The 136,047-nt window shown below is 35.6% G+C and overlaps 9 protein-coding genes, 2 long non-coding RNA genes and 5 pseudogenes across 21 annotated transcripts; 10 read left to right on the forward strand and 6 right to left on the reverse strand.

The window, feature by feature from the left end:
* Positions 1 to 7,818: 7,818 nt before the first annotated feature.
* LOC104723850 (uncharacterized) lies at positions 7,819 to 9,310 on the reverse strand. The gene is made up of 3 exons (XM_010442270.2): positions 9,061 to 9,310; positions 8,586 to 8,715; positions 7,819 to 8,508 (listed from the first exon to the last, which is right to left on the reverse strand). Exons 1-3 carry the CDS (start codon positions 9,209 to 9,211, stop codon positions 7,983 to 7,985), a joined length of 807 nt encoding a protein of 268 aa, XP_010440572.1. The 5' UTR covers positions 9,212 to 9,310; the 3' UTR covers positions 7,819 to 7,982.
* Positions 9,311 to 31,741: 22,431 nt separating this feature from the next.
* On the reverse strand, positions 31,742 to 34,432 carry LOC147934210 (uncharacterized). Its single transcript, XR_015571851.1, has 2 exons — positions 34,336 to 34,432; positions 31,742 to 33,434 (listed from the first exon to the last, which is right to left on the reverse strand). It is a non-coding gene; the product is annotated as an uncharacterized LOC147934210 (long non-coding RNA).
* A 642-nt stretch (positions 34,433 to 35,074) lies between these two features.
* Positions 35,075 to 36,122, forward strand: LOC147934211 (uncharacterized). The gene is made up of 2 exons (XR_015571855.1): positions 35,075 to 35,216; positions 35,341 to 36,122. It is a non-coding gene; the product is annotated as an uncharacterized LOC147934211 (long non-coding RNA).
* Positions 36,123 to 37,396: 1,274 nt separating this feature from the next.
* Positions 37,397 to 38,247, forward strand: LOC104723853 (putative amino-acid acetyltransferase NAGS1, chloroplastic; annotated as a pseudogene). The gene is made up of 3 exons (XR_015571854.1): positions 37,397 to 37,523; positions 37,605 to 37,836; positions 37,924 to 38,247. The product of XR_015571854.1 is annotated as a putative amino-acid acetyltransferase NAGS1, chloroplastic (transcript).
* Positions 38,248 to 43,048: 4,801 nt separating this feature from the next.
* Positions 43,049 to 46,138, forward strand: LOC104723852 (histone-lysine N-methyltransferase family member SUVH9 pseudogene; annotated as a pseudogene). Of its 2 annotated transcripts, XR_015571852.1 has the most exons (3): positions 43,049 to 43,196; positions 43,314 to 45,381; positions 45,720 to 46,138. The product of XR_015571852.1 is annotated as a histone-lysine N-methyltransferase family member SUVH9 pseudogene, transcript variant X1 (transcript). The 2 variants fall into 2 exon arrangements; XR_015571853.1 differs by lacking the exon at positions 43,049 to 43,196 and having other exon boundaries at positions 43,278 to 45,381.
* Positions 46,139 to 51,377: 5,239 nt separating this feature from the next.
* Positions 51,378 to 52,431, reverse strand: LOC104723854 (uncharacterized; annotated as a pseudogene). Its single transcript, XR_015571353.1, has one exon. The product of XR_015571353.1 is annotated as an uncharacterized LOC104723854 (transcript).
* A 9,916-nt stretch (positions 52,432 to 62,347) lies between these two features.
* Positions 62,348 to 63,765, forward strand: LOC104723855 (uncharacterized). The gene is made up of 2 exons (XM_010442276.2): positions 62,348 to 63,054; positions 63,178 to 63,765. Exons 1-2 carry the CDS (start codon positions 62,558 to 62,560, stop codon positions 63,341 to 63,343), a joined length of 663 nt encoding a protein of 220 aa, XP_010440578.1. The 5' UTR covers positions 62,348 to 62,557; the 3' UTR covers positions 63,344 to 63,765.
* Positions 63,766 to 65,062: 1,297 nt separating this feature from the next.
* On the reverse strand, positions 65,063 to 71,614 carry LOC104723856 (uncharacterized; annotated as a pseudogene). Its single transcript, XR_015570642.1, has 4 exons — positions 71,040 to 71,614; positions 66,488 to 66,525; positions 65,248 to 65,254; positions 65,063 to 65,205 (listed from the first exon to the last, which is right to left on the reverse strand). The product of XR_015570642.1 is annotated as an uncharacterized LOC104723856 (transcript).
* Positions 71,615 to 85,362: 13,748 nt separating this feature from the next.
* LOC147934212 (uncharacterized) lies at positions 85,363 to 86,857 on the forward strand (annotated as a pseudogene).
* A 622-nt stretch (positions 86,858 to 87,479) lies between these two features.
* Positions 87,480 to 92,010, forward strand: LOC104723857 (3-isopropylmalate dehydratase large subunit, chloroplastic). Its single transcript, XM_010442277.3, has 15 exons — positions 87,480 to 87,761; positions 87,857 to 87,991; positions 88,086 to 88,256; positions 88,523 to 88,675; positions 88,795 to 88,863; positions 88,958 to 89,074; positions 89,243 to 89,317; positions 89,570 to 89,647; positions 89,769 to 89,864; positions 89,956 to 90,005; positions 90,349 to 90,403; positions 90,498 to 90,629; positions 90,980 to 91,027; positions 91,123 to 91,281; positions 91,668 to 92,010. Exons 1-15 carry the CDS (start codon positions 87,702 to 87,704, stop codon positions 91,806 to 91,808), a joined length of 1,539 nt encoding a protein of 512 aa, XP_010440579.1. The 5' UTR covers positions 87,480 to 87,701; the 3' UTR covers positions 91,809 to 92,010.
* A 1,456-nt stretch (positions 92,011 to 93,466) lies between these two features.
* Positions 93,467 to 99,211, forward strand: LOC104723858 (potassium transporter 5). The gene is made up of 9 exons (XM_010442278.3): positions 93,467 to 93,676; positions 94,079 to 94,162; positions 94,255 to 94,477; positions 96,200 to 96,448; positions 96,733 to 96,771; positions 96,866 to 97,126; positions 97,266 to 97,318; positions 97,431 to 97,545; positions 97,734 to 99,211. The coding sequence occupies exons 1-9, from the start codon at positions 93,608 to 93,610 to the stop codon at positions 98,993 to 98,995; spliced, it is 2,355 nt and encodes a 784-aa protein (XP_010440580.2). The 5' UTR covers positions 93,467 to 93,607; the 3' UTR covers positions 98,996 to 99,211.
* Positions 99,212 to 100,261: 1,050 nt separating this feature from the next.
* LOC104723859 (putative F-box/LRR-repeat protein 23) lies at positions 100,262 to 101,716 on the reverse strand. The gene is made up of 2 exons (XM_010442279.3): positions 101,359 to 101,716; positions 100,262 to 101,005 (listed from the first exon to the last, which is right to left on the reverse strand). The coding sequence occupies exons 1-2, from the start codon at positions 101,688 to 101,690 to the stop codon at positions 100,435 to 100,437; spliced, it is 903 nt and encodes a 300-aa protein (XP_010440581.1). The 5' UTR covers positions 101,691 to 101,716; the 3' UTR covers positions 100,262 to 100,434.
* A 3,185-nt stretch (positions 101,717 to 104,901) lies between these two features.
* Positions 104,902 to 109,258, forward strand: LOC104723863 (putative glucomannan 4-beta-mannosyltransferase 15). Of its 2 annotated transcripts, none has more exons than XM_010442283.1 (10): positions 104,902 to 105,060; positions 105,445 to 105,750; positions 106,290 to 106,388; positions 106,545 to 106,797; positions 107,076 to 107,186; positions 107,265 to 107,401; positions 107,704 to 107,817; positions 108,304 to 108,503; positions 108,596 to 108,775; positions 108,969 to 109,258. In XM_010442283.1, exons 1-10 carry the CDS (start codon positions 104,995 to 104,997, stop codon positions 109,114 to 109,116), a joined length of 1,614 nt encoding a protein of 537 aa, XP_010440585.1. In that variant the 5' UTR covers positions 104,902 to 104,994; the 3' UTR covers positions 109,117 to 109,258. The 2 variants fall into 2 exon arrangements, with proteins under 2 accessions (XP_010440585.1, XP_010440588.1); XM_010442286.1 differs by having other exon boundaries at positions 105,679 to 105,750.
* Positions 109,030 to 113,146, forward strand: LOC104723860 (uncharacterized). Of its 5 annotated transcripts, none has more exons than XM_010442281.2 (14): positions 109,030 to 109,550; positions 109,647 to 109,721; positions 109,909 to 109,958; positions 110,065 to 110,118; positions 110,214 to 110,266; positions 110,564 to 110,636; positions 110,845 to 110,906; positions 111,135 to 111,203; positions 111,635 to 111,740; positions 111,922 to 111,989; positions 112,150 to 112,250; positions 112,435 to 112,530; positions 112,683 to 112,750; positions 112,856 to 113,146. In XM_010442281.2, the coding sequence occupies exons 1-14, from the start codon at positions 109,482 to 109,484 to the stop codon at positions 112,980 to 112,982; spliced, it is 1,071 nt and encodes a 356-aa protein (XP_010440583.1). In that variant the 5' UTR covers positions 109,030 to 109,481; the 3' UTR covers positions 112,983 to 113,146. The 5 variants fall into 5 exon arrangements, with proteins under 5 accessions (XP_010440583.1, XP_010440582.1, XP_087332615.1 ...); XM_010442280.2 differs by having other exon boundaries at positions 109,322 to 109,550; positions 109,644 to 109,721; XM_087476489.1 differs by having other exon boundaries at positions 109,368 to 109,550; positions 109,916 to 109,958.
* Positions 113,147 to 117,038: 3,892 nt separating this feature from the next.
* RTFL12 (ROTUNDIFOLIA like 12) lies at positions 117,039 to 117,582 on the forward strand. Its single transcript, XM_087476530.1, has one exon. The coding sequence runs from the start codon at positions 117,134 to 117,136 to the stop codon at positions 117,287 to 117,289; it is 156 nt and encodes a 51-aa protein (XP_087332656.1). The 5' UTR covers positions 117,039 to 117,133; the 3' UTR covers positions 117,290 to 117,582.
* A 510-nt stretch (positions 117,583 to 118,092) lies between these two features.
* LOC104723864 (heavy metal-associated isoprenylated plant protein 18-like) lies at positions 118,093 to 119,978 on the reverse strand. Its single transcript, XM_019232176.2, has 5 exons — positions 119,658 to 119,978; positions 119,459 to 119,544; positions 118,781 to 119,033; positions 118,584 to 118,666; positions 118,093 to 118,498 (listed from the first exon to the last, which is right to left on the reverse strand). Exons 1-5 carry the CDS (start codon positions 119,699 to 119,701, stop codon positions 118,224 to 118,226), a joined length of 741 nt encoding a protein of 246 aa, XP_019087721.2. The 5' UTR covers positions 119,702 to 119,978; the 3' UTR covers positions 118,093 to 118,223.
* Positions 119,979 to 136,047: the final 16,069 nt, after the last annotated feature.

Below are 136,047 nucleotides of genomic sequence, written 5' to 3' on the forward strand. Positions count from 1 at the left end.
CCGAACGAAATCCCTCTCAACGACAATATGATGTTTAGGGATGACTCTTTCTTGGAGACGAGGATGCATCGTCAGGTAGAAGAACACTTACCCATGAGTGCTGATACCGTACGTCGCTACCACGCAATGATGTATGAGTATTATGGCATCACTGGAAGAACTGGTATTTTGGCGGTGAAAGCAGCGGTGGTAATGTGGTGGCCGAGGAAGTTGCGGCAGGGGAAGCGGCTGGAGGGCAGAAATGATGGAAGCGTAGTAAGGGGAAATGATAGTGACAAAAGCAGAATGTTGTGGCTTCTTTTTTATCTTCGTTTCATATAGACTTTGCATCATTTAGTTTTTCTTTTTCCTGTCGCCTTTTGTTTATCAAACTTTTCTTAATATTAAATGTCATGGTCGTGTTTTTTTTTTCTTTTTCTATAAACAAATCCCATATATTAAGTTATCGGACTTTTTTCGAGAGAGAGCTACTTACGTGTTGGCAAACTTATATGGAAAAAACAGAAATCTTGTGCTCTTTCACATTTCGCAAGTTTATCAGTACAAATATTATCATTTTTGAGGAATAAATCTAATACTAAAATTAGCAAATATGTCTCTGAAATAAATGAAGTCTTTCAATTCGGATGAAAAGGTCGGCCAATCTTTGATATTAGATGTCATCGTGAGGAGGTCTGAGCAATCTGTAGCAAAATAGATCTCTATCCAAGTCCAAGGCCAATAAACACTTCATAGCCCAAACAAGGGTGTCTAACTCTGCATGTAAGAGCGATAAGCTTCTACGCGATCTTTTCAGTCCCATATGCAAGATTCTATTACCGAAAGACGCAATCCAACAGTTTTCGCTCCTATCCACCTCAGTATGGCAAGATCCATCGATAAAGGGATTCTTGTGGGATTGGGGTCGAAAGTATTCTTGCTTCTACTAACATTAGTGGTATGTCTCTAATGTTTGCTCTTCTCTAGACTTCTTCTTGGGTGGCTTTCTATAAAGTATCTTGCGGAGGCTCCAAAATATTTTCAAAAACATTCTTGTTTCTTATCTTCCAAATGTACCACATCACCCAAGGAAACATTCTCAAATTTTGATCGAGTGTGCCAAAATCCCTACCGCGTCTATATAGATAATCGAGATTACTATATAGGAAAGAGCTTCATTTGTTTTATTTCTTTTTGTTTTGGGAAACTTGGCAGTGGATTTCTTTTGTGCAATCATTAACTTTTATGGCCTGGTTTACTTTTATACATAATTAGACTAACGTAAGTCCATATAAAGTTAAGTGTAAATAACAAATAAAAATTGTTCTTTTTAGTTTTAAGTGTAAATAACAATAAACCACTAATAAAAAAATACAAAAACATACATAAATTTTTTCGATATAAATTTACGTATAAACAAAAACCATGCTTTACATCGATCATATATTTATTATATAAAAAATGAATAATACAAAATAAAATAGGATTTATTTTCAAACGCAATACAAAAAATATATCATCGTATATAATATTTTAAGATACATTGATCGCAAAGTACGTAGTACTATGAAGGGAAAACAAGAAAAAAAAAAGATAGATAGTAAGACTTTACTTGATATTAAATAAATAAAAAACAAGTTATATGTTTTTCCAGAAATTGACAAATAAATGTAGAAACAACTTTAAATAGGAAAAAAATTGTTTAGAGATATGCAACTTTTTAATTGAATATTGACTCAAATTAAAGTCTTAATAAAAAATAACTAATAAATTCTTTTTTCAAGAAGCGATGTTCAAACAATACTTCTCGGGGTCAAGCGTCCTCTTCACTCGGAATTGGAAGTGTTAACATGGGATATGAAGAATAAAGTTTCAATATAATAGATTGTCAAATGTTCGATTGAGTTGCAGTTTCACTATACTCATCTTGCTGGAGCTGTTTCTTCTATCTATGCTCAAGCTTGTGAGATTTGGATTCTCATTTCATGAACGACGATTCAATTTGTATTTGATTTTCAAGTATTCAATTGAGTTGCAGTTTCACTATAATAAAGGTATCAGAGCCAATCATATCCTCGGAAATCAGAATCAATGGCAGATCACGGTTTGAACAATTGATTGCGGAACAAAATCAAGAGGCCGACAAGAAGATGGCTAAACTGATGGAAGCAATTCGGCGCATCTCCGGTTACGTGAATAGCATATCATTGAGTGGTCATCAACATCAACGACCAACTCCGTTGGTTTCAATTCTGGCGGTTAAAGGCGAACCTCGGAACTCAAAATCTATAATGAAGACGAATCAGCAAATTGAAGTTTAAGTCTCGCTTATCATCGGAGATTCCATGGCGGTCACCGGCAGATCCTCACGGCTGATGTCTCCAACTCCGATTGTAAATTCTAATGCCAACAACGAGAGATCTGGTACGTCTAACAACTATTCTGATGCTAGCGGTTTTGCAAAACTTGATACGCTCAGATTTAGTGGAGATAAAATTGAAGAATGGCTGTTCTGGATAGAACAATTTTTCTTAGACCATCTCTAATGTATATCTCTATTTTTTTCTCTAAAATAGAGTACTTCAAAATAGAGCATTGTTTTACTCCAATGTATTACTCTATTTTCAACTCTAAAATAGAGTTAGTGTAAAAAAATAGAGATGAGAATAGAGTTGCTCTATATATAGAGCAATCCTATCATTTTCTCTATTTTAGAGTAAAATATAGAGTAGGGTTGGAGCAAATGTTGCTCTATAATAGAGATTTGACTCTAAAATAGAGTGGGGTTGGAGATGCCCTTAATTGATAATACTTTGGATTACTTCAAAGTTAGTCTTGCTTCACTGCATTTAGACTATCTGGCTAGTACTTGTCACCAATCTATTGAACAATCAGTGTTGTGGGAGCATGTTAGGTATAATTGCGGAATTTACAAAATGCTGTTGCAAGGAAAATATTATAAGCTGATAGATGATTCAATTGCAGAGCTGAAACAGTTGCAGGAAACAAAAGGAATTAAAGAGTATCATGCTCGCTTTGCATTGATTAGAGACAAAGTGAAATTATCTGAAGATCATTTGGTTGAAATTTACATGACAGGACTGAGAAGTGATACTCAGATAAATGTTAGAATGTTTCAACCTAAGTCTATTCAACAATGCTTATTGGTGGGAAGATTATATAATAAACCTCAAGCTTATCGGAAAAGAGTTCAATATAAAGGGATTATATCATCCAAACCAGAGCCTGCTCATAAAACAGTTCTTATTACTATGGAGGAAACTAAGGATACTACAGTTAAGCCTCACAAATCAGATTGTGGAGAATTGGAAGAAGCAGAGGTGGAAAAGGTTGAATTAGAGGAAATCAGAGTTAATAGCTTATACTTCTGCTAATGCAATTTCAGGAATCTCTGATTACTAATCGATGAGGGTGAAGGGTTCTTATGGGAAGCAAGTTTTGTATCCCAAGGTAGCTGAAAGTATGGCTCGAGTTTCAGTAAGTGATGGGAGAATGTTGGGGGTTGATGCTAAAATAGATAAGTTTCAATGGGAATTTAGAGGAACACCATTTCAGGCTGATCTTATGTTAATTCCCTTGGGTGGGTGTGATAGAGTGTTAGGCGTTCAGTGGTTGGAGACATTTGGGCCAATAGCTTCTGATTTTATGAAGTTAGTGATGCAGTTTCATCTTGGACAGAAAAAGGTTCTTCTTCAGGGTATTCAGAAAGGTTCTATCAGAGACGTGAAGGCCATCAATCTTCATAAACTAAGGGAAAGTCAAGACCAACCTTCCATGATAGGTGTTTCAGAAGTTCATACATAGAAAGTGATGTTATTGTGCTATTTGGCGGCAAGTTATGCCACAAAATCAAATTCCAAGGAGGAATTAAGACCAAATGTGTCTCATCATTGGAGTGAAATGTTTCCCTATCGTAAGGAATTGTTTCCACAATTGCAAGCTATGCGTGTATGGGAACCAGATGGGTTACAATGTGGCTGGCCAAGGCAATGTTACAATCATAATGACATGTTTGAGCTGTCTAAGTTAATCGAATTTTTGCTAAAAGAAAATGTAGGATCTAAGTCAATCATAATGTGTGATCAAATAGTCTCATATGTATTCGGGTTTTGATCAAAAGTTAGGGGTTGAGTTAGATATGTTTGGTTGGAACCATAAGAAGCGAATAAATCCAGATTATATCCGCTTGAAGGGAATGTGTGAAGTGATTTCTCAGTGGGAAACTAGTTAGTGTGGTCACAACCGAAGCAATGTGATTAACCAAGTATGGCAAGCCAGTGAGAAGATGCTCTTAGAACTTTTTCCAGGGAATAAAGTAAATGAAAAATGCTAACGCAATGTATGAAGATGCACACATATATGCTTGTTTGGTAGCTATAATTTTTTTTCCACTTTGGGGAAAGAGGAAGTTAAGCAAAGATTGGAGGTTTAAATACAAAACCGGTGCAAAGGCTAACTAATAAGTCCTATAGGCTCTGATATGATCATGAGACCATCCAAGAAGATCCTTGAGCCTTGTTCAACACGAACAAAGTTGAAGATCAATTCTTCCAGCCAAACAACCATTTGCGATACATTCCATTTGCCAAAGGAGGTTAATCTAGTTGTTCACTTGAAGAGTTTTAGGTCCAACTGGTTTAAGAGCTTCCAGAATTATGTATGGCAACCAAGTGTTGTTTCTACTAAGCCAAAAGTGAAGAAATGGTACAGTCCATGTTGTTTCTCATCAGCAAAATTGGACCAAGGAGTGAAAGAGAGAGAAGTTCAAGGATGCACTTATTGGGCTAATTCAAGAGATTATGGGCAAGGAGAGCATAGAAAATTCTATTGGGGATGTTGTCTACCAAGTCAAGTCCATTTTGAGCCTATTTCAAGTCCAAGAAAGCCCAAAGTAATCACTTTATTTTGTGGTCAAAGAGGGGTGACGAAAATAGAGTTCAACTCACATTGGGAAGGACACCTTGGAAAGACAAACTTCAAGAGTTGAGTCTTCATTCAACTATCTATCTTTATTATATTTTAGTTTCAAGAATAATCAATACTTGGCTTTGTTACCAAGTTTCTTATCCATATATAAACTCATGTAATCTCATTTGAGAATCAATTAATCAATTTCCTTTTCATTTTAAGAGTCTATCTCTTTGTTCTTTGTCTAGAACACTTTCTTGTTTCTTGGTGTGTAATATCCAAGCAACGACCTCCTCTTGCTGGACTAGTGTGTCATATCTAGCAGCGATTGGAGTTGGGAATATCAGCAGCTTTCCGCAACTGCTGTGCGACCCCTCAATCCATCAAATCTCCGTTGTTGCACCTTGCACCTTGGCGAGTTTCTATCCTTTCTAATCCGGCTGAGTGATCCTCGAATTTGGGCATAACAGGTTCCATGTTGAGAGACTTAAAAAAAAAAAGAGCATCCAGATTTGGTAAAAGAAAGGCTATGGTTTATGTGGAAGGGGCTACATGTGAGTTACTTGAGGAAAATATTGGTGGTTTAAATATAAACAATGCCCACAAGCTTTCTGTTTGGAAGCTTCAAAAACAGAGATTCAGTTAAGGTAAAAGAACTGGAAAAGTAATTTCCGTGAACCTTGACATCAAGTATCTCTAAGGAGGGAAGATTTGTTATAGGAAAATAAGGAGTAGCTGGCGTGGAGAGATGATGAACGATGATTGGCTGAGAGGTGAATGATGCGTTGGCATAAGTTCATTGGCTGAAGAAAAAGAGAGCAAGAGCAAATTATTGTTTGAGCAAATTATAAAGAAGCTCGAAGAACATTTGCAGGGATAACCCAGGAAATTATTGTTAGTTGTTATCTTTTTCTTCTTAGTTCTTAAATTTGAGATTATGGTAGTGTACTCATTTTCCTGGAGCTGTTTCTTCAATCTATACCCAAGCTTGTGAGATTTGGATTCTCGTTTCATGAACGACGATTCAATTTGTGTATGATTTTCAAGTATTCAATTGAGTTGCAGTTTCACTATAATACAGAAATTGTACAGAGTTGGAATCGATGGTGCAGTCCCCTAAATAGAGGCCAGCTTTCTCCAATCTACTAGATGAATTTGGTTTGCTTTGTGTTTACCTTCCTTTATTCTCGATATCTTAATTTCTCGTTCTTGTAACATTTTTTAACTTTTAAATAGATTGTTTAGCTAGATGTACTAGATTGTTATTATCTGAATTTGAATTTGTAAACTCTTTCTCTTCATATTGGGTAACCAAACTTATATATACATATGACCGGTCCTTATATATATACAAACCACTAAGCAAACTAAATCGGAGAATGTCAATTTCTATTATAGAAATAAAAGGAGAATCGTTTTTCTTAAGGTTATTGGTTCTATGATTTTAATGTGTTAGGCTTTTTCCAAGCCCAAACCAACTCCCCTATTAGTATGATATTATCCGCTTTGGGCCCAGGTGGTAAAGCCCGCACGGATTTCTTATTGGACTCCTTCCCAGAAGGCCTCATACTAATTGGAGTTGGTCTTGGCTTATATATTAGAACATTATTTTCTAATCTTCAGATGTGGGACATTGTTTGTATCCCAACATAATGGATTTGGAAATCCAAATAAAAATCATGTGTTATTCAATCATTGATTTTAAAATACTTATCAAAATTATGTGTTATTGGTTCTATGATTTACAAATACATGTTAAAATCTCATGTTATTCATTTAATGATTTGTTTTTAGATTTCAAAATCCACATTATATTTTAAGTGGATTTGAAAGTGTAAAATAGAAGGATTCAAATCCAAGGATAAAACATGTTATTTCAAAATCCATGTGTTTTGATTTTTACAATTTACAATTTCATATAAATTTAGAAATAACCTCTCCAATAACAGCCAAGTTTAGGAACCATCTCTTCCACTCTTCACATTCCCTTCCTTGTAGGAGTTATGATTCCCCTTCGCTCCCTCTTTTGTCTATTTAAAGAAATGAAAAAAAAAAGACAAAATAAAAAAACAAATTGCGTATTTAAGTGCATTATTGTGTTCTTGTTTTAAAGATTTTGTTAAGATCAAAGCTGATACTAGATACAAAATTTATTATGGAACTGAGAAGAAAAATAAAAAAACATCAACATGAAAGAAGAAGAGACACCGCCAGGGCTGGTCCTCACCTAAAGCCAATGAAGCGAGGGCTTTAGGCGCCAAATATTAGATAGATTTTAGGGGCATCATATATAGAAAACTTCCTTTAGTGTAGTGTCTTTTATTTTAAATTTTTAGTGTCATGTAAGGGGTTCAAACCAGGCCCACATTTATATTTTTCCTATTTTTATCTTAATCCATAATATTTTGTTCTATCTAAATTTCTTAATATTGTTTTATTACATAATATAAAGATTATATGATTAAAAATAGCAATTGAACTAGTTTACAAGTTAATTTGTTATGGATGTCATCGTGATCCATAGACTAACTTGCGATCAAGTGTAGATAATTTGTTACAAGTTAAAACGTTCATGCACTTAGACTAATTTCTATTTTAATATTCGAGTAGATTTATTCTCTGCTAACTATTTTCTATTTGATGATGTGTTGTTTCGTTGATTGCTTGTGGTTTTGATGTATAATTTGATATTGCCATCTTTAGCAAACGTAAGTGGTTAACTGATTATACTAAAATATTAAAGTGTTTTATATGTTCTCCTCTGTTCTTTCTCTATTTTTCATTAAAATAAAATCATCTCATTTTTTTTTGGAAAAAATAGTTGAGTTAAGGGGCACCATTTTTTTGTGTGCTTTAGGCGTCATACACCTACGGGCCGGCACTGGACACCGCAAACAAAATAAGGCGGAGTTCGAGAACCGGATGAATACTTACAGTAGTCCTTTTTACATTACACACACACACTTCATCACAAGATACTTAATAGGCTTATAGCGTTATAAACTAGTTATCAAACCAAAATCTTAAGACAGCAAAAAAAGAAAAAAGAAATTCCACAAGTCGACCACATATAGTTAACAAAATGGAATCACCAAGTTATGGAAATAGGGCTTCCTTGGGCCACAAACAGCAGTTGCAGCTACAGAACTCAAGTTTCCACCATGTCCATCCACACCATCCATGTTCCAAAACCCGTCCCATATCGCATTGTCTTCGTTCATAGTATTAGCGTCAGGTATGTTTACTGGAGCAAATCTCCCTTGCAAGTACTGCTCTTCTAACGAATTAGGGTTATTATAGCCAAAGGGTTTTGAAGCATAGAACACATTGCTGCCGCCATCGCTGCTGCTACTACTATTGTTGTCTTCGAGTAAAGCGATGATCTTTTTCATATCGAGTTGGTCGAACTGAAACAACTGTTGTTCTTGTTGCAACTCTAATTCTCTTTGTTGCTTGAATTGTTGCCTTTTAAGGAGACGGCTCTTTGTTTTCTCCTCATTGTTAGTTGCTGGCTTTGACTTTTTCTTGAAATGGGTTCTCCAATAGTTCTTGATCTCATTGTCTGTTCTTCCCGGTAAACTACGTGCAATTGTTGACCACCTATACAAAACCCTAATACTTAAGATAAAATAAAAGAAGACTGAATTTGTTTGTGTTGGCTTTAGGTATAATATTACCTGTTTCCCCACTTAGCGTGGAGATCAAGTATTATACTTTCTTCATGAGGAGTGATCTGTCCTCTCTTGAGGTCTGGTCTAAGGTAATTCACCCACCTTAGTCTGCAGCTTTTACCATTCCTCTTCAATCCTAATGATCAAAATGAATCAATCAATCATTGCCTTAATGATCATCAATTTGGCTGCGTATATTAAATTTTTGATTTAACCTTTACACGTGAAAACAATATAATAAAAAATAAACATTTTAAGCATTAAAATACTTTTTCCTTAAAAATCTTTACTCAAAGTGTAAATATAAACATCAAACAGAAACAACTACTCAAAAGTGTAAATATAAATATATATTTTTTTGCCTTTGCATTTGGCGCTTATTTAAAAATTATCAAAAAAATATTTGTTTAAGAATATTGAAAATAATCAAAAATATTGAAAAACCATAGACTAATAAAACATGCAAAAAAAGTGGTAGGACCTGCGAGTCTGGCAACAGAGTTCCAACGACCTTCACCGTGAACACGAACGTATTCGATCAAGAGACGGTCTTCTTCGGCGGTCCATGGACCTTTTCTCCAAACTTCTTCCACCATTCCCCATCCTCCTCCCTTCACTCCCCACCAACTCATTCTTATCCTGACTTTGATTTGAGAAAAATAGATTTGTTTTCACTATTATAGATCTACCAATCTGTTCTGCACTTTGGCTTGTTATGGAAGCTCTGTGCTGCTCTGCTTCGATGTCTTATGTTCTTATATATGCATTCACTAAAGCCTTCTTGGGTCCACCACTCTTTTCCCTCACTATCTTTTGTTGTTTTTAATTATGTTAAGAAATGTTGATCGGGGAGATCAAAAGAAAATGAATTCGTTTTTTTATTAAAGTATTATTCTTATATTATTAAAACCAATGTTAATATGATTTTTAGCATATCAAATCAAAAGAAACCAACTTCAAAGGATAAAAAACCTATGACATAAAAATTTAAGGGCATACAGTCTATGTAGGTAAAAGAGACCACGAGATCATATACATCAGCTTATAAAAATTTCATTATTTAATCAATATATACGACAAAGACAAAATGGATAAACTCATAAGTCATAAATCAAAAGAAAAGTTTAAGACCCGTATAGAATTGTAAATTATGTCGACTTAATTCCTTATACAAAAATGTTTGATTATCTTGTAAAATTTATAACAAATGATTAGACAAGATTTGCTGCCATAATCTTAGAAAAAGATGACAAATGATACTGTAGAAAACAAATGTGTTGTGCCATATGAATATTAATTTAAAAGGAAAAAGGAAAAAGGCTCTCATTGGTTTCTAAAAGGGGTACGTATTATAGGGGTTAAAGAACTAATGTTAAGGCATTGGGTAACAATTTCTAAAGCATCAAATCCTATACTCTTTTTATGCAAAAGTGATATTCGCACAAAGTTGAACTTCAATATGTGACACGTACAGGCCTATCTCATATGCAAGCCCCTTTACTTATAAAGGTTTAAAACATTATTAAAAACTAATAACAATGGATGGTGGTGGAGTAATACATAACTAGACTACTCATATATGTCCAAGTGTTAAAGAAATTTACACATGCGATCTCACACTGAAGTCTTTTCTATATAGTTTATGTTGATTGGATTCCACGTCAGGACTTGTGGCAATAAATTATGTAATTACTTGAAACAGTCTAAAGCCTTTTAACGTCACCACAAGACAGGTGGCGTGACTTGTATTATGCCCATTGCCAGTAGATATTTGTTTGATTGTAGCACTATTATTATCCCTAACTAGACTAGTATAGCACGGGTTAAGTTAAGATTATTCAATATACTTTTCCTACGTGTCTTAAATACTGTTACCAAAAGTTTGATGATGCCATAAACATTATTACTACTCACCCTAGGCGTTCGGCAATAACCGGACAAATCGAACCAGACAACCCGAAAATGTCGGTTATTGAGATGAACCGAAGAGAAGAAGCATAACCGATCGGCAAAATTTAATTTGATAATCGGATTTCGGTTCGGTTCGGTTCGGTAATCGGACCGATCGGTTAATGAAAATCCGCATAAGTATATAAATCTAACCATATGTATTAACCCTAATTTTCTCACTTCTTTCTTTCTTCGACGCCTCAGACCGCATGATGCGATTCTGAAAGCGAGAGAGAAGTTCATCACTTCATCCGGTCCTCCGATCTAATCTCGTTTATTCTCCTTCATCAATTCATCTTGATCTTCTTCTACTTCTTCTCTTCTAGAGTTTTCTACTTCTACGGATACATCTGCGAGCAGCCGAGAAATTCGTAAAGGTCAGTTCTTTTGTTGTTCTTTGTTTTCAATTTCTTTGTTTTCTTTAGTTGTTCTTGGTTGTTAATTTGGCTATTTCGATTCTTCAAAAAATTTAGGGTTTGGGTTCCAATTTCTTTCTGAAATTTAGGGTTTATCTTCTTAGTCAATTAGTTTATCTCTGATTCGATAGCAACCTATTAGCATATTCAAAATTGAAACCGAACAACAAAAGAACTGACCTTCGGTTTCAATTTTATTTCGAAAGTTAGAACTTATCTTCTTTTGTTGTTCTTCAGCTAACAATTAGTCTATCCCCGTTTCGTTACCATCTGATTAGCTTATTTAGGGTTGGATTTTATATTTACTTTGTTTATGATCTTGTTTCATTATTTGCAACTTGTATTGTTGATTGTTATTATGAGCTAATGAGAGCTGTAAAATCATTTGTAGATGGCCGATGAAAATGACAAGGAGCCTACAGTTCAACCCGGACAAGAAGATGCAACTGTGGATGTTGCACCGAATGTATCTGGAAAGAAGCGTCCAAGACCTTCATCTGGTACTGATAAGCCACCGAAACCAAGAAAGAAGTATGCAAAAAGAGCTCCGGTTTGGGAATATTTTCTGCAAAGGGAAGGAGAGGTAGCTAAGAGCTACTGTAAGTATTGTGCAGCAGAGATAGCTTGTGATACTAAGGTAGTAGGTACTATCCCGATGATAGGTCACATTAATAGATGCAAGCAGTTCAAGGATTGGGTAGAGAAGGACAAGCAGAAGGTTATAACGGATGATAACAATGGGAATCTGAAGGTCATTAAGTATGACCCGATGGTGTTTAGAAGATCAGTTAATGAGATGGTAGTAGTGAATGAGTTGCCACTCTCCTTTGTAGAGTCAGAGGGATGGAAGCGGTTCTGCTTCAATGTCTTGCCGATGTACAATACATTCTCTAGGAGGACTAGTACTAAAGACATTGTGGCGATGTATCTGCAAGAGAAGGCAGCTCTGAAGAACTTGTTTAGTTTAGAGAAACAAAGGGTTTCTCTCACTACGGATATATGGATGTGTCCTACCACATCATACAGCTACATGGTGATCACAGCTCACTGGATTAATAGTGAATGGGAATTGCAGAAGAGAATTCTGAGCTTTAAGGTCATCACGGATCACAAAGGAGACACCATTGCAGGGCAGTTGGTGGATTGCTTAGATGATTGGGGAATTGAGAAAGTCTTCATGGTGACAGTCGATAATGCGAAGAACAATGACAAGGCTTTGGATGCTTTTAAGGTTCAGTTAAGGCTGAGAGGAGAGGAAGCATTAGTTAGAGATGGTGATTACCTACATATGCATTGTTGTGCACATATCCTCAATTTGATTGTCGGAGATGGTTTGAAGAAGGTAAATCATCATTTTGTTGCTGTTAGGAATGCAATGAAGTATGTTCGGTCATCATTCACTAGGTTGAAGTCTTTCGCATTAAGGTGTGACACAAGGAAACTGTGTAGAGGGAGTTTGCCACTCGATATTTGCACACGCTGGAACTCAACGTATCTGATGTTGAGTTCTGCTTTGAAGTTGAGGAAGGCTTTTGAGAAGATGGAAGCTGAGGATAAGTTGTACTGTGATTATGTTGAGGAAGAGGATGAGAAAACAAAGGCTAAACGAGTTGGACCGTCGACTAGTTCTACTTGGGAGGAAATTGCAAGGTTGGTCAAGTTTCTGAAAATATTTTATAAGTGCACTTTGATATTCTCTGCCTCCAATTCAGTTAGTTCCACTGTCTGTTACAATGAGATTGTCGACATTGAGAGGAACCTGATGAGTAAGTGTACCAGTCCCGATGAGGAGATCAGAAAGCAAGCACATGTTATGAGGAATAAGTTTGACAAGTATTGGGATGGATTGAAAAACATGAATCCGTTAGTGATTGTGGCCAGTGTCTTTGACCCTCGAAACAAGATGAAGTTTGCTTCTATCTGCTTTGACCAGCTGTATGGTAAGGATATAATCGAGTCTAGACACCTCAATGCGAAAGTTTCAGATGTTATGAAGAACTTGTATGAGCATTACAGTTACAAGATGAGCATACCAGAAGCCATCGAAGACACCCCAGGTTCTCAGCCAGAGTCTACCGTGTTTGAGTTATCAGATGATGAAGATTGTGAGGGGATACTTTCAATATTCGACAAGGTGGTTGGGTTGAAGACTTCTGCAGAACACTACAATGAGTTACAACAGTATCTAGCAGAGAAACCTGAGCTGCGAGTAGAGAATAGGTTGGGGATGCCTTATGATGTTCTCTGTTGGTGGAGACGGAATAGCCCAAAGTATCAAGTCTTGTCAGAAATGGCTAGAGATGTTCTAGCAATTCAAGCCTCATCGGTTGCTTCAGAATCAACTTTTAGTACAAGTGGAAGGGTCTTGGATCCTTACAGAAGCTCTCTAACTCCTTACATGGTTGAGGTATTGTTGTACACCCAACAATGGTTAAAGAGCTCGTATAAAGGAGAAGCAGCCGTGGCAAACTTGGCCCAGATGTTGGAGGAAGTTGAATTCTTTGAGTCTCTTGGTAAGTTTAACTTTTCTCGGTTTAGTTATCCTAACAAATCTTTTGATATCTATAAGTTGTATTAATTTCTTGCATCTGTTTTATTGTGTAGATTCTCGGAATCCAACGGAAGCTATTCCATGATTCTTCATAGTATGACAGGTATGTTTGTGGTTCTTACTAAGTGTTCATATAAGTTTTGTTTTTGTTGTTGATTAACATTGTTTTTGTTATGATTTTCACAGGTAGGAAGCTGCGTATTTTGTCCTTTTTGATGCGGAATGCAGCGTTAACAATGGATGGTATAGTACTGACTTTGAAGTTGCTCTTTTGACTACTTTTCGATGCGAAGTAACATGCTTTTGTTGATGGATTGGTTTTTTGATGTAATGCTAGCTTAAACTAGATAAAATGCTAGCTTAGCAGCTTCTCTAATGGTCTGTAATAGTATGTAATAGTCTGTACTAGTAGCTTAAAGCCTTTAAACTCATTAACACAGCTTTAAGCTACTAGTACATGAACTTAGCAGGTTGTATTTTGTTGTTTACTTCAGAAAATTTCTAATTCGGGTTATTTAACCCGAATTAGAAATTGTTTTTGGGTGCAAAATTAAATCAGGTAACCGACCCGATTAACCCGAGTACCATCCGAACCGAACCATATTTCAATTTAACTTCAATTCGGTGAAATTTTAAAAAGCCCGAATTAGAAAAAAACCGAACAATCCGACCCGAACAACCCGACCCGAACAACCCGTTTCCGCCGAACGCCCAGGGCGAGTTACTACTCAAAGATATGGGATCTTTCACTTTACACACAAAAAAATATAGTTTAATAGCACAAAGATAAGAATAACTCTCTTCTCTTTATTGCTTAACAAAAATAACTCAAAAACTTAACTCTCTCAAATCTTATATGGCTTACCACACCTTGGTAGCTCTATATATATATATATATATAAAATCTTTAAAACCGTTTTCAAAACTAATTAGGAAATATAACTTATTTTAGATAACTCCTAAAACTTAGATATGTATATTTTGGATAACTCCCAAATATACTTAATTTGGGCCTTAAGCTAGTTCAAACTTACTCCAACATTCTCTCCCTTAAGCTTGAAAATACTCTCACTCACATCTTGAACTCCAATGAAGCTCTTCATTTCCTTGAACTTAATTCTCCCAAGTGCTTTTGTTAATATGTCAGCTTTCTGCTCTGTTTCGGGAACATGTTCCACTTCTATGAATCCTTTCTCAACACATTCTCTAATAAAGTGGTAGCTCCTGTGTATATACTTACTTCTTCCATGAAACACTGGATTTCTTGTGAGTGCTATCACCAATTTGTTGTCCAATAGAATTGTGATTCGCTTACTTGGTGATCCGGTGACTTCACTAAGTAAATCATGAAGCCAAATTGCTTGTTTAGCTGCTTCGGTGGCTTTCATATACTCGGCCTCACACAAAGACATTGCCATTGTGTCCTGTTTTTGACTACACCAAGTGATTGGACTATCACCGAAGTAGAATATGTAACCAGCTGTACTTTTCCCATCATATTTGTCAAGATTTTGACTACTGTCACAGTAACCAACCACACTTGTCTTAGAGTCACGGGAAAAAATAAGACCTAGTGATGAAGTACCTTGCAAGTATCTCAGGATCTGCTTCAAAGCGTCTCCGTGGGATGTTTTTGGCTCATGCATAAAACGGCTCAGCACACCGACGTAGTAAGATAAGTTCGGTCGTGTGTGAATCAAGTACCGAAGACATCCTATAAGCCTTCTGTAAATTTTCTCATCAATGTTCTTCTCCTCCTGAGATTTCGACAGTTGCATGTTCATATCCATTGGTATATGTGTCGAATTACATGTATCCATTCCTGCTTCAATTAGAATTCTCTTAGCATATCTCGCTTGTGTTAAGCTGATCCTCTTGTCATGTTGGTGAACTTCGATCCCAAGATAATACGTAAGCTTACCAAGATCACTCATCTCAAATGTCATTCCCATCAGTTTCTTAAACTCAAGTATCAAACTCAATGATGATCCAGCAAGTCGTCTACATACACACACACTATAAGTAGCGACTCTCTCTCCTTCTTTTGATATAGCGATGGTTCTTTAACACACCTATGAAAATCCAAATCTCTGAGTATCTTGTTTAGCTTGTCATTCCAAACTCTAGGAGCCTGTTTCAGACTGTAAGGGCTTTGTTCAACTTGTTAACCTTGGTTTCTCTTCCTAATACTTCAAAACCCTCTGGTTGAGTAACATATACTTCCTCCTTCAGTTCTCCATGAAGAAATGCCGTTTTTACATCAAGGTGATGTATTTCCCAACCATTCGAAGCTGCTAAGGCAATGATAAGGCGAATTGTTTCTATACGTGCCACTAAAGTGAACATGTCATCATAATCAATGCCATGTCTCTGCACGTAACCTTTTGCCACTAATCGAGCTTTGTACTTGTTAATACTCCCATCGGAATTACGCTTTACTTGAACACCCACTTTAAGCCAATTGGCTTAACTCCGACGGGAAGATCAACGAGACTCCAAGTTTGATTCTTCTCTATAGAAGATAATTCTTCCTTACAAGCTTCAATCCATACTTTAAGCTTTTTAGCTTCCTGAAAGGTCCATGGTTCCTCATTCATTACCATCAAGAGTCGTTCACACTCTGTTTCAGCAATAAGCACATAGTCATTCAAGTAAGTTGGTCTTGTTCTTAGTCTTGTTGACCTTTTCAGCTGCTCCGGTGAACCATGAACTTCATCATCACCGCCATATTCATCTACTTCAACGTCGCTATCATTCTCATCCTCCATTGCTTCCTCTTCGTTATTGACGTTTTCACTCATAACTCGAGAGACGTGGGAATCATCTTCCAACTCAGTCTGTGTTCGATCTCCCTTATACCTTTATTACCAAATTCTCCTATACCAATTTCAAATGTTCCAGAGTTTGTATCTTGATCCTATTCTGAAATATTCCAGCTCCAACTCTTGTTTTCATCAAATATCACATCTCAGCTCACAATTATCTTCTTACTTTGTGGATCAAGAAGACGGTAAGCTTTAGAGCCTGGCTCTGTTCCTAAATGCACCAGGATTCTTGATCTGTCATCAAGTTTCTTTCTTCCAACGACGTCTGTTCGTGTATATGTGATGCATCCAAATATTCTAAGAAGACCAAGATTTGGCTCGCTTCCCTTAAACATCTCATATGGGGTAGATGTGTTCAGAGATCTTGTTGCTACTTGATTGATCAAAAAGGTAGCATGTCTCACTGCCTCTCCCCATAAATAATTTGGCAAGATCATGTGCTTCAAGATGCTCCTAGTAATCTCCAGGATCGTACGATTACGTCTATCAATTAATCCATTTTGCTGAGGAGAATAAGGTGCAGTCAAATGTTCGTTTGATGCCGTGTAGATCACAATAATCATGGAACTCAAGTGACACAAAATCTCAACCTCTATCTGTTCGGAAGGTTTTGATCAAGGTCTTCATTTTTTGTTCTGCAAGTGATTTGAATTTCTTAAATTTTTCAAACGCCTCACTCTTCTCTTTCAAAAAAATCGTCCACATATATCGTGAATAATCATCAATGAGCACAAACACATACCTCTTGTGAGCTGGTGTTGCAGGTGTAATGGGTCCGCAGAGATCTCCATGAACTAACTCAAGAGCTTGTGTGGCCCGGTATACGGTTGCTTGAGAAAAAGATTTTCTTGTTTGTTTGCCAAGGAGGCATGACACACATGTTTCCTTTTCAATTTTAATACTTGGTATACCAGTCACCAACTCTTCGATCATCATCTTCATCGTGTGTAAGTTAATGTGACCCAAACGTGCATGCCATCTAGTTGATTTTGTCGATGTTGTTAACTATAGACACTTGATAGCTTCAATTTCCAATATAACCTTATACAATCGATTTCTTGACCTTCTCATTTTTACCAATAGTTGACCCATTCGATCATAAAGCATAAGTAATTCTTCTTTCATTCGTACTTCACATCCTGCTTCAGTAGCCTGACCAAGACTCACAATATTGCTCTTTAAACCCGATCTGTAGTAGACATTGTAAAGAACCTTTACAATTTTCTTCTTCCCATCTTGGAACACAAAGCGTATGGATCCTTTTCCTTCTATATCAATCTGAGAATCATCTCAAAATCTTACCTTTCCTGTAATAGTCTCATCAAGTTCACAGAAGAACGATCGATTTCCACTCATATGATTGCTCGCACCATTGTCGAGATACTACACGTTAGTTGCATCGCAATCAGCTTCAAAGTTGCTTGGTTTTACCTTCTTCTCGTTAAGATATACCACCTCGTGCATCATCAATCCTTTAGCTTCTTGCGTATCTTCTTCCTTCTTTTCAGTTGTCTCTTGAAGTATAAGCAATCTGTCAGGATAATCAGATGCATAGTGACCCAGTTTGTCACACCAATAACATGTTATCATAGAGGTATCTCTGTCTTAGCCTCGTCCTTGGTAACCTCCATGATGGCCGCGGCCTCTTCCTCTCCAAGCAAAATGACCACCTCGGCCTCTTCCTCTGTTTCCTCCATAACTCGGTTGGAAAACGGATTGTGTATCGGTCGTATTAGCATACATCAGTTTGTTCTGCTCTTCCTGTTGTTCTTCGTCTTCTTCCCCTATTCTTTCTTCATATGTTTTCAAGGGCTGCAACAATGTCCTCAAAAGTAGTTTTCTTTAGGTCAAGAACTTGTTCAAGGGCTGCAACAATATGTATGTTTTTCTTTTTTGGTAGACTTTTCAGGAATTTTTTAACAAGTTTTGATTTTTCAATGGTCTCTCCAAGAGATGCTGATTTTGACGAAATTGCTGAATAGACTTCCTACAAAGGCATTGATTGTATCGGTTTCTTTCATCTTAAGTCGGTTGAATTCTGCCATTAGGGTTTGCAAACGAGCCTCCTTTACTCTCTCGGCTCCAACATGTCTTGTCTTTATTGCATCCCAAACTGCTTTTGCTGTGTCAAGGTCTTCGATTTGAAGGGTTAAGTCTTCTGGTATTGATTGAAACAGCAGGGCTATGGCCATATCGTTCTTGTCGACGTTCTTTACTCCGTCTTCTATGGTTTCCCAAACCTTATTCACCTTAAGAGTGATTCTCATACGCATGGCCCAGACGGTGTAATTAGAAGAATTCAGCATCGGACACTTAATCGAAGAAGGTCCGCCTTCTTTTGATTGAAACTCCACAACTTCAAGCTTTGGTTCGGTCATCGTGAATGAACAAAGCTCTGATACTCAATATAGTTTAAGAACACAAAGATAAGAATAACTCTCTTCTCTTTATTGCTTAAGAAAAATAACTCAAAAACTTAAGCTCTTTCAAATCTCATACGGTTTACTACACCTTGGTAGCTCTATATATATATAAAACCCTTTTCCAAAATTTATTAGGAAATATAACTTATTTTAGATAACTCCTAAAATTTAGATATGTATATTTTGGATAACTCGCAAATATACTTAACTTGGTTTTAAGCTATTTCAAACTTATTCCAACAAAAAAACATTAAAATTTGGAGTACCTACGTGTATTTGATGACAAAAAAATCAGAGAAATAAGACATAATTAACATTGTTGGAGAGAGTTTTTAAAAGTTGTGAAACAAATAAATAACAAAGGTCGTGATTAGGTAAGATTAGGCATAACAAGTGATGCTCCCTTACTTTATTTGTAGTGCGAAACCCAAACATCTTGAACTGGAAAACTTTGACCCGAAGATCCTTAGAGCTGAACTGTAACTTTCATGCCCGGTTTGAAACCAATATAAATTTTCACTTTTATTATGATCACTTCTTTACCCTTTTTATAAACTCTATTATTTTATTGATTAGCTAATAAGCGTGTTTATTACACACCAAAAGATTGCATTGTTTTGCATAAACCATACGTGTGGTTGGCTGGAACATATCCATAGCCTTTTCTTGTAGGTTGACTTTGACTCCATTTGCTAGTTTCTCTGTTTAGAATTGCCGAAACAAGATTTAGTTCGATAACCTAATAACGACAAGAAACTTTTCTGCCAACATGGTATCAAAGCCTCAAGTTTGGACAAATCTTATAGATAATTTACTAAGCGTTACTGTTTGGCCAAATTTATATTTCAAAGGGTGGATTTTTTACAAAAATATAATATAAACAGTAGACTATAATCACGTTATTTACAATTTTTATCCTCTTATATATCTTTTGTTTTTGTCTTGTATCCTCTATATATCTTTTGTCAACTTAACTTTATAGATTAAGTACAGGGGACTATGCAGCCAATCTGGTGGATTTGATACTTCATATGAAAAGTTTACTGGACCATATATAGTATGTGAGATTGTGAGTTTATACAAAAACCTAAGAAATCTCTCTCCTAAGCAATCGGTCTCAAAATGGAACAGTCCAAGTGGTTGCTATGACGCAAACCATTTCCCAAACAAGACTATGACGACTGTCGCATTTACTTAAATACTTTTCCATTAGCAAAAGAAATTAAAAAAATAAAGAAAAATAAAAAACTTGAAGATATACATAGTCGTTTTTTAACACAAAGATACATGAATAACAAAAGAAATTAAAGTAGTCTCTTCCAAAAAAAAAAAAAAAATCCTTATAAACAATCAAATACATACTTGATCAAAATTATAATAATATTTTAAGACACTTTTAGCTATAAGAATATATTTAAAATGTAGGAAACCAAGAATATTATGTGATGTCGAGTCAAAATAAATCAGGAATTAGATACCATTGTGGAGCACATATTCCGGTTAATTATACAATATTACCTTTATGGTAGTTCAAAAGAAAACCTAGTTATAAATATTTGATTATTTTTTCATCATTGTAATTTTTTGTGGTTACAGGTTGTTTGGAGAAACTTTGAGCTCGTTGACTAAAATAGGCTTAATACGTGCGCAAGTAAAGAAATAAGATTGTGGTAATAAACCTTGTGATCTTTCATTAAATTGCTTATAGTTTCAGTTAAAATAATGAATGAAACAACAGAAAATCGACTTTTTGAAACGAGAAATGTAATGCACGTATGCGTTTTGGCCTAACATAGATGTTTAATGATACAAACAAAGGTAATATTCAGATGTAGCCATTTGCATTCACTGATTCACATTAAGCTAATGGTTTATCAGTATATATATATATATATATATATATATATATATATCTTTTCTAAGTGGAGAAATATTATATTGAGAAAATATAGACCTAACTTAGATTGCTATTGCTGAATATGTTCCACACATTTCGTTTTCAGAACCTTTTTTCATCACTTCTTTTGTTATGCATGTATATCTCTGTTGAGCCGTAAGCCAAATTCAAAAAGAGACATAATTAGTAGTATTTTAACATTAGTTAATCTGTTACTTCTTTCCTTCTTTGAAAATCTCTTCAAGATAATGATTATCATTAAGAATATTGCAAGCTAAGATGGTCAAGTTAAACGCATTATCATAAAAAAAATTGTTCTAGTAAATCCATCATAGATACGGATAACGTTGTTTAAAGAAAAAAAAAAGTTTTATGTGACTGTTTCTGTGTTGTGTGTACGTGTACCAGTCAATCAGGATATGAGACTATTGGTTCTTGTTTCTCTAGAAACTAGAAACAATTAATCTACGCACATTATATTACCCTATCATATGGAAGTGAAACGACCACATGAACAACCAAATAAAATAACTTAAAACTATATAAGTTTTTTCTTTTTTTTTTCCGGAATGCGAAATTATTGGTCAATAAAAACTTGACTTATTAACCACGAGGTACTGGACTAGTGGTTCTAGTCTTGGTGAAAAAATCACCCTATTGGTCTAGGCCAGTGATCAATTTTTCCCAAACGCAGAATTACTCAGCTTTATCTCTTTGGCCACATGGATATAGGCCCATTGCTTACGCTTCATTTACAAACCTGGGGGGACCTTACCCGTAGGATACCCTTCTCCCAGAGAGATTAGTCTTGGACTTCTCTATAGGTCTGGGGATTTACTCTATGAGTTAAAAAAAAAAAAAAAAAAAAACTAGAGTTATTTTAAAATTAAAAAGATATTTGAATATTATGTAACAGAAATATCACAACATCATAAGTAAAGAGATTTAAAAGAGCCTAATGAGTTTGATGCCATCCATTGAGAATGCCACCCCACTTGCTAGTCTTTGCGTGCCTCTTTGGGTAACGGATGGAAAGAGTAGTTACCCACCGCCTTGTCAGTGATACCAAATTGGGTAATAGCCTTGTTGATGTAGTCCGATCAGTTTCTTTCTCGCCAAACTAGTAAATCGTGGCTTGGAACATAAGATTGAATAGGACAACGTCAAAATAGTGAAAACGGAAAAAATAGAGGAAATACTTGATGCAAAATGTTTTTCCGGTTCAAAGGGTGTGATTGGAAACACGTACAAGTGCGTATTTGAAGACTTTTTTACAAAATTTGCGTTATGTTACCTATCACCAATTTATTCCAATAATTTGTATTTTTCAGAAAAGTAGAAAAACACCACTTTGCGTTTTTGTAAGGAGTGTATTATTTAATGGACTGCACTTCTCTGTGTAGAAACCAAATACACAGCGGTTTTCCAACTTACGCACCAAATAAATAGTATAATTTATTCTTTTTTGGTTATTTATTGAAGGAGAAGAATGATAATCAATATACTCATATTTTAACAATAACTGTATGCTAAATCTGTTTTCAGTTTTAATATTTTTTAAAGTTCTCATAAATAAATTACCTTTTTGAGAAAAATCAATTCATTATTTCTTCACAAATTATATAATAATTATTTTTAATAGCAAAACAGGTTTATAGAAAAAAAAAACTATAGTCAGATTTAATCGAAATATGATTAAATTATATCACAAATGTATGTGTAAATAACACAAATGTTAATAAATTATAAATAATGTTTTTAGTTTTGCATAAAATATATCTACATAATAGTTTAAATAATTTTTGGTATTTATGTTTGAAATATTTTTTCATTAACACAAAACAATTAATAATTTACAATTATATTAATTCTTTATTATTTTGTACCGCTTATTCTAAAACCGCAATTTTGTTTTCACCAATCAAACCTTATTCTGTACCGCTTATTTTGTATAAAGCGCACTTGTCCCGCAAATATATTTCTCCTGCACGTATCGCAGTTGAACCGTACCGCACTATAATACCGCTTTCTCCGCACAACCAAAACCGCGGTTACCATTCGAACCCAAAAATATATCCAATTCATATAGGTTATGTCGTTGTGTGTAAATGTTGGACCACATAGTGAAAGTATATGGACAAACGGAGAATGTATGTTCTTTTGTGTCATCAGATTTCCACATAACAAGTCTCTAGAAAACAACTGTTTTCCAATTAATTTAATCACAGAAATTTTGTTAGAAATGATCTCATTAAAATTCTCTTAAGAGTTTTTTTTACCTATGGATCATTATTAAAGCACGTAAGAAAAATCATTAAGATCGTCGTTATACAATATTTGGATAATCTGGATTGGAGATTTATAATATAATTAGGTTCCTTAAGAAAATAATTTATTTGTTTCTTTAATTATTAATAAATTGTATCATAGAGTATTCAAGGCCTTTCATATCTCTGACTCTTTTGGTTTTGTTTTAGACACACCAAAAAAAAATGAATTTAAGAAAATTAATATCGAATAAGCATATCATGTTTAAATAAAGATATGAAACATTGTTAGGTTAAAAGTTAATATTTAGAATTAATATAATCTACTATGAGTGTGCAGAATCATTGTTCAGCTAAACTAGACTAATCGTGACTTTTCCATCACCGGCCTACGTTTATGTTGATTTGATTCATGTCTTTAACAGAAGATCACAATCTTTGGGTCCACGCAAACGTCATGACAAATTTGTTCCCGACATAAAAACTACAGTCTTAGCCAAAAACGTAATTAAGAATATTGAGTTAAACAAAAGTTCAAATATCAAGCAATTTGGTTGAGATGAACTTGGCTCCATCTAAATAATTGTTTATTTTTGTCATCTTGATCAAAGTTAATGATACGAAATCGAATGTGGCTGTTGAGCACTTGTGACCAATCCATCTCTACCCCTTTTGGACTTTGACTAAACAACAAAAATTTGTGGAGCTTTTGGATGGATGAGTAAGAAGAAGATCAGCTCTGGTCAATAGTTTGGACATTGGGGTCGTTTCTTCATGATTTTCCCGCGCGGATGCACTATTTAATTTAGTTTATAATCTCTTCATGTTCTCGGAAATTAATTACACTAATTTTACTAGACGAATTTTCACAATAAAACCTCAACTATTTTTCTTAAAAAGCTTTAAAAAACTAATGAAAGAATGTGACAAGAAAATCTACATGAAACAGGAGTAATCGCGTGAATAGAAGGCTTTGTAGCAACAATAGTAGAAGTAGAAGTCGTTGCGCCGTTAATAAATTTACTGGTTTTCTGTAACATATTAGTGTTAAGAGTTTTTCTTATGATATGAACACAAAAAGCTTTATACTAAACAAAAACATTTTACAGGCAACAATTAAGAAGCATAAATGCCTAGTTATAAGCCTTGTTTTAGTGTATTTTTTTCCTAATTTCAAACTACACTTGTTAAATTTATATATTTTTACCTCTAACGTACATGGTTATAAATGTTCATATATATAGTATTTGATATGAATTAATAATATTTTATCGAACTTTGGTTTATGATTTAATAATTTTTTTTTTAATATAATTTTTTGTCAATAATATCATACTTATTGTAATACCCATGTTCTGATAATAATGAAATATTGGTCTTTATATCATAAATTGAAGTAGATTCGGTTTAATTATTGTTAATTTATTAAGTTGATCGATTTATTGACTAAACCAAAAAATGGTTTAATTATTGGTTTCGCTAATTTCTCGTTTAATTACATTAAATCAAAAACTCTTAACTTTTTTTATAAGCCTCGATGCCTTTCTCTCTTTTGCTGCTCTTTATCGTTGCTGCTCAGAGAGAAAGACTTGGTTGTTGGGTGTGAAGGAAAAGAAGAAGAGAGAAAGCTCGACTTTGGTGTGTAAGACGAGGGAGACAGAACTGTCATAGTTTGGGAGAAAAAAAATTTGACATAATAAATCGTATCCAAAGTTTAGTGGGACGTTTCTTCTCAGACGCGGACTGTGACCAGTGAAGATTGAAAGTGTGATCGTGGTCTCGTATGTTACCTGATCAGGACAAGATTTTCTGGGAAGCTCCGTGAAGTCTAGGGGTAGCTTTCCACTGGGAAGATTTGATAGTTAACAGGTGTATTGGGTTGTTACAGACGCAAGGAGAGTCTCTCTTGGTTGTATTTGTTGTTTGAATCACTTTGATAAGGTAAAGTGTGATGTGAAATAATAACAATGAGAAGGAGGATAATCTAGGATCTCGGTTGTTGTGTTGTGGTTATGTTATTCTTGTTGGAACTTGGTTAGAAACTTGCTAAATTGTTGATTATGTTAGCTTGGTTTATATGTTTTCCCTATGTATTTGATATTTGGTTTATGTTACTTGGAGTTGGATATACTAGTTTGTTTATTGCTTGGATTGTAATTATATATTATAGGGTATTTAATTTTATTATTATAAATAAATAAATAAATGGAAGTGTCTTTAGTCAAGTGATTATAACACCACCTCTGCGACTGATTCCACCAAAGTTCGACTCTACTCGGTTGTGTTACACCGTGTAGTATGAATTGGCTATGAATTGGATATTTTCGATTCACCGATGACAAAAAAAAAAAGAAGTAAAAAAGTAAAAATAAAACTAGATCGGGTTGTTTTATTTTACTTATCATATTTTACACCATAAACATATAAATGGACTAAAATAATCATCTAATTCATCGATACCACATTCATTTCATCGATACCACATTCTTAAACATTTCTATATTTTAATAAAACATTAGTCTGTTAGTGTGTATCATCGATACCACATTGATCCAATCTCCGTATGATGCCTGCTATTGATGGAAAGAAAGAGAAAAATGACAACCATTAACTCATTAAACTATGTTGTAAGGTTCTTTCTTAAATATAATATAATCAAACTCTCTTAAAACAATTTGTCAATTCTATATGTGCATAGTTTCATAACGTTCATGTGCATATATAGTTCTTCTGCAAAATCATTAAAGATATAGTTTTTAGTAAAGTTCTTCGAGAAAGGCATTTACCAAATCTATTATTTTGATCTAGTCTTAATGTATATATAGATGTTTGGTGAAGTTATCATACATATAGTTAGTTTATGAAAAAATTAGAGCAGATCCACATAAAACAATTCGCTTTTATTATTCTCGGATAAAAAACCCTAAGCATTAATTGAACAATCGAATCATATAGAGACGAAGAGAGGAAGAGACAATGCCTCTTAGGGTATACCGCTCTTTTTCAAGGAAACAAGTAGTATAATATCATCACAACTAAAATTGCTGAATCAATCAATGGTGAAGCTCTTATTTTTGGATTCTAAAAAATAAAAAATTAATAATTTTATCTAATTAAATTAATGAATTAAATTTGGTTAAAAATAAAAAATCAAACGACTCCCATATATAGAAACAGAGACTATAAATGTTGTTATAAAATCAGAGCTTTTAGATCATCTTCAATGGTTTTCCCTATTTTTTCTTCTATAATAGAGAAAATCTATAATAAAGGTGAGTTTTACTCCAATCCACCTCTATTCTCACCTCTAAAATAGAGATTACTATTTTTCCTCTATATATAGAGGAACCCTTTGTATAAAAAATTAGAGTTCCTCTATAAATAAAGGAAAAAATAGCAATGTCAAATTTTAGAGATAAGAATAGAGATGAATTGGTGTAAAACTCACCTCTATTATAGAGTTTCTCTATTAAGAGCATCTCCAAACTATCTCTATTTTTTTCCTCTATAAATAGAGAAAAATATAGCAATCTACTTTAGAGGCAAATTTGTTCCAACTCATCTCTATTTTCATCTCTAAAATAGAGATTGCTATATTTTCCTCTATTTATAGAGGAAAAAAATAGAGATGGTTTGGAGATGCTCTTAATAGAGAAAAAAATAGAGTTCCTCTAGATATAGAGGAAAAACTAGCAATCTCTATTTTAGAGATGGATTGGAGCAAAAATGCCTCCATCTTCAATGATTTTCTCTATTTTTTCCTCTATAATAGAGGATTTCTATAATAGAGATGAGTTTTGCTCTCCAATGGTTTTCTCTATTTTTTACTCTATAAAAGAATATTCCCAATAGAATCTATTTTTATTTTACAATTAACACCTTTTCTTTTCAAAATTGCAAACTAATCCATTTTACTTTAATTTTTGTAACACTTTCATAAAATTATCTTTTGCAAATGGTAGTCTCAATATTTTAGAATAAATATTTATACTTAAATTTATATTATTAGTTCTTAAAAATACTTATTTTATTTATTTTGGTCATAAATAAAAGAAGTTAAAGATTAAGAGGAATACTTTGCAAATAAAATAGTTCACCTCTATTTATAGAAGAAAAATAGAGTTCCTCTATAAATAGAGAAAAAAATAGCAATCTCTATTATAGAAGTGAAAATAGAGTACCATTAGAGCAAAAATTACTCTATAATAGAGTATAGAGGCAAAAATAGAGTACCATTGGAGATGCTCTTAGAAACACTCTCTCACTTATCTCTCTCACTTTTTTTGTTTATAATATTTTAGTAATCATAAACTCATTAAAAGCCTTCCGTTGGAGGTGGTCTAAAACAATACCCCACCATAGCTTTTACTCAATCACTAGATATTCATCCACGGTACATCGTGGGGCTATATATACTTTTTGAAAAAAAACTAAATATAATTTGTTTTGTAGATTAACTATATATATGTAACTAATGTTTTGTATTTTTTAAATGTACAACCTTACAAATATATAGATATATTAGTTAGTGTAGAAAGTGTATTGTTTGAGGTTTATTTTTTGAAAAAGACTAATATATTGTGTTTTGGTTGGGTTTTAAGCCTTATTTTTGCATTGTTTTGTTGCGTAATCTTGTCATTCTAGTTTTTTTAGGAGCATTTGCATCTAGTTGGTTATTTCCCAGGATTTTGGAGTGGCTTCATCACATTTACAGCATTTGGAGTTGATTTGGTGCAAAAGAACCAAAGAGGTATGAAGTGGAGAATTGGCAGAAGACCAGGGAGTATCATCGGTTTAACCCATCGACCAAGCATCAGCCGATTCACCCCTTCGGTTCCCTCCTACGGCCAAACCACAACCGATGGAGCTCAAGTCGCACATGACCAGGAGCCATTCCATCGGCCAAGACCTCCCCGGATGACACCATCGGTCAGCTTAAGCGGCCAAGTCCTGCCCGATTTTCTTAATCAGATGAAAGAACAGAAGCCATGATCGGCCAAGACCTCCCCGGTTGACACCATCGGCCATGTGAATCCTCCAAGCTGTCCTCGTAGCCGCCTAAGTCCACATTTGTTTTAGCTTTAATCCGGGTTTGACCTAGTTTGTTTCGGGTTGACCCGGCTTCCTTCTATTTTCCTATAAATACATTAGCCCTATTTAGGGGAGACTTATCTTTGGTTTTAACAGCTTTTTAGGGTTCTTAAACTTGCTTACTCTTGGTTTGTTAGATGATTGAGTACCTCTAAGTTATTAACAACAATTTCTTCTTCAATTCTCCTAATCTATAATCTCTTATTATGATTTCACAAAGATCAAGCTCTTTCCTTTGTGTGATCATGATGATGAGAGAGTAGATCTATAGAACTTTGGGCTAGGTAGATTAGGGAGATAGATAATTGATCTATGATGTTTAGGGCCATATTTATATGTTTGCTATCTTGTTTAGGGTTAATTTTGCTAGATAGCCTTGATCAAGCTTAAATCTAGACATTAGGATTTCCATGCTCAGAAGGTGTTTCATGAAATTCCTGAACCAACCTTTTCAAGAGCTTTGCATTCCTAGCCAATGGAAATTGATGATTAGGGTGCTTAGTGGTATTTAGACTTGTTTTTAATGCATGTTTATCTTGTGATTACCTTTGGAAATTGTTGATTATTGCTTGATTAACATAGAATCTCTATCATGGAAGTGAATTGATTTGATTAGTTGTTCTTAGCGATAGGATTGTTCTTGATTGTTGCTTAGACATCTAGGATTGATTAACTATCTCCCAAGTCACTTACCTTGCCCAAGGTTCACTTGTTTAATCTTGATTTTAAAAGTTTTTTTAGTTGTGTCTTTGTTTATTTTGAATTTGCATTGTTTTGAGTTAGCTTTGTTTATTTTCTTTAAGCCAGTTTGTTAGTTAAAATTATTACTAAAATCTAATCCTGTTTAAGTTTAGATTAAACATCTTTGTGCATTATTAGTGAGTTAATTAATGCAAATTGTTGATTAATAATTTAATTGAAGTAAAAGTACTACATCAAAGATTTTACTGAAGCAAATTGAATCATAAAACCATAAAAGTTTCAGCATGGGAAGGAATAAAGAAAAAGAAAAAAACTTAAATGCATCATAAAAAAACTGTCACAAATCACTCATTTTTAGCCTTCACCTTAACTCCCACAATTTTCTTTTTTTCCCTCACTGTCTGAATTGTTTATAACACCTCCATTATCAACACGCTTCTTTTTTTCATCCCCATTTGTGATGTTAGACCCTTCAGCTTGAGTAAGAACACATACAGCTCCAAACTCTAGGTTAGACTAAGTCTATTGGTTCAATACACAACTTCCATGATTGACCAGAATTCCCTCCATTAACAGCGTAAACACGCTTAGAGGATGAAGTAATAGAGTCTGTAGTCTCCGTATTGTTTTCCAACCAGAGAGGTCCCTATAAGAAGCAACTTAAAAGTTGATCAAGATTTAATAACCACATATACGATTATTGGAGGATTCAAGTGTCGATGTATTACCTGATCACAAGAAACAATAGATGCTACATTGATCATATCACCACAATACTACAACTGAAACGATCTGATCCATTATTTTTTTACAATATTAAACTAGTGATCCTATACTCACTACAACCTAACCACATTCAAACCAAACAACGGAAATAACCAAGCATTAAACCAATGAATTAAATAAACGAATAAATCAATTTCATCAATCCATCAAAACCAATAACATAAAACAAGTCATAGAGCAAGGAACCAACAACCTACACATCCGTTCTAGACCACTACATTCCATTCTAGCCACCTAACAATAGCATAGAACAAACAACCAAGCCTCTAGAACATCCTCCTCTTCATTGCCTTGATTCCACGATCACACTTTCCCTTTACATGCACCACAAACAAAAATTGAGATGCATGAGTATTGTCATAAACACTCAGTGAGACAATTCTCCCATCTACTGGGCTATACACACAAGTAACTAAGAATTCCAATGTCAAACAAGTAACAAACAAACACAAACAAACCATGGATACAAGTATAAGCCGCCTGCTGAAAGGGGTGGTGTTGATCGACACTGACTCTCGGTGTTGACCGGCACTGCCTCTCAGAGACGACCGACACCACCTCCTAGTGACAATCGAGCCTTTAGAACATCCTCCTCTTTACTGCCTTGATTTCATGATCACACTTTGCTTTTACTTGCACCACAACACAAATGAGATGCGTGAGTATTATCATAAATACTCTGTGAGGCGATCATCCAATCTACTGGGCTATACACACAAGCGCAGAGACAAGCACAATCAGTACACAAAGAAAAACAAGTAAACCAAAGAACTCTGAACACGCGCGTCGACTCTGACTTGCGTCGACCGATGCAACATCTTTGCATTGACAGACGCACTTCTTGCGTCGATTGATGCAATCCACATAATCCCTAGATACATCGACCGATGCAATCCTTACAATTTCTCGCATCGCCGTCAAATCCCTAACTGTGTCGACCGATGCACTCCTTGCATCGATCAATACAGTCGCGCGACACAACGCCGAGAACAATTTCCTCCAACTCTCCTCGACTCCATGATGCCAGAACCGGAATCCAAAGGCCACAAAACTCACAACAAAACATTCACCTACGAGCACATAAGCAAACAACACCCAAAATCGCACAAACAAACATCTAATCGCTTAAATCATCCACGGTCATTCACTCACCTTTGAGAATGACGAATCTGATCCTAAAACTCGCGAAAACAGCCTCCTAACAAGTTCCTCTCACGTCCTCAGCCTTAGATCTCTACTCACAGGGACAAATCTCTCCGAAAATGGCTTAGGACTAACAAAGAATGCTCTCAGGAACTTTTAGAAGTTTTTCTCTCTTTCTTTTTTTCTCGGAAACGACAAAAGTGGCTAAACCCCTCTAAAACGTCGAGCTTCTCCTTTTATATTTATCCTTAGGGTTTTCCAAACCTAAAATGCATTAGAATGAACGTTTAACTTAAGTCATCCCACAAAAGTGAATTTTGCATCGACCGATGCGATGCACCATCTGCATCGATCGATGCAGAACCCAAACCAAAATTTTGGTCCATAGACGTTACAAATACGTTTAAAAACTTTCAGATATTTTGGTTATCTAATATAATTTTATTTTTTGATCTAAATATATATGATAACGGTTGTTCCAGTTTTGTTTTTTTCAATCTTAATTTTTGTCCCTTATACAATGCAAAAAGAATTAAATCATTAAAATATCTAAGTGGCACATGTTATAAAATATAACGCAAATATATAATATTATTATATAATATATGTATATGTGTATATGTATGTATGTATACACTACTATAATAAAGAGAGAGAGAGACGAGAGGGTAAGTAAAGTAATGAAGTGATAACTTCTTCTCTCTTATTGTTATGTTCTACTCTATTACAACAATGATCTCACGTATATATAGGAATGAGAAATACACTTTCTTACTACTTACGAAACTTGAAGAAGAAGTAAAGGATGAGATAAACATCACTAATGGATAAGTGATATAAATGGATAAGATTAAAGTTACTTAGAGTATAAGTAATGTGATGGATAATCACAACTGTTATTATCCGGTTTATAACAGCACAATCAATTCACACTTGCTCAAAAGTGAAGAGGTATTAGGTTCAAATATCGACAAAAACATAGCTTTTATATGAGTTTGGTTATGTTCCGGTAAGTAGTGTCATTGCTTTGCTAGTTATTTTTCTACTTAAAATGGATTGTTGCGCTATTATAATCAAACCAACTTTCCAAAACAGAATCTCTGAAACCCTCTTTATCAAAACATCTTTTATCATAATGAAACTGAACTTAATACATCTTTGAGCCCTCAAACGGGAGAAAAGTTGTTTGAGAAGGATAATGCATCAACCATTCAGAGTTTACTGTCCTGTCCAAGCAGCATTGAACATATGTGAGTGAAGTTACCTGCCCAAGAGAATCTATTACTCACTGATCTCAAATTATGAAGATCACAAGTACCAATCATTCTTTGGAAATCTGCAGAAGATCTCTTTGGTTGTCGAGGGCCACCTTGCTTTTCCTCACTGCCTCTTACATCATTAAAATGACCTATTGATAATCAAGGAGCGTGTCTTGTTGTTGATATTCTCTGTAAACTTTTTCATAACTCATTTCTGAAAGAAGGATCAAAGATTAGGAGATAAAAAGATAAGTAGAAGAAAAAAACCAGATTAGGAGATTAAAAGATAAGTAGAAGAAAAAAACCACTTGATTCAACTTGCATATTAATAAGATTAGGAGATTAAAAACATTAGAAGCAGAAACACTTTTTTTCTTTCAAAAGAAAGCAATCCCACCATTTACACCATTTGGTGGGACTATTACAGATGAATAATAACCTGACTCACAGCAACTGTCCCAGATTTTATTGTCCTTTTGTTTTGTTTCGAGAAGTCATATCATTTATGGGAGATACTTCTTACGTATCTCATTGAGGTGTCAAACCGTAAAATCTCATTGAGCCACTCCCTTCACCACTTTCCCTGATATGCATCTTAAGGGAACCAGTGTTCTCTGAAGTTTCCAACATCTCATCGAGCTTGCGCTTTCAATGATCCTTACAAGAGACAGCATCCAAATTGTTGAGACTTGGAAATGTCATGAATGAAAAAGGATGGATGATCTCTGAATAGGCTCAACGACTCGCACTCTGTAAGATATCACCTGTTGAATTCTCAAAAACTGGAACTCCATTAAAAAGCTCACTAGTATTTAATTCGATGCGATACATGTTGTAGTGACTTTCATCATCCAAAAATTCAGTAAGACAATCATGATTAGGATCTATAACTGAAAAATCAGGTTCCTCAGAATTTTCATCTTCACTTACTACGTCTTTTTGAACTCGTACATGTTTCTCCTCCACAACTTCATTGTGTCTTCTTATAATCATACTATGTATTTATTCCTCGAGTCTGAATCTAGAAAAAAATGAAGTTGATCAGTGGTTGATGTGGAAACCACTGTTGCATAACAAAAATGCGATCATTGAAAGCCCAAGGACTTCATCTCTACATCATCTCCAATTCTTCTTCAGAGAGGTATATGAATTGGAATCGACCACCCACAATAATGCAATTTGTGGTAAGGAAGCCACAATTGCAGGAATATGTTGTCTTCTATGGAAGATATGACACGCTATCCGAAAAAAATGATCTCGGTCTTCGCTTGGTTGATAATCGCAGCAGGGTGGGCAAAGGGTTTGTCATTAGTACCGAGACAGATATCTTGGACTGCTCGCCTTAAAATTATCAGGATAAAAATTTGCTAGTGAAATTGGGATATTGTTTATGATTTGCGGATTCATAATCCGGTGAATATATAGGATAAATTTTGCAACCATTAATAGGGCATCACGCTGGATCGTGGATCTCAACATGGAGATAATCGCTGATGATAAATTGGAAAAGGAAACTGCCTAAGTTGCCGGCAAAACTTCTGAAAACTGTCACCAAAAAGGTGAGAGAACATATTGTCATTTTAGTGGCTTCTCAACTTTTTAATTTTAATACGTATTACTACGAAAAAAGTACAGATTAATTTAATATTTTATGTTATTTATGTTATGCAGTTTTTTTCAAAAAAAAATTTAACTTTATATATTTTAAATCTGTGTACTTTCAGTTAAAATATTTTATATTTTGAAACATATGAAATATTTAATGTTTAAATTATGGAAATTATTATGATGAAGTCAAATATTGGGTGTATTTATTCAATTTTTTTATATATAATGAAATTCATTTCTCAAAACGTGAATATGGAATATGCAAATCTTATGCATTCAATATTAGATTTAAAATGGAATTCATTTATCAAAACATGAATATGAGATATGCAATCAACATGGAATATTTAAAATCTTATGCATTTAATATTAGGTTTTAATTTTAGAAATCTGGAGTTACGTGACCACCTACATCGGCAGCAACGCTCATCCATTTCTCAAATAATATATTTTAATTATTTTCTTTTAATATTATTATATATTTAAACAAAAAATTGAAAAAAAAAAAGAAAATTACCTTATTAAAAATCGACACATGTCTTCAGAGAATCGATTCTTACTGTTCTCAAATAAGGAACGTTTTTCAATTTTTATCTTTTCTTATTATTACTTTTTAATTTTTAATTAATATTACTCTTAAAAGCAACTACCATTGGACATGCCCTTATACACATAAAATTATTTTTATCAAAGAAAAATTTTATTTACAAAATCAAAAAAAATACCAAATTAGGTATCACGCGTCAATTTCTGGTAGTAGGAGTTTGGGTACCTCATGTGAGTATATTGTTAATATATAAAAATATAAATAGACAAATAAATATGAAAAGGAACTTACATTCATTTTTTATACTCTTTCTTATAACTTTTTCTTCAAATTTCAAAAATTTTGTCTTAGAGGTTTTTTCAGTTAATATATAAAAGGTTGTTCTTCTGATTGTTTGTCTTATATATATATATATATATATGTGTATTTTTATTAACAAATCTCTTAATATTTATTTTGAAAGATAAATGTTTTTCTAGAACAATAATATTAGCATATACAAAAATTTGTATATAACTAAGTAAGATATAAAAATTACAAAAATGAATTTTATTGTTATTAATTTTATCAAATTAAAATTAATGAAATTTAATTAAACATTTTTATCATTTTTAAATTTTAGTTGACTACAAATAAATAGAAAAAAAGTATTAGATACTAAGAAAAATAAACTTCCAATATTGAAAGATGTATATTTCTTTTATTTCTATATTTAAAACTTTTAGTAAATTTTATGTCTTAATGATTTTATATATAAGTTAAGAAACTATTTAATTTAAAAAGTAAAATAAAATAAAATTATAGAATAATAAATTTATAATAAAACTAATACATTAATATAGAAAATTAAAAATATCAATCATTTAATACACAAAATTTAGAAAAATCTTAGATGTCACTAATAAGAAATAAATGTTTCTTATAAATTAACTTTCTTCCAATTTCGGCAATCAATAAAAGTTTTCTTTTAATTATTATTAGGTTGGAAAAAAAAAATAATAAATGCTTCTCGTATTGGTATGTTTAGTTTGGTTGAATGCACCAAACAAACACACCGATACAAAAAAAAAAAAAAAAAAAAAAAAAATCACGATTCCCCAAAGGAGAGCTTTTTTTTTTTTTTCATCTCGAGAGAACTTCAATTTCTGTAATTCAAAACCAAAAACAAAGAGGTATGAAATTTTTGATTTTTGATTTTTCCTATTGCCTAAATTTTTGGAGTTAATACACTAAATCATTTGTCATGTTTATGTTAATAGCAAAATTTTAAGAACACTTACATGAAATCCTGTGTAGGAAGGAGTAGGAGGAGGAACGTTTGAGTAAGAAAGCTTCTTGCTTTCGCCATGGATGTAGCTTAAAAGAAACCCATCTCTTCGATTTCTCTGAGAAAAGAAACCGTTTTTGAAGAGATGGTTTCTTCATCTCACATTCCTTTTCAAGATCCGTCTTTGAATCCGTCTCCTACACTGATCCCGAAGCTCGAACCCATCACTGAATCAACCCAAAACTTGGCTTTTCAACTCCCAAACCCAAACCCACAAGCCCCGATTTCATCATCCAACGAACCCACAAACTCAGATTCCGACAACGTCGCCGAGACTTTCAGGTCCGCGTTCGCTCAACGGCTTCAACGTCACGATGATGTTACGGTTCTTGATTCCTTAACCGGAGCAATCGTACCGGTTGAGGACCATCCTAACCCTGAGTCGGTTCCGGTTGACGCCTCACAACCGTCGGGTGTTTTTACCCGTAGGCCGAAGCCGCAGCAACGTTCGTCGGAGCTTGTGAGGATCACTGATGTTGGACCTGATGGTGAGAGACTGTCACCAAAAAGGTGAGAGAACACATTGTCATTTTAGTCGTTTCTCAACTTTTTAGTTTTAATACGTATTATTACGAAAAAAGTACAGATTAATTTAATATTTCATGTTATTTATGTTATGCAGTTTTTTTCATGAATTTTTTTTAAATATATATATTTTAATCTGTGTACTTTCAGTTAACACATTTTATATTTTAAAACATATGAAATATTTAATGTTTTAAATTATGGAAAATCTTATGATGAAGTCAAATATGGTGCATTTATTCAATTTTTTATATATAATGAAATTCATTTATCAAAACGTGAATATGGAATATGCAAATCTTATGCATTCAATATTAGGTTTTAAATGGAATTCATTTATCAAAACATGAATATGAGATATGCAATTAACATAGAATATGTAAAATCTTATGCATTTAATATTAGGTTTTAATTTTGGAAATCTAGAGTTACGTGACCATCTACATTGGCAGTGACCATCTACGTTGGCAGCAACGGTCGTTCATTTCTCAAAATAATATATTTTAATTTTTTTTTTAATATTATTAGATATTTAAATAAATTTTTGAAAAAAGAAAATTACCTTATTAGAAATTGACACATGTCCTCTCTGTCCAGAGAATCGATTCTTACGGTTCTCAAATAAGGAACGTTTCTCAATTTTTTATTATTATTACTTTTTAATCCCTACTATTATTTTTAAAGTCGTTTAATTAATAAACCTTTGTTTTGTAAGAAATTACAGAAGTATGCCATTGAAGTTAGGACCAAATTAATTCATTTAAAAAAGGTTAAAATCGTCATTTAATTGTTTCTCTATTCGGATAAACACGCGGATCCTTTATATCCGGTATTCTGACCCGATTTCATTTTCTAATCTCAGCCGTTCAATATTTTTTTAAGAATAAATCGCAATCATTCATTGACTAACTTTTAAAAAAAACTTTTTTCCTTCACCTCTGCTCTCTCTCTTTCTCGCCGTCTCTCGCAAATGGATTTAAAGTTTTTTTTTTCTTTTTTGTCGACGAACTCGAAGAGATGCAGAGGAAGAGAAGAAGGAAAAGAATTTCCATTATGCTAAGGTTTTAGTTTCTTTTCTCTTTTAATTAAGTTTATATTTTAAGTATATGTTTGATGATTAAGTATATGTTTGATGATTAAAACCAAGTTTAATTGGAATTTGGTTTCTGAATATTGATGTGTAGTGGTTTTGGATTATTCTCTGGTCATCAGCACGATATTGAGATGATAAACTCAATCTCATAAATCGTAAATAACTCAACCTCAAAATCTGTCTGATTCATCTCTCCGATCAAGTAAGCTCAGATATCGATTGTTTTCTTTCTAATCTGAATCGATTTGTGTAAGATTCTCTTCTGGTGGGTTCTATGGTTTTAAATAGATGTATTCATGATATGATCTTTAACCTTTTATTTTGTATGTGAACTCTAGATGTATTCAAATAGGGAATCATCAAAGGCGATCTAGGAGAATGAAGCAAGAGTACTTGGTATATCTTGAACCTCTGCTAAGGTTAACACAAATATTTGGTTTGATAATTTGATTCGTACTATAAGAGTTCACTTATTGGATGGTACTATAAGCGGAGTGCTATTGTTGGAGATGGAATGGGGACTATGGTGGCAAGGTATACACAACTGTTTTCAATTGCAAACAATTCAAAGTTTTAATCTTTCTTACAAAAGCTTCTTGGCCCTTACTGTCACAGTGACGTATACGAAGGAACCCAAGAGGCGAAAGTGGAAGATCTTACTAGAATTAGAAAAACAATCAAACCTCTGGAAGAATCAGGGGCTTTAGTTCGCAGAATTGATGAAGAGGTTCGCAGATTATCGCTTGTGCAGCTTTGTTTCCTTTCTTTAAAGAAAAGTGTGGAGAAGTTGCAGCTATTGCGGTTTCATTAGATTGTCGTGGACAAGGACAGGGAGATAAATTGCTCGGTATAATCATGAAACTTTTGAGTATTGTGTGTTTACAATCTACAGTTAAAAAAAAAATCAGTTTCTTAGACTATCAAATTTTTGCAGATTACATTGACAAAAAAAGCGTTAGCTCTCGGACTTGAGATGCATTTTCTGCTAACAACGAGAACAGCTGACTGGTTTGTGAGACGCGGGTTTCAGGAATGTTCAATCTCGATGATACCAGAGGCAAGACAAGAAAGAATCAATTTTTCGAGTAGATCGAAGTATTACATGAAGAAGTTATTGCCAGACAGGAGTGGGATCTCTGTTGTTCGTACATTTCAGTTTGGCTCATGAGAATGTCGAGAAGAATGTAATTGACATAGAATTTTTTTGCTCAATTTATAAGATTCTGTCGAGTTTTGAATGAATCAACATTATTTCCAACGCCATAGCATCTATCACTTTGAGTTTCTCCACAAGTCATCTCCTTCGTGACACCATCTTCTCCTCTGCTGTCTTGATCTCGGGGAATGAAACAATGGGGAAAATACGTATGTGCTCATCAAATCTATACTTTTAAACAGAAGTATATAATATTTTCATATTTATATTTGATAGTGATTGTTTTTCATATTAATATTTTCTACTACTTTTCTTCGTGATCAATTTATATAATATTTTCATATTTATATTTTCTACTACTTTTCTCTAGGTATGCTTTGGTTTTAACTAATTTTATTTCTAAATTCGTAAATTAATTTGATTTTGACTTTGCAAGAAATGTTTGTTGGATTCTCTTCTTATAATTTGATCTCATCTTTTCCCCAAAAAAAATTGATCTCATCTTTCAAGAATGTGATGTGCCATTGAAGCAAAGTTCAAAAATAAGAAATTTTTAATTTTCTTTATTCAATCATACCCTTATTACCTTTAAATTTAATTTAGTTTATTTTTTAAAAAATAATTGAAGTTATTGGCTTGATTTTTATTATATGTTGTAATTTTGCGATATCTTCAATCGTCTTTCATTAGAATATCTTTGTAACAGATGACTCTTCCGATGAAGAAGATTAGACTTCTCTCTGTTGAACTTTGTTCACTACTATTAAAAAGCACATAATATTTTATTTTAGATAAACATGTAACTAAATCTTAATCACCATTTGGTTACAAGATTTTAATATTTTTGTAAATATTCGAAGTTGTTTTCTAAAAACAAGAAATAGAAAATAATATAAACAAAATCTATAAAAATCCATGTTTGATATATTTTTCAATCCATATATTCAGTATCTTTTTTAGAATAATTTTTTTTCACAAAATGTAGTATGAGATGGTAAAAGTAAGGAATATTTGCCAACTAAATAAAAAATATATATTTTTGGATAATTTACTGTATTTACTGTATTTTTCACAAAAACAATTAAATGTTTGTGGATAATTGTTTTTTGAAGCTGAATATATGGGATATTTGTGGATAATTGTTTTTTTTTCACAAAACTATAATTAATAATAAAAACATAATTAAATGTAACACATGAATTGAAATTAATGAGAATCTCATTAATTAAGATATGTAATCAAATAAATTGTTTTTTCACTAGATAATTTTGCAGCTATATAATTAAGTTATTATTAGCAGCTTAAACAAATACAGTAAATGGAAAAAAACTTATTATTAACATGTAGTTTAGTCATAGAAATCTTGGAGCGTACAAATATAACAAATTTTAAACATATGAAAAGTTTACAATATTATTAACATTACCCTTCAGAAAAAAAAATTATATGAAAATTTAAAGGAGAGTGTTATATGACAAGACAGTTGGGTCGATATTGATAGCAATTTAAAATACTATTAATTTATCCCGTGATATATACTTTGAAATAATTATTTGAAAAGTTTAGGAAACATTTTTTTCTTAATAACATGTAAATGATGTCATTCATATAAAAATAAGATCTTATAGAAAAGAACGTTTAACAAACGAGAATGGGTAATTCAAACAATAAAAATAATTATCTAAACTACTTCTAATTAAAAGAACACAAGATGAGATCATAAAATTTGGATAATTTAATTTAATTTTAACTTTCAAATATAAAAAATAGATATGATACAAGAACATGTTTTATGCCGATATAGTACTTAGAAGATATTAAGAGTTTCAGTGGTTAATGGGTCTTTTTGTATTGTGCTGTCTATATAAAGATAGATATTTTTAAAAGGTTGACTATGCGACATATAATCAGTTACTTTGGAACAAGTACTTTAAAAAATTTGGATATTTTTAAAAACAATTAAATATTTTTTTTGGATAATTTTCACTAACTAAATAAAAAATAAGTACTCAAGGGGATATTTGTGGTGAAAGAGATGGTAAAAGTAAGGAATATTTGTTACCTAAGTAGTTATGATTATTAGGGAAATCATTTTATGTAATAATAAAAGTAAATAAAATATTGCCCTATCTTATACCATCTCGATATTTATAGAACAAAATCTCTACTTTGGAATAATTATATGAAAATTTTAGGAAACATTTTTTTAATAACATGTAAATGATTTCATTTATATAAAAGAAAATATGATCTTATAGAAAAGTAATTATCTAAACTATTTCTAACAATAAAAGTAATTATCTAAACTATTTCTAATCAAAAAACGAGATGAGATCATAAAATTTGGATAATTAAATTTAATTTCAACTTTCAAATATAGAAAATGGATATGATACAGGAACATGTTGTATGCTGAGATAGTACTTAGAAGACATTAAGAGTCTCATTGGTTAATAGGCTGTTGTGTATTGTGTTGTTTATACGAAAATATATATATTTTAAAAAGGTTGACTATGCGATATGTAATCAGTAACTCTGGAACGGGTAATTTGAAAATTTTAGATATTTTTGAAAACAATTAAATAGTTCTTTTTGAATAATATCAGCTAACTAAATAAAAGTAATTATTTAACGGAGAATTCGGGTATCCTGTCTAAATTTTTTACCCACTCTCTATTAATAAACATCATCTAACGAGTAATCACATATGGTACGATACATGGAACAAGACGAAATGGGACGGTACATGGAACAAGTCGAAATGGAACGGTACAGACTGGACGAGAGGGGATGTATTTCCCGCTCTAAAGTACATACGTCTAGATTATATACACACAATAATCCAAACTAAAACCAAACTGAAATATAATATTATGATTTAATACCAATATTGTACAAATACTTAATTGATGTATTTAAAATAATAATATTCTAACTTAATTTTATGAATTTAAATTTTATATACAAAATATTTTGCCCGTGTTGTAGCACGTGTTACTACCTAGGAAGGTCAGTCTCTCTCAAGGTCAATCTTGCGATTTTATACATATTAATATCAAGGTGAGTCTCTCTCAAATGTTGGTTTATACTTGCCTAGACCTGTTTTCTCTTATGGCCAGTTATATGTAGCGATGTCTCATGTAAGCAGTAAATTAGGATTGAAAATTCTCATTACTGACCCAAAAGAAAAACCTCAAAAGAAAACAAGAAATGTCGTCTTCAAAGAGGTTTTCCAAAACATTTGATCCATCTTCATGCATACCTTCGTAAGACTTTGTTTCCATTCTTACAAAATTAGTTGCTTTGGTCTTCGTTTAAATTATTTGATCATATATATATATATATATATATATATATATATATACTTTTTTTTGCAGGTTTTCTTTATATTTTCACCCATCAAATAAATTTCTAAAATCTTATTATTCATGTACTCCACCAAATAAGTTTTATCCCATATAGACATATTGAGTTTCGTTTATTTAATTTATTACATATATTTATTATATTTCATATTCTACTACTATATTATTTCCAATTATTTAACCATGTATATATATATTATATATAATATTAGAGAAGTTTAATAACTTAGTACATTCATTATATTCGTTATAAATCTTTAAAAATCTAATTGTACAATATTTTTCGTTTGAAGAAATTATAATAAAATATATACATGTATAGAAACAAAAACATAAGACAATAGCTAATAAAAGAAAATATAGTACAAAGGTTATTAGATACGGTGTGGAGTAGAGGATAGAGGCCAGAGCTAATTAGGCTGTAGAGATGGGGTCTGTGTCAGAGTAGTCAATATCCTGCTCACTGAAATTAAATGTCAAAACAAATACGTAGTACCAATAATATGTTGAAAATGTGAAATAATCTAAATATAACTAATATAGTATTATTAATTTCAAATTATAATAAACATATTGGTCCATGCAGTAGCACGGGTTACTACCTAGTTTGTAATTAATAGCACTCCTAAAAGCAACTACTGTTGGACATGTCCCTATGTATTTAAAATTGTTTTTTTTCAAAAAAAAAACTTTATTTACAAAATCAAGAAAGGTACCAAATTAGGTATCACGCGTCAATTTATGGTAGTAGAAGATTAGATACCTCAGGTGAGTATATTATTAATATATAAAAATAAATAAATATTTTATAAATATTAAATAGACATATAAATATGAAAAGGAACTTACATTCAATTTTTTATACTTTTTCTTATTACTTTTTCTTCAAATTTCAAAATTTTTGTCTTAGAGATTTTTTCAATTAATATATAAAAGGTCGTTCATCGGATTGTTTTTCTTATATATATATATATATATATGTATTTTTTATTAACAAATCTCTTAATATTTATTTTGAAATATAAATGTTTTTCTAGAAAAATAATATTAGCATATACCAAAATTTGAATATAACTAAGTAAGGTATAAAATTACAAAAATGAATTTTAATGTTATTAATTTTATCAAATTAAAATTAATGAAATTTAATTAAACATTCTTATCATTTTAAAATTTTAGTTGCCTACAAATAAGAAAAAAGTATTTGATATTAAGAAAAATAAACTTCCATTATTGAAAGATGTATGTTTCTTTTATTTCTATATTTAAAACTTTTAGTAAATCTTATGTCTTAATGATTTTATATATAAGTTAAGAAATTATTTAATTTAAAAAGTAAAAAAATAAAATTATAGAATAATAAATTTATAATAAAACCAATCATTTAATACATAAAATTTAGAAAAATCTTAAGTGTCACTAATAAGAAATAAATGCTTCTTGTAAATAATTTTCCTCTAATTTGATCAATCAATGTAAGAGTTTTATTTTAATTATTGTTAGGTTAGAAAAAGAAAAAAGAAATAAATGCTTCTGGTATGTTTGGTTTGGTTCAATGCACCAAACAAACACACCAATACAAAAAAAAAGAAATCACGATTCCCCCAAGGAGAGCTTTTTTTTTTTTTTTTTTTTCATCTCCAGAGATCTTCAATTTCTGTATTTCAAAACCAAAAAAAAAAAGAGGTATGAAAGTTTTGATTTTTTCTATTGCCTAAATTTTTGGAGTTAATACACTAAATCATTTGTCATGTTTATGTTAATAGCAAAATTTTAAGAACACTTACATGAAATCCTGTGTAGGAGGAACGTTTGAGTAAGAAAAGCTTCCTGCGCTTTCGCCATGGATGTAGCTTAAAAGAAACCCATCTCTCGATTTCTCTGAGAAAAAAAAACCCATTTTTGAAGAGATGGGTTCTTCATCTCACATCCCTTTTCAAGATCCGTCTTTGAATCCGTCTCCTACACTAATCCCAAAGCTCGAACCCATCACTGAATCAACCCAAAACTTGGCTTTTCAACTCCCAAACTCAAACCCACAAGCCCCGATTTCATCATCCAACGAACCCACAAACTCAGATTCCGACAACGTCGCCGAGACTTTCAGGTCCGCGTTCGCTCAACGGCTTCAACGTCACGATGATGTTACGGTTCTTGATTCCTTAACCGGAGCAATCGTACCGGTTGAGGACAATCCTAACCTTGAGTCGGTTCCGTTTGACGCTTCACCACCGTCGGGTGTTTTTACCCGTAGGCCGAAGCCGCAGCAACGTTCGTCGGAGCTTGTGAGGATCACTGATGTTGGACCTGATGGTGAGAGACAGTTTCGTGAAAATGTGAGGAGGACGAGGATGGTTTATGATTCCCTTAGGATCTATATGATGATGGAAGAAGCTAAGCGTCTAGGGTTTGGAGGAAGGAAAGGTAGAGCTGATAGTAAAGCTGCTTCGTTGATGAAAGATTGTTTCTTGTGGCTGAATCGTGATAAACGAATCGTGGGTTCGATCCCTGGTGTTCAAGTTGGTGACATCTTCTTCTTTAGGCTTGAGTTGTGTGTTATGGGTTTACATGGGCAGACTCAAGCTGGGATTGATTACCTTACAGGGAGTCTTAGCTCTAATGGAGAGCCTATTGCTACTAGTGTGATTGTTTCTGGTGGGTATGAGGATGATGATGATCAAGGAGATGTGATCATATATACAGGACATGGTGGGCAGGATAAGCTTGGAAAGCAAGCTGAACATCAGAAGCTGGAAGGTGGGAATCTTGCCATGGATCGGAGTATGTACTATGGGATTGAAGTCAGGGTGATTAGAGGGTTGAAGTATGAGAACTCTGTTTCTAGCAGAGTTTATGTTTACGATGGGTTGTTTAGGATTGTCGATTCTTGGTTCGATGTTGGGATATCTGGTTTCGGTGTGTATAAATTTAGGCTGGAGAGAATTGAAGGCCAGGCTGAGATGGGTAGCTCCATTTTGAAGCTTGCTAGCACTCTTAAAACCAACCCCTTGTCTGTCAGGCCGACAGGTTACATCAGTTTCGATATCTCCAATAGGAAAGAGAATGTTCCTGTCTATTTGTTTAATGACATTGACAGTGATCAAGAACCTTTGTTTTATGAGTACCTTGCTAAAGCTTCGTTTCCCCCTGGCTTATTCATTCAAGGGAGTGGTAGTGCAACTGGATGCAACTGTATCACAGGTTGTACCAGTGGCTGCATTTGTGAAGCCAAGAATTCAGGTGAGTTTGCTTATGATTACCATGGGAAGTTGATAAGATTGAAACCATTGATACATGAATGTGGACCGGCGTGTCAGTGCCCTCCAACTTGCCGAAACCGTGTGACTCAAAAGGGTTTGAAGAATAGGCTCGAAGTGTTTAGGTCACTTGAAACGGGTTGGGGAGTGCGGTCTTTGGATGTATTGCATGCTGGTGCTTTTATTTGTGAGTATGCTGGGGTTGCTTTGACAAGGGAACAAGCCAACATTATGACCATGAACGGTGATACATTGGTATATCCTGCTCGGTTTTCCTCTGCAAGATGGGAAGAATGGGGAGATTTGTCTCAGGTCCTCGCTGGTTACCAGCTGCCTTCTTATCCTCAGATACCTCCTGTTGATTTCGCAATGGATGTGTCCAAGATGAGGAATGTTGCTTGTTACATAAGCCACAGTACTGATCCAAATGTCATTGTCCAGTTAGTACTCCATGATCACAACAGTCTGATGTTTCCCAGAGTCATGCTCTTCACTGCAGAGAACATCCCTCCCATGACTGAGCTCAGCCTTGATTATGGAGTAGCTGATGATTGGACTGCCAAGCTTGCCATTTGTAATTAAAAATCTGGTGGATCCTAGCCATATTTTTCCAGGTAAAACTAAGTTAATAATGGTTAAATAAGTTTTACAAATAACGCCTTTAGTATCATTCTTGTTAAACTTTGCGAAAAACACCAGCAAGAAACATTGCAAATGGGTCTTGTATAGGTTTGCTTTTAGTCTTCTTGCACATTGTATCGATTGTGAGAGAAATGCTACAACTTGCTGCCTGATTTCCTTTTTGGTCTATGCTGCATTGATTAAACCAAAGATGTGGTCTTGATGTTGGTCATATCATGTTCATTTGAATTTGATAATTTATCGGTTTCTTGCATATTGTAATCAGGCTGAGATTGAATGGTTTGCTTTTGTTTGTTTGTTTGTTTGCTAGTTGGTGGACATGAAAGGAATTGTGCAGAAGCTAAAGTTTAAGAGACCCCCACTCCTCCCATTTTGAATTTTGGGTATCTTTGTTTTGCACATTTGGGAGTCTTGATGTTTTTTTTTTGGGGTGTAAATAAATAATAAGTGTGTGATATATGATAGTGAAGTATATGGTTATGAGATAGTTGAGTAAATGGAGGGTTGTAAAATAAAGTAGAGAGTTGAATAAATGGAGGGTTGTAAATTAAAGCATAAAAATATCTTAAGGAATATTCTATGTAATATTCCCTAAGACTTGTAATATAAATACTAAGGCTTGGTGAAGAGTTTCATTCAAACTGGAGTGAGTAAGTTTGAGTGTGAGAGTCTTAAGAGTCTTGTAATCCTTTGAGTGTTTCAATAATAAAATATATTCCCTTGGTAAAAGATCTTTCTTATATCCTTACATAATCATATAATCATTTTCTAAAATACTTCCTAAACACTTAGCATTGATCCTAAAAACCTCCTAAGTGGTTGTACCACTTCCTAACCACTTAGGAGGTTTTTAGAATCAATGCTAAGTGTTTAGGAAGTATTTTAGAAAATGATTATATGATTATGTAAGGATATAAGAAAGATCTTTTACCAAGGAGATATATTTTATTATTGAAACACTCAAAGGATTACAAAGACTCTTAAGACTCTCACACTCAAACTTACTCACTCCAGCTTGAATGAAACTCTTCACCAAACCTTAGTATTTATATTACAAGTCTTAGGGAATATTACATAGAATATTCCTTAAGATATTTTTATGTTTTATTTTACAACCCTCTATTTATTCAACTCTCTACTTTATTTTACAACCTTCCATTTATTCAACTCTCTCATAACCATATACTTCACTATCATATATCACACACTTATTATTTATTCCCCCTGTCTCCAAAAGAGAGGCGACGTTTATCTTATCCGTTGTCGTCTTCTTCACTGTCTGAGGCGACTTCTGTGACGTAGATCTTTTGGCCTGGAATGTATCGCTTTATCTTGTATTTTTTCCCTTCAACTCTGTAGACCGGATGATCTGGATTTGATTGTGGCCATGCGTATTGATCATGAAAGTCTGCTAACACTTGTCGTATTTCTTCAACGAATCCTAGCGGGTAGACGTGTCTGTTGTGCCAGTGTGCTGTGTGAGGACAAAGAAGATTAGGGTCAACTTCAGATTCATTAAATCCATTCAATAATGCAATTTGCTTTGCGCGTTAATGGAAGTTTCCCGAGGCAAAAGCATCATTATTGTATCTTGTCTCAACGTTCGCATCATATTTCTTTAGGATAATAATTTCCCCGTCTTGTTCTTCTTGGATTGCAGTGATCCTGAACGTGACAAGTATATCCAACTCAGGCTGTGCACGAACATGTTCTTGCCACCAGGTAACATCATGGAATAATATGAGCCACTTGTATAGTAATTTGTAATGCGCCTTTCGTCTAGTCAATATGCATTTCGCCAAGTACTGGAGCAGTTGACTTTTGTGGATGAGGACTGCAATAGTGTAAAGATCTGCCATGTACCAAAGTGTATGCTTCTATAGGGAATCGGCCATAATGAGCAGAGTTCATATGGATGGTGGTAAGGAAGGGATAGGCCCGGTGGTAAAGGAGGCCAAGAAGTGGACCCTGATCAAGACCATACCGGTGTATATAAAACTTTAGGAAACCATGCAGTGTCTCAATCCCTCTGTAGATCAATACATTGTCGAAAACGATTCTCTTATTCCATGCGGCATATCGGCAATCTTTTTCCGCAGGTTATCTTCTGTTGGATTGTCTGGACTGAGGGTGTATATCATAGGTACTATTGTCGAGATTTGACGCTGAGTTCTTGAAAGAAAATCTAGGAGGAAGTTGTCTTTTCCTTTGATGTGTTTAACATCGAATTTCCACTGGGAAAACCAACTTGCCCACCTGGGTAACTGAGCTTGTGGTAGTACCTTCTGCTTGAACTGAATCATTTTTGGAAAGGATGACATGTCCATCTCGATGAGGAAATGTTGGCCCACCAAATGAAACTCAAATTTTTCTATTCCTCTTTTGACAGCGAGTATCTCCTTGTAAGTAGAATGGTAGTGTTTTTCGCTATCTTTGAAGACTCCACTTTTATAGCCACATATATTTCTTTTCCCCTTCTCGTCTTCTTCTAAGAGTATTGCTCCCCAATAGCAATCACTTGCGTCCGTCTGCAGAATTCTTTTTCCTTTTGCTAGGATTTTTAGTGCTGGTAAGGTTGTGGAAATTTTCTTCAATTCTTTTACTGCTTCTGTGCATTTCTGGCTCTAAGGAGGGGCATCTTTCTTGAGTTGAGCAGAGAGAACCGATCTGTGTTTTGCAAGACCATGAATGAAATTCGACATATAATTGACAATCCCCAGAAACTGTTGGACTTGCTTGAAAGATAGTCGTTCATCTGGAAACTCATTGAGTTGGGTAGCAATGTGAGGTTGGAGGTAGTATTCTCCCTTGGATATGTGCATTCCCAGAAAATCAATCTCCGTTTCTCCGATCACCATCTTCTTTTCTGATAGCATAATACCGTATTTTTGTACGATACTGTGGAAATTTGCCAATAGTGAAGTGTGGGAATCTATGTCTGACGAGAATAGCAGAATATCGTCGATATACACCAGCGCATGTGGGAGGATAGGCTCGAATATCTTGATCATAGCTTTTTGGAATAATGAAGGAGCTACCTTTAGTGCAAAAGGCATGACTTTTCAGTGGTAATGACGATCTGGTACACAAAATCCCGTCTTTGGTCTGTCCTCTGGTTTGATTCCAAGCTGCCAAAATCCTGCTTTTAAGTCAAACTTGGAGAAGATTTGTGCTTGCGGGAGTTTTTGGAATAACACTTCTCTCTTTGGCAAAGGAAACTTGTCATCAGCAAGGAAATGGTTGAGTGGTTGATAGTTGATGACTAATCTGAGTTTTTCTCGCACCTGTTCAGCCCGTTTGTTGACGTAGAATGCTTCGCATGCCCAAGGTGAAGTGGTCTTCTCAATGAGGTCTTCTTTCTGGAGTTGGTCAATCTCTTCGAGTGCAAGATTGCAGTGATCTGGGTTCATTCCTAGGGTGATTTGCTTTAGTTGGATTGATATCCTCATTCTTCTTGAAGAAATCTGGATTCTTCCATAAAGGAGATAAGCATTTTGTGAGAAACTCCGAATAAGATGTGGCGCAAGACGTCTTTGCAATTTCTTCTTTCATGGGATTAAGCATCTCCATAGGATATAGATGAGACACCATTGTCCAAGGTAGCAACTGATTTTTGTGTTTGAGACCTTTCGGGTACCACGAAACTCTCCGAAGACTATGAAAGATGTCAAATCCAAGTATAAAGTCCTTTCGAGGGAGTTCATAACCATATACTTTCGATTTAATCATGTATCCGGGGAAAAGTTGGATGTAAATTGGCTTGCTGATAAGAGAGATATGAAATATCTGGCCGTTGGCTGCTTTGAAAGCGACTAACATGAATTTCAATGTGAGGCTGGGAGGAGGTCTGGTTTGATGATGGATGAAGCAGCTCCAGTGTCAAAATAGGCAATGACCGGTATTGGTTTATCATACTTGTTTGGGAAGATGTAGATCTTGGCATTTGGAGATGGTTGGGTTAGATACACCAATTCTTCTTGATGTGATTGCTCTACTTTGCAGAAATCGAATGTGTAGAGGTCAAACAACATGAATTGGTCGTCTATATCGATTTCATCTCCAGTATCCTCTTCTGAAGATTCATCTTCTAATTCCATACCCATTGTAAGAACTGTATCATCAGTTGGTTCATCATCAAGGGAAAAGATGGATTCAATATCTGAGTCGTCAATATCTTCAACTTGTGCCAAGTAGCCAAGGAGGTTGTCTCTCTTCTTCTTGTTAGGACACTGTTTCACATAATGTCCCTTCTTCTTGCAGATGTAACATCTGTCTGATTTTTTGAAACCTCTTTGAGTTTTCTTCCTGAAGAATTTCCATTTCTTTCTAGAAGATGGCTTTGGATATTTCTTCTGCCACTTGCTTCTATAGCTCTTTTCTTTTCCATGACTTGTAGAACAATGGCATCTCTTGTCTCTGCATTTGATATTGAGTTCTGACCGATCACATGCTTTTTCTAGAAGCTTTCCTTGTTCTTGAAGCTGTTTGAAAAACTTCTGGTGGTTGCATAGCTTTTCAAGGGCTGCCAGAGAAATTTGATATATTTCTCCAAGTGAAGCTTGGTTGAGAGGCATATTCTTGAGAGACAATATCCTTGACGTTTCATTTCCAAGTGGTTCTGGAAGTGAATTCATGTACGCCTGCTTGAGGTTGACGTCATTTATCCCATTCAGGGCATAGAATCTCTTTGACATTCGCTCATAATGTCTTTCAAGATCCTTCCTCTTGAAGGAGCAGCATCTCATGCTAAGATACTCTTCTCTGGCTTGGATAGTATAATGATCCCATGTGCCGAGAAATTCATTGTGGATGTGTCCCACCAAGGCATCGATTGTTGGAGATTGTCGGATTTGTAATTGTCGATATTGGCCTAAGCTTATCCATCATTGCCTGAGATGTCCTTGGAATTTAGCCACCAGTTTATCAATCGATATAGGCAAAATGGCTCCTGGGTTGAGTTGTTGTTCTGTTAGCCATGCATGTATCTCATATACTTTGTCGCGCCATTTTGAAGGGGGAACATCATCAAAAGAAAAACCCTTATGTGGTTCTGTATTAAACCGCAGATTTCCTTCTGTCTGATTTCGTCCAGTTTCTTGAGTTTCTTCATATACGTTTCCACCTTCACTTTCTACGTCTTCTTCAACCACAGCCGGTGAGGCCATCATAAAAGTTGGGATTATGACCTCATCATTTTAATCTTTTATTGGCGTCTTTTTCATCATACTTTCTTGAGAAAAACTTTTTTCTCGTTTTACAACCTTCTTAAGAAAAACAGTGATTGGATTAGCACGCTCCACCATGAATTGCGCTTTGCTGGTTTCGGGTTGATCTTGAGATTTTGATGTCTCGGTCAAAGGTTTGGGTGGTTCAAGTATGGCTTCCTTCCCTGTTCTTTTTTCTATTGGCTTTTTCTTTTTGGTAGACTGTTGTTCATAAACAACTTTTGTTGGTAAGAAGGAGGATGCTCCGAAAATACTTGGGTCTTGAGAAAAAGATAAAGGTTGTGTTTGGGCTGTGTAAGGTGGTGTGTAGATGGGGTATGGTGTGAAAAGATCATATGGCATTGGAGGTTGGGTTTTGGGTTGGTTTTGTAAGGAGTTTAGCTGAGCTTTAAGGGACTTTAGCTCATACTCTTTTTGGGACATGAGGGGAGAGTTTATGGAGACAGTAGTTGCAAGGTGGAGAAGTTCTTGGTGGAGAGAGGTTATCTTTTTGGTGAGTTCTTTAATGGAAAGGTCTATGATGGTTACCTTTTTGTCAATCTGGCTTAGGAGATAGTTTTGGGTTGTGGCGTTCTCCGACTGCCAGTTCAAAGTTGCTTATGCGGCACTGATCTGCTTTACTGAGCCATATGGGTTCTTAACATTTGGATTCCGGATTTTCCATGAGTTTTTTATATTGTTTTCTTCAAACTTTTTGGATGGAAATGGTGAATCCTGCTGTGATGGGGGTCCGAACATGTAACTTAGTTGTACCTCTTCTTTGTTAGGTGTTGTGGGAGTTGAGCCACCTGAATACAATACATAATATTCAAAATTCTTGCCACTTGGTTCTCCGAGAAGGCCAACTTGTGTGTCTCCAGACTCAAATCGTTCTTTGAGGATTTGTTGTGTAGTTTTCTTTTTTCTCCTTCGCCTTGGGGTGTCATCATCATCAGAACTATTCATCTGGCAGTGTTGGCAATCACAAACATCAAAGAATTTGTGGCCCTTTTCATCTTGAAAAGAGTAAATGGGATCTCCCAGCGAATCAAAAGATGAGATTGGAACACCATCTAAACGTGGATTGTTCTCCAAAGTTTGTGCAGAAAGCCGTTGGTCTTGACTGTTCTTCTTGTTGCTTAAAAGCCATCTCTACAGCTCCATCTTTTCTCCTATGAATAGAAGAGTCCACCGATTGTATTGGGGTGCTACGGTCATGGAGCTTTTCGTAATTGGTAACCCATGATTCTGGAAGCAACTTGACAAGCTCATCTCTAGGAATCTGTCTAGGAATATGGATGCACGACGGGCTATGCTGGGATTCCAATTGTATGAGTAGCACATCTTCAATGTCTCTAGGGAGACTTAAGTCCATTGCATGATTTTGGACTATATACGCCATTTGATGGTAAAGCGTTGTTGCATACGTGTTTCCAATTTGTGGAGCTCCTGTGATTTGCAGCTGGATTTGCATGTTCTGATATATTTGAGGGTCTTTCAATGCCACGTTGAAATTTGGGAAGAGGGTGACGAAAACAGTGCCAACGTTTAGTGTTGTCTGGATAGTTGCAATACAAGCATGTTGGTATTCTTTGTATCGGGTGTCGAGAAGAGCTACCCGTGCTACAACTGGTAAGCCTTTTCTGCCATGGAGTGTTAGCGCCAAACGTATCGCTCCATAGTGAAGATGGGTATATCAAATAGTGTACAAAACTCAAAAGATGTTTGTTTTGTCTCTGCTGATTTGTTCTTGGGTTTGTATCGTACTTAAGAAATGTTAACCACCTCTCTCTCTCTCTAAATTAATAGGGTTTTAATTTTCCCTATTAATTTGAAATTATCACCAAATTATTGGAATAGGATAGTGAAGTAACTCAAGTCAATTGGCGAGAGAACAATTTTTCTTTTTTTTTGAACTAAAGGCGAGGGAACAGTTAAAAATCAAATATAGGGTTGTTTACTCACCGTCATTGTCATTGAACATCATTTAGGCCTGTTAATGGTAAAGATGGTTACTTTTGGTTGTACATACTTTAATTTTAAAATTTTAGGTAGAAATTTTAAATGTTCTGATTGTTTACTAACAATTACTAAACTTGTAATTGTAATTTTTTTTTATTATAAATATTAATAATAAATATATATTATGTCAAAAAATTAATTCATATAACAATTTAATGACAAAATTTTATAAATGTTAAATTAAAATTTAAAAAAATAGAAGTCAATCAAATATATTATTTTATTTGAAAACTAATCAAAAACAAACAACGATAAGAATAAGAAATAATCAATTGAAATTATACACATCAATTTATTAAGTTATTAAAATTTTAAATATCATGATTAAAAACAAACTAGTTGAAACAACCTCACCTGTTTTTTTAAAATAAAATAATAAAGAATAGTCTTAGAAATAATAATAATAAGTAGACTACAACTAGTGGTCTCATATTCACTAACCACCTAACCACAATCACAATCAACAGTGGAAATAACCAATACCAATATCCAATAATAATCCAATAATTATAACATAAACAATATCCAAAAATCATCCAACAGGAATCATAGAACCAGCAACCTAGAAATGTTTCCAATGACCCAACTCTAGCAACCTAGCAATGCCAAACAACAACCAATCGAGTCCCTAGAACATCCTCCTTTTGATTGCCTTGATTCTACGATCACACATTGCCTTTACCTGCACCACAAACACAAATTGCAATGCATGAGTATTTTATAAACACTCAGTAAGGCAATCCTCCCACCTACTGGGCTATACACCCAAGCAATAGAGACATCTCTAACCATCAACCAACAATCAACAATAACAAACCAGAACTCTGCATCGACCGACACAAAGCATGCATCGACCGACACAAAGCATGCATCGACCGACACCAGTTGGGGTTGCATCGACCGACACCAGTTGGGGTTGCGTCGACCGACGCATGATATGCATCGACCGATGTAAGGTTCACTTGCATCGACCAGTACTCTCATTGCATCGACCGACGCATGCTCGACATAGCACGAAAACCCTAAGGTTTTACGCGCCTTCCTCGCACTTGCATCGACCGACGCACAAAGTACATCGGCCGATGCACATGCCGAGCATCGTTTTCCCCCGAAGCTTCTCGCCGGATATTCGTTCCTACAACCACAAAACTCGATCCCAAGCCACAAGAAAGCTTCCCAACGTCCCAAATAACATTCTAACAAGCCAAACAACACATAAACAAGCAGATCAGAGAAATCTCCAGCTTAGATAAGCCATGGTCATGCACTTACCTTTGCCAAGACGAATCTGAACCTCAAACAAGCAAGAAAACACTTCCAGGAAGCTCCTACAACGATTCCAACTATAGATCTCTACAGGAACAACCTCAAACTCCCAAAATCTCACCAAGAACACTTAGAACTTTTTTCCTCTCTTCTTTTCTCTCAGAAACGGCTAAACTCGCCGAATGAGACAAAACACTCGACTTAAGGGTTTTCCCTAACCCAAAATGTAGCGTTTAACTTAAACTCGTCCGCACAAAACCGGCTATGCATCGATTTTGGTTCGCGGATGTTATAATTCTCCCCCACCAACATAGATTCGTCCTCGAATCTCGAATAACCATCAGCCAAGGACTCCTGTGCAATCGTCTCCACGGTCCGCACTCCTCCGACCGATCTACGAAAGGTCACCTCTAGGTGATAGATTCACGTTCCAGGCATTATTTGCTCTCGACTTTTGGACTTTGCTTTACTCACAGGCCTAAACCTTGAGTTTTTATTGGCTCCTCATCAGGCCTAAGCCTGCATGCCATAATACTGACTCCTCATCGGGCCTAAGCCCGCATGCCATAATTTATAAGGAAGTCCAATATTCGTCTCTCGGGTTGCCACCCTACAGCGCACCCCCGGATCGTCATCCTAAGTCGATATACTAACCATACTCCCAAGCCACAAAGTCTCAGAATATGGCGGTACTAGGAGAACCAAAGTCCCCAAAGAGTCGCGAGCAAACAATTCTGAACACGTCAGAGTCATATCCCTATCCAGGTTTCCTTCACGTGGCTCGCGTAAAACATCACAATGTCCTACCAACCACATATCCCCTCTCTGCAATACCTCATGACCACACAAGGATCATATACATGCCACAAGGCCAAACAAATGTCTTAAACAGGACCGCCACTAAGGCCAAACAAATATCCTAAACAGGACCGCCACCAAGGCCAAACAAATGTCCTAAACAGGACCGCCACCAAGCCACTTGTCCCGAAGGACCGTCACAAAGACCACTCGTCCCTAAGGACCATCACGAAGACCACTTGTCCCGAAGGACCGTCATGAAGACCATACATCCCGAAGGATCGCTTCAACAGGCCACACGTCCTGAAGGACCGTCACAAAGACCATACATCCCGAAGGACCACCTAAACAGGCACATTGGCTAAACAACCCGCCACAAATGCCACACAATTGGCTAAACAGCCCGCCACAAAGGCCACACAATTGGCTAAACAACCCGCCACAAAAGCCACACAATGTCTCAAAAGACCGCCACAAATAGGCACAATGACTCAAAAGTCCGCCACAAAGGCCACACAAGCCCCTACAAGGCCCACAACCACTAAAAATGGTCAAATTCTAACTCACATAAAACTTACCATATTTAGAACTTTCCACTTTTGGAAACTTTCCACTCTTGGAAATTCCATTTCAGGAAACTTTCCTTTTCTGATACCAGCTTCGCGGAACTTCTTATCCAAACACCACCTCATCTTGTTACTTAGTCGCACAACCAACCACCCCTAAGTGACCAAGAAAACAAGAGAGATGGGCTGAAATACTCCATTCCCGTTCCAGCCAAGAACTACAACTGGGGCCAGGCTAGACAAGTTCAAGTCGCGACCTGCTTCTCGAACCACTTCTTGAACCCTCCCTTCATCCTCGCCTCTGGCTCCCAAGTCTGCTCTTCAACACCATCACAGTCCCAAAGGACTCACATCAAAAGAATCGTCTTCTTCCGAAGTTCCTTGGTCCTCCTCTAGAGCACCCTCACTGGTCTTGCCTCCAAAGTCATGTTAGGCTGAAGATCCTCAGGAATCTTAGCTAACAACTGATCATCCTCACAGAGACACTTCCGCAACATCGAAACATGGAAAACCTTGTGGAACGCACGCATAACCTCAGGCAACTCCAGCCTATATGCAACCGGTCCCACCCGCTCAATCACTCCGAACGGATCCATATACCTCGGACTCAACTTAATCACAAAAAATGACCTGTTTGGACCCCGCAACATGGCCATCTTGAGGTACACTCTGTCTCCTACCTGAAATTCAAGATCTCTCTGAAACGACCTGACCCGTTTTTTTTAAAATAGTAATTAATAATAATAATAATAATAAACTACAACTAGTGATCCCATACTCACTAGCCACCTAACCACAATCACAACCAACAACGGAATAACAATTACAAATAACCAATAAATATCCAATAGTAAATAACCAATATTAAACCATAACAATAATCCAATAATCAATCATCAGGAAACATGAAACCAACAACCTAGCAATGTTCTAATGACCCAACTCTAGCAACCTAGCAATGCTAGACAACATCTAATCAAGTCCCTAGAACATCCTCCTCTTCATTTCTTTGATTCGACGATCACACTTTGCCTTTACCTGCACCACAAACACAAATTGAGATGCGAGGCAATCCTCCCAGCTACTGGGCTATACACACAAGCAATAAGAGCTCGACATGCCACATACAACAAACAATACAAACAAACCAGGCAATATGCAAAGCAATCACGTCATCGTCGTAACTGAGGAAGGTTGTCGACCGACCCCAAGTGGTGTCGATCGACACCCACACGTGCTCGACAAAACCCAAAACCCTAGTGGTGTCGACCGACACCTACCCATGGTGTCGATCGACACTCGCTAAAGTTATTGAGCCGTCCTCGCGTTGGTATCGACCGACACCCCAACTGGTTTCGATCGATACCGATGTCGAGCATCGATTTCCTTCGATCAGAAACTTTGAATATCGCCTCCAAGCTCCTCCAATCCACTCCAAGCATTCCCAGAAGCAAAACCCAGCCACAACAGTCCCGAAAACCAAAGGAAACTCAACAAAAACAATCACATAAGCACAAAATCACAAAAAGCTAGAGATCTTAGCTTAGATAAGCCATGGCCATGCACTCACCTCTCTGCAGGAAGATTCTGACAAATTAGAATGAAAACAACCCTCCTAGCAAGCTTCTAGATCCTTCCTAGCTTCAAATCTCCCAAGAACAGCCAAGAAATCTACCAATCTCTCTCTAGAGCCTCAAAACACTTTTCTCTCTTTTGTTTTCTCAAAAACGGCGAGACCACACCCAAAAACACGACCTAGGTCGTTTTCTCACTTTAATATCTCGGTTAAATGGTTTTCCCTAAACCAAACCGGTCTAAAACGATAATTAAATCGAACTGGTCGAACCATAGAATAATGGTGTCGACCGACACCACCATGGTGTCGATCGACACCCATCCCAGAAAACCAATAATTGGTTCGCGGATGTTACACTCTCCTCCTCCTATCGGCATAACTCCTCTGCCGATCCTGAGCTTTCTTCATGTTCAGGTTGAGAAACCAAATCTTCTCCAAGGTCTCCTGAACAATATCTGCCCCGTAAATGCTCCTCTCTCCCACCTGAGTCCAGCATAACAGTGTACGACACGGCCTCCCATACAAAGTCTCATAAGGAGCCATCCTAATACTCGCCTGGTAACTGTTGTTGTAAGCAAACTCTACCAAGTTCAAGTGATCTGCCCAATGGCCTCCCCAATCCAACACACACATCCTCAGCAAATCCTCCAGCGTCTGGATCGTTCTCTCTGACTGTCCATCTGTCTGGGGATGATAAGATGTACTCATATGCACCTTAGTGCCCATCTCTACCTGAAACGCTCTCCAGAACACCGAAGTGAACTTAGAATCCCTATCAGACACAATGATCGCTAGCACCCCATGCAATCTGATTATCTCCTTCACATACTTCTTAGCCAAGACCGCTGCTCCATCAGTCTTCTTAATGGCCAGAAAATGTGCCGACTTAGTCAACCGGTCAACAATGACCCAAATAGCATCAAAATTCCAAGACACTAGCAATCCTACCACAAAATCCATCGTGATCATATCCCACTTCCACTCAGGAATGGGTAGACCCTTCAGTAACCCGCCTGGAACCTGATGCTCAGCGTTCACTAGCTGACACACATCGCACCTTGCGATCCAACTAGCTACATCCTTCTTCATCCTGACCCAGTGATAGTACTTCTTGAGGTCACGGTACATCTTAGTCGCTCCTGGATGAATAGAAAACTTGCTCTTATGAGCCTTTCTCAGGATCTCCTGCCTCAACTCCTCATCCTTGGGCACACAAACCCGACCGTGCACCAAGATAGTACCATTATCGGAGACCTGATATTCTAAATCAACATCCTTTGAGGCATTCACCAGCTCCAAATACCTCTCCTGAGCCAAACGCACCCTGGTCAAAAGATCTGCTCTATCAACCGCCTCCAAACCCAACGGTTCCTGAGAAATAGCGCACAACCTCAAAGCACTGATCTCTCCTACTAGAGACTCCATCTCCTGCTCCTAAGCCGAAGCTACCCTCTTCCGACTCAGAGCATGTGCAACCAAGTTAGCCTTACCTGGGTGATAGGTTATCTCCAAATCATAGTCTGGCACAAGAACCAAAACTCACTGTGGAATCAAACTGTAGGCTCGAAGAGGATGTTCTAAGACTCCATGCCACACACAATTGACTAACTCACATAATCAATCAAGACATAAAATCCCAAAAATCTACAGCACAAAGCCTAGTGAACCCAAACCTAGAACCGTAAGGGCTCTAATAGCAATATGAAACAACCTGACCCATTTTTTTTTTAAATAACAAATAATAGTAATAGAAATAATAATAATAAGTAGACAACAACTAGTGGTCCCATACCCACTAGCCACCTAACCACAATCACAATCAACAGCCGAAATAACCAATACCAATATCCAATTAATATCCAATAATAATCCAATAATTATAACATAAACAATATCCAAAAATCAACCAACATGAATCATAAAACCAGCAACCTAGCAATGTTTCTAATGACGCAACTCTAGCAACCTAGCAATGCCAAACAACAACCAATCGAGTCCCTAGAATATCCACCTCTTCATTGCCTTGATTCCACGATCACACTTTGTCTTTACCTGCATCACAAACAAAAATTGCAATGCATGAGTATTTTATAAACACTCAGTAAGGCAATCCTCACATCTACTGGGCTATACACACAAGAAATAGAGACATCTCTAACCATCAACCAACAATGACAAAAACAAACCAGGACTCTGCATCGACCGACACCAAGCATGCATCGACCGACACCAGTTGGGGTTGAGTCGACCGACGCATGATATGCATCGACCGACACCAGTTGGGGTTGCGTCGACCGACGCATGATATGCATCGACCGACACCAGTTGGGGTTGCGTTGACTGACGCATGATATGCATCGACCGTTTCAAGGTTCACTTGCATCGACCGATACTCCCATTGCATCGACCGACACATGCTCGACATAGCATGAAAACCCTAAGGTTTTACGCACTGTCCTCGCACTTGCATCGGTCGATGCACTTTGTTTTCCCCCAAAGCTTCTCGCCGGATCTTCGTTCCTACAACCACAAAACTCGATCCCAAGCCACAAGAAAGCTTCCCAAAGTCCCAAATAACATTCTAACAAGCCAAACAACACATAAACAAGCAGATCAAAGAAATCTCCAGCTTAGATAAGCCATGGTCATGCACTTACATTTGCCAAGACGAATCTGACCATCAAACAAGCAAGAAAACACTTCCAGGAAGCTCCTACAACGATTTCAGCTACAGATCTCTATAGGAACAGCCTCAAACTCCCAAAATCTCACCAAGAACATTTAGAACTCTTTTCCTCTCTTCTTTTGTCTCAGAAACGGCTAAACTCGTCGAATGAGATAAAACACTCGAGTTAAGGGTTTTTCCTAACCCAAAACGCAGCGTTTAACTTACACTCGTCCGCACTAAACCGGCTATGCATCGATTTCGGTTCGCGGATGTTACACTAGTCAATAGAACTTTTTGCTAACAATACATTTGAAAAATAAATTAAAAGATAGTAATAATACCAATAGTCAATATAAAATTTCGCTAACAGTATTCTGATTTTTCTTTTGTTTTTGGTGATTGATTATTCTGGCAAATATCAATAGTGTTTTTAATTTTTTTGAATGTTTTTTTTCTATTGAGTAGTTATATGAGCAGTCAAAAATCCATTAACCACTAATCAATGCATTGTTTGAATGTTATTCTCTTATTAATGATAAATTTCATAAATTCTTTTATAGTATTATTAGTGATGATGATGAAAATATAAAATTTATTATTGAAATGGATCTTAAAAGAAAGAAAAAAATGAGAATAATTAATTTATAAAAATAAAATATGTAATATATATATATATATATATATATACTTTTGGAGAGCTTTTAAATATAAAAAGAAAAAAATAATGCTTTTAAAATTGTTTAGTTTTAAAGTATGACTTTTGACACTTTAAAAAAATGAGAAAAGAAGGAAGAGAAAAACAAAAAAAGTGGCTTTCAAAGCTTTAAAAAATTAAAAGCCAAAAAAGTGTGATTGGTAAAAAATCGGTTGTCAAGGCTTTCAACATTTTTTAAGTCTTAAAAGTGTGTTACCAATCAGGGCTTAATCTATATAATAATAATAATCTGAATAAATGCTAATAACCACTGCGATTTTTCGTCTTACTTTTTCGTTAAATATTTTTCTTATGTTTATTTTTTAAAAGTCAGATGGTTGCGTCGGTTCTGTGTACAGTTATGTCTACAACAATTGTGATTTTTCGTCATACCTTTTCGTTAAATATTTTTTCTTATATTTATTTTTAAAAAATCAGATGGGTTGTATCTGTTCATTAAAAAGTTATGCCTTTTACCATTAAAAAAAGTCTTGCAGTTGTATCTTTTTATCATATCTTATCCACAACTTTTTGTTCCAATAATTACGTTTATCTAAATGTTTATGTCTTTTGAACTATATATATATATATATATATGTGTGTGTGTGTATTTTCTTAGATAACTAACAAATTATTGTTTGCTGACACGAATTTTCTGATTCATGCTGAATCTAATAATATGAATAATCTCATATCCAAAATTATTCTATAATTTGACTAAAGATTTTAGAAAATCAAGATAGTAATATAAAAAATTAATCAACTTTAATTATGTAACTTACAGCTGTGTTTCTTCATTGTAACTCTTCGTAAAATATGTGTTTTTAAGATTTAACTATTTAATATTTTATTTTTAAAAGTCATGTATTTTTATTATAATTATTATTGATACATTTTTACTAAGTTGGAATTGATTTTATTTTTTGAATTATTCTTATCAGAAAGTTGCATTTACTTATTATAATCTTCTGTTTGATAGTTTCACTTAGATCATTTTGTCATTACATTTGTTTATTAGTAATATAAATATCAATAAATGTTATGATGCTTGTTACTATTTAATTTAATTTTTTTATAAAATATCTTATACTTATAATACATACAAAAAAATTACAAGGTTACCTCGATTCATATTTTCATTGAATAATTTTTGCCTTAATATTTTTTTTATTATATGTTTTCGTTTTGATGGTTGTGTTTTTTGTAACTCATAGTTATATATATTTAATAATTATGTACAGTATATCCCCACTTACTATTTTTCTTCTTTTGAGACAACGTTTAATTTTATTCTTAGCATATATTTTTAAACTATTTTATTACTTTCAAATGATTATATAATATAAAATTCTAAATTTTAAAGTTTAACTTTTTTAAAAATATTTTCCCCGCGATATCGCGAGGCCTAGTATAAATAACTCAAAAGTTGCAAAACTGGAACAAAATCTCAAAGAAGAACATAAGATTTATTAAGGATTCATATATGATCTTATTGGTGGAGTGTAATTACCGGCATGATGCAGCTGCAGAACCAACCAAATTAAACCATATATAGACCTTAGAGTGAAATTCAGAAATAAACAAAGTCCAAATTCGAAAAGTTAAAAGAATTCTACATCAGCATCAAATTGTATAAAATTTACCGAACTCAAAAACAATAAATTCCACTTACTTTTTTATTTTCAATAAACTCCACTTACGTTCGCTAGCTCCATCTGCAATCTAAAGCTTGACCCATTTCCACATAAAATAGAAAGTAAATAATAATTATTTCTCATGTAAACAAACAAGTTTCAGAATCATGCATGCATGTATTTGTCTTTGCTCACTAAATAGTAATAAGATCAACATTTGTCAACCCAAGGATTCAGCAATTGTAGTTTTTTCTTCTTTCATTTATATATATAGTGTCATCATCCTGTTTCAAAATTTCAAAATTTTATGAGAAGAAGTCATGCGAAAGTTTATCAAAAACAAACAATACCAAAGAAAGAAATGGTGGGGATTGTGCTGTTGTGTCGGAAGTTTGGTAACGCCTAAAAATAACCAAATTAAAAACAAAAGTGACGTATTCCTCAAAAATAGCAACACTAACCACCACCACCACAATTAACCTTTTTTTTTTTTTTTTTTTTTCTAAACGTAGAACACACAACGGTTAAGTGGCTTTTATTTTTCCTTAACAGTTTTTTTCAAGAGATAAACATGAACACAAACCGTGACAACAAATCTTGAGCTTTTTGATACCCTAATTTTCTCTGATCAAAAGTAAAACAAACCCATCAAAAATGGTGATGATATAGGCAAAAAGGAACAAGGAAGAAAGAAAAAGAAAAAAAAAAGAAGGTAAGGGCATGGAAGAGGGTCGAAGAGGATCATCTTCAACACCACAATCACGTAAGATCATGGTGATCGCTGACCCGACCCGTGAATCAGCAGCTGCTCTTCAATACGCTCTTTCACACGCCGTGCTCGAGCAAGACGAGCTTATCCTTGTACATGTTGAAAGCTCTGGTGGTTCTTGGAAAAACGCTTTCTCAAGTTTTCTAAGATTACCAAGCTCCATCTCTTCCTCTAGCAGCGGCTCCTCTCCTGCTTCTAACCTTACCGCAAGCGCTTCTAACGCTGCGGCGGTAAGCGCTTTGGCCTCTGAGATAGGTCAAGGAGATGGGAACTTTCTTGAACAGATGAAACGGATATGTGAAATAGCTCAGCCTAAGGTACGTGTACACACCGAGTGTATAGCTATGGAAGGCTTCAAAGCTATAGCGATTCTTCTTCATGGTGACAAGCTTGGCGTTGATGTTATCATTATAGGCCAACGCAGGACAATCTCATCTTCCCTTCTAGGGTATGTCCTCTCTATCTCCATAGATCCCTTTAAGAACAATCATATACCAATTGGCTTATGAATGTTCTTTATATACAAACGTTGGTCTCTTTACATTTTTGAGGAGAGTTTTGAATTTGACAGATCTAGGCGGCCTGGAGGGTCACTAAGAGGTTCAAAAGGAGTAGACACAGCGGAATATCTAATCGAGAACAGTAAATGCACTTGTGTTGGGGTACAAAAGAAAGGTCAAAATGGAGGCTATGTTCTAAACACCAAGACACATAAGAACTTCTGGCTCTTGGCATGATCATATATATCTAGTCAGTTTTTAAATGCTTTCAGGTAGCTTAATGCTGTGAAAAAAAAAGATGAAGATAAAATAAAGGTTACCTCCCCCACTCATGAATCTTCAAGTGTTTAATTTCTTTTCCTCTCATCTCTCTAAATTCTGGCAATGAAATGTTCTTTTATATGTTGTGTTTTTTTCCACTTTGAAAAGTGTGGGTAAACGTAACGCTGTAAATATCTAACACATGACAGCCTAATGACACCAGTGGGAAATAAACGGATGTATAAGAATCTAGAGAGAAGAATATGTTCATATATCATTGTTGTAAAGACAATGGGAGCTTTTGATTAGTCTCTTCAAGTACCAAAAACTTTAGGATCTGTAATAATTAATACAAGCAAAGGAAAAGAAAAAACAGAAACATACGTAATGCCTCTGTGTAATTGCTTCATTTCCAGCCATTTATGGCAGCAGTAGCAAATATTTTGCAGTTACCGGATTCATATACGCTTTAAGACAACAAATACAAAATATTAGGACATGCGTACAAATGAAACCCAACAATGAGAATTAACTTATTGATAGTGCCCGGAAGGCTTTTTTTTTTATTACACACATCAGAGTAATCTATAGAACCTACTCTTTCAAGGTTCATGTCAATTACATCGTGACATGGCACTGTAGAAAGTAGAATTCGTCTACGAATGAATATGAGCATGATCATATCAGTAAATATTGGCAATGATAGAGACATGCATGAACGAATGAAACATCAAAAGTCATGATGTTAGAAAATATCCTTCATAACGAGTTTTTTTACCGGCATGAAACATCAGCTGATGTGTTTAATAAAAAGCCTTGTGTTCATAAAAACATAACAAAAGAATAGCATCAGTAATTTTTTGGTACAGCTTCCACCATTTTGAAACAAAATGGTTTAGCAATGTTGATATAACTCAAGATAGTTGTCAATATGGTTTCAATGGAAATAGACTATACGAAAATGAAAACACACACATAGTGCTCAATCAAGCAAACTAAGTCTTTCACAAAACTACCTACAAACTGACCACAAAAATAGACACCTAGAGTCTATTTGGTCAATCAACACACAACAACAAAAAGAATCTTACTTATGTTGCTAGTATGAACAACACTTTAATTCTCAGCTCCACAACTAGAGAGAAAAAAAAAGAAAGAAAAAATTCTATAGAATAAACAAAACTTGTTGTCAAAAAAAAAAAAAAAAAAAAAACAAAACTTATTGAGGTTGGACGTTGTAAGCTTTGTTTGCTTCGTCGAAACACTAATAAGGATTCCACAAAAAAAATAAAAAGTCTCCGTTGCCAGGACTCGAACCCTGGTCTCTCGGGTGAGAGCCGAGTATACCTCTTTAACACTATTTTGCAATTATTGCGTAAGTGGATGTGATTTATTGCTTTTTTTTTTGTGGTTGACATGGATGTGGTTTTTTGGCTGTTTTATAGCCTAGAATCTAAATGTACGCTTAGGTTTTCATATATACACAAATGAACTAATGCATTTTGTCAAACTATCTTTGAAGAATGGCTCTAACTCTACTTCGTATACATAAATAAACGCACGCTTTTGAAAATCGTCAGATGTTTAAGAGCTAGAAATATATTTGGGGATCCTACGCTTTTTCTCTCTATGGTTTTTTATAAATAGTTTCTTTTCAAACTAAAAGAAGTCGAAACTGTTGATACTTAATTATGATTCATAAAATGGTTTAGTGTATTCACTACAAAATGAGCGTATATGAGATAGAAACTGAACTTTTACATAATTGTGCAAAAGGTAGCGAGATGTCCGACAGCAATTGCAGCTTCCATTGCATTCCACGCGTCCCACCATCCCAGCTGCAACCACAATTCCATATTCTTGTGTTAACATTTTCACACTTGGCTTCTAGTTAAAACTTATCTTTCACACAACCGAAAAATTAGAATTAATACTTCAATTTAAATTTAATATCATGCATACTAAACTGAATTAAAAAAAAAAAAAAAAAAGACTAGTGTCCATAATTATCTAATATTTTATCATAAGATCCATCTTTTAACATTATTAACATTCATTCTTACTATTAACTCGACTAGAGAGACCACTTAAGAAAACTTCTAGTTGTTAATATGAATCCTACTTATTATTTCTACAAGATATTATTTGCACAAAAAAAAAAATTAATAATATCAAAGCCTTATATATATCTATCTACTATATATATTGAGTAAACTATGTTTATATAATATTAATACCAAAATAATATCTTGTAGAAATATAGAATGCAAGATCAATGAATCAAATTTTTTAGAAGAATGACTTATTGTCCTTAGGTTTTCTTTTACATCTATCTTTTGGCAGATCAAATTAAAAATTTTATTAATTACCTCTAGCTCGTTAATATGTTTGATGCCTGTTTAAAAAATTCCCGCCTAGTACTGATTACACCCTGTCAAATCACTAGACCTACATTTTCCGTCTCGATTAATGACTAATCCCTGTTTAGCATCGATAATCTAATTATGTTTGTCTAATTTGATTATAACTTGTCTAATCCAATTATTTTCCGTTTAATTTTTTTGTATACGGATTATTTTTAGAGCCAAATATAAATTAAATACCTTTTTTGTTATTTAGACATTTAAATTAAGAGTTTGTGATGTTTTATAATAACTTATATACAATTTTTTAATGAAAATCATAAAATTTTATTTTAAAATTATGTTTTTTATGTGTTTATCATAATTTTGAAGACAATATTATGATAATTCTAAAATTAATCCCGATTAATGTTTAATCTCGGATTTTTTTGCTATGTGCTAGGCCCATCCCGACCACTCGATTAGTGCCTAACGATTTCTAAAACAAGTCGATCCAAAATAAAACAACAATATATATATATATATTAGCCTAATTAAACTGACCCAAACTTATATACACCGAGAGAATTCAACATTTTATTAGTATTGAAAACTTGAGTACTGAACATAATTAAATAAGAATGCACACCTTTACAACAACAGTAAACACTACAGTAACGAAAATGAAAATGAAAGCAGATGTAAGAAAGGCTTACCCTCCACGGTTGTTCTTCCTCTAGGTCCTCCGTCCTCATCATCATCAGGTGGCTGCTGCAACGGTTGCTGTTGGAATAGGTTCTGATCGCCAGGTGCCTGCTGCACAGTGTAGAATAGAATCATATCATTATATATATACGTGTTTGTTTGTTTGTTTCTACGAACCCTATTATTTGTGCGACCATTTCTTTTTTTTTTTTTGACAGCAAATTACAATAGGAACTCCTCCTTATCCGCCTCAATCTCGTCCAAATATATCTTGAAAACAGGCCACTCAGATGGCGAAGACACCATTTTCACCAGATCTGAACAGTCTGTGAGAAAAATAACATTCTCAATATTCGCACTGATCATGCAACGCATTGCCCAGATTAAAGTTTCCACTTCTGCGTGGAGGAGTGACAAGTTACGGCGAAGGTTAGATGCACCCATAGTGGGAGATTCTCCCTCAGGAGAAATGCAATATCATCCTCGGCCTGTATACTGGTCAGTCACCTTCCAAGATCCGTCCACAAAACATCGGAAGCAGTTCCCATATCTGTTGGCTGGAGCCATTTCCGTAAGCATAGGGCCAGTAGTGGGATGAGACCCATTCTGATGAGAAATTCCTACTGTATTTGCTTGTGCCGAGAACCAAAGTTTAGCTTCCTCCTCCGTTAACTATAAAATCGCTAGCGGGTTGGAGTCCAAATTGCTAAAAAACTTATCATTCCTGGCCTTCCAACTATACCATAGAATCCATGGGAAGATATCCGCTGAAGGATTCTGCTGGGATCTCCAAAATAAATAGTCCATGTTTGCATAGACAGATTCTGAGGAGAAACAGTCCAGAGATGTCGGGAAGGAGGACAAAGCCCAGACCTGCCAAGCCGGAGTGCATAAAAAGGGCATTATTGATTGTTTCCTCAGATCTACCGCAACGGCCACACTCAAGATCACGGGTCATGCCGCGTCGCCGCAGATTAGTCGTTGTCGCCATACAACCCGTAATTGCTTGCCATAAAAAATGTCTAATTTTTGGTGGGCACCGAATCTGCCAGACAAACGCCTGTAAAGGTATAATGTTAGGGCCAAGAATAGGGGCATAGACCGCCTGGGTCTGACGTAAAGCATTATACCTAGATTTAACTGTGTATAAACCAGTCTTTGTCAAGTGCCAACCCAATCTATCCGGTGAATCTGGTTTACCAATAGGTAAAGCAGAAATAATGGCAACATCTTCCGACTCGAAAGAGGCCGAAAGTAAAACCAGATTCCAGAAAAGAGAGCTCATGTCAATAAAGGTTTCAACTCTAAGCGTGGGATCAATGGACCATTTCATATATTTTTTTTCTAAGAATAAATAGAAAGAATAAAAAAAAAAAAAGATTTTTTTATTTGAATGATTATTTCGAGCGGGTTAACCTTATTTCGGTTAACTTTAAGTCTTTAACCATAAGAAAATATACTGTACACAAATGTTATTTTTTTTTTTTTTAAGAATGTAAATATTCATTTCAATATGAAAGTTTGAGTTACACAAATAAGCATAACCTTACATGGTCCCATGCCAAAAAAAAATAAAGGATAAAAAAACATGGAAGCATACCACGTTCTTGCACCAAATCATCAAATTCAAACCATTCGCATAAGAAAATAACTTTTTAATAACAAGAAAAAAATGTTAAATCTCCGAGATCTCCTGACATAAAGAGATTTAGATGGTTTTTGTAGTTCAACTGTACATGGTTTGGTAACATATATGCCTGATAAACACATAGTCCGACAGTCTAGCTTAATAGAAATGGTATATAGAAGGTTCAATTCGGTTTCAACGTCTGATAAACACATAGTCCGACACTCTGCATGTCCCAATGTGCAGTGACTATTTTTAAGCCTGATCTTCAATAATCTGTTCTACGAACTCCTTTTCCGCACCATGCATGTAAGTCCTATTAATTATTAATCTCATATGTACATATATATATATATATATATATATCTTATTATATAAAGCATAGTTTTCAAAATTAGTAACTCACCAGATCGTGATATTTGTCAGTTTTAACGATCAGAGATCAAAGTTCAAACTCACCGGATCCTGACATGTGTCAGTTTTAACGATTAAATATCCAAGTTAATAACTCATCAGATCGTGATACGTGTCAGTTTTAACGATCAGAAATCACATATCAAAGTTAGTAACTCATCAGATCGTGACACGTGTCAATTTTAACGATCAGAAATCACAGTTTTCAAGCTTGGTAAAACGATGCATAAGATAATTGTAATCTTATTATATTAAAAAAAACTTTGTTAATCCGAAAAGAAAAAGGATTGTAAATACACTCCTCTATATAAGCAAATAGAATATGACATATTTTTCACCAAACAAAATAATTTTGACTAGCTTTGTTTTTCTTGGTAAAAATTTCTTCTTTGTTTTTTATTAACCTTTTGTTTGACAAGTCTCGAAGGCAATTTGTTTGTTGTCTAATCGAAGCAAACATATAAAAAATTCCTAGATATTACCACGTCTTTTCATCGTCGTTTCTTTGAATTTTGTTTCATTTCTCAATTTCACAATACATACTACGTAATCCTTGACTTTGAAATGTTAACTAAACAGAAAGTGATCTTATATAGTACGTCTTACAAGAAAATAGGAAGCAAGAAATTTTTAAAAAAATAATAAGCTCATTGGAAAATTTTCTCATAAAATAGAAAAAGGATTAAGGAAAATATATATAAAATATTTAATTATAAAAAATATAAATACTCACTTCTATATAAATATAGATCGTCTCATATTATTCATCTAACAAAATAATTTATTCAAAAATATTGCTTTCAACTTTGTTCTATTGGTCAAACTTATGACAACCCGTCCATGGACCCCACTAGCCCCCCGCTAGTTTGCCCCCATAGGCCCCAAGCTGGCCCTACAGGGCATCGATCCTAACCCCTCACTGTGAATATCCAAAGGTCAATTGGTGACAGTTTGTCATGTGGGAAAGTTGTTAAAGGGTGGGGACCAGGGTTCGAGGAACGTCTGACGCACCAATAACCTACTGGTGGATTTGGATGTGAGTTCCTTTCTACGGTGAGGAGTTAGGATCGATGCCCTGCAGGGCCAGCTTAAGGCCTATGGGGGCAAGCTAGCGGGAGGCTAGTGGGATCTACGGGACGGGTTGTTACAAACCTATTTTAATGGGAAGATAAATTTTCCTTATTTTTTAAAACCAAAATATACTCATACTTTCTACTTTTTAGTTTGGAATAGGTAATATTAATATGTTGACCGAAAAAAATGGAACATCAATACATGCATCTTCTTTTCCTAATACTGTATTTTAAAATTTATTGTAGCAGTTTTTGATTGTTTTATTTAATTTATATTTTCATCTTTGAATTACTTGAGATTCATATATTACCGTGATTATAATTTTCTATTATTTCATTAGTTATGTCAAACTAATTTTCTTCTAATTTCTTAACTTTGATTGGTTGGTCATAGACTCTTTTTTTTGTGCAAACGTTATTGTTACTATTCATTCAATCTCAAAAGAAGATAAAGAGGAGAAGGTCATCAACCTAATGGTTGGATAAAATAGGCTAATCAAGCACAAGCCTACAACAAACATAGATAGATTGGAAAAACATAAATCATTGTTGATAGATCCATAAGAGCTTGGAGACAGAGACTACATCATGGTGTGTCAAAGAAACTTCGATAAAATACATTGGAAAATTTAACATTAGTTACTATCAAAAGATTTTGTGACATTAGAAAAAAATCTTTTGTTTCATTGGTTGCTAGAGCAAGCCACTTTGATATAGCTAAAAGACGTGAACATGTTCTCTCCACATAGGAGGAGGGCAGAGCCAAAGTTCTCTCTATGGTGGAGGAGGTTGGATGCAAGGTTATCTCCCCAAGGGAGGAAGATGGAGGAGGTTGGACGCAAGGTTATCTCCCCCAAGGGATGAAGGTGGAGTGAAAGTTCTCTCCAAGGTGGAGGAGGTTGGACGCAAGGTTCTCTCCATAAGGGAGGAGGGCAGAACCGAGGTTCTCACCATGGTTAGTAATACACTATTGTGATGTAATTTATTTTTTATTCAAAATATGTTTAAGCAAACAATTTTAGTGATTAAAAAAACTATGCAAAAGTGAAAGCAAAGAGATATATAAGAGTTGGCTTAATTTGTTTATATAGATATTTTCTAGGTGATAGTAAATAATATATTTGTAACATACAGTATACCTAGGTGTAAAAAATACACTTTTAATGGTAACATACATAAAAAAATTATATATAGATATAAATATTGTATTATAGAAAAAAAAATTATAAATAGTATACAATAAATTTTAATAAATTTTTTTTAAAATTTAATTTAATTTACAAAATTTAAACCCGCATATCGGGCGGATCCTTATCTAGTATATATATATTAGGCTACGGTCGGTAATAGTATAGAATGTCAATGATACAAAATGTTGACTTTTCATTTAGACTACAGAGTACAGAATTAAGCGCGATACACCACTATATATGTCTATAGCTGCCAGCCATTGCAAACGCCTAAATAGATAACAATTTGTTAGATAGAAAACGATTGATAAAAAAACGTACCAGAGGATATGGCATACGTTTAGATCGTAATAAGACATAACTATCCAAGAAGAGACAATGCGAATGACTATAGGTCCGTCGCATATAACAGTTGACGCAGAGATCAAAGGTTTCGCCACATGCATGGTGTATCGAAGCACGTGACACACGTGAAGTGTAGACCATTGAGAGACCCAAGGCACGTGCGGCAGCTAATGGTCCGGGTCCGAGACACGTAGTAAAGCGTCCAGACCTCCCAAAAGTGTGCGTATATTTTCAGTGGGAACATCTCAGGACAGACCCAAGATAAATCGGCCGTTCGACACAAGAAGCCAGTATACTCTTGAAGGCTGACACGGCCGTCTCCATCAACGTCCATTGCCCGGAAAAATTGCCATGCCAAATCCTGTTTTTCCCTAGAGTCGTTGTTGTAATAAGAAATTGCGGCTTCGTGAAGCTCATTCATTATTGATTGTATGATTACGAAGGAAAAGAAAGATAATACGAAAGGAAATTGTGAAGATAAGTGGCTTAGACATACGAAATATGAAGATATGTACTTTGATAAGTCAGAATGTGGAAGTTTCTACGTACAAGATGAGCTCGCGACCCTACTTGAAAGAGCCAATGAATGAAGAGGTACAAGGAGCTCGGAAGCCAAGTTTAGGACCACGATTCTTGTCTTGTTTGTCTCTATAAATAGAGGAAAGAGATAAGAAATAGATGAGTTTTGTTAAGTCAACTGTCAAAGTCTAGTTGTAGTGTTATCTAGTACGTAAACCAGAACTTGTTCCATGTGATATTCAAGCCTGTAAATAAAAACAAAGAGACACAAATATAAGATTGTATGTGTACTAAATTATATAGCCTTGCCGTATATTTGGTTTCTTACGGAATGAACCGAGTCACTTTCCTACACTAACCTTTGCCCAATATGGAAAAAACTGCCTAGCCGATTGCTCCGTAAACACTTCAAATGGTAGCCTAGTTATTAGTAAAAATGCTTCAACTCACTTTTCTTCAGTCTCAAATGATATATGAGTTTGCATATGAGTTGTGTTAGAGTCGGCTATAATTCCTTAAAAAATCTTGGGAAAACGTCCTATTTATCCATCAAAACTATTACAACGTATAAAATAGAACCAGAACTTTGATCAAGTTTCAGATATCTCCGAAAAAATAATTCTCAACATAAATCTTCATAAATCAACAATAAACTTATTTAAAAACAAAAAAAAGAGACAAAACTTTCAATTTATAGCGATTTAAATTGAGAACTAATTTTCCGGAGATATCTGAGACGTAGTCAAAATTTTGGTTCTATTCACTACGATGTAATAGTTCTTATGGGAAAATACGACAGTTTTCCCAAAAGTTTTTTATGGAATTTCTAACGAAAACCACATTACCCAAAAGAAAGTAGTACTTTTTCTTTCACCTATTTTGGTGATTTTCTAATTTTGCATGATGTCAATTTTCCTCCTTATTAACTCCTATCCATTTCTCGGATATATGTGACTGTTACATCACTAGTCATCTCTCAACTTGGGATTATTTCAATTTTTCACAATCATTGGCACGAAAGCTATCATGAAACCCTGTAAAACAATGCAAACCATGTTTAACCATCAAGATGTTGAGGGAGATAGATTATCTAAGCAAGCTCACCCGAGGAGCCCCATTGAGCATGAAGAAAACAAGTTAGTTGACGGCAAGCCTAGTCACCCTTCTGACAGCCAAGATGTTAATGTTACTCTGGCAAAAAAAGAGGAGAGCACGCCCTCCCCTTCATAAACCATAAATCAAAAACCCTTTTGTAACACCTGTGTCCTAGAAAATAATGAATATTGGGATTTATATCAGAAATTGGGTGGAATCGGTTTCGTATCGGTTTAGATAAATTATGGTTTAATTTAATTACCAATGAACCCTAAATTTTTCTATAACTCACGCCTCTCTACTCTTTTTTTGTGATTGTGTTCGTTCGTGTAGAGAGGAAAAAAAAGAGCTTTTTTGTGGAGAGGAGGTGTGAGGAAGAGGAGGTTCGATTTTTGTGTGTAAAGCAAGGGAGACAGAGCTGTCAGGTTTTGGGTGAAAGAAGTTTTGACATAGTAAATCGTACCTAAAGGTAAGGAAATTTGGTATATATATACCTTGTATCTAGATTCTTCTTTTTACGGATTTAGATTTGAGTTAATAATCGAGGAGATATCTGCAGTTTCGTGAGGTACTTCGTGTCAGACGTGAACTGAGACCAGCGGAGATTGTAAGTGTGATCGTGGACTCTTCTCTTATCCGATAGGCACGAGATTTTGTGGGAAGCTTCATGACGTCTAGGGCTAGCTTTTCACTGGACGGATTTGATAGTTAGCGGTTGGTTTTCATTTTAGGGTTTCGCATTTAAGACTGTAGTTTTGTGTTGTTTCTGTTCATATTGCTTTAAGGTTGTTTTTGGTTGTGTGGCTTGTTGTAGGGTGTTGTTGGGCTGTTTCAGACATTAGGACAGTCTCCTGGTTGTATTTGTTGTTAGAATCAGTTTGATAAGTTGAGTGCGTGACCATGAGTTTGTCTAAACGATTGGGTTGTATGACTTGTTTTGTGTGATGATGTGTAGGTGTGGTGAATAAGTTATGTTGGCATAAGCTTGAAGATAGCTTGAGGTGCAAGCTATACTAATCTTACCGAGTTATGGAATTAGGATTAATTCTATTTAGGAGTTATCTAAATATGTTAATTTACCGGTTTAGAATAGGAAATTTATGAACTCTAGGGTTGAGCCATTGTTATAAATACTAAGAGAGCGTTTCATAAAGAGGTGCACATCTTAGGGTATTCTTGAGGGATGCACACAAGGTGTATGACGTCGCCCCATGAATAAGATAGAGATTTTTTGATGGTATTGTTGAAGTTCTATTTCTAATTAATGAATCCTGGACTTGGTCCCGGGGATGTAGGTTATCTGAACCCTGTTAACAAAACTTGTTTCTTGTTTCCTATTATGCTCTTCTATACACGCACATGAACGTCTCGTACTTCAACATATATAGATCTAGCCACATATATGTGCTTTATTTGGTATCAGAGCCTATAGAGAATTTTTCTCGTTTCGGGTGTGATCCTGAATTTGTGGCTAGCTGAGAATGCATATGAGAAGGTAGAGAGTATTCATGAAGGGGCAGAATAAATCACAAACTCTCATAAAGGGTTTGTTCTATCAGAGTTGTATGAAGAGCACAACTAATTTGATGGTTTCTATTACCTCCGTCAGGACACAATTGAGAAGAAAAGAGTTTTACTGACATGGGCTTGAAAAGAAAGGTTAATTGGATGAGAATTACAGTGTTCATGAACGTGTGTAAGAGGAGAATGAAATTGTGAACGTGACAGATAGGAACAAAGACTCATGGATTGTGTAATTTGAAACAGTAGAAATCATTCGTGTTCGTGGGGTTTTTGTTGTTAGTTTGTCTGCTCTAAGACTTAGAAGATACAAGAGATTGGTTTGTTATGATTGGCTTACTGAACCAAGAGCTATGTTTATTAAGAGAAGAAGATAGCATGGGCTTGGATTTTTGGGTTTCAATGGCTATCAAGATATTAAATCAACGATGGTGAAATTGGTGTTGACAAAGTCGATTCTCTACTCCACAACAACGTTTGGGATATAATTGCAAAATTAAAGATTTGAGTCTTCATCTCCAGCATCAATGGTGATTCACAATGAGTAAGGAAAATTAGAAACATGTATTAGAGCTGCTAGAAGAAATAGAGGGTTTAAGAAATTTTGTTTTGGAAGCTAGTGGACACGTGTGAATTTGGGAATTTGTAATAAATCAACCAATACATTAGTCTTCTTCTCTGTAGATCGAGTGTTTAGCTCACACGATTAGCAAAGTTTTTTTTCCTCCTCTTGGTGTGTGGTTTCAATTGTGCTGAAGAGGTTTGGTTGAGAGAAAGTGATGTTAGCATGTTTGATGTTGGGTTCATCGATCTGGATTCGTAAGTTCATGGAGATGATAGGGAGAGTCACGACGAGTATAGTCATGGTCTATTGGAAGAAGCTGGACGCTATAGTTTTGTGTCGGAGATAGATTTAACGGCGAGTATGGCTCTCTTCTTGGAATCTGAGATTTATCAAAGGGAGGGATTGAGAATCTCCTTCTACGATGAGATTGAGGTTGAAATTATTTCTCACTGCAACTCTGTAATGTGCTTAAGATGTGAAGATTCAAAGGCTGGTTTTCTAAATCTCGATAGAAGTGACGAAAGAAAGATTCAGAGGTTGAGAAGCACACCAGTGAAAACGAGTATGGTACTGAACATTGTAGATCAGAATGATCTGTCTCGTGTTGTGACTTCAGAAGTTCAAAAAATAGATCGAAATGAAGCATATGCAAGATTGAGAACTAAAAAGACAACATTGGTGAAACTTTTTGTTGATAAGAAGAAGTATTGAGGCCTTGTCTTATTTGATAAGCATTCTTGGATGTGTGTTGATGTGTATTGAAGCCAAGAGGTTTGTAGAGGAGTTACATAGAAAATTCAAAGCGAGAAGATGAAAAGAATTATGGTCTTAATCATGTAGTCACCAATGGTTCTCGTTGTGGGGAAAGGATGACTCAAAGATGAGCCTATGAAATATAGTTCTGATAGGTGACCCTGGTATTTGTGGAGAGACTCAGAGAATTTAAGAGGAGGAGGCAATCAGAAGTCGAACATTGCATGATGATTGAAAATGGCGAAGTTTTTTGGGAGCTATAGAGGATGATGTGATTCCTGCAAGGATCTTGGTGCTAAGCTATTTCATTCTGTGTGAAACAAAGATATCAAACATTTTGTGAGATTGCCTCTTCGACGATTTCATACTGGATTTAAATGATGTTGAAATGTTTTAACAAAGGGCATAAAGTCAAGTGAAACATATCGATTTTGCTTCTTTGTGTTCTTTGTCTACATACCTCGGATTGAAGCTACGAAAGGTGTTCTGAAAACTTGAGAGAGATATATTTCCAATGATATAAAGATTGTCATCTGATTCCTTGTGGTTTTGGGAACTTGCTTTCAAAGTTGAACTGCTAGCAGGTTGCATCATTCCAGATCTGTTCTGGGAAAGTGGCCGTAACTTTCAAACCGTAAATGGAAATCGTGATCTGTTTTTTCATGTGTCTTCATATGACTGTTATTGATATTCTCACAAAATTTCATAATTTTCGGGGTTGGTTTGCTACTCCCTTGTGTTCTGCATCAGAACTGATGAAAAATGCAGAATTTTAGTTGTCTCAAAACAAGAAGTTGTGAAGAAATATATTGAAAGCTAGATTAGAGAGCATAAGTTCAGAAGAGAAGATGATATTTTCGGTTTTGTAAACAGGTATGTGTGATTAACAAATCTCATAAAGTAGATTGTGTGGTTGAAGAGATTAAAAGAAATCACAGAGGAAAATTAGAGCTGATGAAAAAAGAGACAAGGAGATTTGATCTACATCATCAAGGTTGAAAGTATTTGATTATTCTTGTTTTGGATGAAAAAAAAGGAGAAGAGGTTCTTCTCAGTGATTATCATAAGTTTTCAAAGGAAATTTGCAAGGAGATATCAAGCTCATCTGAAAAAAAAATCATACGTAAAGATTTACTCTATATGAGAAGCTGATTGGGATCAATTTAGATGTGTCCATTGGAGTCACAAAGACTAGAAAGACTAAGGTGAAGTCTCTTTCGGTTATGTCTATGTGGAAAGAACGGGTATGTATTGAAGATGGTTCAGAAGTTGAATCTTATTTAACATACACATGAAAGAATGAAGGTGATGAAGATAATGTTCGACGGTTGGTTTGTGATTTATTAAAGCTTTGCAGACTGTTTCGGACACATTTTTTTTCGAAAGTTTTCAGGTTTTACCTGTTCTGGTGAAGACATCAAAAGAGGGATCAATCAAACTCGAAATAAAATGAGATTTTCCAGAGATATAAGAGAATGTGTGGAGAATGGGCGACTGCATGTTCCCATAAGTGAGCAAAAAGTAGATATCTTGACTAAAGCGCTTGGAAGAAACGAGTTTAAAGAAACGAGGGATCTCATTGGCATGAGAGATTTGGAAGAAAAAGAGTTTAAACATAAAGAGCGAGAATGTTGGCATAAGCTTGAAGATAGCTTGGGGTGCAAGCTATACTAATCCTACTGAATTATGAAATTAGGATTAATTCTAGGGAATATTGTCGATATAGGCATTATTTGGCAAGGAGTTTCAGATTTAGACACTTTGTACAGTACAATATAATTGTAGAGCAAAAGTCAAAATTTTATGACGATAGTGCCCTTCACAAAATTAGCTGTAATTTAAGCTCAATCAATTTGATATGAGGGAGACTTCTCTTCTGAGAAGATAAAAAATCACGGTGGTCTGAAACAGTGGTATCTTTCCGATTTATGACAAGGTTCCTCCGGCGTGTTATCTCCAGGATCATGGGCATTAGAAGACGGTGCTCTTGTTTAACGGCAGATGAAGACAGCGACGGTGGCTCGTAGAGTTGTCTGAGGAGTGGCTGTGTTTGGGTCTGGACGATGTAGAGATTAGTGGTCAACGGTTAATTTTTTTTAGAGCGGCTTTTCTCTCGAAGGTTTTCCGGTGGCTTCTCCGTAGTGGTTGTGCGGCTTCTCTCTCAATTATTTAATGGACTATACAAAAAACAGATTTAAAAGGAGAAAAATAAACCCTAATGGATATTAAATAGAGAACCCAAACATTGTTTATGATATTTCCTCTAACAGTAAATTCCCAATTTCAGTTTCAAACTCGTCGGAGAAGAGAGAAGAACGAGAGGAAGATGAAAAGATGATGTCAATAAACTAAGGGAAAAAATGTTTTTTTACACTGCAAAAGTGCCTGTTTTAGTAAAGAGCAGTCCAAAGTGCCTAAATCCGAAGACCACTCTAAGACAAACGCTTTTTTTTTAATTAACTCTTAATTCTATTTAGAAGTTATCTAAATATGTTAATTTACCGGTTTAGAATAGGAAAGTTGTCAATTCTAGGGTTGAGCCATTGTTATAGATACCAAGAGAGCGTTTCATAAAGATGTGCGCGTCTTAGAATATTCTTGAGAGATGCACACAAGGTGTATGGCGTCGCCCCATCAATAAGATGGAGATCTTTTGATGGTTATGTTGAAGTTCTATTTCTAATTAATGAATCCTGGACTTGGTCCCGGGGATGTAGGTTATCTGAATCCCGTTAATAAAGCTTGTGTCTTGTTTACTATTATGCTCTTCTATACACGCACATGAACGTCTCGTACTTCAAGATATATAGATCTAGCCACATATATGTGCTTTATGTTATTGGGTGTTTGGTTAATGGATGGTTTGTTATGTTTTATTTGTGGTTGTACTCTTGATTTGCTTGTGTGTATAGCTCTTAGATGGGAGGATCGCCTCATTGAGTATTTCTGGTTATACTCACGCATCTCATTGTGTTTGTGGTGCAAATAATGCGTGTGTAGCGTGAAGTCATGGCGATGAGGAAGAGGATGATATAGGGTCTTGGTTGTATTATTGGTTATGTTATTTATGTTAGAATCTGGTTTAGAAGCATGTTAGGTTGATGATTTTTATTAGTTATGATTGATATTGTATTTTAGTATATCGGATTTAGTTTGATATTTATTAGCTGTGTATGTTTGGTTATTGATGGTTTGTTGGTTGGTTATAACTAAATATTATGGGTATATAGTTATATTATTATTATTATAAAAAAAACGGTTCGGGTTGTTTCACCTTTAATTTTAAATGGGGCTAAATAAAGAAAGAGGAATAAATGCTTAATCCAGAATTCATTAGAGAAAAAATACTCCAGATAAAGGTTCCGCTACTAGAGGGGGCCTGAGTACAAGCAGGGAGAACCCCTGGTTTCTCACTGGTGATTTTAACGACATAATCGATACAGAGAAGCAAGGAGGTCCAGAGAGACATAGGGGCACCTTTGTTGACATCCTAACTTTTATGTCGAAATGTGATCTATTTGATCTTAGACATTCCGAAAACTTCCTCTCATAGAGAAAAAAGAGAAATTATCACCTAGTCCATTGCAGATTGGACAGTGCTATGTCAAATGGCTTATGGGCAGATGAGGAAGAGGAAAATGCTTAGATCTGTTCTTCCACTGCCCTTGCGCCAAAGAAGTGTGGGAGCTAGCCCCATTCAAGTCCCCAATTTAACCCTTACAGATTACAAGCCTCCAAATGGGTATTGAAATAGTCAATAAGCTTCCTGCCTTCTGGAATTGGACATGGAATCCTATTCCCTTGGGTCATGTGGATGATCTGGACTAGACGAAACAAAAGGGTGTTTGAGTAGAAACAATCGAACAACGTCGAAACCCTAACCAACACAATTTTTCAAGCAAAGGAGTGACTGGTATGATCATGAGACCATATAAGAATATTCTTGAGTTTTGTTCAACATGAACAAAGTCAAAGATCAACTCTTCCAGCCAAACTACTATTTGGGATACATTCCATTTGCCAAAGGAGGTTAATCTAGTTGTTCACTTGAAGAGTTTTAGGTCTAATTGGTTTAGGAGCTTCCAGAATTATGTTTGGCAACCAGGAGTTGTTTCTAATAAGTCCAAAATGAAAAAATGATACAGTCCATGTTGTTTCTCATCAGCAAATTGGACCAAAGAGTCAAAACAAAGAGAAGATCAAGGAGGCACTTAATGGGCAAATTCAAGAGCTTATGGCCAAAGAGAACATGGAAAATTATATTGGGGATGATGTCTACAAAGTTCAGCCCACTTTGAGTCTAACTCAAGTCCAAGAAAGCCCAAAATAATCACTTTATTTTGTGGTCAAAGAAAAGTGACGAAAATTGGAGTTCAACTCACCTTGGGAAGGCAAACTTCAAGTGTTGAATCTTCATTCAACAGCTATCTTTATTGTTTTTAGTTTCAAGAATAGTTAATATTTGGCTTTGTTACCAAGTTTTTTTTATCTTATATAAACTCATGTAAGAGTAATGAAATAATCAATCAAACTTTTTAGTAAAACATTTTCTTTTGAGAGTGATTCTCTTATGTTCTTTGTAAACAAAATTGATTGCTTGGTGTGATTCCAAAAATCAAAACCGACTACTTGGTGTGATTCCAATAGTCAAAACTCCGATCTCCTTGGTGCGAGGCTAAGAGATCCGATCCTTTTGTTGCGAGGCTGAAAAGATCAAACCGGTATATCAAGAGTCTTTCCGCAACTCTTGTGTGACCATTCGTTCCACCATCCTTATTCTTGAGGCTTCATTGTCTTTAGAATCAAGGTTTATCTATCTACCAAATCGAAGGTGCTGATTCCTTGGGAGGATCATATCAGTGACTTTCGGCAGACTCAACCAAAACCAATCACCACTGGTAATAGGTACAGATACGACCCTATGCTTCTCAGTTGTAGTTTGGCGAGATGTGTCAAAAGAAGTCGGCTTTGGTTGGATTTTCAAGTCATACCTTCCACGATCGGAAACCTAAGGCAGATCTTGTAACGCCCCAGAACCATCCACACGGCCGGACTAACCGCGGACCGGCCCGGAGGTCGTCACAACAAGACAACTGCTAGTGATCCGGCCAAGGTTCCACCAACGAATTAGGTTCTCCAGCCAGTCCACCGGCAGCCATCTATCCGCTACGCACATCCCTTAGGCTTTTTAACCCTCTGCACATACGCGGCGTTATGCTGGCCCGGATTTATCCGTACCAGCTCCACCTATCCGAATTATATATAAAAATAATCGATTTATTAAATAATATAATGTTTACAACTCAACAACACAAAATAAAAAAACGTTGGATCCAACTCGAATGCGAAAACAAGCGAACAAAGAAAATATGGACTTTGCAACACAACACGAAAACATTCTATCTGATCCATTAAACTCGATTCTACCCTTTTAATTCCCCTGCAAGAAAAACAATTGTGGAGAAGGGTGAGTAATCTAGTATTACTCAGTGAGTTGGGCAACCCTATAATATGCTATCTCAACACATCCAACTACCCCAACTACCCCACAACCAAAGCACGCAATGCGGAAGCGTAACAAGTAAGCAATCAACAATCAAGCAAGCAATCAATCAATCTAGACACAATCAAGACACTTGACTCTTCTAGATTTTTCCCCTCTAACTTGGCCTCCACGCCACTTCACCCGCAATCACTGCCAGGTGGAAACTACTAGCGATGCATCAAGATCACTTGACCACCCTAGACTTCTCACGCAATAGGACCATCAAACGGATATCCACATTGACGCTTGAGTCCTACCATGAACCATTCTCACATGCCATAGCACCATCAAACGGATATCCACATCAACGCTTGAGGCCTATCATGGAGCATCTCTCATCCTAGGGAAAATACTTCCTAGGGAACATCCACACATCCTAGGGCCCCTCGATCCTCTGTCCCATCCCATCCACACACTCCACGTTGAAACCACAAAGGTAACCAACCGGACAACTCAAAACTTTCGCGTTGTTACCCCCAAGTAAACAACTGGACTCACACAAAGCCGCATCGTCATGCGGTTCGGGCTAGTAGCTAGCTAGACACCGATAGTTGTCCTGCCATGAGATCCCTCTGGATTAGCTCACCGAACAACTTACCACTCTGATGGGACCAGGGATCGACTTCTAGCTAAGAACTGAGACTTTTGACTCAAGCACTAGCTAGACAACACTTAACTCTAGGACTCAAGACTCCAAGAATTAAGTACAACCACACCACACGCAAACATGCAAGCGTCACACGCATGCAACAAACAATCACCACACACAACGCTTAAGCAGCAAGAAAACAATCATGCAACTTAAGAAATACTAAACATGCATGCATCCTATATGCTCCCAACCCCAAACGTTTTAACCTCAAGTTAAATCTTTTATTTTTATAAAATTTTGCATGCATCTTTATCCCAAATTTCTCACATGCATGCGGCTCTTTCCGTCCTGGAGATTCTCGCATGACTCAAGAAAATAACACTCCAATGATTTGATCTCCCATCAAAACCATGAGGTTATATTTATTTGGTTTTAGGGTACACATGCGGCTCTTTCCTTCCCGGAGAATCTCGCATGGTCTCACCAACAACCACCCATCACTACTTAGAGGTTGAACTTTTCTTTTAAAATTTTGGGTCCCTCATACGGCTCTTTCCATCCCGGAGATTCTCGTATGGACTCACCAAAATTAACCCCTCACCTAGACCGATTCCCCATCAAGTCTAGGGGTTTAACCTCTCCCAAAAATCATGCAAAATTAAATAAAATTTAATATGCATGACACACCCCAAATTCACCAAATTCGAAGTAAGAAAAATTCTTACTAATTTTTCCAAAAACTCAAAATCAAACATGCAAGGCATTTCACACTTGCATGTGATTTTTAAAAATTATTTTCCACCCTTGGAAAATCTCAAAACCCCCAAAATCAATCATGCAAGGCATTTCACACTTGCATGACATTTTTAAAATTAATTTCACCCCCAAATGATTTTAAACCTTTAGATCTAGCATGCAAGGCATTTCACACTTGCATCTAGTCTAAGAAAAAGCTAATTCTCCCCCAAGAATGCTTAAAACCCCCTTAAAAATCCCTCTTGTCTACATGCAATCTACTAGATCTACATGCAACAAGGAATCATGCAACACACAAGGGCCGATGCAAGAGCTAGAGAGCTAAGGCACCTCCCATCAACAAATCCACAACTTACCTTAGCTTTGAAGACCTTTGGCCGACTGGGACTTCACCACACCACGCCGATCTGACAGTACTTCCCCTTGATCTTTAGCTTCTCTCGCCGCCGAGATCTCCTCTTCTTCTTTCTCTTTGCTCGAAATCAAGAGATTTCTTCTTTAAGAGAGTTGAGAGAAAATTTTGGGCAGAGTTTAGCTGTTTAGAGAGGTTTGGTCGCAAATGAGAAGCCAAGGGGATGTATTTGTAGCCCCTTTGGTAGACTCTTGGCTTAGGCAAGTGGCAAAAATTGTTTGACAAGTGTCAATTATTTTGCATGCACTCTCCCCCACTCGCGCGTGAATCTCAAACGGTGGCAGAGGAGGCTTAATCGCGTGACACGTGGCGTCTCTCTCCCATGCAGAGATTCTTCCGCTTCCCGCGTCCTTTCGCGTCTCTATTGCGTCCTAAGCTCCCGCACTTGTCCGCGAAAACAATTCCATCGTCCGCGACTCTATTTCCTCGGTAGTCTCCGGTCCTCCCGACCATGACGTCGAACTTCCTCATCTTTCTCCGGACCTCTCGTCCGTGACACTCGATTGTCTCGTCCATCTTCGGACGTCCGATCCATCTATCGTCCGTAGTACATCGACCGTTCGGTTGGTGCGTGACCATTCCATTCCCATAGTCCGTCTTACGTCCTTCGTACCATTTTTCCATGGCTATTACTTCCCTTTTCCTTCCGTTGGTCCTTTCACCATCGACCTTGATCATCCATCGTCCGATGAACCAGATGTCCCAACGGTTTACATCCGTTCTTTGGCCTTGGACCCTTCCACGACTTAGTAACTTTAGACACAAATTACTTAGGTCATTCCCGAAAATTTTCTTTTCTTTATCTTTTCAAGGTAACTCCACGTCCTTCGTGATACGAGTCACTACAGATCTGCAGTTAGGAATGTAACCTCACCTCTAATGACAGAAGCGATGGCTCTTCTACTTGCCCTCAAAACTATTTTATTTGCTTCAAATTCCCAACAACTAATTAAAGCAATTAATGCAGAACCGCCCAATTGAAAGAGCTCTATAGAATTCTACACAACATCCTTCATCTTTCCGTAATTTTGTTGAATGTTCTTTATATTTTGTCAAAAAAAAACAAAACAAAGAAGCTGATAAGGCAGCCAAATCGGCATTAATGTCTCTCTCCCTTGTACTGAACCAGCATTAATTAAAATAGCTTTTGTTTGACAAAAAAAAAAAAATTCCGTTTCGACATTGTAAATTTTGAAAGATATTGACATCACGTTGTAAACGAGTATATGTCTCCGCCAACCTAAAGACTCAACCATCTAAGGTATCAATTAAAATACATTATCCCACTAAAAAGCTCCATGTATTATATAACCTAGCTTACTTTAGTTTCTCTCTCAACTTGTGGTGCTGGTGCATAAGTTTTACGGGAATGACGTCGTCGATCGTGATATCAACTTCGACTGTTAAGTAAATTAACACAGTTATCTTAGCTTCTTTTTTTAGCATCAAAGTGCATAAAAATGTACTAAACACAACATCTGACAGGTGCGATCATTGGCTTATGCATGGATTCTATTAGTTATAGTGGTTTAAATGCAAATATGATTGAAATTGGAAACGAAGTATATAAAGCTAAAAATCTAATGTGTGGAGCCACACTAGATAAGTGTCAAGTCCAGATATGTGTATATGTGGTTCGAGATGCCTATTACAAAGAACAAAAAGATCACTCACAATGATTATATAAGACAGGATAGAATCGAGATGTCCATCACACATAACATGTCATCATAGCTAAGCCTGTCGCACTAATAAAAATGAAAACTTCATCCACTGATCCACAACATCAAGGTACAGTATTAGCGATATACGATTCATTATTATTTTCCAAATCACATTTTACTGAAATCGTATTTGGTTTGAATCAAATAATTCTCTGACTAATATTTACTATTTACCAACTATAATTGAAATGGTAGTAAAATAATTGGAATACTCATGTGAGAAATGGTAATTGGAAAACATCCGAAGAATGTCGGAACACAACTGGTCCATCATCTCGGAGAGGCGCTTGGACAAAGCCCCCACCTGGTTGGCTAAAATGTAATTACGATGCGTCTCATATAGAAGGTAGTGACACCCTGGGTCTCTGCTAGATCATTCGTGATTCCAGTGGAGCTTTACTATAATGTGGAATGGGCAAATTTCAAGGCCGGATAACCGTTGAAAAATTGGAGTGTACAGCGCTATTATGGGCACTACAATCAATCTGGGCATCAGAATATCGCAGAGTCATATTTGAAGGAGATAATATCAACATTGTCCAACAAGTCAATAAAAAGAGTTCAAATCTTCGTCTGCAACACTACCTGGAGTCTGTAGAGGGCTGGAAAACAGTTTTTTTTCTGCAGTAAATTTCAACTTTCGGCATCGTGAGCAAAATCAATGTGCAGATAAACTAGCAAAACAGGCGATTTGTAGTCCGAATGATACCTATCTTTTTCGCTCATGTCCTCTTTTCTTACAACCACTTGTAAACAATGATACAGAGTATTATCACTAATAAAGCTATTAGAAGTACAACTGATCCAAATGATACAGATGTCCTTAACCTTCGGATTGACTCAGGGATCCCTTCCGGTCCGCTATCTAGGTGTTCCCCTCCTCTCTCAAAAGATGAAGAAGCAGGACTATCAGCCGCTGCTTGATAAAGTAAATCATCGGTTCACCTCCTGGACTGCACGACACCTTTGCTTTGCAGGCAGACTACTGCTGATCCAATCAGTTATATTCTCGACGATCAATTTCTAGGCATCAGTGTTTGTGCTGCCAAATCAATGCCTCCTGAAGCTCGAACAGCAATGCAATGCTTTCCTATGGAAGGGAGCTCCGAACTCTGCTAAGGGAGCCAAGATCTCATGGGAAACGGTTTGCACCCCTAAAGAGAGTGGAGGGTTGGGGTTGAGACGTCTCACCTCCTGGAACAAGGTGCTCGCATTGAGATTAATTTGGCTTGTTTTCACTGTGGCGGGCTCTCTTTGGGTTTCCTGGGTGAGAGTACACCTCATATGCACCAGGAATTTCTGGGATCTTAACCCATCCTCATCCGGGAGCTGGGTGTGGAGGAGCCTATGCAAATTAAGGGCACTAGCAAGACCCTTCCTGGTCTGTGAGATTGGTTCAGGGGCTGTAGCGAGTTTCTGGCAAGACAACTGGACAGGTCTCGGTCCCCTCATTGATATCACTGGGGTCCTCGGTCCCCAAATGACTGGCATTCCTTTAAATGCAGTGGTTAGGGATGCTCTTCGAGGATCTGATTGGCGGTTCACGTCCTCCAGAAGCAGGAATCCCATCCTCAGGCTTATAAGGGACGCTCTTCCTCCTCCGGAGAATATGTAAGAAAACCCAACTGATGATTGTTATCTTTGGCAGACGGACATTCAACCCCCATCCAACTCTTTTTCAACCTCAAAAACTTGGCTCGCATTGCATCCTACCTCTCTCACTGTTCCGTGGCATAAATCAGTGTGGTTTAAAAACAACATCCCCATAAAAGGGTCAGACTAAGAAGCTGGGGATTCTCCGTCCCTCCAACCTGTGTTCTCTGCAACATCCAGGACGAGACACGGGATCACCTCTTCTTCGAATGCACCTACAGCACGGAAATCTGGAATCACTTTGTGACGATAGCTTCTCTCAGCCCCCAGGGCCTTTTATGGATTGCCTTCGCTGGCTTCACTCTGCCTCGAGGAACAAACATGTTTCCCTTATTCTCCATTTGGTCCATCAAGCATCTATTTACCTGATCTGGCGTGAGCGGAATGCGCGTATTCATCTTGCTTCCCCTCGGCCAGCACACTGCATCATAAAGGAGATAAAATTACTCCTTCGAGCTCGTTTCCTCCCTTTATCGAAGGATCAACCATGCCACTCCACTTGCCACACCCCTCTAACCACCTGGTTCTCTCTCTTTCAGCATTGAAGACTCCTCTCTCTGCGTCTTGGTGTCCTCTGTCTCTTCCTTGTAGCCGTTGCGGTTTAGTAAAGGTAAGCCCCTAACTTTTTTTTTTCTTTAGGCATGTGTGCTGTAGGACCTTAAGCCTTGTATCATTACGTTTGGGCCTGCGCGCCTGGTGGGCTCTAATGCCTTGTAAGTTTCGAGTATTTAATATATTATTTAAATAAAAAAAAAGCTATTAGAAGTAAAAAAAAAAAAAAAAAAAAAAAAAAAAAAAAGCTATATTTAAAAATCTATAACATCCCTAAAAGAATTCTAACTACAGTATAATAAACTATACTTGAAGCAAAAATGTAAAAAGCTTCAAGTAACAATATCTCATCATTTTTAACAAAAAAAAAAACAATATCTCATCAATTTTCGACTTTAAAAAACCGAAAATACAGAGAACTTCTTCAGATTAATTTGGTTCCCATCAAGGAATACGTAAGTAAGTTTTCCTTTCATTATAAAATTTTTCTAAACGTTTAAATATACAAATCAACAATTCTAATCGCATCAACGATTTTTTTTCTAATTTGAATAAATTTTACATTCACTTGATTTTTTTTTAAGTGGTAAAAAGAACAAAAAGAATTACTTGTTTTATAAAAAATATTTTAATGTGAAACTGATAAAGTATTAATTAACGAATATTTGTGTCATTGTGAAAGCAAAAAAGCAAAGATTAATTAAGAGAAGTTTCACGTGATTAAGCTTTGTTAATGGCACCAACCTAATGACCATTTCAGTTTTTTTTTTAAAATGTTTGTCACCAACCTATAGACTCTCTCTCACTCAGTCAACGCAACGTTTGTGTCATACACACTTGTGTCCTTCCTATACAAACCCCCAACATTTATAACCCTTAGGTTTATAAAGCAACACACGCCTCAAAATCTCTTTGTACAACTCCTCCGCACACAGACAGACCTTGAAGACCATGGCTTCCTCTGTAATCTCTTCCTCTCCTTTCGTCTGCAAATCCTCATCCTCCTCCAAGGTTCCATTCCTCTTTTATCGATTTCACATTTTTTCAACAATCTTCGACTTTTCCCAATTTCCTTATAGGTTTTTTTTTTTTTGTCCATTGAGCAGAAGGATTTGGGGTTTTCGTCCTTTACGAAATCGTCGCAGATTTCGATTCATCGATGTCAGAAGAAATCGATTTCTCGGAAGATTGTCTCTGTTATGGCTCCCCAGAAGGATCGGTCTCCTGGCACCACAGGATCGGTCTGCACCTTCTTCTTCGCTGTTGTTGCATTCGTTTTATTGATTCTAGTTCGATTTCTTATATGGTTCTGTTGTGTGGGATATTTTTTTGCAGGTGAAGACTGGGATGACGATGACGGAGAAGATTCTAGCGAGGGCGGCTGAGAAGTCATTAGTGGTTCCTGGTGATAACATTTGGGTTAATGTTGATGTTCTTATGACTCATGATGTTTGTGGACCTGGTGCTTTTGGTATCTTCAAGAGAGAGTTTGGTGAAAAGGCTAAGGTATTCATTACCCATGCTTGTGATTGCTTCTGGTTTACTATGGAATTGATAGGTTTAGGAATTGGTGAATGTTTAATCACAATGATTGGTTTATTGTTTTTTCTGGTTTAGGGATTTGATAGGTTGGAATCTTGCTATGATTATATTATGTTGCTTTGTTGTCTTGTTTTTTCAGCTAGTTGAGAAGCTTGTGTAGATTTTGTATTTACGCTTGCTTGATCACTTTTGCGCCGTTACTTATTGTGATTGTTACTTACATGTTCAAGGTTTGGGACCCAGAGAAGATTGTTGTTATTCCAGACCACTATATATTCACAGCTGATAAGCGTGCAAACCGTAATGTTGACATTATGCGGGAACATTGCAAGGAACAGAACATCAAGTATTTCTATGATATCACCGACCTTGGAAATTTCAAGGTATGCTATGATGGTTTCAAACTTTACATGGTGTCGTGAACTTATGTCTTGCATGTTTACATTGATTCTATCTTGCTTGTATATGGATAGCGCTTAGTGTTTTTGCCCTTCATATGTAGGCTAATCCTGACTACAAAGGTGTTTGCCATGTCGCACTTGCACAAGAAGGTCATTGCAGGCCAGGAGAGGTAACAATCTCTCTCACTGGATATGATTGGCTTTCTTCTTTTTAAACCTGGCTTTGTTCGATTCTGTTCTAAATGATGTGCTTCCCTTTTACAGGTTTTGTTAGGAACAGACTCCCACACTTGTACTGCCGGAGCATTTGGTCAATTTGCTACAGGGATTGGAAACACTGATGCAGGCTTTGTGTTAGGGACTGGAAAAATCCTCCTTAAGGTTTGAATAAAGCTTATTCCTTTGATTCTCTATGCTACAGTTATGTTCAGTGTGTTAAAAGGAAATCATTGATGCCCGTTTCAACTTGAAACTTGATAGAACAGTTTCCCCCTCTCCATTTTGTATGATCCAACTGTAGTTTCTGAAGCTCATATCCTGACTTCGCAGGTTCCACCAACAATGAGGTTTATCTTGGATGGGGAAATGCCCAGTTACTTGCAATCAAAGGATTTGATTTTGCAAGTGAGTGTGATATGTTTTATAGCTTTTATTTCCTTTCCCAGCTTCCAAATTTTTTTTACAGATCATTATTTTCAGTAGTATGAAGTCCATTCCACCTTTTTTATGTGTTCTAGTCATGTCTTCACCAAAATTGCATATTTGTGTGAAGTCATTTCCATTCTAAATTGATAGTTTATTTATTTTATGTTTCTTATTTTGGGATTGTATCTGGCGTCCTTCATCTGGATCTTGAACTTGCTTCCAACTTTGTAGATCATTGGTGAAATATCTGTTGCTGGTGCAACTTACAAGACGATGGAGTTCAGTGGAACATGTATCGAAAATCTGAGTGTAAGAAATTATTTTGTGTTTCCTACATCATGGGTCCCTTCTCCTATGGGAATAAAAAAGAATATTGGTATGATGTTTTCGTTGAGTTATAAATAGTTGCTTCATCATTTTTGGCTGCTAGATGGAAGAAAGAATGACACTATGCAACATGGTTGTGGAAGCTGGGGGAAAGAATGGTGTCATCCCACCTGATGCGACGACATTAAATTATGTGGAGGTATGCATGCTGTGTTTTCTTGTAAATTATGTGTTTTTCAAAGGGAAATGATGTTGAGATATGCTTATTCCTTCTCTTATGTTAAATGCAGAATAGGACGTCTGTACCCTTTGAACCAGTATACAGTGATGGAAATGCAAGGTGCAATCACATGGCACCCTAAATTTTATAAAGAATGAGTAGAATAAATATGGATTTCTGGTATCTCTATTTGAATTATTAGTGCAACGGGATAACTTCAGTACTCTAGATATGTAAAATGTGTTTCGAACCTACTCTTCATATGAGTAATGCAACTTGACAGAATGGTCTCACAATATTAAGTATTTTTTTTTTTTTTTGTCTTTTGGTTGGGAGTAATTTTCGGGTAGGGATTATGAAAGTACCCAGTTTACCGGCATTACAGATTGCTCTTTGCGGTTATCACTCTGTTGCATAACCTTTCTTTTTGTAATCATACTTTTTTTGTTGTTTTCTTCCGTAGCTTTGTCGCAGATTATAGATTTGATGTGTCGAAGCTGGAGCCTGTGGTAGCCAAGGTTGGTTTACTATAGTTACCAATTTAAAACATTGAGTTCTTTCCGCCTCCTCAGGTGATTTTAATTTATTTGCTATTGTTATTCTTCTTTTCAGCCTCATTCTCCTGACAACCGGGCTCTAGCAAGAGAATGCAAAGATGTGAAAATTGACAGAGTATACATCGGTTCTTGTACTGGTGGGAAGACAGAGGATTTTATGGCTGCAGCTAAGCTTTTCCACGCAGCAGTAAGTTCCACTTGTTGTCTATTTCCTATTAGACATGCTTACCACTGTTTTACTCGATTTTAGGCAAGAAACTATGATTATAATCTTGCAAAACACGAAGATATCTTGTACTTTGTTTTTGATCTGAAGCAAATACTTCATTGAAATATTTGAATCAGCCATGCGTTGTTTTCTAAATTCTTTTCTATGGAAAGGATAGTTATGTGTTTTGTTTGTATGGATGAGTCAGATTTCCTCGTTATATTGGTACAAGGAAAAAGTTGTTGAAACTTTGTCTAAGTTTTCTCTTCTCTAGCTCCTCGATTTGGTTTGTGTTTTAGCCTAATATAAATTCTGCTTTGTATTTGCAGGGAAAGAAGGTCAAAGTCCCAACTTTCCTTGTCCCAGCTACTCAGAAGGTTAGCACTACATTTCGACATTGTTACTATTTCAAGTGGTTTTATCACAGAATACCAATATCAAATGCATTGTATCTATCTTGTCAACTCGTCAGGTGTGGATGGATGTGTATGCCCTCCCGGTGCCTGGATCAGGTGGAAAGACATGTGCGCAGATCTTTGAAGAAGCTGGCTGTGACACTCCAGCCAGCCCTAGCTGCGGTGCTTGCCTTGGTGGTCCAGCAGACACTTACGCTCGCTTGAATGAACCACAAGTATGCACCCCGTTTCTTACCCTACTTATTCAGTTATTTTGTGCTTCACTTATTCTTGAAAATCTTAAATCGATATCTCAGTAAAAACTGAATCACCACCAAAAAAAAATAATCACTTCAACCCCTTACCTTGGATTTCTGCATCTGCTTGATCCACTTGAATTAGCTGATTTGCATCTTGTAGTTGCAATTTGTATTCAATATGGCTAAATTATCTCGTTTATTTTGTCGCATTTCTTGTTTAACAGAGAAATGCCTACATTATGAAAGTTTGTTAAAATTGAGTATTTTACTTATACCGTTGAGAAATCTGATCTAGTACAGTATATGGTAAACGTGGAGGTTTATATGTAGTGAGACTAACAGAGACATGTGTTTGATTACAGGTGTGTGTCTCAACCACGAACAGAAACTTCCCTGGACGGATGGGACACAAAGAAGGACAGATTTACTTAGCTTCTCCTTACACAGCTGCGGCCTCGGCCTTAACTGGCCATGTCACTGACCCAAGGGAGTTCTTGCAGTAGGCTAATGTAATGGCTCTCTGTAAAAATCATATGCTATGCATCGTCGACACAACATCGTTAAATGATGGGCATTGTGACCTATATGTATGTATTTTCTTTATTTCCCTGTTGGACTTTAATAGTTTCAAGCACTTTGTCAAATTTTTATGTTTTTAAGTTTGGAATAATAAAAAAAACGAAAGAGAGAGAGAGAGTTAGACAAGTCAACGGTCATATTCTAATATCTTCATGACACTATCAGTGATTTGATTGCTAAGTAAAATATTGAAGACTTGGTGAAAATTTGGCTATCTTCTTTTATTTTGTGGTTTGCAATTGCTGGACATTTGTCATATATAAATTTCAATATAATATTTTTTTATTTCTAAAATGTGTTGAACTCCAATAATGGAATAATTAAGTCAATCAATTCTCTCTAGGAACTAAAATATAGAAGAGTATAGTACCGTTGAAACATTTGTGTTAAGAGAAAGGGAATATATTTGGTTAAAGCCATTGGATTAGCATAGCTGACAAGAGAGAAATATACAGTTCTAACTTCTAACCCTCAATAATGCCAATAAATTATTAACCCTCCAATAATACGTATTTTAATATTAATAAATTAGAGAGGCAACCTTAGACTTGGTGAGGGGCAATTGACTTGGGAAAAGGAGCCCACAGATATATTATATAAGACCTTTGCAAAATTAACCGAATGGTACCGAATGAAATCAGACCTAGAAAATGCAAACTAACATTGAATTAAAGTATAAAAATATCGGAATGAATCCCAAATTTTAAAACTTAAAAAGTTTAAACCGAACAGATGCTGAACGAAAATATTTCGAATACTCGAAAAAACTAAATAATTATACATACAAAATATTAGTTATTTTTAATCCAAATACCAAAATTATCTGATATAGCGAAAAATATCAAAATATCTGAAAAAATACTTGAAAATAACCAAAAATAGCTGAATAGATCCTTAGATCCAAAATAGAAGAAGAAAAAAAAAGATCTCAACCTGATCTAAACTGGAGTCAAACTGAATTTTTTCGAAACTTATATGATCATAAATTTTAGAACCAAAAAGATTGAACCCAAATAAGAACAGACCCCGATACTCTAACTCCCATGTTCAGATTTGATGATCCTAATGGGGACGATAGAATACATTAGGACTTGTTAAGAGTAAATGGAACAACATTGGTTAAGAGTAAATGGGACAAGATTTGTTAATGGAAAAATAAGTAAAACAAGTGCATAACGAGAATAACAAAAGTTGAATGAGTCAAATAGAGGCTAGTAAAAAAAAAAAAAAAAAAAAAAAAAAAAAAAAAAAATAGAGGTAATATAGGTATACGGTTTTAACTTTTAACATTTAAAGGCAAGTGCAAGCAACTAAACTTTGTATTTGAAACAATGGATACTACTTTCTTTATAGTTTATTAAATATGTAATTATTCTCAGACTTCTACATAGGAAAAAAGATTCGGGAGATGTCGTTTGTTCATTTCCCAAATATTTTGCATCAAAATTGTAATGTAGTAGACTTAAATAGTTTAAAAGTTTCAACAGCCGGCAATACGTGTTTGAAGTTTCAACAGCCGGCAATACGTGTTTGAGACGCGTCCCTACCACACATTAAACAACTCTATTTCCACAGACTGGTTGAGTGTTTTTTTTTTTTTGGTTTTTTGTTTAAACACAAGTCAGCTTACTGCGCCTATAAAGGCCACTGGAAAAAGAACAGTTAAAAGCACATCTCTCTCCATTGTCACAATAATACACAACACAAAAACCAAAACAAAAAAATGGATGGTGAGGAACAGCAAATAGATGGTGAAGTTCATAACCATGAGAACAAGTTGAATGAGAAAAAGGTATGATCATGATTTTATTCTACTTTTTAGTTTAGATCATCTCTCATCTTTCTCCGATTCTATCTACTTCTAAAAGTTAATATAGGTGCATAAATTTAAATTCTATAATATAGCTCGAATTCATACAATCATCTTGTTTTTACCAGGAGATATAGGCCGTGTTGGTCATGTGCCTTTCAAATATCAGTTTCTATCTAAAACCATAAGTTATTTTTCTTGCTATCAAGAAAACAATCAGAATCACGCACGGTTTAGAACAACCATGAATGATAAAACATAAAATGATTGTATTTGCCAAAGCTCAACCATGAATTACAAATGATTGTGTTTATATATATACATCCATCAGTCATATTTCTCAACACCTTTTTTTTTGTTGTTATTTGTTTGGCTATTCATCAGAAATCATGGGGAAAACTATTTCGGCCCGATTCTTTCCACATAGAGGCCGGGAAAACTCCAACAAATACCAATCATACGTCACTGGTGTGTATCGAAATCCTTCGAACGTATTTAATAAAGAAAATTATCATAAATTTGTATATAAAAACATATAACCTTTTGAAAATATGGAATAGATGAGCTGGAGAACTACGTTGAGTTTGGCATTTCAAAGCCTAGGAGTGGTGTATGGAGACATCGGGACATCGCCGTTGTATGTGTACGCAAGTACTTTCACTGAAGGCATCCATGACAAAGATGATGTCGTTGGCGTTCTCTCGCTCATCATCTACACTATCACTCTCGTTGCGCTCCTCAAATACGTCTTTATTGTTCTTCAGGCTAACGACAACGGTGAAGGTACCGGACAGTTAACCATTCCTTACAAATATCTTTTTAAGGTTTTATTTTAATTAATATACTTTTAAAATATCTATATTGTGATACTTCCATTTTTCAATATTGAAGTAAAACACTTTGTTCTCTGTAAAACTAAGTATAGTGATAGCAAACACATACAATAAAATGATCATTTGTAAAATAAAATAAACTAAATCATAAGGACTTGTTATGAAACAGAGAACTATTCATTGGATCACCCAAGATTGGGAAAGAATACACCATTAAAACCATCTTATAGAATTCTAAAACCAATAAAATAATAACAACAGAATTTTTTTTAAATCTATATAAAAATACACAGTTGGATAATATTAGGTTCATATAGAATTTTATTTTTTTCAAATACAATTAAAATCACGCGTTCGATAATACCCTAAATGTAAGGTTTAGAAGAAAAAAAATATGTAATATACTTTACTTGTTCTCTAAATAATGAGTGAATTAGGATCAATGGAAATTGTAGACCTTTTTTATTTGTCTCCTGTAAATTGTAAACTTATGGAGCAAGCAAGATACATATCTGTGTTATATATATCAATATGATATAATTTTTTTTGTTTTTGCTATATGATATAATTGTTAATAGAAAAAGATGCTATAGTACAAAAATAAATACACACACGATGATCGCGCTTTTATTGGATCCACCATCACCATTGTCATTGGGATTCAATAGATCTATAACGAGAACGAGTTAATCAAGAATCAAAGCTTCATTAGTTTTTTCTTATAATATAGTTAAACAATAAACACAATTATTGCTGTTGACTTTTTGTTATGTTATGCACGTCCTCGCTACCTTAGATGTACGTTATATATGTACGAAGTACGATGTCGCATGTTGAACAAACCTTTAAAATACTCCTAGTGTCAAGTGTGATGCGATTCACGCGATCCAATAAACGTAAACTAATCTAGTTTCCTAATCGAGTACGACGTTGACTTATTATTAACTTTTATATTGAATTTTGTTATTTTCTTTGTTTACATCATATATAGAGATTTTTGTCATTTTAGGTTTTAATGTCAAACACCAATATCTACTTTTTACTATAACCAATAATGTTAATAATGTTTTGTTTATAAACTTTTTCATCGTGTCATTATGATTTCTGAACTAGTAATACAAGGTACCCCCATTAAGTTGAATTATATAACCGTTTTACATGTACTTTGTATGCTTTTATTTAATCTTTTTTTTTTCTGTTAAGTTTCTATGCAAAAATAGTTATTGGATACTTTATAACGATTTGTATTATGCAATGTATTGTTTTTAATTATTGGTTGACTTTTACGAATTTGTATTATAATTCTGCATTGTCGTTTATTATAAGTTGATTTTTGACTAAGTATTTAATTTCTTAGTATTGCGTGCTTTTAGCTGAAATGTTTAATATAGTAATAGATTAGTTTCATGATAAAAAAAAATTCTTTGATAAAGAAGTGTCATGATAATTGACATAGAAACCTATCAAAAATCATACGAATGCAAGAAAAATAAGTTTAATTATTTTGTTGGTGAAATAGAATAATCTCAATGAAGGTAGTACTACATAATGCGGTATTCATACGTTAGTTTATATGTAGACTAAAAAGAGCTTATTTACCCCCGGAAAATATTTTAATGTCAATGCTAAAAATAATAATGACGTTTATACACGTAAAATATTTTGAACGCAGGAGGAACATTTGCATTGTACTCGTTGATATGTCGATATGCAAAAATGGGATTAATTCCAAACCAAGAACCAGAAGATAGAGACCTCTCAAACTATACGCTTGAACTTCCAACCACACAGCTCAGAAGAGCCCATATGATCAAAGAGAAGCTCGAGAACTCTAAATTTGCAAAGATCATACTCTTCCTCATCACTATTATGGGCACTTCCATGGTCATTGGTGATGGAATCCTTACGCCTTCTATCTCAGGTGAGGCCCAAAATCATTACTCAGCGCGTTATCCTTCTCAACATCATGACCTTATCAAACCAAAACCATTTTACAACTTTTAGTTATAAGTATATTTAATATATATGTTAAAAAGTTCTATTTTATTATTTTTACAGGCCCCAATTTACCTGTCTTTCAAAAATTTAATTTTTTTTGGATCGGGTCCTAGTGCTCCAATGTTAAAAGACGGTCATGTTCTTTAGAATCATATTCATGTATAACTGACAGTTTCATGCTTACTCTTTTTTGTAATTTTGATCCAGTACTTTCAGCTGTTAGTGGAATCAAATCGCTCGGCCAAAGTAATTCTAACCGCATCCCAATTCTAGTTTATTAACATGATATATACACAACAATGCACTAACGTACATACATACATGTGATATAAATGTGCAGACACGGTGGTGGGCGTTTCGGTTGCAATCTTAATACTACTATTCGCATTTCAACGGTTTGGAACCGATAAAGTTGGATTCTCCTTCGCCCCGATCATCCTCGTATGGTTCACTTTTCTTACCGGAATCGGTCTCTTTAATCTGTTCAAGCATGACATCACCGTCTTAAGGGCACTTAATCCACTCTATATCATTCACTACTTTAGAAGAACTGGTAAAAAGGGTTGGATTTCACTCGGAGGTGTATTTCTGTGCATTACTGGTGAGAGAGAGAATCCATAATTATTCTTTCAATTGCTTTTATATACTTATTTTCTTTTATATTATAATCCTAAAGTAATACATATATATATATATATATTTATTTCCCAAAATGATTGAAATTTAATTTGTGGAATTAGGGACGGAGGCCATGTTTGCTGATCTAGGTCATTTCAGCGTTCGAGCCGTACAGGTCACTTTTATATTCCCTAATGAAAGAAATTTTGTTTTTAAAGAAAAAATGTCAAACCCTTAGAACATATTTATATACACTGACCCAATTTTGTCAAATTTTGATGTCGCAGATTAGTTTCTCATGTGTTGCATATCCAGCGCTAGTAACGATATATTGCGGGCAAGCTGCGTACCTCACTAAACATGCCTCTAACGTTTCAAATACTTTCTACGACTCAATCCCAGGTTACTTTTTAATCATATTATATCATTTTGGAAACAAATAAAATATGCATGTTTGATCTTTTCTTACATTGTCTATAGTATTTTAAAATATATGTGAAAGTTTATAAAGTTTAATCTCAAAGTCAATTGATTAATGAATGAAATATTGTTATATATCTAAAAACGTTATATTGGATGCAACCTATCAGATCCGATATACTGGCCAACATTTGTGGTGGCCGTAGCAGCATCGATCATTGCGAGCCAAGCAATGATATCGGGAGCCTTCTCAGTTATATCGCAGTCTCTACGTATGGGTTGTTTCCCTAGGGTGCAGGTGATTCACACCTCGGCTAAGTACGAGGGACAAATCTACATTCCTGAGATCAACTACGTACTCATGCTTGCATGCATCGCTGTTACCCTCGCCTTCAGAACCACTGAGAAGATTGGCCATGCTTATGGGATCGCTGTTGTAACCGTCATGGTCATCACGACCTTTATGGTGACTCTTATAATGCTGGTTATCTGGAAGACCAACATAGTGTGGATCGCTATGTTCTTGGTCGTGTTTGGTTCTATAGAGATGTTATACCTATCGTCAGTCATGTACAAGTTTACGAGCGGTGGATATTTACCGCTTGCAATAACCATTGTTTTGATGGCGATGATGGCGATTTGGCAATACGTTCATGTCCTCAAGTACCGTTATGAGCTAAGGGAGAAGATTTCTGGTGAAACCGCTATACAAATGGCTACAAATCCTGATGTAAACCGAGTTCCGGGGATTGGTTTGTTTTACACCGAGCTTGTTCATGGTATAACTCCACTGTTCTCTCACTATATCTCAAATCTTTCCTCGGTCCACTCGGTTTTCGTCTTGATATCGATCAAGTCACTTCCCATAAACCGTGTGGCATCATCAGAACGATTCTTTTTCCGTTATGTTGGACCAAAGGATTCAGGGATGTTTCGGTGTGTTGTGAGGTATGGTTACAAGGAGGACATTGAAGAGCCTGATGAGTTCGAGCGTCAGTTTGTTCATTTCTTAAAGGAGTTCATCCATCATGAGTACTTCATGTCCGGAGGAGGAGGAGATGCGGACGAGATAGACAAAGAAGAGGAGCCAAACGTTGAGACTACACTTGTTCCCTTGTCTAGCTCTGTGCCTTCATCGGGGCGGATCGGTTCCTCGCATTCATCTTCGTCCAACAAGATTAGGTCGGCAAGAGTGGTGCAGGTGCAATCAGCGGAGGGTCAGACAGAGCTGGTGGACAAAGCGAGAGAGAAAGGAATGGTTTATCTGATGGGAGAGACAGAGATTACGGCTGAGAAAAGTTCTTCTTTGTTTAAGAAGTTTATAGTGAACCATGCATACAATTTCTTAAAGAAGAATTGTCGGGAAGGAGACAAAGCACTTGCCATACCAAGGTCGAAGCTTCTCAAGGTTGGTATGACTTATGAGTTATAAGATTCTTGAATTCGCCTTTTGTGGTGTGCGTGCGTGCGTGTGTTTTATTTATATGTGAGCAGTTGTGCCTCAAATAAATCTGTCTCCCGTATTTGCTTTAATTTTTACTGATGTGTAACTAATATCACCCCTTTGTTTTGTGATTGATAATGTGTTGTATTTTATCCTCCATCTTCATTAAGTATATATATAAAAAATGAAAACTGAGAGCCAAAAGGATTGTTTTATCTTTCTTTATATTTTTGAAATACATTATAGAATCATATGCACGTGTATTATTTTTGAGATAAGTTGGAACTTCTTGGAAAACGTATATATAGAATTATATGCACTTGTATTAGGGGTGGGCATTTAAACCGAACCGAACCAAACCGAACCAACCGAACCCAAACCGATCTAAATCAAACCCAATCTTACACTCCAACCATTCGGTTATGTTTCTTCCCAACCCAAATAGTTCGGTTCGGTTCGGTTTCAAACCGAACCGAACTAATAACCCAATCTGTTTTTAAAATTAATTAATAATACTATTAAAAATATAAATATGTGATCTTATCCACGAACGCTTGCATTTGGTTTATATTCTACTTTATTTTAACTTTCTAATAAAATTAACTAAATATAAATATAGATTTAATTATGGTTTATGTTAGGTATTTAATTTAAATTTTCTAGTTTTTCTAATTTATTTGATTAATTAACTATTATAAAACCATAATCAAATTTCATTTTGTTACATTAATTGATTTTTAAACCGAATTAAACCGAACCATACTAAAACCTAACCGAACCGAACCAAACATAAACCGATCCGAACACAAACCAAACCAAACTAACTTCGGTTGAGTTTGGTTAGAGTTTTACCAAAATCGAACAAACCAAACCGAACCGAACCCAAACCGAACCTGAATTTAAACCGAAATGCCCATCCCTAGTTTGTATGAACTTCGGATTAGATTTCGGATATTCCGGAATCCGGATTATCCAGCTGCACATGGAGGACTATTTTCCGGATTATATTTACCAAAACAGACGAAGAAGACAAACATTTGATTTTGTTTTTCTTTAATTGTTTACTAAAAATGAAAATCACAATGTCTTGCTGTTTTTATTTTTCAAAACATCAAGATTTTAAACTGCCACATCAGGAAAGAGTTATATTGCGGTGACTTTTGAATTGCAGTATTTATCTGCACATACAGTATTTGACATGAGGGATTATCTTGCAAAAAAAATTTATTTGGAGATTTTTTTTGACAAAACCCATAAAGATAGATATTAAAATGATTAACTTAGAGAAAATAGTGCATACACGAGCTCATAAGTTGGTGACCCGAAAAGAAAAAAGAACGAGTTCTTAAGTCACAGCCACACGGAGTTAAGCTTGACAAGTCCAGTAAAACAACATGTCTCTGCATTGTCCACAAAGACCTCAACGTCTAGTCCCAACCATAGTCACTTGGACTAGGACAAGAGAACTCAAAGTCAACATCATTGTCGGCGCCACAATCAGGATCAAAAACCCATTCTTGGTCATACATTGTGGTTTGAAATGGGAAATCAGCAGTTGAGTCATCTGGGCGTCTCAAAACACTAATCCTCTCAGAACACTTCTTCTCGAGATCTCCGACAAGGTTAATGTTAGAACACGCGCGTAAATCAAGGTGTTCCAAGTGGGGACAACCATCAAGAATGGCGTTCAAGCCTGTGTTGTTGAGTCCATTCCCAATAAGTTGGAGGTGGCGTAGCTTGGGCATACATTCTGCAATTTCTGTGGTAATACTATTATGCTCATAACAAACAAAAAACTCGAGCTCGGGGTTATGGTTTAGCTTCAATGTCTTCAGATTTGGACAAGACTGGCCTACAACTCTAAAAGAGTTTCCTGAAAACGAGCAGTATGAAATAACGTCAAGTTCTTCAAGCAATGGTAGTTTCACAACAGCTTTCATAACTCCCTCATCTGTTATATTATTGCATGTAAATCTAAGGCTTCTCAGATTAATTGACCTGCAAGTACGTGTGAAAAATTAAAATATAACCTAACAAAGACAAATAAAGCAAATAATTTCTTTATATAGCACACTAAGAACCTGAATCCAAACAATAAGACTTTTTTTTTTTTTTTTTGCTAAAACATCATAAGCACAACAATTCTAATATGATGTAAATGTTCTCTAGTTCAACCCTATTCAATTTCCAAAACAGCATTCATCAGAGAACCAATATAAAGATAGAGAAAAGACATATCTACCTATAAAATTGACACAAAAACCTTTCAAAAACAATATATCATAAGCTAAAATTAATTTACGTGCTTTTGAGTCATAGCCACAGGGAGCGAAAAAGGAAAGAGACAGAACCTTTCAGCGATGTAATAGAGGAGATCATCAGTACCAAAGTCCCAAATATCGATATCAACCAAACCACATTGGCTAAGATCAACTGCATGACGACACATGATCTCGAGGTCGTACTTCGTTGCAAAGTCTCCGAGGTTGCGCATGTCAATCTTCCGCCACACTGAAGGGTCTTTACATACGCGACGCCACGGCTTACACACTTTCTGAACGTTTTCCAGTATATCAATCATGCCAAGCCGATTGAGTATCAAAGTCGTCAACTCGGACGGAAGCTCTGCCCAGTTTCTCGGCTCTTCATCTTTCAGCAACGAAGGCACGTAAGAGGAACCCATTTAGAGAAAACAAAATGTCGAAGTGAAGAAATGAATAAATAATGTCAACTTGAAGTAGTTTTGGACCTTTCGACTGAACATAAATAAATATAAATTTCATGGAGTAGATAGGCCACTATGATCACTTATTGCTTCCCCTTTACCTGTAAGATCGACACGCTCCAGTTTCTTGGAAACTTGCAAACCTATCAACGTAAAGATCTTTGTTTGGTGTTTTTTTTTTCTCTCATAGAAAACCAAGAGCCATGGTCAAAATGTCTCTCTTATTTTTCCAAGACATTCATTAACTAATACATTGAATTTTCCACGTTCAAACTCTCTTTATTCAAACACCAATCAGTTTTAAATTTTTTGATAAGAGTAAAAACGTTATGTTCTGTTCATGTATACAACAACATCATTTTCCAAACACAAAAGTATGATTAACTTGGGTATTGTTACTATTGTAGTTTCATATATAATCCTGAAAGCATGTGTATTCTACAGTACTGTATTTCTTTAGTAGAATAAAATAAAATTCTGGATGTATGCATTTTTAAATACTTGGTGTCATGTAGTACTCTAGAGGGCGAGTGTTTATTTTCCTCGTATGTGTATCATGATTTGATTAAAAATGGAATAATACTTTGTATTCACCCCTTCCCTCTAAACCAATCAGAATGTTTTATCTAATATTTTATTTAAAAAATAAATCAAAATTAAATTAAAAAACAAAACTAATAAAGGAAAAAAATTTTGTAAAGTTAAATATTGTCTTGGTTTAGATTTTACAATTAAACGAAGTTATATATCGGTTTGGGTTTATAAATGAGAATTAGGATTTAGATTTTATAATTAAAACGAAATTATATGTCGGTTTGGGTTTACAAATAAGGTGGTTAGGGTTTAGATTTTACAATTAGAACAAAATTATATGTCGGTTTGGGTTTACAAATGAGATGGTTAAGATTTAGATTTTACAATTAGAACGAAATTATATGTCGGTTTGGGTTTACAAATGAGATGGTTAGGGTTTAGATTTAACAATTAGAACGAAAGTATGTCAGTTTGGGTTTACAAATGTGATGGTTAGAGTTTAGATTTTACAATTACAATAAAATTATATATCGGTTTGGGTTTATAAAAAAACGGTTTAAGTTCCTAATTTTATAATAAATGTATACAAATTTTATTTTCTTATTTTATAAGGGAGTGAATGAAGAAGTTCACCCCAGAGGTGAACCCAAATATTACTCAATGTATACATATTTTATTTTCTTATTTTATAAAGGGGTGAATGAAGAGATTCATCCCTTAAAAATATAGATATGATTTAGAGCTGATTGGTTTTCTTCAAAAACTATGTTTTCTTGTAAACCTCTTTATATCGTCCCAACTCATTCAAAATTGCTAAATTTTAAAAATTTATTATTTGACAGATATTTTCATTTATGGGCATGAGCTGATGTGACCATTTTAAGTAAAATCAATATTGGCGATTTGGTGAGGTAATGTAATTGTTTTAATGTAGTAGAAAATAATTGTTATTTTTAAGAATTTGGGTATATCATATATGGGTTATTTAATAAAATAATTTGAGTAATTTCTGCATTTAAGATAGATTAATTCTCAAAAATTTCAAAAGAAACTATTAAAAACACCTCTACTATTTTTGGTTATTTTTATTTAGTTTTCTCATGTTGTTTTGTTCTACACCATTTCGTGTGGTCCAAATGAAAACAGCAACACAAGTCATATTTGACAATGCTTTATTTTTTATTTTTTATTCTGATTCGTTTTCGAAATTTTGAAAAAAAATATGTATTATTAATATTACAAAAACCTTCTTCCTTAAATTCTTTGGGTTGCATTTGCATACACAAGATTCTCTTCTTTTTTATCTTCATAAGTGGCTTTAGATAATATTATATTCCCACGTTTTACACTCTTATAAACATAACATAATATAGAGAGACTTCAAAAAGCATATTTAAGAGATAACAAATCTTAGCCTCATATTGTGGAGAGAGCCGGGCAAATTATTCATGCCACATTTTTATTATTAGAGCCATATATATTAAATGTAAAATTATGTTTAACTATACAACTAGTTTTGATAATAGTATGATTTTTAATAATGAAAATATATTCTAATGGAAATTAGAGATGTCATTATTATTTATGAGAACAGATTTAATGGAAATTTTCTTCATTGATGCACTGATAGTACATGCCATAGTAATATAATAAGGCAAAACTAAAATATTAAAACCAAAAATTCTAAAATTTGTGCTTTCTAATTTTATGTTATTAATATTCATTATTATTATTATTTTTAATACTATAATATGATTACTTAAAAATTTATTACAAGAGCTATATTCTTTATAAACCTGAGCATTTCACTAAGATTATACTATACGGTTTCAGGTGGTAAACTGTGCAGAGATTTCGAGTTCAAGTTTTACTTTGAACAAAGGGTTGCACATGTCTGACCACTTGGACTCTAGGGTTTTACCTCGGATTACTTACCCAATAAGAGCTTCTGAGGGCATATGCATCCGTAGAACAGGTAAAAATTCCTCAGATATATTATTTTAATAGATTTAATATAACCGATAGAATAGTGCCATGTGTATACTAATTTTCTCACCAAATGTTTTATGATTTCTAAAATGAGAAACGATTCTCTCTCTTCTCTCCACTTGTTTATTATTTTTATTTTTAATATTGGTGAGAATTTAAGTGAGAAACCCCTAATACACATGGTTTGAAACTCTGCCAAATAACCTTCTCACTTCTCACTTAGTATTTAACAGAAATACTATTTTTAAAATTATGTGTACATTACACAAAACTTTTTTTTGGCACCAAACTTTTAAATTAAAAAAAGAAACTTAAAAAGTCACAAATCTGGTTTTGGCTAAAAGCTAATTAATTAAACAATCTATCCTAAAATTTAAACGATGATCTTTTTTAGTATTCTATTTCAGAAACTGATTTGAATCGTATAAACACGAATAATCGTATAATCTTGACCGACTCAGAGTCATTTGTTTCAAACTCCATGTTGTTTATCTGCAATTAGAAGGTGTTTTATTCTTATTTATCATTTTATTTTCCTTATTTTCTCCTGCATCTTTGTTACTTACTTTAGGTATTGAATTATTTCCACGTTATGATATTCTCATACCAAATATATATATATATATCTATATATATATATATATTTATAAAACAATGGTAGCATGGGGTTCTCTTTACCTAAATATATCAAAGAAGGCAGCATAAGAAAAACACTCAGTCACTGAACCCAAAAAATAGCATGTTACAGCTTCTGAAGCCTCTCCTTTTCCTACAAGATTCATTTCTTGCCCTCCTCTCAATAATGGTAAGTCATCATCGTCTCTCCATTTCGTAAAAGGTTTTCAAATTTTTGACCTTAATATAGCATTCTTTAATAATAAAGCCGATCAAACTATAACTATATATCATATATATACATTTGCAGTTACATGTATTATATTCTTATCATTTTTTAATATAGATTCGCCACCTCGTTGGTTTCTTAATTCCCCCATGTTCAATCTATTAATTAAGATCGACAGCACAACTTAACATCTTAAATATTAGTAAACATTATATATCTATTGTAAATGCAAACGTGAAACACAAATAGATTAAGAACCATTTTTTTTTCATATAGTACGTACTTCTGTAATTTGCTTACACTAAGGATAGTTTAATTCTTTTTGTGTACGCCTATTATGAGAAGTTCCATGGAGGAGGTCGTAAACCACCCGTGGATGGTGTGGGGATAAGCATGAACACTATGTGGAAAGAAACAAAGACTACACTCATAATACCAATGTTTAAGTATTTAGTGTCTATGTGTTTGATCATCTGGCTCTTAGTTTTCGTAGAGTGTGCTTACATGAACCTTGTAGTACTCTATGTCAAGTTGTCTAACCGCAAACCTGAGAAAGTCTACAAATGGGAGGCAATGCAGGAAGATATGGAGCTTGCTCATCAAAACTACCCAATGGTCCTTGTCCAAATTCCCATGTACAACGAACGAGAGGTTGAATTTTTACTCCCTATCTCTTTATGATATCTTTTATATATTAATTGACACGTAAAAGCTTAGAATAATGTCTATTTTTTTTATAAATTACATCTCTAATTACAATGTATAAAAAGCAAATATCTTTCTGAAGAAGTTGGCTCCACCATTTGAGTGGACTGGCAGAATTTATCCAAACTGTCTGCCATTTTTGCCTAAAGCTTCTTTATATATTACTAAGATGACAAACGTATATTCGACAGAAAGTTTAATATATTTGTAGAAATTAAAAATAGATGTTGATTATACTGATTTCACTTATGTCATACTAGATACCCGGGTATCACACCATGCATAAACCAAAATCCGTCATAATATCCTACATATAATTACTTATGTACATTTCAGAAAATCACCAAATCTATTTAGATGAAAAAAAAAAAGAAAAAAAAAACGATATTGAAACTTGGTTATTGTTACTTTGGTAATACTTATGTGTGATGGATATGTAAAAGTAAAATATTATATATACTGACAACATAGTTTTAAATCTCCAGGTCTTCGAATTATCTATAGGTGCTGCATGCAGACTAATATGGCCATCGGACCGCTTAATCATTCAAATTTTAGACGATTCCACCGATCCAGCCATTATGGTCAGTTCTTAATAAAGTCTCCAAGGAAAGAGTGGGCTAATACAATTTCGAAAAAAAAAATATGAATACCATGATGACCTAATTATAGCTTTGTTGAATACTATATATTGAATCGATTGTATACATATACTACTTAGTAAATAAAATTTCATGTAGGAACTGGTGAGCATGGAGTGTGCAAAATGGGCATCAAAAGACATAAACATACACTATCAGAGGCGAGACAACAGAAATGGTTACAAGGCTGGAGCTCTTAAGCATGGCATGAGGCACAGCTACGTCAAGCTGTGTGACTATCTGGCCATATTTGATGCTGATTTCCAGCCGGAGCCAGATTATCTCCAACGCGCTATCCCGTTTCTTATTCATAACCCTGAGCTCGCTCTTGTCCAAGCTCGATGGAGATTTGGTATGTACATATTTATAAATATAATAACAAAGCAAAATTCCTAGGCATTTTAATTTGCTTTTGGAATTATGGTTTTAACTTGAACTCGTTTACCAATGAGTAGAGAAGAATGTAAGATACAACCCCATTTGTGATGTTGCACATATTAACAAAATCTGACAATGAAAGAAACAAAATGTTACATAATCACTGGTAAACTATCCTCATTGCAAATTAATGAGTTTGACATAAAACTTAATGCGAATGTGGTTCTGGACATATATGATTTGGTCATGCAGTGAACGCGAACACATGCTTAATGACAAGGATGCAAGAGATGACTCTCAACTACCATTTCATGGCAGAGCAACAATCTGGATCCGCAAGACATGCTTTCTTTGGCTTTAATGGTAAATGAATCGTTACAGTATTATATAACATCTATCTATATAAAATATATGATTAGAAAAAGGGTTATATATATGCAGGAACCGCGGGAGTATGGAGAATCGCTGCGATGGAAGAAGCCGGAGGATGGAAAGATCGGACGACCGTAGAAGATATGGACTTGGCCGTTCGTGTTGGTCTTCTCGACTGGAAATTTGTCTTCATCAATGACCTTGAGGTACGTTATATCTTTTGTTTTATTTTATTTTATATTGCTAGAATGTTGTTTCTGTAAGACTAGACTTGTTTAGTAATCAACAATTTTTGTAATCTTTTTTTTTTCAACGTTTACATGCAAACCATTTGTTCCAAAAGTTAAGATTCGATATATATATATATATATATATATATGTATGTACTCTTTGCTTAGTAAAATGTAAACGAAAAGGCGTATCATAAACATATATTGTATGCATTTGCATGTGGCTATGTCTAATTTAAGTGCTTATAATTATTGTAAGCTATTAACCGTGGTTGTAGGTGAAAAGCGAGCTACCAAGCAAATTTAAGGCTTTTAGATTCCAACAACATCGATGGTCGTGCGGTCCAGCCAATCTCTTCCGCAAAATGACGATGGAAATTATTCACAATAAGGTCTTTTACTTTATTTCATTTTCACTTTTCAGACAAAGTTTTCACGTGCCAATTATATTTTCGCTGGCTCATTTTTAGCGACAGTTTGAAAAAACGACAAGTTTTTAACCACTAGAAACCAAATAAAAATACAAAATGTAAAATGATTGGTCACTCACTTATCATTTATCAATGGGGACACGTTTTGTAGCTATATATAACTTCTGGTCATGCTGAGTTAATCGGTTTTGTATGGTTTTTTTTTTTTTTTTTTTTTTTTTTTTTTTTTTTAACTATCACGGTATGGAACTTGATATCTAGTAATTTGTTGGTTTAAACATGAGAAATTCTAGGTATGTTCTAGAATTACCAAGTGGAACAAAACGTAGCGGTTTGGTTAAACCAAATGTAACTAAACATTGAGATTTTCTTTTATTTCTGTACTTTTTCTTAAGAATAGTATGCTTTATGATAACTTTAATCTAATTAAAAACTTGTGATAAACAGAGAGTAAAGATTTGGAAGAAGTTTTACGTGATCTATAGCTTCTTTTTCCTACGGAAGATCATAGTCCACTTCTTCACTTTCTTCTTTTACTGTGTTATTCTTCCTACAAGTGTCTTCCTTCCCGAAGTCAAAATTCCTACTTGGTCAACTATATATAGTCCTTCGATCATCACCCTCTTCGGTGCAATCGCCACTCCAAGGTTAGTAGTTCTATAATTACTGACAACATTTATCCACTCTATATTTTACCTTAATTTCATTTTTACTATGAATTATTGGTATATGTGTATAGATCATTCTACCTCGTGGTTTTTTGGGTTTTGTTTGAAAATGTAATGGCTATGCACCGGACCAAAGGAACTTTCATTGGCTTATTTGAAAGAGAAAGAGTCAATGAATGGGTTGTCACTGAAAAACTGGGAGATACTCTTAAGACTAAGCTGCTTCCCCGGAATGGACAACTTCTCAAAAGGTAAACTAATCAAAAAGTATGCAAAAACAAAAATCAATTAGTTAACATAAGTTCTTATATAATTCATTCATGTGTGTTTTGGTTTAGTGATTTATCCGGTATCAGGCTAGCAAAATTTTTTGTGCATGTATTAGAATGAGTCCATAAAGAAAACAAAATGTACTAATGAGTGCAAGAAAATGTTTTGTCGCAGAGTAAATATGAAGGAAGTGATGATGGGTATATACATATTATGTTGTGCCTGCTACGACTTTGCCTTTGGGAACACATTTTTATATTTATATCTCTTCATGCAAGCCACTGCTTTTCTCATCTCCGGAGTCAGCTTTGTTGGAACTTAACAGTTAACATCACTCACTAGAGAATCTTATAATCACAATCAAGTTCAAGTATATATATGCAATAAGCATTCTCATGCTAAAAAGTGTGTGAATTCATTTGTTTAGCATGTTGTTAATTTGATATATAATTTTTCTTGGTACATTATGAATGGAAATATATATATATTATTATATAAATATTAATACTAATAAAAAAAAAAAATTCAAGATAAGTTTATTTTAGAAGAGAACAAAAATATCCAAAAAAAATCGTGAAATTAGTAGAGTCCCTTTGTCAATTTCTTCCAGTTCCAAGGTCTCCGGTGTGCTCTCCGACGTCGTCCGTCCTTACCCTTTTCTCCTCATCTGATTACGTGCCGCCAAAAATGTCTCTCGCGTCGGACTCCACCGTGCCAACTGTCTCCACGGTCACCGTATCTTACTCGGAGCTCAAGGTAAAGATTGATCCCGAACTTGTCTTCATTTTTTGTCTTCTCTGTGTTCTGTTTTTGTCTTCTTAACTTTTCTTTTATCTTTCAATTTTATAGCAGAGCGACACAGATTTGTCTGAGAGGATTGAACAAGGATTTGGACCTAACGGACTTGGAATACTCTCGGTTAAAGATGTATGTATCACTTCTTACAGCAACTATCATTAATTCTTTGTTCTTAATTGGTTAAAGATTTATAAACAATACATAACTTTTTTGAATTTGTGCATGTAACTTTGTGTTTTATAAGTTATATGTCATCTCAATTGTGTTGATTTAGGAGTAAAGATTTCAAATTTGAGGTTGAAGTTTGTGTTTTTAGGTTCCAGGGTATTCAGCTTTACGAAAGAATCTACTTCAGCTTGCACCTAGGTGAATGATTCTTTTTTTTTTTGTGTAGCTGATTAGTTCAATTAAAGGTTAGAATTTTTATGTTTTGGAAATATTTAACAAGGGTTTATGTGATTCCGCTGTAAAGGTTAGCTGGTCTTCCTGAAGAGGTGAAGAGAGAGCTTGAAGATGCTCATAGTAGGTGAATGTTCGATTCTTTTGTTTAACTTGGTTTTAGCTATGATCTTATATATCATTTTTTCCAATAACTACTCTCTTTGCTTTGTTTCTTCTTAGATACAATTTTGGTTGGAGCCATGGCAAAGAGAAACTTGAATCTGGGAAGCTTGGTGAGCTTATATAAACATTGTTTTATTGCTGCAGCTTTGCTTCAGAACGAAATGAAATCTCCCATTCTATGTCTAATTACAAAACGAGATTTCAAAGTTGGCTATATAAAGCTTTTCGTTTAATATTTGTTTGGCTCGGTTACATATTGCTAGATAACTGCAATAACTTATTTAGATATACCATATATTCGCTCCTTGTATACAAGAAGTTGAAATGTATTTTTTTGTGACAGTATTATATCTCTGGCCTGCTCTGATGAAAGTACTAAAAAGAAAGTTTGTTTATTGTTTGTGCAGACGTGTTGAAGGGTTCCTACTATGCTAACCCTCTACAAGATGTACCAACAAGTAATACATATGAAATAAAGCGGTAAGTAACATCAGTTTTATGTTTGGAAAGTCTTTGGCTTATGTAGCATTCGTGTAATGTGTTGAAATACGGAATGCCCGACTGAACTCTTGTGATTCCCAGATTCTCTAGTGTAAAATTACTTGTATTCTGGCAAATGTAACAAACTACTTCTCTTCTATGATTCGTTATTTCATATTCATATCATTTTGCTTACATCATGATGTAGGTATCCATCATATTGTGGATCAAACATATGGCCAAGGAATTCTTTACCGGAGCTCGAAGGAGGTAACTAGGTGATACGTGCTTTACTTTCGGGTGTCGTTAGTTTGTGTAATCGGTAATAAAGTTTTGGTGTCTCAGCTTTGAGAATGCATAGCTATTTTTATCGTACATGGCATTTGTCGGTGTCATAAAGTTTGAGAATTTCTGGTATAGCTTGTTTTTTCTCAATTTTTCCTCAAGTTTAATATTTTCCTCCAATTAACTGAGTGTTTTCCTTTCATGACATGACAGCTTTCAAAGCTCTTGGTAGTCTGATGTTCAAAGTTGGGCATATGGTAGCTTACCACTGTGATCAATATGGTAATTACTTTTATTGGGTTTATTGAATACATATCCTTAAGACGTTGAAGCTCTATTGCAAAGATAGTTTTGGAATTGATTAGAAAGCAGAAGCTCTCTTATGAAAAGTCATCCAACAAGCAGAAATTTTCACTGTATTATTATTCGGTAAAATGAAACCAGTCTGTGTGACCGTGACTGTGTCTGTGGAGTAGCCTAGTTCACTCATTACTCTTAAAATGGGATGAATAGTTAATTTTCCTAGTATAAGTGGGTGGATATAATAAATGAAACCAGTCTATTTTCTGGCTGCTGGCATGGTCTTTATATTGTGCATTACGGATGTAGTGTATTAACATGACTCTGGTTCTAGATTTTTTCGTGATGCTAGTAATTTTCATGATTACGTCATTGTCTGTTTTCTGAAGCCTTTTACAATCCATGATTTGCAGTGTCAAAGGGTATAAAACAACATGAAGAGCAAAATCTTGAAAAGATACTACTTGACTCTCGGTGTCACAAAGGCCGTCTACTTTATTATTTTCCTGCACAAGATAGGTAAAATTAGATACCGGCCCTTCACAAGCTCTTTCTCTACTGACTAATATTTGTAGTTCGGTCCCTAGCGGTTAATACTTGTTGAACTCATGACATTTATGCCTCTTCGAAAGTAGAACTTTCATTTGGGCGATAAAGGTACTTAATTGTTTGAGATATTGACATATTGTCTTCCATTCAGCACTATGCATGACAACGATTCCATCTCGTCTTGGTGTGGATGGCATACGGACCATGGTTCACTCACAGGTGTCAGATTTTTCTTCTCTCTTGCTTTCCTGAGTTGTTAATGCTCGCTTAAGTTTAGTTGGATCCTTTTTTTAATAGCATACTCATCGTCCTCTCTCTCTGTATAGATGATATGTAGAAACATTTTGATGTAACTGTATCCTTATACGAATATCCACAGGTCTTACTCGTGCAATATTTTCTAGAGATTCAGTGGAAGTACCTTGTCCAGATCCTGATTCTGGCTTATACATACAAACACGGTCTGGTCAGATCGTAAAGGTAAAGTATATTGGTCTTTCCTGGTGACTGTGCATAGTTCAATGGAGCCTATTTGATATCTAAGAGCGAAACCAAATTTATTCTGTTATGAAAACGAGCTATACACCTTGTCCACTGTCCAGGCTGCTTTGCTTACTTATTATGAATAATTTCTTAAGAATTTGCTTCCTCTACATTTAACTAGGTTGTCTATGGGGAAGAAGAAATAGCATACCAAATAGGCGAGACAACAGCAATTCTATCGAGGGGTTATCTTTGTGCTACACCTCATTGCGTACGGGTAAAAATTCTTTGTGCCTTTACGGATAGATATGGCTCCTGGAATAGAACAACAAATCAGTTCATCATGGATGGTTACTTTCAATTCGTATTAAGTTTCGATCTCTCTCTCGCTACACCAAAACTAATACATGGTTTCTTGTTTGTGTTCAGGCGCCACAAGGAGAGGAGGCTCGTGGTCTAGAGCGATCGACATTTGCATTGTTCATGCAACCTGACTGGTATATTATTCTGAACTAAGAACTTTTTATTGATTTAAGTTAACATAGGAAAATCTTCTTGTACAAGAATTAATAACAAAAGAAATGCGAATGGGGTGTTTGTAGGAATCAGAAGCTTACATTCCCAAAGGACGTTACAATCCATGAAGAGTTATCTCTCTCTGATAGCGTCTTGACGTTTGGAGAATATACAGAGAAACTGCTCAACAAATACTACGATACAAAACCATAGGACCCTCCCCTTTTAATTCCACTCTGTAAATGACGATTCCATTGGTGTAAGATATAAAATACAATCTCACCAAATTAGTACGTTAGGTCGTTTAGGAGTGAATTTGATTTTTAAAATATGGTTTTAGTTTGAACCAGATAGAAGAACTTTACAGAAAGTACAAATAACTGGTTTGGAGTTGGATTCTGTAACGTGAACGTGTTTGGTTCAATATCCAAACGTAAAGCCAAAATAATTAAAAGACAACCGAGCCAATCACACTCGGCCGGTTCTTTGCTTCTACGACTTTTGGTCTATATATTAATTTTGGGTCGGTTAAGGGTTTTGGAATCCGGTTAGCATGGTCGGGTCCATCATCAAATGGAGACGTCGCTTTCGAGTCCTTATGGGACGAATGGATAGGGTAGGAAAAAGAATAACATTCAGACAAAAGTTAGGAGACGTGGCTATCTGTTGTTTGAAGAGGGCCACTCTTACTACTTACTAGTACAATAAGTATTTTGCTAGTGGATTAATAATATCTCTTTTACACGGCTACACGCTTTTAACTCTCTCTAGTGGCTTTTCGGAGTCCCTTGATTTTATCACTTCGCCGATAAGAAAACCATACCTCTAAATTATAAAGAAAAATATACTGAATATGCCCTTGTGATATTCAAAAGTTATGGGAAGATTCTAATGCATGCACTAAAAGGGAGAAAAAAGTACGTAGTGATATCGATAACGCAAAATAAGACAAATTGCTATATGTATATTATATGGTCCAAAGTCTGCGCTTCATAAGGTAGAAGAGTCAAATAAGTAAGTATGTCATGGCTTGATTCTAGAACCTTTAGAATAATACATGGAGAGTAGTATAACAAGATTGGATCCACTCGATTCGAATCAAGAAGTCCTCATCTTCTCTTTTACTTATTATATAGAATAATTCATTCGATTCGTCAAGATAAGATATTGTTGTTATTTTGTTACTTTGAAAATATTGATGTTTTCCAGTTATATGTGAAACTGACATTTTATGTTTACTCATATCATCATTTAGAATCGTTAAAATGTAAAATATATAAAAGTTGACACAGAAAATCGTGCGAGTGGATCTCACGCGCGGCGATTTTTTATCTCTTAAACTCTTTTTCACAATCCGTGCACTGACATTGGGTCATTTGTCAATTCCGGTGACGGTGAGGACCCCGCGGCCCATGGTTCTTCATTCGTGACTCATTGCATCTTTCCGGCAAAGCTGTTGGATGAAATCAAGGGAGTAGTGGAGAGGAGAAGAATCTGCGAGACGCCAATGGTAAGAGCTCTACCGGAGGTGTAGCTATGCGGAGTGGAAGAGGGAGATTTATGGCGAGGAACGAGAGAAGAAGGTAGATAGATATGAAGACTGCAGATTCTGGAGGTTTCACGGGATCAGTTATGATAGGGGAGATAGTCTCCAATCCGGGGAAGCTAAGCCACCGTCGAAGGTCTTCTTATCTACTTCCTACTGCCTCTCTCTCTCTCACGACTGAGCACGAAACCTCCACGACGAAGGACATATCGGATCTCTTCCTCCTTCTCAAAACGGTTCTACAGTGGCAGGATGGCTACGGATCTTGGATCACCATCTCTGTTCGGTTACCGTCGTCCAGGCTCACCGGAGGTCCTATTCCGGTTGAGCATCCGCATAAGTGGACGGCGGCTGCAACGAGTTTTTCGTTTGTAGATTAGGGTTTCACGGACCACGGTTTAGTTTGGTATGTGAACCCGATCGGTTTTGTTTTCCAACGGTTTAGTTCGGTTTGATGTAAATGAGTTGGACCCTTTGGGATTTCTATATGGGCCTACTCCGGAAATAGCCCATTGGGCATTATATTTTTATAAATCGAATATCTTTTAACTAAAAAAAATGTAAATCTATACTAATAAAAAGTAGGAGCTATAAGCTCCTAAGGCCATCCAAATAGGATTTTAAAAAACCAATAGAAATTTGACATATCACTTATTAACATTTTATACAATTTCCAGAATTTTCTATATAAAGAATTATTTTAAACAACCTATCAGGATTTGACATGTCATTCATTAACATTTTTTAAATTTACAGAATTTTTTAGAAAAAAGAAATTTTTTAAATTTATGGAAATCAAAGAACTAAGCACAATATCCCACATCGGCTAGAAATTTTTTAGACAATGGTTCAGAACCAGTATAAATAAGATTAATATGCTTCCAACAACGAATGAGCAGGAAAGCTTGATTTATCAGGCGTCCAAGTTTAAAAGTTTTATTTGGTTTGATCTGGTTTTTTATTTGATCAAATTAAAACTTTAAACATTTTCAAAAAAATATTATAATATTTAAAATTTTTAAAAGTTTAAATATTATAAATATTGAAACTTTTAAAAGTTCTTAGCTTTTAAAAAGTTTTTAAATATTATAAGTTTTAAATTTTAAAAGTTTAAAATATTATAAATATTGAAAAATTTTAAAAGGTTCAAATTTTATATTTCGAAACCTTTTAAAAGTTTAAAATATTATAAATATTGATGCAAAACATAAATTATCTTATTTATCTACATTTGTTCTTTTTATTTCTTATGAGCTGTAAAACATATTTTTGTGTATGATTTTAGAGATGAGTTGATATTCTTTCATTAATTTTTTATTTTTGGGTCTAAGGAAGAAGAATTGACATCGCAAGACCTTAATTTGATATTTGAGTCAAATTTTGAGGTTTAAAGAAAAAAGATGGACGACAAACACACATGTTTTATTAGCTAGACATAGGCATGACCAGGGTTACGGTTGTCACGGTTAAGGTTTATTAACTATCGGTTATGGTTAGAAATTTTTGTAACCTTAACCAGAACCGTTTAACAAACGGTTAAACGGTTACGTTTAAATACGGATACGGTTCAAGCGGTTACTGTTATATACGGTTATAGTTATTTGATAATATGATACGGTTGATATTATTTGATGATATAATATAATTGGTATTATTTATTTATAATTAATATGTTCTTATAGTGTACTCATATTTCTATATATCATATGATTCATATTAAATAAATAATTATTAGTATATTTTATTATGTTTTTAAAATAGTATAAACCAAGTAAGGATTTTAGTTTGAGAAGTTTCTAAACGCGTGGATCTAAAACTAAATAAGTATATGGATAAAATTGTCAATAATTGGGTGCATGTGTTGACTATGCTGATAATCATGAATTTCACAAATTTTATGAGAAGAAATGATTTTGTTTTTGGAGTTTGATGGGTTAATAAGTTGTGTGGTAGTCTAAAAAAAGGTTTTTTAGTGGAAGAATGTGAAGAAGTTGACGAGGAAGAAGAAGAAAAAGAGTATAACGAAGAACCAAACGGTAAAAGTTACGATGACAATTAACACAAAATTTGACAATGAAAATGACAAGAAAGAATATGAAGAATAAGAAAACATTGAATAAAAAACACGAAAACATAGGTGGTAGCGATCAATTAAATATGAAAACGAGTTAAATTCATGATTATAAAATTGTTTCGTTTTTCTGATGGTCAAAGAAAATGGTTTAGGATATGTAAGGTCATCAGTTTGATTTGCCTCGCCTGGACGTCAAGTTAAAATTTTGATTTTTTTTTATCAGATTTGATTTTATAACATAACTGATTTTTATATTTTAAAAGATTGTGTATCTGAAATTTAATTCTTTTTCTTAGTACTAATTTTAATTTTTTTTATAAGATAATATTTTATTATCGTAATTAATTATATATAATTTTTATTAAAATATATAAAAAGATGACTAAGGGCAATAATAAAACCTAGTTATAATAAAATTTTAAAATTTGTATTCGTGTGCACCTCTAATAACAAAATCAAAAGAAAACATTAGAAGGGCAATAATGTCATAAGCAACGAATACTAAAAAAAAAAACGTGTTGGATAAAGAAGAAAAAGATGAGATTCGCAGAAACAACAAAAGCCGTAGGACCACGTACGTAGCAGCCGCGTCCGACTTCATCATCACACACACACGCTCTTTTCCTATAAATACTCTTCACGTCACTCACTCATCTTCAATTCTCCAATTCCTTCTCTCTTCACATCCTCCAGAAAAAAAAAAGAATCGATCTTGCTCTCTCTCTCTCTCTCTCTCTCACTTATATGTCCAATCCTTGTGCTCAGACTAAACCGAACCGGAAAACCAGCTTCAGAGATCGGTGCTTACTAATGGCTAAGCAGCAACGAACTCGGCTTTACATCCTTCGGCGATGTGTCTCTATGCTGCTTTGTTGGCACGACCACTCTATTCCTGATTAGGACGATAATCTCTGTCCGAATCATGATACTCGGAACTGACCAAAGAAGTAGAAATCAGAAGAATGTGCAGTGCCATCTACAATTTTTTGTTTTTTTTCTTATTTTTATGGTTCTTTTGCTTTTAGAATCGTTGGAGAATCTTTTGTGATTTGAGAAAGATTTTAAAGATTGGGCCCTTTTGGGCCTTTGCACATACTGTGAATAACATATGAACCTCTTTTTTATACTCGATGTCTAATTTTCTATGTCATTAATCATTGTACTAGTAAGATAACGAATTTTTTTTAGTATCATATTATCATCGTTAAGAAAGATAAAGAAGTAGTAGGATCACTAAAGCCAAAAAAGGGAAGACTCCAACTCTCCAAGTCCAAGCACTCAGATTGGTCTGTGATATGATATCGTCTATTGGATTCAAGTTCTTTTAGTGTGATAACTAATCTACAAACAAGTTCTTTTAGTTCGTAAGAAGCTTCAGGTTTTGGCTAAAGCAGATATCTCTTTTTCAAAGATAAAATATTTCAGCCAACCCAGTAATTATATCAAACTTGTCAAGCTGCATGGATTAAGTTTTGGGATCTTTTACAAATCATTTACTAACGGAGTTGGAGTTGAACTTGATTTATATGTGGGGACAGTCTTCGTCTAATTGAAACTTGAATTGAAATCTTAACAACTAAAAGTTACTGAAATCGAGTTCTAGGACGAAAGTAGATCTTTTATTAATATTTTTTCAAATTATTAACTAAAAATGATATTAACTGAATGCATTTAAAAGATAAAGGTTATACTAAAACGGGAAATTAAAACCAAACTATTATTTTTCTCCATTATATTACTTCAAGGTAAAGAAAATAACAAAGTATCACCAAATAAATACAATCCATTATCATATCAAGTTTCTCATGATAGATATTAGTTTGACTATATTTCATTACGAAATAGAACATGCATTAGGATTTTCATCACTAAACATCATATATCTGGACATCTCTTTTTCATCAGCACTACTTGGGTTGATATAAATATCTCTATCCATTTCAACTTTTTCATCTTTCTTTATAGGTTCTTTGTCCTTTTTCTTCTGCTCCATTTTGTTTATCCTTTTACGCATTTTTTTCTTAAGTTTGTTCAATAATTTTTCCTTATCAAAATCACCCGTGATTATAACTTTTTGATTTTCTATATCGACTGCACATGTTTTGACTCCTATTCATACATGATTCAAAAGAAATGAATACAATACACATTTTGTTATATTTCTTATTTCATTAATATAAATATAAGTAATTACCTTCAAATTTAGAAATAACTTTTCCGACGTCTACCTCAAACTTCTCACATAGAAATGCCATATGAATTTCGACTTCTGTTGTACTATAAAAAAAAAGCATGAAGAGTTAGAACACATGTAATATCCTAAGAAAATAGTTTTTTGGAACTTTCGTAATTAATCAAAACTATTAACTAGCGAGAAGTAAAGTGATACACCTTGTTTGAGGTTTATCAGTTTTTTTCTGTTCTTCATGATTCTCTGTAATTATCTCATCTTCCTCATTGTCTTCCTGAACTATTTCAGGTTCATCATCTTCTTTCTCAACCATATCACCTTTCTCATTCACCTTTAAGATTTCTGCCTTTTTGCCAGTTTTTTTCTTGAGAGCTTTCAATAGCTCCTCCAAATTAAAATTACCACTAACCATAACTTTTTGATTAACCATATCTGTTGTACATGCTTCAACTCCTAGAAATCACATATAATTTAAATTTATTATTATAACATAATTAGTACGTTATCCTTAATAATATATGTGATCGGTCCAAAGATAAAAATATCCAAAGCTTTGTGACCATTTTTCATCATGATATTTTAAATTTTTCCTACAATTCCATTAACTCATAATTTTTTTAAGAAATTTAAATATATAATATGTTAAACATTAAAAATAGATTAAAAAATCAGCAAAAACACTTATTTTCTGAGAAAAAATAAAACCAAAAAGATAGTTTAAAATTATCAATTACACCAAAATATAAAAATACAAAGTATTCAAAAATATTTAATTCAATGCAAAAGCGAAATATATAATTTGTATCACAAATATGATCTATATAGTATATTGGGAATATGAACTATAGATCTATAACATATATATATATTTTGCTTGCCTTCGAATTTGGAAATAGCTCTTTTGACATTTTTTACGCAGTTTTCACAATGCATCCAAACCTTCAACTCGGCGTCAGTTGTATTGCTGAACATATTTTCAAAAGAGAAAACAAATAGCATCATAAGAACATATAAAAGACACAACTCTTATTTAATTTACATAGATATGAAGAAATTAAAACTATTATGTCATTCTACTTTTCAGGAATATTCCGTCGTGACCGCTTTGGCAAACAACCCATGGCTATCTAACTCTAAATAAAATATATTAATTGTTTTAGAATTATCTCAGACTAAATTTGTAAGAAAGTAAACACTTAAGAAATAAGAGAAGAAAATTTTTGTTGATCAATTTGTTTTTCCTAGCAGAAAGATAAAAATATACATAGAACTTATATAGAAAATATTTTCCTTAAAAGATTTCACAAAAATTTGCCTTAATACAGATGTAAGAAAAACAGATACTTTTCTAGATTTTCTTATTTGTTTGTATCTAACAATTTAATCATAATTTAGGGGGAAAATAAAAATGTGGCTTTCCTATTAATATATATTAAATTTTGAATCTCAAATAGTCACATTTAATTTTTCTTTTCTAAAATAACTCATGTTATTTATTTCTATGGTATTCTTAAGTAAAAAAGAAATAGTACTTTTATCATCTTTTTATTTACTTTCATATCATTTAAAACATGTCAGATTAAAAGACACAACTGTTATTTAATTTACATAGATATTAAGAAATAAAATTATTATGTCATTCTACTTTTCAGGAATATTTCTTCATGACTGCTTTGAGAAAAAATTCATGGCTATCTAACTCTAAGAAAGTATATTAGTTGTTGAAGTCAGCCTAAATTTTTAATAAATAAGAGAAGATAATTTTAAAGATAAAGAACTAATTTTTATTGACCAACGTTTTTTTTTCTAGAAGAAAGATAATAATTTACATTGGACTTATATAGAAAATATTTTCTTAAAAAGATTACACAAAATTTTCCTTAATACAGATGTAAGAAAACATATATTTTTCTATATTTTTTATTTGTTTGTATGTAAAAATTTAATCATAATTTAGGGAAATAAATAAATATGTTTCTTTCCTATTAATAAATTTTATTTTAAAATCTCAAAATTTCCATTTCATTTTTCTTTCTCTGAAATAAACCTTTTTAATTTATTTATATGGTTTTCTTAAGTCAAAAAGAAATAGTACCTTTATTATCTTTTTATTTACTTTCATATCTCTAAAAACATGTTAGATTTGTGAAATATATATATGACATCTGTAAAAATAAGACTACATATAAGTATTGGAGAAACAATACATGAAAGATTTATTGGATGAAAAGGGTTTTTCTTGAAACGACCCAACTTTTTTTTTTTAATAATAAATAATAATAATAATAATAATAAATAAACTATAACTAATAGTTCCATATCCAATAGCCACCTAACCACAATCACAACCAACAGCGGAATAACAATTACCAATAACCAATAAATATCCAATAATAAATAACCAATATTAAACCATAAAAATAATCCAATAATTTATCATCATGAAACATGAAACCAGTAACCTAACAATATTCTAATGACTCAACTCTAGCAACCTAGCAATGTCAGGCAACATCCAATTAAGTCCCTAGAACATCCTCCTCTTTATTGTCTTGATTCCACGATCACACTTTGCCTTTACCTGCACCACAAACACATATTGAGATGCATGGGTATTTGATAAACACACAATGAGACAATTCTCCCATCTATTGGGCTATACACACAAGCAATAAGATCTCTACATGCCGCATACAACAAACAATACAAACAAACCAGGCAATATGCAAAGCAATCACGTCATCGTCGTAACTGAGGAAGGGTGTCGACCGAATCCAAGTGGTGTCGACCAACACTGACACGTGCTCGACAAAACCCGAAACCCTAGTGGTGTCGACTGACACCTCCAAACTGGTGTCGATCGACACCGATGCCGAGCATCGATTCCCTTCGATCAGAAACTCCGAATCTCGCCTAAAAGCTTCTCCAATCCGCTCCAAGCATTCCCAGAAGCAAAACCCAGCCACAAAAGTCCCGAAAAACCATAGGAAACTCAATAGAAACAATCACATAAGCACAAAATTACAAAAAGCTAGAGATCTTAGCTTAGATAAGCCATGGTCATGCACTCACCTCTTTGGAGGAAGATTTTAACCAACAATGAACGAATCCACACTCCCAGAAAGCTTCCCACACGTTCCTAGCCTTGAATCCTCACTCCCACAGCAAGATCTCACCCACAAAGCCTTGAAATCTCACAAAAACTCACAAAACTCAAGAACAAACTCTTCTTTTTTGTTCTTTCTCTGTTTCAGCGGCGAGACAACAATAAAACACGACCTAGGTCGTTTTTCTCACTTAATAGTCTGGTTCTATGGTTTTTTCCTAAACCAAACCGACCAAAATCGCCAATTGAAACCCTATGGTCGAACCAGACAGAATTGGTGTCGACCGACACCACCATGGTGTCGATCGACACCCTCCCCCAAAACTCACAGTTTTGGTTCGCGGGCGTTACAATTCTCCCCCACCAACCTAGATTCGTCTACGAATCTCGAACAACCATCAGCTAAGGACTCCTGTGCAACCGTCTCCACGACCCGCACTCCTCCGACCGATCTACGGAAGGTCATCTCTAGGCGATAGAATCACGTTCCATGCATTATTTGCTCTCGACTTTTGGACTTTCCTTTACTCACAGGCCTAAACCTTGAGTTTTTATTGGCTTCTCATCAGGCCGAAGCCTGCATGCCATAATATTGGCTCCTTATCGGGCCTAAGCCCGCATGCCATAATATATAGGGAAAAATCCAATACTAGTCTCTTGGGTTGCCACCCTACAACGTGCCCCCAGATCGTCATCCGAAGTCGATATACCAACCATACTCCCAAGCCACAAAGTCTCAGAATATGGCAGTACTAGGAGAACGTAAATCCCCCAAGAGTCGCGAGCAAACAATTCTGAACACGTCTGAGTCCTATCCCTATCCAAGCTTCCTTCCCGTGGCTCGCGTAAGACATCACAATGTTCTACCAACCACATATCCCCTCACTAGGATACCTCATGAACACACATGGATCATCTCACTGCCACTAGGGCCGCCACAAAGGCCAAACAAATGTCCTAAACAGGACTGCCACCAAGGCCAAACAAATGTCCTAAACAGGACCGCCACCAAGGCCAAACAAATGTCCTAAACAGAACCGCCACCAAGGCCAAACAAATATCCTAAACAGGACCGTCACAAAAACCATCTGTCCCAAAGGACCGTCACAAAGACCATCTGTCCCGAAGGACCGTCACAAAGACCATATGTCCGGAAGGACCGCCTAAACAGGCACTCTAGCTAAACAACCCGCCACAAAGGCCACTCATCTGGCTAAACAGCCCGCCACAAAAGCCACACAATTGGTTAAACAGCCGCCACAAAGGCCACACACGACTAAACAGCTAGCCCGCCACAATGGCCACACAATGTCTCAAAAGACCACCACACATGGGCACAATGACTCAAAGTCCGCCACTAAGGCCACACAAACCCCTCCAAGGCTCACAACCACTAAAATAGACAAATTCTAACTCACGTAAAACTTTCCATTTTTAGCACTTTCCCCTTTTGGAAACTTTCCACTTTTGGAAACTTCTGTTTAAGGAAACTTTCCTCCAAAAACCCCGCCTCACGGAAACTTTGTACCCCGAGCACCACCTAATCTTGTTCTTTAGTCGCACAACCAACCACCCCAAGCGACCAAGTAAACAAGAGAGATGGGCTGGAATACTCCATTCCCGCTCCAGCCACGGATTACAGATGGGACCAGGCTAGACAAGCTCAAGTCGCGGCTTGCTCTCGAACCACTTCTTAAACCTTGCCTTCATCCTCGCCTCTGGCTCCCAAGTCTGCTCCTCAACACCATCACAGTCCCAAAGGACTCTCATCAAAGGAATCTTCTTCTTCCGAAGTTCTTTGATCCTCCTCTCGAGAACCCTCACTGGTCTCGCCTCCAAAGTCATGTTAGGCTGAAGATCCTCAAGAATCTTAGCTAACAACTGATCATCCTCACGGAGACACTTCTGCAACATAGACACATGGAAAACCTTATGGAAAGCACGCATAATCTCAGGTAACTCCAGTCTATATGCCACTGGTCCAACCCGCTCTATCACTCTGAACGGACCTATATACCTTGGACTCAACTTAGTCTCAGTCAATGACCTGTTCAGACCCCGCAACATGGCCATCTTGAGGTACACTCTGTCTCCTACCTGAAACTCAAGATCTCTTCTCCTCTTATCAGCATAACTCCTCTGCCGATCCTGAGCTTCCTTCATGTTTATCTTGAGAACCTCAAATCTTCTCTGAGGTCTCCTGAACAAAATTTGCCCTGAACATGCTCCTCTCCCCCACCTGAGTCTAGCATAAAGGTGTACGGCATGACCTCTCATACAAAGCCTCATAAGGAGCCATCTTAATACTCGCCTGATAGCTGTTGTTGTAATCAAACTCTACAAGGTTCAGGTGATCTGCCCAATGGCCACCCCAATCCAACACACACATCCTCAACATATCCTCCAGCGTCTCGATCGTCCGCTCTGACTGTCCATCTGTCTGGGGATGATAAGCTGTACTCATATGCACCTTAGTACCCATCTCTGCTTAAAATGCCTTCTAGAACACCGAAGTGAATTTAGAATCTCTATCAGACACGATACTCGCTGGCACCCCATGCAATCTGACTATCTCCCTCATGTACTTCTTAGCCAAGACCGCTGCTCCATCAATCTTCTTAATGGCCAGAAAATGTGCTGACTTAGTCAACCGGTCCACAATGACCCAAATAGCATCAAAAGTCCGAGACACTGGTAATCCCACCACGAAATCCATCGTGATCATATCCCACTTCCACTCAGGAATGGGTAGACTCTTCAGTATCCCGCCTGGAACCTGATGCTCAGCCTTTACTAGCTGACACACATCGCACCTCGCGACCCAACTAACTACATCCTTCTTCATCCTGACCCAGTGATAGTACGTCTTGAGATCACAGTACATCTTAGTCGCTCCTCGATGAATTGAAAACTTGCTCGCATGAGCCACTCTCAGGATCTCCTATCTCAACTCCTCATCCTTGGACACACAAATCCGACCGTGCACCAGGATAGTACCATTATCTGAGACCTGATACTCTGAATCAACATCCTTTGAGGCATTCACCAGCCCCAAATCCTTCTCATGTGCCAACCGCACCCTGCTAAGAAGATCTGCTCTATCAACTGCTTTCAAACCCAACGGTTCCTGAGACACTGCACATAACCTCAAAGCACTGATCTCTCCTACTAGAGACTCCATCTCCTGCTCCTGAGCTGAATCTACTCTCTTCCGACTCAGAGCATCTGCAACCGTGTTAGCCTTACCAGGGTGATAGGCTATCTCCAAATAATAATCTGCCACCAGCTCCATCCACCGCCTCTGTCTCAATTTCAGCTCGGGCTGAGTGAATATATACTTCAGGCTCTTATGATCTGTAAACACCTGTACCTTTGCACCGTAAAGATAAGATCTCCAAATCTTCAGGACAAAGACTACAACAGCCATCTCCAAATCATGAGTAGGATAGTTGCCCTCATGCTTCCGCAACTGCCGCGAAGCATATGCAAAATCACCTTCCCATGCTGCATCAACACACAACCCAAACCAACTCTAGATGCATCAGTATAAACCACATAGGGTTCCCCCTGCTCAGGCAAAGCCAACACTGGCGTAGTAGTCAACATCTCCTTCAGGCTTGCAAAGCCTTCCTCACACTCCTGTGACTAAACAAAAGGAACATCCTTTCCTGTAAACTTAATCATAGGAAGTGCTCTGCTCGCAAAACCCTGCACAAATCTCCTGTAGTAACCTGCCAACCCAAGAAAACTCCTAATCTCTGTGGCATTATGCGGTCTAGGCCAATCTCTGATAGCCTGGATCTTCTCCGGATCTATAGAAACTCCATCTGCAGACAAAATATGACCCAGAAAACCCATCTCACGCTGCCAAAAATTACACTTGCTCAACTTAGCAAACAACTTCTGCTCCTGCAGCTTCTCCAGAACTGCCCTCAAATGCACTGCATGCTCCTCAGGACTCTTAGAATAAACCAGGATGTCGTCGATGAAAATGATGACAGACACGTCCAGAAACTCCTGAAACATGCTGTTCATCAACCTCATAAACGCTGCTGGTGCGTTAGTCAACCCAAACGGCATCACCAAAGACTCATAATGCCCATACCTCGTCCTGAATGCAGTCTTCCTCACATCTGCCTCATCTATCGGTATTTGATGATAACCCGACGCCATATCTACCTTGGAGAACCAAGTAGCACCTCTCAACTGATCCAACAACTCATCTATCCTAACTCATCGATCCTAGGAAGAGGGTACTTCTTCTTCACAGTGACCCGGTTCAAACCTCTGTAATCAATACACAAGTGGAAACTCCCATCCTTCTTCTTAACGAATAACACCAGCGCTCCCTACGGTGATACACTAGGACAGATGAATCCCTTGCTCAACAAATCCTCTAACTGCTTCTTCAGCTCTGCCATCTCTGCTGGAGCCATCCTGTAAGGAGCCTTGGATAATGGTGTCGTCCCCGGTTCCAGTTCAATCGTCAAAGGATCAGACCGAGATGGTGGTAATCCCTGCAATGACTGAAACACGTCCTCAAATTCCTCAACAACCTGAATACCGCTAACCGTAGACTTCCCCACTGACTCTGGCATTGATATAGTAACCAAATAAGCCTCACAGCCCTTCTCGATCATCTTCCCAGCCTGAATGGCTGAGAGCACGAGCCTCCCCATAGTCGGTCTAATACCCTGGAAGACCAACTTCCCTCCTGGATGCTCAAACTCCACTCTACCCCGATACCAATCCAAATGCACCATATGCCGATGCGACCAATCCATCCCGAGAATAACATCATACAACTCCACTGGACTGATGAGCAAATCCGCTGGCCACGACTCTCCTGCGATCTGAATATTAATTCCTCTCGCTCGTCCAATAACCCTCAGGAACTTGCCTCCCGTAACTCTGACAACTCCTGAACGCTCCCCGGAATCCCCTCTGATTCCCGCGCTCTCTGCACACTCCAGAGTAATGAAGCTATGAGAAGCTCCAGAATCAAACATAACGTAGGACTTAAACCCGCCAGTCTCTGCAGTCGTGTAAACCATGACACCTACTCAATCTGTGCAACATGCTGCCCTCCCGGCTGCACCTGCTGCAACGCTGCCACTGCCACCGGCTGCAACTTGGGACACAAGGGCCTGATGTACCCTGGCTCCCTGCAATGATAACATACACGAGCCGCTGTCGTCAGATCACTCCTCTTGGGACAGCTAGCAATCTTGTGATCCTTGCTCCCACACTTGAAGCAACTCGCACCACTCGGCGTCTGCATAGCCTCCCACCTCCTATTGGTTCCCTGCACAGGCTTGCCGCCCCTGCTAGAACCTCCATGATGCTGAGCCTTACTAGGCTGAACTGTTGGACTAACACCACACCTCAGCATCACCAATCAAGTGCTGGACCCCTATGTCCACCCAAAACTCCTTAGGACATATCAGAGTGCGGAAGTTACGTTCCACACTCGTCCTCCACGCATCTGCAGCATTAGGGTCTGTACCACCCGAAAACCGTGCAGTACTGATGCCATACATCTCCTTGAGCATAGACAAATAACGACTATGCCCTCCCACATCCGTAGCCGCTGGCTGCCGCTCCTCCGCCACCACTGGTGGCACTACCTAAGCCTGAGCCGGTTCCACTGCTGGTAACTGCTCCAACACCTGTGCTAACAAGCCCGCAAGATCAACACCAGGGACTCCACCCGCTGGGATTCCCACACCCGGAACCCTAACATAACCGGCCACTGGAGCATCAACACCGCCCCCTCCGACCACACTCATGGAATCCTCCTGGACATCTTGCGACTCGCCAACACCCTCAGCTGTCACACTCTGGTTCGCAGTCTCACTAACCTCTGGGACTCTGCCCCTACCACGACCACGTCCGCGTCCACGACCACGTCCGCGTCCACGACCACGTCCGCGTCCTCGACCACGACCAGAAACAGCACCCCCTCTAACCATCTGCACTACCATGAACAGAAGGCTAAGCACGCAATTAACATAACTCAAAAATATAAATTCACCGTGGAATCACACTACAGGCTCGAAGAGGATGTTCTAGGACTCCATGCCACACACAATTGACTAACTCACATAATCAATCAAGACATGCAATCCCAAACATCTACAGCACAAAGCCTAGTGAACCCAAACCTAGAACCGTAAGGGCTCTGATACCAAACTGAAATGACCCGACCCTTTTTTTTGTTTAATAATAAATAATAATAATAATAATAATAATAAATAAACTACAAATAGTGATCCCATACCCACTAGCCACCTAACCACCATCACAACCATTAGCGGAATACCAATTACCAATAACCAATAAATATCCAATAGTAAATAACCAATATTAAACCATAACAATAATCCAATAATCAATCATCAGGAAACATGAAACCAACAACCTAACAAGGTTCTAATGACCCAACTCTAGCAACCTAGCAATGCCAGACAACATCCAATCGAGTCCCTAGAACATCCTCTTCTTCATTGCCTTGATTCCACGATCACACTTTGCCTTTACCTGCACCACAAACACATATTGAGATGCATGAGTATTTGATAAACACTCAGTGAGGCAATTTTCCCATCTACTGGGCTATACACACAAGCAATAAGATCTCTACATGCCACATACAACAAACAATACAAACAAACCAGGCAATATGCAAAGCAATCACGTCATCGTCGTAACTGAGGAAGGGTGTCGACCGACTCCAAGTGGTGTCGACCGACACTAACACGTGCTCGACAAAACCCAAAACCCTAGTGGTGTCGACCGACACCTCTACATGATGCCGATCGACACTCACTAAAGTTGTCGAGCCGTCCTCGCGTTGGTGTCGACCGACACCCAAACTGGTGTCGAACGACACTGATGCCGAGCATCGATTCCCTTCGATCAGAAACTCCGAATCACGCCTCCAAACTCCTCCAATCTGCTCCAAGCATTCCCAAAAGCAAAACCCAGCCACAACAGTCACGAAAAACCAAAGGAAACTCAACAGAAACAATCACATAAGCAGAAAATAACAAAAAGCTAGAGATATTAGCTTAGATAAGCCATGGTCATGCACTCACCTCTTTGCAGGAAGATTCTGACCAACAATGAACGAATCCACACTCCCAGCAAGCTTCCCACATGTTCCTAGCCTTGAATCCTCACTCCCACAGCAAGATCTCACCCACAAAGCCTTGAAATCTCACAAAAACTCACAAAACTCAAGAACAAACTCTTCTCTTCTGTTTTTCTCTGTTTCAACGGCGAGACAACAATAAGACACGACCTAGGTCGTTTTCTCACTTAATAGTCCGGTTCTATGGTTTTCCCCTAAACCAATCCGACAAAAATCGCCAATTGAAACCTTCTGGTCGAACCAGACAGAATTGGTGTCGACCAACACAGCCATGGTGTTGATCGACACCCTCCCCCAAAACTCACAGTTTTGATTCATGGACGTTACAATTCTAAAAAATGACAAATTAATTATCTTTTTTTTGGGTGAAATTATATGTTCATATCGTTAAACAAATGTCAAAATTTTGAGTATTTGACATTTTAAAAAACAAGACAATATACAAGAATGAGAGAAAAACTAAGGAAAAAAATTAAATGAGAGATTTCTTTAATGAAAAAAGTATTTTCGCAAGATTATGAATTAATTAAACTTGTTAAGAAACATCACCAATAGATATTTTCGTTAATTTTATTTTTAAAACGAGCATCTTTTTATCACTACAAGAAAAGACCCACTTATCTTTTTTAGTCAAAATCTCAATATCTTATCTTTTTATCACTACAAAAAAAAGACCCACTTAAGTACATTGAAATAAGAAATATCTTTTATATAATATTTAAACTTTTAAATGTTAATACTTATTTGTTTGACCAAAAAAAAAATGTTAGTACTTATTTAGGTTTTATTTGAAAATTATTTTTAGACATCAGATTTAAACTTTACACATTATATTTGACGATAAAATTGAGAGATATATTCCATCAAAAAAACACATTTTAACTCTTCGCACTCCATATATTTTGTAGTGGATACTAAAAAATATGTTTATTAAATAATATGTATACCATATCGACTCTATATTTTAATAATTATAAAAACTATAAAAACTTTATTAACAAAATCTGGTATAAATATAACAAATATAACAAGATTGTCAGCAATAAAACAATATAAATGAAAAGTTGTGATATCCCAATTTCATAGACTTGCGAAAAGGTTTAAAAGAATTGATTTGGCAACCTATGTCACCAAAGTGCACTTATCTTTTCGGTCAAAGGTCCTGAGGGAACTTCAGACTTAAGCGTGCTTGAGCTGGAGTAGTCTCAAGATGGGTGACCTTCCGGGAAGTGATTGTCGGAACCGTGCAAGTGAGGACAAAACACATGGAAATATCATTTGATAATTTGTAGGGATGGTAAACAAGTCTTTAAAGCCTCTCAGACGTAGCAAACCGACCGTCGGATATGGATGGGCTCACGGGCCTAATGAGAGGACGCGTGGCCCATTAAGGAAAGTGGGCCCATGGACTAGAAGTGGACATGGGCCCACTAAGAGGTGGCGGTCGAGGCGTTACAAGTGGTATCAGAGCCAAACCTAGACGCGTGTGGAGTCGAGTGGGCTCACACCGTCGGGGGTGACGGTCTTGGTGCGCAACAAGGACGTTGCGATCTGTTAGTAGGGGTGAATTGTGAAACCCCTGTTTCAGAGACTTGCAGAGAGGTTTAAAAAAATTTATTTAGCCACTTATGTCACCAAAGTGCACTAATCTTTTCGGTCAAGGGTCCTGAGAGAACTCCAGAACTGGAGTAGTCTTAGGATGGGTGACTTCCGGGAAGTTACTGTCGGAACTGTGCGAGTGAGGACAAAATACAGAGAAAGATCATGTGTGATTTGTAGGGACGGTAACAAATTTTAAAACCTACCAGACATAACAAACTGACCGTCAAATATAGATGGGTCCCCGATAAGATAAGTGGACCCATTGACTGGAATTAGATTTGGGGTTCACTAAAAAGTGGCGGTTAAGACATTACAAAAATTATTTTTTAAATAATATTGTTCTATATATCGTAATTTCATAAGTAATACTTTTATCTCATGTTAAATCAGTTTAAATAAGCTCAAATTTATAAATAAATTATATTAATATCTTATTAAGTAGTTAAATATTCAACTACGTAAATTCATTAAACTAACGTGTGTACCATATCGAATCTATATCTTAATAGTTTTTTAGTAACAAAATCTGGTATAAATATAACAATATAATGTAATTGTCGGCAATAATAAAATGTAAGTCTAGAAATAGGTTTTTCGTTGTTTTTTTAAAAAAAATTATTAACTACAAATGATATTAACTGAATGTATTTAAAAGATAAAACGTATACTAAAAATTGAAACCGAAACCAAATTATTATTTTTCTTCATTATATCATATCAAGATAAAGAAAATAACAAAGTAAAACAAAATAAATACAATCATTCCAAGTTTCTCATGGTAGATACTAGTTTCGACTATATATTTCATTACGAAATAGAACATGCATTAGGATTTTCATCACTAAACATCATATATTTGGCCATTTCTTTTTCATCATCACTACTCGGGTTGATATAAATACCTCTATCCATTTCAATTTCTTCAGCCATGGGTTGTTTGCCCTTTTTTTTCTGCTCCATTTTTTCTTGTCTTTTACGCTTTGACAAACAGCTCATTGACAAACAACCCATGGCTATGTAACTCTACATAAAATATACTAATTTCTTAAGAATTATCTCAGCTAAATTTATAAGAAATTAAACACTTAGGAAATAAGAGAAGAAAAATTTTAAAGACATAAAAATAAATTTTTGTTGTTGATCAATCTTTTTTTGCTGTCAGAAAAATAATAATTTTTCAATCTAAACAAAGGAATTATATAGAAACTATTTTCCTTAGAAGATTACACAAGAAAAATTGCCTTAATACATATGTCAAAGACATATATATATATATATTCTATATTTTCATATGTGTTTTTATCTAACAATTTAATAATTATTTAGGGATATAAATAACTATGTTGCTCTTCTATTAATAATTTTAAAGTTTTACATCTCAAATTTTCCCATTTCATTTTAATTTTTATTTTTCTAAAATAACTCACTGTATTAATTTTCTGTGGTGTTATTAAGTACAGAAATATTACTTTTATTATCTTGTAATTTACTTTCATATCATTAACAAATGTCGGATTTGTGAAATATGTGACATATGTAAAAATAAGATTATATATATGAATTGGAGAAAGGTTAAAGAAACAATACATGAGACATTTATCATATGGAAAAGGGCTTTTGAAAAGATTATAAATTGATTATTCTTTTTGTGAAAATATGTTCATATTATTAAACACATGTCACAATTTTGAAGTATTTGACATATTTGAAAACAAGACTATATATAGGAATGGGAGAATTTTTTTTTATTTAAAAAAAGTAGATGAGAGATTTCTTTGTTGAAAGTGTCTTCGACAAAATTACTTTAATGAAAAAAACTAAGAAACACCATCCATAGGCATTTTCATTAATTTGATATTTTAAAAAGTGAATTTGACAAAAATAATTATCAAAAACTATATTTAACTAAGTAATCATTCTAACTATTTATCTATTATATACTATGTATTATCTATAATAATGACATGTTTGTCTTCTACGCCATGAGAATAAATGATATCCTCTCTCATACACACGTCACCTACGTCTCTATATATACCATGTGTTCTTTCCTTTTTTTTCTATACTATTCTCCCCCCCTTTTTTTTTTTTATCATATGTGCTTTAAATACTTTTACAAAAACTAAATGAAATCATTTGTAAAAATATTTTTATAGTATTTGCATGATTAGAGTTAAATTATTTTTATAGAATTTGCATGATTAAAGAATTTGCATATTTTTATGCATTTAATTTATTGTTTAGATTGTTTATATTGTATCTCTTATAATGTATGTTTTTTATTCGGTGTGGGTTTAAGTGATACGTTTGGGTTCTTTATGTTGTATCTTCTAGGATATAGCATCCTCTTTTCAACATGTAATTAACTAGAAATTATTTAACTTCTTTATTTTGTGCATGTATCTTCTCATCACGGCTACCATCACGACTACCATCACGGCTATCACCACAGCCACCATTATCACAATTCCGTCATTACTACAACCACAATTGATGTCGTCATAGCTACCATCATTACAACTACAACCACCACTACTATTGAATTATTGCAGGTTGTGCTAAATACTTAGATAATATGTATTATATTATACTATTTTATGTGTTTTTATATGGAATTTTATATTTTTAGTTACCAATACTATTCATCATCTTAAAATTTTTATATCCGATTTTAAAATTTTAACCTATGTCAAATGTAGGAAAAAACTACATTTTGTTTACATAAATTTTGGATTTCATATTAATTTTGTTGAAAAAATATATTCTTCATGCGCGTGTGTTGCTTTTGAAGGACAGTTTTGTTATTTTGTAAGATCCATTGGTTCTTTTTTTTTTTTTTCAACAATAGATTAACTCAAACGAGCCAATTGGAAGGAAAATTGTTTAGATACAAAACATGGTGCAGAGATGTACGCGCTTGACGTGCCAAAGAATCCGCATTTACATTTGCAGTTCGAAAAATTAAAGATATAGAGAAAAAAGAAAATTCTTCCCTATCAAGCTGGATGTAGTCGAGGTACGCCGAAAAAGCTGGCCAGTCCGTAGGAGAAGACACCATCTTCACTAAGTCTGAACAGTCTGTGTAAAACGCCACGTCTCTGAAATCATGTCTGATCATGCAGCGCATCGCCCAAATGAACTCCTCTACTTCAACATGTAAGGGAGATAAACTTCATCGGAAATTCTTAGTTCCTCGCATTGGCAACATATTCTGGGAAGAGGTGCAAAACCGTCACGCCCCTGTAAGCGGGTCACCCGCTTTCCAAGATCCATCTATAAAACAGCGGTAGCCCGAAACTACCGTGGGGGAAATAACGGCAGCCACGTGAACCGGGGGACTAGTAACTACGGGGGTTGGGATGACCTCCAAATCTGCCTCCACTTGAGTCTGCTGCCACGTCAAAGCCTCACCCTCTACGACAGAGACCATCTCCTTCGTCCCCTCAACAATATTCTCAAAAATGCGTGCATTCCGCGCTTTCCAAATATACCACATAAGTCAAGGGAAAGCAGCAACATACGACCCATGATTCTTTGGCCCTAAAAAATGATCAACATTTTCATACACGGAATCCGTCAGAAAGGAAACTGCTCCCACTAGCACGTGCGCTAAAGCCCAAACCTGGCGGGCCGGAGGACAAACAAAAATGGCATGATTTATTGTTTCCTTATCAGCACCACACCGTACACAACCCAGATCGCAAGTAATGCCACGTTGACCCAAGTTTGCTGAAACCGAAATACACCCTGATAAAACCTGCCACATAAAGTGTTGTATTTTTGGGAGACAACGAACCCTCCAAACTCTGGCCAAAATAGATGTAATCTCCGGCCCACAACCAGACCCCTGAAAAGTCCGCGGTACAGCGAGACGGGCCGTATGATATACTGACTTGACCGTATACTTCCCTGTTTTCGTAAAATGCCAACTAAGTGAATCATCCTTTTAGGAGCCTCCTAAAGGTAAAGCACTTACCAATGCAACATCCAGCGGATCGAAATGCTCGGCGAGCATATCCATACGCCAAGTGTTTGTCTGTCGATCAATTAAATGAGTCATTTGAAGAGAAGGGTCCTTGAACGGACCCTTACTTAAAGCTGGTCTCGGGGATTGAGCCGGTACCCAAGGATCAGACCATATGGAAATGGTCTCCCCGGAACCAACCCTTTTAATGAGCCCTTTACTAACCAGAGAGCGAGCGAAACACATGCTCCTCCAACCATACGATGGAGAGTATGACCTAATAGGTTCCAGTGGGTGCGAATTCCTATAGTACCTACTTTTAAAAACCCTGGCAAATAGTGAGTCCGGAACATCAATCAGTCGCCGTAATTGTTTTGCCAATAATGCTGAATTAAAGACGTCAACATTCCTGAATCTGAGGTCGCCCAACTGTTTACTAACCCATAACTTTTCCCAAGCCAGCCAATGCATACCCCCACCCCCCCCCCCCCCCCCACCCCGACTGGCCATTACTATTCCACCAAAAGTTTGCAATTACACTAGTAAGTTTGGATGTAATTGTTTTAGGTAACCAGACACAAGACATCATAAATGTCGGGACTGCAGTAGTTCGACAACAATTTGGCCGTCCACCCATTTGTCCGACTTTGAATCCTCTCTCGAACAAAAGAAAAGATCTTCGTTTTAGCCCTTCCTAAACTTTCAGGTAAACCTAGGTACGACCCCATACCACCCAAGGTTGTGATCCCAAGAATTCCCTGCATCTCTGCCTTCGTTGCCTCGTTAATCTTGTGACCAAAATGTATCAAAGATTTAACAAAATTTATCTGTTGACCTGAAGCAGACTTGTACTGCTTCAGGATATCCAGAATAACCCGACATTGGTCCTTATCCGCTTTACAGAAAAATAGACTGTCATCCACAAACAACAAATGCGTAATGGGAGGGTATTTATGTGCCACTTTTATCCCTGTAATAAGCTTATCCCTCTCCGCTTTCCGAATATTGGCAATTAGAACCTCTGTACAGAGAATGGACAAATAAGGAGATAAGGGATAGCCCTGCCGTAACCACTTATGGGGAACTATCAAACCATGTGGTTGACCATTAAGAAGCACTCTATACTCAACCGAAGTTACACAAAACATAATCCATGAAATCCATGCCCCTGCAAACCCCATTTTCCGTAATAGCGCCTCAACGAAATCCCACTCGATCCTATCGTACGCCTTACTCATGTCTGTTTTGATAGCCATAAATTTCCCTTTACAAGATGGGTTTGTGCATAAACCGTGAAATATTTCCTGAGCAATCAAGATATTATCCGAAATCAACTGACTTGGGACAAAGGCCGATTGAGTCTCAGAAATAAGCCCCGGTAACACCATCTTGAGCCGCTGGCACAATATTTTAGAAATAATCTTATACCCCACATTACACAAACTGATCGGTCTTAGTTCTGCCATCCGGGTTGGCTTCGCCACCTTAGGGATTAGGCAAACATGTGTTCTATTTAAACCCTTGTCAAAGACCCCCTCCACAAAAAATCGATTAACCAAACTAACAAGATCCGTTTTAACTACACTCCACACTTTTTGAAAAAACAGAGATGTCATCCCGTCCGGGCCAGGGGCTATATCTG

This window comes from Camelina sativa, chromosome 11, assembly GCF_030686135.1.
Source record: "Camelina sativa cultivar CO46 ecotype springtype chromosome 11, ASM3068613v1".
Lineage (NCBI taxonomy): Eukaryota > Viridiplantae > Streptophyta > Magnoliopsida > Brassicales > Brassicaceae > Camelina > Camelina sativa.

What these genes read in the sequence shown, in the direction of transcription:
- LOC104723850 (XM_010442270.2), bottom strand. Translation starts at nt 9,211, where the DNA reads ATGAGTTGGTGGGGAGTGAAGGGAGGAGGATGGGGAATGGTGGAAGAA. An exon ending in CTCTGTTGCCAGACTCGCAG is followed by an intron (nt 8,716 to 9,060) that starts GTCCTACCACTT and finishes TTTGATCATTAG; the next exon opens with GATTGAAGAGGAATGGTAAA. An exon ending in CACGCTAAGTGGGGAAACAG is followed by an intron (nt 8,509 to 8,585) that starts GTAATATTATAC and finishes GGTTTTGTATAG; the next exon opens with GTGGTCAACAATTGCACGTA.
- LOC104723855 (XM_010442276.2), top strand. Translation starts at nt 62,558, where the DNA reads ATGGAAGAGGGTCGAAGAGGATCATCTTCAACACCACAATCACGTAAG. An exon ending in ATCTCATCTTCCCTTCTAGG is followed by an intron (nt 63,055 to 63,177) that starts GTATGTCCTCTC and finishes TGAATTTGACAG; the next exon opens with ATCTAGGCGGCCTGGAGGGT.
- LOC104723857 (XM_010442277.3), top strand. Translation starts at nt 87,702, where the DNA reads ATGGCTTCCTCTGTAATCTCTTCCTCTCCTTTCGTCTGCAAATCCTCA. An exon ending in GTCATTGCAGGCCAGGAGAG is followed by an intron (nt 88,864 to 88,957) that starts GTAACAATCTCT and finishes TCCCTTTTACAG; the next exon opens with GTTTTGTTAGGAACAGACTC. An exon ending in CATGTATCGAAAATCTGAGT is followed by an intron (nt 89,648 to 89,768) that starts GTAAGAAATTAT and finishes TTTGGCTGCTAG; the next exon opens with ATGGAAGAAAGAATGACACT.
- LOC104723858 (XM_010442278.3), top strand. Translation starts at nt 93,608, where the DNA reads ATGGATGGTGAGGAACAGCAAATAGATGGTGAAGTTCATAACCATGAG. An exon ending in GGCTAACGACAACGGTGAAG is followed by an intron (nt 94,478 to 96,199) that starts GTACCGGACAGT and finishes TTTTGAACGCAG; the next exon opens with GAGGAACATTTGCATTGTAC. An exon ending in CCTTACGCCTTCTATCTCAG is followed by an intron (nt 96,449 to 96,732) that starts GTGAGGCCCAAA and finishes ATTTTGATCCAG; the next exon opens with TACTTTCAGCTGTTAGTGGA.
- LOC104723859 (XM_010442279.3), bottom strand. Translation starts at nt 101,690, where the DNA reads ATGGGTTCCTCTTACGTGCCTTCGTTGCTGAAAGATGAAGAGCCGAGA. An exon ending in CTCTATTACATCGCTGAAAG is followed by an intron (nt 101,006 to 101,358) that starts GTTCTGTCTCTT and finishes ACGTACTTGCAG; the next exon opens with GTCAATTAATCTGAGAAGCC.
- LOC104723863 (XM_010442283.1), top strand. Translation starts at nt 104,995, where the DNA reads ATGTTACAGCTTCTGAAGCCTCTCCTTTTCCTACAAGATTCATTTCTT. An exon ending in CCATGTACAACGAACGAGAG is followed by an intron (nt 105,751 to 106,289) that starts GTTGAATTTTTA and finishes TTAAATCTCCAG; the next exon opens with GTCTTCGAATTATCTATAGG. An exon ending in CCACCGATCCAGCCATTATG is followed by an intron (nt 106,389 to 106,544) that starts GTCAGTTCTTAA and finishes AATTTCATGTAG; the next exon opens with GAACTGGTGAGCATGGAGTG.
- LOC104723860 (XM_010442280.2), top strand. Translation starts at nt 109,482, where the DNA reads ATGTCTCTCGCGTCGGACTCCACCGTGCCAACTGTCTCCACGGTCACC. An exon ending in GGACCATGGTTCACTCACAG is followed by an intron (nt 111,990 to 112,149) that starts GTGTCAGATTTT and finishes GAATATCCACAG; the next exon opens with GTCTTACTCGTGCAATATTT. An exon ending in TTGTTCATGCAACCTGACTG is followed by an intron (nt 112,751 to 112,855) that starts GTATATTATTCT and finishes GGGTGTTTGTAG; the next exon opens with GAATCAGAAGCTTACATTCC.
- RTFL12 (XM_087476530.1), top strand. Translation starts at nt 117,134, where the DNA reads ATGTCCAATCCTTGTGCTCAGACTAAACCGAACCGGAAAACCAGCTTC.
- LOC104723864 (XM_019232176.2), bottom strand. Translation starts at nt 119,701, where the DNA reads ATGGGTTGTTTGCCAAAGCGGTCACGACGGAATATTCCTGAAAA. An exon ending in CGACGGAATATTCCTGAAAA is followed by an intron (nt 119,545 to 119,657) that starts GTAGAATGACAT and finishes AAATATGTTCAG; the next exon opens with CAATACAACTGACGCCGAGT. An exon ending in ACTGATAAACCTCAAACAAG is followed by an intron (nt 118,667 to 118,780) that starts GTGTATCACTTT and finishes TTTTTTTTATAG; the next exon opens with TACAACAGAAGTCGAAATTC.